Genomic DNA, 144,179 nt, shown 5'->3' with positions numbered 1-144,179 from the left:
GATGTGTTTTGGGGAGTTTCGCAGTTTTGTTTACATTACACCATGACTGTGGTTTTCATAAGTGATAGTCAGCATGCAAGGGAAGGGTAGGATTCATAGTGGAAGGAATGGAAGTAGTATATAAATTTAAAATCATACATTACAAAAGCAGGTAGTTTCCAATCTATGATTTCAATAGGTCTCCTTAAAGTTAATCTTTGGAGCTGTTCCTTACCCATGTGTTGAAGTAGATGGACTTAGTCCAAAGACCAGCAAAGTTGATCAAAATACAGTTGTGTCACTTGATGAGCCATTTAATTTGGGTTAAGTATATTATAGATTCACATCTCTAAATAATGCTGTCATTATTCAAGCAGAACAGTTCTTACTGAGCCAAGCTTTTTAATATGTTCTTTTAGGATTCCTGAAATGTCTGGTTTTCTATCTAATTAGTTTACAGATTTGGGGGACAAGTAGTTTACTGCAGCAGGTAGAATTTATTTTGTGCTTATTGGGGATAAATGATCTGACGGTATCAGTGTGATAAACAAGTCATGTAACGGAAAGAGAGGTGCAGACCAGATCAAAGCTGTTACTTTGCACTTGTTACACTTGTTCACTGTGTCCTGATGAACTTGGTAAAGCTTCTGGAAAACTTTCTCTGACGTAAGAAATAGGCTTTTAATGCAGCAAAGTCAAATTGTATTTATGAAATATGTTTGTGTAGGAGTTTTCATGGCAGAATTTTTTAAGGTTTTGAAGTGTTTTTTAAAATGCATTTTCCTGCTTAATGTAGCAAGGACATCTGCTAATGCTAAATTCCTAGATTATAGAAACCAGCAGAGTTCTGCAGACAGCCCTCCTTCCCTGCTCTTGCAGGATTTGGGTCAACCCCAAATGGAGGTATAATCTAGTTGAACATGTCCTACACTGCTACTTGTCCTCAGTTGCAGTGGGTATAAATGGTGTATATGTGTACATAAAGACTTGACATGCAGTAAAAATAAAGTACGAAAATGTCTATTTGTTGGTAACCATACTTGTGAATGAATTTAGCTCCTAACTAAGAGAAAATCTGTTGATCTTAATGTTTAGTACAAAGCAAAGGGGGAATCTGTGTTAGTGTTCCTAACCAAGCATAAGTAAGAACATTTTCTAACTAAATAAGTGACCATAATAGTAACTTATTTCAAGGGGATTAGAGCAGCTGTGTTCAGGGGTTTCAGAACAGCCGTGGGTGTCATGGTTTAACCCCAGCCAGCAGCGAAGCACCACACAGCCACTCGCTCGTTCCCCCCCAGTGCGACGGGGGAGAGAATCAGAAGAGTAAAAGCAAGAAAACTTGTGGGTTGAGATGAGAACAGTTTAATAACTGAAAAAAATAAAGTAAAATAGAAATAGTAGTAATAATAAGAATAATAAGAACAAGAATATACAAAGTGATACACAATGCAATTGCTCACCACCCACTGACCGATGCCCAGCCAGTCCCCAAGCAGCAGTTGCTCCCCTCCAGCCAACTCCCTCCAGTTTATATACTGAGCATGATGTCATATGGTATGGAACAGCCTTTTGGCCAGTTTGGGCCAGCTGTCCTGGCTGTGCCCCCTCCCAGTGTCTTGTGCACCTGGCAGAGCATGGGAAGCTGAAAAGTCCTTGACTAGTATGAACACTACTTAGCAACAACTAAAACATCAGTGTGTTATCAACCTTATTCTCATCCTAAATCCAAAACACAGCACTATGCCAGCTACTAGGAAAAAAATTAACTCTATCCCAGCCAAAACCAGGTTAGTGAGCTTTCAGCAAAGAAGTTTAACTTGTCACAATCTCAGAAATATATAAACAAATTCTCTGAACCCTGGATATGTTACTTATTCACCAGAAACATCCTCTTTGAGATGATGCCAAGGGGGAGCAGATGGAGTAAGCAGCAACCAGGCAGTGATTGATTCCATGTTGTTACAGTTGCTTGGGAACCATTTGAAACTTGACAGAGAACCTAAAGGACTCAGAGGAATACACAGCAATGTCAGCTTGGTTCTGGGTGTGGAGTACGTAATCTGCTGTCACAACTTTCAGGCAGGCTGTATTTCTTTCTGAGCTTGATGTATCAGGAAAGTCTCATGAGATGGGTATTCATGAGGACTTCAAGTAAGATACTGTGAGAGGTTAGAATTTCAGTGTCCCCCTCTCCTGTGTGCCATGCTCCTCAGAAGTAACCTGTTACTGAATTTTTTTTTTTAAGGCAAGCCAAAAATTTGCCCCAAGTGAGATTGCCTATAGTTTAAGAGTAATCCTCAGCAAAATAGTCAAGTGTATCTGATCAGACCTTGGGGATTTTTATTTTGGGGTAGAAACAGCTTATCTGAGGGGACTTGGAATCTTTTTCAATCTTGATATTGCTTCTGGGCAGTCCTCAGCAATTTGTGTAAGAAAGAGATAATAATGACCTCATGACTGTGGAATTCTGGTTCTGATGAGATGCAACCTGGCTCAAATTGCAGCAACTTTAACAAGGCCTGAGCAAGCATTTCAAGCTAAGTGTGTGCTTAAGACTTTAGCGCAGAAAAGTGGTTTAAAAGTCTTCTAAACTTTGAATTAACTTTAGCCTTATCCAGAAGAGTAGCTAGGTCCACAGGAATTAAATGATTGCTTGCAAGGTAGGTCTCTATCGTGGGTTTAAATGGAGGTGGATGTGGGTTCTGCCTTCTGTGTTCCTGAGTGTACACAGTTGTTTTCAAGATCACAGCTTTGTATTTTAGATATGTGATTGCTTTATAGTAGCTTTTATAAGCTGAAATTCTGAGCAAGTCGTCTTAGTAGTAAACAAAGAAATGTGCTTTCTGGTCAGGCTACAGGAGAGAAAGCCTAGGAATTTAACTACTGTCAGTAACGGCTTCTCAACTAATGCTGACATTCACAGCACAATTATCTGTGGTTCAAAAGGTATGTTACTGAATTCTCTTCGTGTCCTGGAATGCTTGTCTAGCATCCAGATGATGACAGAAGTTCACTGGGAATCTACACTGGATAAAGACAGGATGATTCACAAATCGTTAAAGTAGTTGACTTCCCTGTAGTCTGTCTGGTAATGTTCTTCCTATGATCAGGTTTCAGCGAGTAGGAAAAAACTGTTTTCTCCCACATAGACAGAAATAAATCTAATAAACTAGGCTGCTGTGAGTTTGTTCTTGCAGACTGTTAGGTATTAATGCAGTATCACTGCACGAGATTCTTTGGCTCTTGTACTTTTTTCCCATCCTTTAGGATGTTAAATATTTTTAAAAAGGAATTTGTTGATGAAAAGTCATACAGTATTGGATTATTCTAGTTCCATAATCTGTTGCTTACATGTTAAGATGGACATTCTTGGTAAGTTTGAGGACTATAAGTTTAGAGAGATAAAGTTGGGAATTATCTCCTGCCCTGGAATCACCCTATCACACCTTTAATAAAAATGAGCTCTGTATAGTTTTCTGAATTGGGAAGTGACTGACTTCTCTTAAGCAGCTGGAGACTTGTAAGTAGTTGAGGTGTATAGCTGTACTAGCAAAAGGGCTGGTTTACCACCTGAACTAGCAGGTGAAGCAGAGGGGAGCCAGCATATCTGGGCTGCCTAGATCCAGCTCACATCCAGACCTTTATTATATCTCCCACTTGTCATTTTGTATTTGTTAAGTGTTCCTGGAGCTTTGCTGTGCCTCTGTTCATCACAGTCTGTGATTTGTCTCTTACAACCTTCAGCTGTAGGAGTGCGTTTATGTTAGGAGTGCGCTTATGTTGTCAGGAAGGTTGTCTACTCCTCCCTTTGGCTTTTTTTCTTTTGTATCACTATGTCCCTTTCCAGAAGTATAGGGGACATGTTTTGCATGTGGGGGCAGACCTGAGCTTCAAAGATAGAAATCTGCACATGTTTTTGAAACCAGGTGAAAGGACCAAGAGGTGGAATATCAGGGACCTTGAAATTTGCCTTTCTAGGCTAAGGCTGTCATATGGCCTAGTCTCCCTCAACACGCCTTGTCCTCCTTCCAGATACACTGTCAGGTCACAATTTGAGACTTGTAGCCATTTGTCAATAACTTCTGGATGTCCAGAAATCACTGACTTTTTCATTGCCTGCGTACAATAGTTCCAGTGTATTCTGGAGGAAAACATCAGTCAGACAGTGCATATGTTGGAGACCTGATGTCGGGCACACAGATCTGTCTGTCTTTGAAATTCCAGAACAAAAATGGTGACATTATTCCATTTTTTTTTTCTAAAAATTTTTAAGACAAAATATTTTATTACATAACAAAACCTTTTGGGATTTCTCCTCTGAAATTCTGGGTTTATATCTGCTTTTGTTGTTTCTGAACAGAGCGGTGTATATATATTTTTTTTCTTAATATTGACATATCCTGCTGGTTGCAAATTTTAGTTTCATCTATCTTATCCCACATAAGTCACTGCAGAAATCTGGAAAGCAGAAACACTAACAACTTGTAGGTGTCCTGGGTATCATAGCATACATGCACAAGGGAAACAGATTAAGAAAGTGTAAGCAACTTCTGATTTGGAATTTCCTAAGTCCAGAATGCTTTACTTTTGTAATCTGATGTTCTTTTCCTGAGGAATTTTTTCATGAAACTTCTTAACTTTTTTATTTTCTAAATGGAAAGATAAACAAATGTATATTTTGTACAACAGTCAGCAAAGGATATTGTTGAGTTTTGGCAGTAGAACTGTTGAGCTCTGCAGTACATTAATGTTCCCTAAATTAAATTTTTATATAGTCCAACTAAGATGGGATTATGTCCACAGTGTTGGTCACATGCTTAATTTCTTTTCTCTGTATTGGTGACTATTCTTCCTAAGATCATCATCTTGCTTTTTTTTCGGTTATCTTCACAACTTGGAATGTTTCCATAACCATTTTTGTATTTAATCATAGTATTAGTTGGATGAAGCACAGTTTAGCTTTTAATTCTGGTTTTTCTATTAATCAAAAATTTCTTAACAAAGCCCATACAGTGCAAACAGAAAGTCTTCAGTAGATTATGTAGTCTAAAACGTAGTCTGCCTGGTTGAGTTCTTGTGTGTCAGCGTTCTCCACCCCACAGATGTTCTTCTTAATGTCTTTAAGAAGTTTCCAAACTGCAGTGTGGCAAGTTGCCTGATCCATCCTGTGGTCTTGGCCTCACTTTGTTGTTTCCAGATGCTTCTTGAGGCTTCCAGACCTTTCATAGCAAAGAAGGACCTAGAAGCCATATGAAATTCCCATGCTTATATTTAAAGATGGTTAGAATACACTAGATATTTCCTTTTACTGTTTTTCCTGTAAGCAGTTGCCACGAGGAGATTATGCAATTTTGAGTAGGCAGAGAGATGATCCACATGATTGTGAAAGAAGAGGGGAGGTTTTTGTGAGACTATGAAGATGTACTCCACATGGTGGAAATGTTTGGCAACTACCAGCTTGAACAGAAAATGGACTGCAGCTTGTGGCCTGCTCTACCCTAGTGTCTTCGCCAACTTTTATTGTTATAGAGCCAGCTCAGTTCATACTTGTTGCAGCTTTATCAGTAAATAGCATGCCTGTGCCCACAATCAGGAGATAAATAAAACTACTTTTTCCAGGGCTTTCTCTGCACATCCTGTTGATTTGGGTTGGTTTTCACTTGAATGCCTGCAGTGCATAGAGGGCTATGCTCGCTACTTCCCTGCCCCTGCCCCCGAATGTGTACACATCAGCTGAAGAGAGAAGCTTGAGCAGAGATTTTCTGGATGGTTTCTGGCAATAACAGCCTCTGGTTCAAGCGGTCCAGTTGACAGCCTTGCCTGTCTGACCTTCCAACATAAAGTTACCTACATTTACTAGAGACTCCAAAGCAGCTAGCTGTTGGTTTGGGACCTAGCTTGTGGGCAAGCTTTGCCCAGTCATAGGGTGGCAACGTTAGGCAAATTAGATAGGCCTTTGGAAAAGGTCCTTGGGAAGTAGACAAGCAATTTAACTCCACTGCCCTCTCGACTGTGGTTGTGGCCTGAGTTGTCCAAGGCTGGACTTGCTACTTGAGATGTGTTGTGGGCAAATGTGAAGCTGCAGAGATGTGTGACAGGATGATGGACAGGAGCAGAGTAAATCCTGCTAAGTAGATGTACTAAAGTTCTGTGCTGAAGTCAGAAAGTGGCCTTCCTTACACGGTGAAAGAGAGGAGCTCATCTAGAAAGCATCTTCCAGAAAGTTTGATCCTGTATGGATTTAACTGAAGCAAATATCAGCCTTTTGTGGTGCTGAAGCTAAGTCCAGCAGGCATCATGAATCAGAGCCCTCAGTCACTGTGCATTAACAGAACCTGAAATGAGTCATGGCTTATGTTAGTAATGAGGGACAGGGAAATACAGTGGTTGAGGAGCAAGGTGAACATACTACAGCAACATAAGACTTTTTGGTCACAAATCTGAGCACTTAAGCGTTCTAAATCACCTTCTGGTGTCTCCACTGATGGAGAGTCCATAAAGAGAATCTAGAAAGATTGTTTTTCAGCATCTAAATGGACAGCTAAGACAAGGTAGTGTGAATGCTCTCACCATGTAAGCCAGCCTAGTTCCCTTAAACAGATCTATTTTCATGTATTATTTTTTCACAGTACAATAAAAAGACCACCAGTGCTTCACAATCAGAAATTAGCATGACAACATTGTGATGCAGTAAATAAAGTACACCCTAATCAAGGATGTATTCCCACAGAAAGATGGCAAAGAAGGGTGCTGGATAAACATTTACAGTGCAATAACAAGTTTCTAGTAGCAAATACATGCTGGATAGCTTGACACAGAAGCTCAAAAAGCTGATTTGGAACAACTAGACTGGTTTTGGCACTGATTCTCTTGTTTTTTTCAGAGTACTACCATAGGCTTTTGTTAGTTTTGCTAATTATGTTTAACCAAGTGTTTTTATTTTGGTACTACCTAGTAAAGCTTGTCTAACATTAAAGCAATATAGTAATTAAGTTTCATGTAACTATTTACTTTCAGCTATATTACATGGGCATGAGAAAGTAAATCATCAACGTGATTCCAGTAGGAATATTTTATTTAAAACATAGTGGGTTGAATTACCATTTGGTATAAATGGGTACTGAAGACAATACAGCAAATGCATTGAAATTGAAGCATGGCATGCCAGAATCATCTATGGGTGTAACACCTCATCCATCAGCAGTTTCCTGAAGGAAGCATTTGGCTTCCCATGTCCTTTGTTCAGGGTTTTGTTACACAAGCTTCCTGGTCACATATATATGGAACAGCAAACTGAAATTAGGCTGAGCAGCCATTAGAGCTTTTAAAAATTACACTGTTTTCTTTTAGCCTGTGACTATTTTCATGCATATGACTGTTTTCCAGATGTCAAAGAAACACCAATCGTAATTTTAATGTAGCAAGGCCATGCAACAGCCATGTTGAAGTAGTGGTGTACTCTGTAAGTTTGTATAGGTGATATTGTCAAGTCTCGTGGCAGCAAGTAAGAACATTTAGGAAAGAAGCATCAGGCCAAATTCTGTCAGTTTAGTTCAACTAATTCTCCTGCTGTGACTGAAGGTAGGATTTGGTTGGTTCGAGGCTTACTGGCTACCAGTTCTATGCTTTGGTCTCTTGAAGAAATTGTGTTTGTTATTTGCATGGGCCAGGTAGGGAGAGGATGGGTATTGCTTCATGCAGATACATTGTTGTATACTTGTAAGCATGTAATGTACAACATGCATTTATATAAATATGCATTGGCACAGAGGTACTTTGTTGTCTAAAGGAGTATGATAAACCCATATGTTATTGTCGTCTTTTTTTTCCTTCCAGATCAATGCAATCCGATCAATTGTTCCGAACAAAAGCAATAATGAGATAGTTCTTGTGTTGCAGCAGTTTGATAACAATGTAGACAAGGCTGTTCAAGCTTTCATGGATGGTGAGTACAGTGCACCTTTTCCACTAAGGCATGAGGGATTCAGTTGCATGGTAAAGTAGTTATTGTCTCTAGTGGCTCAAAGTATATTCTATTGTTCTGCTGAAATTCAGATGATTGTGACACTTAGAAAGTTCTTTTTTTTTTTTTTTATAATTGATCCTCCTGTCTGTGTCTGCTCACACTATGAGTTTGATATGGCTGTTTATCTGTTCTATGTGACTTTGCCATTTTTTGCTGCCATTTTTGTTGCAGACCTTCTTTATTCTGCATGAAAGTTAATGGTCTTTAAAGTAAATATGTCAGAATATGATTCACTATTGAAGATACAGTAACTAATAAGAATTTGGCATAGTTCTGAAGCAGATAACCAGGCCCCTAAGCCCCTGAACTTGATGCATACATTGACATTCAAACCTCCATCTGAATTTTGCAAATAGCCTTGACATTTATAATGGCTGAACCAAGACTCCATTGGAAGTTCGAGCCATTCTAAATCTGGATCTGAATTTGTATTTTGCATCGTGAGACCATCTCTAATGAAAGGTCACTTGTATTTAAATAACACTTTTCTGATAAATGTATAATGGCAAGTATTTTGAACTTTCACCAAAGTCTGTAAGAAACCCTTTGCAGGAATAATAGCATACCATGAGCAAATCCTCTCAAAATATTTTTAGCTTGGGGCTGCTTAAAAGATGCTAGAAGTTCAGTGGTCTCAAAAGCCCTGTATATCTTAAAAATGCCTCATAGTGTTGATTTGCCATCTCACCAGGTTGCTTATTTCGTATCTATTTTACTTCAGAATAGTTTTGGGTTTGGTTTGGATTAATTTACTAAAATGTATCAGCCAAAAAGCATCATGATGTACTAGGAATTACTTACCAATATGCAAAAAGCAGATGCAAGCAAACTGGACTATTTATAAATGCATCACAATTCTTCTAAATGGTGCTTCTTGATTCAGGCATCTGCATAGACAGTCAGATTCTGATAGATGTATGGAAATCGGAGTTTGTGTGTGCGTGCGCACACACACACACAGAGAAAGGAAAACGTGATGCATCTAACAATAATTTGTTTTCCTGTAATACATGTCCTGGGGAAAGTAGCAGAGGGTTTCTCCATGATTATTCAGTAAGTTTCTTTCATTCAATTTATTTCGTCTTAAGTTACCATTGCTCACTTGTGGTCTATGAGTCGTTTTCCAGTGGCTTCTCAAAAGAGGAAGTGCTTTTGTAGCCATGTGTCGTCATCTGCTATGAGGAAGAAACAGAGCAAAAGCAAGCCTTGCAAGAGTGTAACAAAGTCTTCAAGAAAAGCAAGCTGTTGTAACCTGAGTTCAAATGATCTTTTTTCGAACTTCACTGTGTTATGATCATTGTGCTTTGAGTTCAGAAGTCTTTGCAAGTGAGCATTTGAAAACAGCCAATATTTGTTACTGTCTGGAAGCAGCGTGAGAAAAGACGTGTCAACTCAGCTGCCACCGGATGAAATGAATCTAGCACTTTGAGTATCTTTTCACATGAATGACAAAAATTGCTAAGATTGAAATATCACAGTCACAGAGAATGCATTACTGCATGCAATGAAAAACATGGGGCGGCCATGCTGAGTGAAAAGGCTGAGCACCTCCATTTAATGCATCTCTCAGAGGTGCTGCATGCTGAATCAAGAAATGTTCAAATTTAGTTTCCTGAGATCAGCTCCTATCTTGCTTCGTATCTGGAGTGGCATATAGGTCATGTCTCTATTATGAATTTACTTCTATATGTGAAATTTGAGTTAAAGCAAATAGCAGTTCAAATGTTATGTTGCTATGTTAGTGTTTACCTAATTAAGCATAATCAGAAGGTCTGTTGAGCTGCTTTGTAGGTATGTTCAGGAAAATATACTGGTGGGTTCAAATGAGGACTTTGGGACTTGCACAGTCAGTGCATTTCCAACAGGAGGAAACTGGGGTTAGTTGGGTGAATCCCTAAAAGAACCCTCACCATTCATAGTATTTGCGAGGAAGCTGAGGGAAGCAAAGCTAAGACAACACCAACCAACACAAGGAGAGTGTTGGATGATACTGTGAAAACAGTTAACAAAGCTGTCAAGTGAAATCACATATTTTCAGCAGCACAGAGTAAAATGGCAGCAAATATCTGGGTTTATTTCTTCATACTGAAATGCGGTGTCTGTCAAAAGATAGCATACCTTTAGGAGAGGGGGTTGTATTTATATGTACGTAAGTATGTACGTGTATAACTAAATATAGATATGTTTATAATTATACACATAATAGAAGTTTTCTTAGCCTTCTGTCTGCATTGCCATGTCCTAGGAAACAAAATATGGCTTTGATGGATTCCATACACATTTTTTCACAATTTAACAAATTAAGCTTAGCACTGCTAGCAAGACACATAATGTCTTCTAATGTGCATGATAGAGTCACCAGGTAATCTTGGATCTGGATTCTTGTGATAGAAAAATAATTTTGGTACCTTTGAAAACCTCACAGGTCTTTGGCTGAATACAAATTGATGACTCATGGTGGTCTGAAAACAGCATTACTTCTTAATACTAATATCGTCAAGAGTTCACTGAAATGAGTAAGAAGAATGGCTGAGTATGAAACACATTTGGAAAGGATAATAAATGAATATTTACTAGAATATGTAGTGATGGTAAAGTGATTCTTAAATTCAAGCTGAAGAATTTTAACCTGGTTGCAATTAAAGGAATTATTGTGGCAGATACTGCCATAGTAGTTCGCATGATGATTCAGACTGCATACTTACCATGGGCATCTATCTTCAGTTTCAGGGTCCAGGAGAACACAATAATGATGTTAACTAGATGCAGAAGAGTTTTCTTCTAACATGGCAGCTGGCACTGGTCTGACCAAGGCTCTGCTTGCTTTGTTCCATAAATTTATCTAACCAACTCATTAGGACTGACAGAATTTCAAGTATACAAAATTGTAATCATTTTTCAGTATAAACTTTAACCATTTTTTCCTGCTGGGCCTAAGTTTACTGTGTTTGTGTGATGCAGAATTTCAGCAGGAGTCCACAAAATTACTCTTTTGGATGCTAATTAAGTCTTCATTTTTATGTTCTTATTTCTTCTGAATATGACAGATAACACATAGGAAGTATATGATAAAAATGCCAAAAGATTTTAAAACTTTCAGAAGCTCTAGTGTCAGGGTGGACTATCTAGTTTACCCAGTGTTTATACTAGGATGCTGAGATGCTTCCCTTTTCAGGCAAGAGATTTGAGTGGTGGTTTTTCTGGGGCTTATGCTAGTGCTTTAAGGTAGGTACCCACTTAATCACTTTGTGGAATGAAGGCCATAAAAAGCAGTAGTGCCAAGTAGCTCATCTACTGTACACAGTGTAATCAAATAAAACTGGTAACTAAGGAGGAGAAAGATGGCAGTTCTCATTTTGTTCTCCCCACATGAGAGAATTTGCAAGCACAAATGAAAATGCTGCCCAGCTAGAAGACTAGAAACTGTTCTTGAACACACTCGTTCTTTTTCATAGCTGAACTTTTGTTGAAATGTTTTATCTTTCCTTTCTCTAGGCAGCGCAACTCAGGTTCTAAAGGAATGGAATATGACAGGGAAAAAGAAGGTAAGAACTTGCTCTTGAGAATCAAAGCATTCAGACCATTTATCAGCTGTCTGTAGTTGAATGCAGTACTTTTATTTTGGCCAGTACTTTGTCTGCCTTTGCTAATATAGGTGACTTCATCCACACCTGTAGTCAGAATACTTGAAAGCAAATGTGTGTATTCTTAATCCTGTTCATCTGTTGCTGTCTCTCTAGTGCAGTGTTCTGAGAGAATTTCTGGGATAGCATGTGTGTGGGAGCCAGACCCTGGACAAGCACAGAACAAATCCCAAAACAGCCCATGTGCAGAAACACTTTTAATAATCAATTATATCTTGGATCATCACAGCCACTTATAGCGCTAGAGTTTTTGCTGCCAGGTGTAAAAATAACTTATGCATAGGAGTCATCCATTAGGAGTTGTGCATCAGTGACACTATCAAGTCAGATACTTCAAGTATATATTTGGTATATGATATTCATGCTTATGTATTTCCAAGCTGGAGCTGTACCAGGAGGCTGCCCTGTGAGTCAGTGTCATGGAGGCTCCTCTTTATGGTTGGGAGAGCTACAGTAGCAGTAGCCAGCCTGTGTGCTCTGTGATCACTTTCTGCCTGATCAGAGTGATGCCCTAAGGGTTTGTTGATATTGCTGCATGGATGTCCCCTGGATGGTTAGGAACTCCTTGTCCTAAGTGACTGCAGACATTTTGAGCACCATCTTAGCAGAGGCTCTGTTACCATTTTGCAATGCAAGTATTTTGTGTGGAAGGAAGGGGAACACTGGTTTGGGGCTTCAGGTTTTATTTGAAACGGTTTATATATTCAGCTGAACAGGTGCAATGTGTTGTATAGTGCAGTATGGCCTGTAAATTGCACTACACTGATGTCACTTGTATGGCATTTTAAGAGCATGGACAATTTACTGATTATATTTTGAGTTTATATGAGTTGCACTTAGTGATGTCTCTGTTCTTGCAATACTTCTCCATTTAGAATAATAGGAGAAAAAGAAGCAAATCTAAACAGCACCAAGGCAATAAAGATCCTAAAACTAAGAATGGTGGACCTGAGAAGGCATCTCAAGAGCCCCAGAGAATATATGACTGCCATCTGAATGGATGCTCTAAGGACAACTCTTGCAGTGGTTCTGCCAATCAGAAACTGGAAGCTGCTTCTCTTGAGAACAAAGGCTCAGGATTTGTAGAGTCAGCGCTGGTCTGTCCAGAAATCACAGGTCAGTTCGTCTGGCACAGGACACCTCTGTAACTGGCAATAGCCAAGCCCCCATTTACATAAAGATCATGTTATTTTTATTACCATGAAGTAGAATATAATAAAAAGAAGTTGGAGAGGGGTGTTTGTGTGAAATAATGCACATAGCTGTTAAAGCCATGTAAGTAGACCTATATCTGGGCACAATTCGCCTTGCAATATGTTTCCTTACAAAATGTTTTTTTTCTAGAGACAAAAGGCTCAAACTACAATTAGAAGCCAGCTAATACAGAATATTACAAGTATAAATATAGAAGAATGGTTTGAGTGTAAAATGATGACAGAAGTGATAAAGTCCCTCATCTGGAGCAAAGTCATCTGAGCAGTATGAGCTTGTGACATATTACAGGATTTCTTTATTGCCTAGTCCAGACTAGTCCATTTTTTCTTTTTCTCATCTTCCCTGAATAGGCTAGTTGTAGTAGATCTCTACTGATTTCCCTAACAGGGCAGGGAGGGCCTTTGTGTGGAGGGAACCAGTCTGGTAGCCGCCTACTACATGCGCGTTTCTGCTAAGGTGTAGATACTGATTCTGAAACTCTGGGGGACAGTAACACAGAAAGCTCTTCCCCACTGGGTTGTAGTAGATACAGAGTTATGATTGTAGCAACATCAATGAAAACAAACCTTCTCCTCTGGGGGAGAAGCTCTGTGAAAGCTTTTGCCTTCAAGTATCCTTTCATAAAGCTCATATGTAATTACTGTCAGTACTGGTAATGGTTTTTCAGCTCTTTGCATTTCAAACTTCTGACAGCCCTGGATTATTGCTGCTGTTAGTATTTTCTTCCGTGTCTTAAGCATTTGTAAGACTGCATTAAAAGAACTTTCCTTGAAACCCCTTTTTCTGTGGTTGTAAATACAGCTCTCAAACCTCATTTTAAAGGAATGTGCCAAATGGATAATTGTCCTGAAATGAATTCTCTGCTGCTTCCAGATGACTCTGGTGGTGCCAACCTCTGGTCAATTGAATGAAAACTCTGCAAACTAAGGCTGCCAAATAGACGAACTACTTATGAAGAAATTTTGTCCTAAGAATTTGGTGCCTCGCAAATGATCAGAGATACTCTTCCCGCCCTTGCTAAAGACTCCCACTTTGAATACAATATGCCATAAGCCAGAAAATCCTGCATTTCCATAATACTAAAAGCATTCTTGCCACTAATTCTGCAAGGTGTAAACATTTGTGTATAAATATATGTCATGCTCCAATGTCAAACTTCTTAGAGTTGCTTTTTGTGAAACAATGCATGCATGAATAAAGATACATAGACTGAATTGTCCACGCATGCAGAGCATTTTCTAGGGTGTAACAGGCCTGAATGCAAGAAGAGTACCCATGCTCTTAGTGATCTTTTTCTATGGCATTGGGATTTAGTCCTTTTTTTTCCTCTTTGACATGATGCAGTGTAGAGTTGTACATACCAAGGGCAAAAAGTATCTTGGAATTTTTTCTTGCTTTTACAAGTGACAAATGAGATACTACGATAGCTTTACAATTTTTATAAACTTTCATGCATATCCCCTGTTTCAAAAAAGGGGGAGAGGGATAAAATAAAAGGTGGAAAGGAAATGGAGATAAAGGAAAACCTGGAATTTCAATATTCAAGTTTCCTTTGCATGGTAAAATAAGTTCCTGCCCATTTGTTTAATACCGAGAAGGAAAGGGTTTCTTCTTCACCTTCAGTTGCACTAAAATCCTTGTCTCTGCAGCCAGTATAAGAGCTACTTTCTTAAGGTCAAAAGCCACCTGTCTACATACTGTTAAATTTGTGCTGAAGTGCATGGAACTGAATAGAAGAGAAGGGTGATCAGGATCCCTCAGGGGCCCACAGCTGTGCTCTTGTGGTTTCTGAGCAAGTTACACAGACTGTTCTAAAGCAGTTTGAAATGCTGAAGTGAGTCCAAAGTGCACCCATTTTGTATTGCTCCCTCTTGTGTTGTAATCTGTTTTGTTTTGTCCTTGTCTGGCTTGTTTGTTTTCATTCCTTCTCTATCAAATTAATGTTACTGTAGTGACTTCACTGTCACCTTCAGATAGCTCATGCTTAGAAGGATCATAGTCAGGTGTCTGCTGACAGTCCCTTATGCTTTCTACTGCATGAGGAATATGAAGTTGAAGCTTTGCTTATACCAACTCACAGTCTGTGAGACTCAGGTCTTGCAGAGCCATGAAATCCTGGCTGCCTGGAAGGGACTTCAGGGACCAGAAGGGAGGATGCAGTGTAGCTGGTGTTTCTCCATAATGTGTCCCATGCTAGAAAATGACAGGGGAGAACATGTGGCTATTATCTTTAGTTCAGGTCTGCTTATTTCTTGCCATTATTCCATCTTTCTTTTTCTAAGAAGTCTTTAGTTGTTGCTTTTTTGTGTGATGGTTTCCCACAGGGAGTCAAGACCTGCTAGAGAAAACCAAGTGCAGAATTCAAGGCCCTGGAAAGCCAAATTGCCCCATCAGGGAGGGCCTTAGGGAGTGTTTCACTTAATTATGAGTCAGTTCAGGAGCTCTCCTCAATATCTTGAAGGGGAAAAGGCCCCCAGGAAACCAGATTACTTCAAAATGATAACCGGAACAAACCCTCTAACTGTCCTTCTTAGAGTCCTTGGCACCACAGGATCTGAAGGACATACAGCTACCCTTTCTGTGCATGCCCTTGTAAAGAAGGAGCAAGAATGCACTGAAAGGATATTTAATGCTGCCTTGCCATGCTATTGCTTTTGCAGGGACTTGGGTAAAACCAGATACAAATCAGATACTGATTTAATACTTTTTAAAATTGTTTTTATGTAGGATGATTTTTAGTGAATCCTTCAGACTTCCTGTTTATATCTCAAGGGAGGTTTTTTTCTTTCTTTCAGCCAAGGAATCCATTGAGGTTCACTTTATTTAAAAGGTTTTGAATGGTAAGCTGTTACAAAAAGATAAACCACTCATTTCAAAGATGGCAGCTCAGGAGATTTCAAAGCCAGTTTATTTGGGCTGCTGCCATTACTGGCAGGTCTGCTAATACTTGACAGTTAATGCAGTGGAGGTCACACATTAGACTAGTGCTAGTTCCAAGTCACCATGTACTGAACCCTGCAACAGTTTACTTGTAGCTACTATTACCCAAACCTTTGACTTCTCTTTCAAGTATTTGAGAGAGACTTTGTCCCTAGATTTTGTTACATGTTACTTAGCTGGCCCAAGTCTTCAGAGATTTGATGCAGACCTTCTCAGTCTATTTTTAATTGTGTTGATTGTCATGAATCAAATTTGAAAGTTCAGTTGCAGCATACTAAGGTATTGTTTGCTAGGATATGTTGGTCATCTTGCTGCTGGGTTTCAAAGTAGTTCATGTGTCATTTTGGAAGAAACAGTGTCAAAGTATATTGCAGACAGAAGATTATTAAAAAGTTTTTAGAGTAAAACAATTGTTCTAGATTACTTTCATTAGGCAAAAAGCTGTCAGTTTTTAATCTGTCTGTGACAAGTATACCAAAGCTGCTAATTAAATGCAGTAAATAACAATTTTGCACTTGAACAACAAACTTCACACGATCTAATCTTGGGGACAGAACACAGTAGCCCTGATGTTTCTCTATAGTTTAGCTGATAGACTGCTTGTTTCTAACTATCTGTTGGAGTTATTTAGCAAGGCCAGCCTCAACTGACAGTAGAAAGAACATTCTTTATAAATCTAAGCTATCTGCATTAGTGTGAGATGCAGCCAAGGTTGCACAGGGTTAATGGCAGTTATCTCAGAACAGACTTCCTGGCTATGTGTGAGACTGGTATCTGCATTGAACTTTTGATATGTTCAGAGTGCTGCATACCTGCTGTTTCTTGCTTTCACAGATACACAGGTTTCTTTGACTTCTTTAGCTATTTTCTTACATACTACTTTATGTAAGATACTTTTTCTGTTTGCATACTCACCTTTTAAAGCCCATAAACAAAAGCTGTTTTAGAAATGTGGGCACTAATGTTCCTCCTTGTTCCTCTGGTGTTATGTGATTGCCATGGAAACATACCAAGATGTACTTTACACCCATCCTAGTGCCCAGCCAGGGCACAAAGAAGTAGCTAGTTGATATCCTGGAGCTGTCCAGGTGGTATCCCTCAGTCCCAGTAGTGTTAATCCCACTAATCCCACTGGGCTATAATCCAGTTGTTAATCTGACAAGCCCCTTTTCTCCAGACACTGCACAACATTAGTTGAATAAAGTGATGCGTAAAGAGCATCTTCAGAACCAACTATCATTCATTCATCAAAGTGAGTACAAAGATTAGAAAAATGAGTTAACAAATCATTTTCTATGCATGTTTCCTTAACTAAAATTCACAGTGGCAGTAATAGCTGGCCTTACCAGTCAGTTTTCATAGCCATTCTTTGGCTGCTTGTCCCTCTGTCATGATGCTGATATCTTGAATTCATGATGCTGGTATCTTGAATCCATTTGGAGTCTTGGAAAGAGAAAACCGGGTCATCTTGTGGCAGCCAAACAGGCACAGGCATTGTTACTTTATCCTTCTGAAGCTGTTGAACCCAGGAGCCTAATTTTTGACATTGTTTCATTTCCTGCTTGGTCCCTCTTAGCAGCTGCTTTTGATAGAAATCTGTAGTCAGGCAAGGTAAGCATTTTGGGTAGGAATGTTTAATCAGTGCTTTTAAAAATGCTGATTAAAACATGAACTTTTTTTGTGTGTGAGATATATCTATACATCTATATATCTCAACATTAAAGTCTCATGCTTTCCATAGCAGACTTCCTCTCTAGCTCTGTTCTCTAATATTTGGGCAAAGATTACAACTGGTAGTATGCTTTCTATGTTATGAGGTATTTTTTAATATCAGCATGGAAGAGTTGATTTTTTTAATGGGTTTTTCCTTTTAGACTGTTGAAACATAGATGTGTTCAGATTAGTGTTTAATAACCAAAACCATTTCGTTTCTGTTCTGTCATTGCTTTTCGAGGTTCTGTAGAATGCGTACCAGTGAAAAAAAAACTTGGTTTTTCCAGTGTATAAACAGAAAGTCATTCAGACTGAACAATAAGGCTTCATATCTTTCTTAATCTTATAACTCCCTATTTTCTACCTTAATGTTTTCTTGCAGACAAAGAACGAGAACGCCAGAGAGTATCTGTGGAATTAAACCCAAAGACTATGAATGGAGTAGAACAGCATGAGTATCTTCAGACATCAGTTCAACTCCAGTGTAACCTAGGCAGGCCAAAGTCAAAATCTTCCTCAGTTAAATCATCCAATGCTACAACCCAACTTGAAACAAAGACAGATGATTCAGTCAAAAAAAGAGGTAAACTGGATCCCTGGTTGCTCTGTGCTGAGGTGATCAGACAGCTGAGGCCTCTAGAAGAAAAAAAAGCACACACATGAAGGGGAGATATGTCGGAAAGTGAGAGCAGAATCATGTTCAGCGTAACAAAAGAGAGTAGAACAATTTATAGTCTATTTAACATTATATTAAGTGAATTTTAAATAATTTGAATCAACAGTGCTGTTTTAACATTTATTTGATTTGGGGAATGAATTTGAGCAAACGTGTTTAGAGGACCATGGAAGGCCTGTGGAAAAGTTGGATTTATGGACTTCAGTAGGGTAACCACTTCATCCTAATCTGGGCAAATAATATGTTGAACTATTCTTGCTCCCTCATTCAGGAAAGCCAAAACCAGCTTTCTGACTTCTGTGCAATTTTTGTTTTCTATTTTAGGGCCGAACATCGAAAAATCAGTAAAAGACTTGCAGCGTTGCACTGTTTCTCTAACCAGATATCGTATGATGATCAAAGAGGAAGTGGATATTTCAGTGAAGAAGATCAAAGCTGCTTTTGCAGAATTACACAGCTGGTAGGTAAATCACCTTGAGAGATCCATCAGCACCACCTCAGAAAAGAGGGGCTAATTAGGCCACTGGCAGTGGTGGGGAGGGGTCACCTACACCCTGTTTGTTGGCAGCATTTGGTTTCATAAAAAAAATATGTGGTGCCATTAAGTAACTCCTCACCAACCAGGAAGTAATATATGCATAAGTGTATGTTTATGTACATACCTAAAGGGGGACAAAACTACAGTTCTTTGAAAAAAATCTCAATGTTTTTTTTTTCCCTGACATGATCCATCTTAACCTAATTCAGTGGCAGCATATCTGAGCAAATGAAAGCTTTTCCAAAAATCCTGTCTATGGAGTTTTCTGAAGTCTCTTTTACCTTCTTTAAATCTCTTCTTTCTAGACTTCTTCTTTGATCTTGTCTTTTTTGGCAGCCAGTCCTTTACTGTGTCTTAATTTCCCATCATCTTTGCTTCTTATCCCACCATTCTTTTTTTTTTTTCCCTTTCCCTCATAGTTTCTTCTAACTTTACTATCCATCACTTCATTTTCAGTTCTCATCTCTAGTTCATTCTTTTATCTCTTCCTTTTTTCTAATTTTTTCCATTATAATTTTGGTTATTCCTGACTTCAGCATATTATGTCTACGCCCTTTGAAAATTTGTAGCAGAAATAATTGTTGTACTAGGAAGTTGCATACTTTGTATATACTTGTCATAGAAAAATAGTTTCTGGTTTGAGTTTTACTCGGCCTCTGTTAAGCATACATGCCATGTAAGACCTGTGTATTATACAGTGTAGCAGTAGATAGAAAAAAAGTCATATTAAGATGTACAAGATTTGGTTACAAATCACAGAAGAGTACAAAAACCTTTCACCTTTAATTTATCCACAATATTTGTCAGTATTTTTATGAGCATATCTTATGAAAGTGCTGTAGTATTGGCAGAAGTTTAACCCTGGACTTCAGTGCTGTATTCATTGTCTTCAGCGGTGCATCTGAAGTGACTTCAGTGCCACTGGGACTCCACTTCCGCATGGGCGTAAAGTCCAAGTGCTACTGAGCTGATTTTGTGGAAGATTCTGTTGCACTGAGCTGCCAGTGTACCTTACTGTCTAGCAGGGAGAACTTTATTTCTGTCTCTGTACTCCAATGAACATGGGCTGTGATCACCAGTTGTACTAAACTGCCTATTGTTGTCAGGAGTGCTCTGGAGCCAGTATAGTGATGTTTGCTGATGAACTAAAATGCAGTAATTACATTGTTTGTTTAGAAAAATTAAGTAAAGTTCATCAACCCCTTGCACCTTTTTTTGGTAGTTCTCAGAGGTGTTTTCGTATGATTTTAGAAAACCTTTTAAAATGCTTATTGTTTCTGCTAAGAAGTCTCTGACCTTTTCTCTGTAAACTCATACTTGGGTCTTATTTGCTGTATAGTTCTCACTCAATTTTTTTTTTTTTTTTTTTTTGTAACGCTGTTAAATATATAATGTCACTTACATGTCTAACCTTGTTTGTGAGCAGTCACTGTCAATTCAGTCTTTAAATGAAAGTTGTTCTGGTCATGGAACAGGCTTAGAACTCTATCATAAGAATGCAGGGGGAGGCACTATATTAGTAAATTCAGAACTGAAATTCTTCATTTTTCATGCATTCATGTTTTAGCTTGAAAAACACTAAAGTGTATTGCCCAATGCTAAAATGTGTTACTTAGTAGGTGAGCTTCATAGGGCAAAAGACAAAATGACCCCAAAAGAGTATGTAAATCCAAGTAGACTTAAAATGATGAAAGATAGCCTGGAAAACTTTTGAATAGGCTTCATTTAATTCTACCTCCTACCAGCTTCAGTGCCTAAATTATTGGAGTGGAGTCTGCCAGAAGCTCTAGAATGTAACGTATCTGTGCTCTGAATATTCAGGCCTCAACAAAGCAATTTCATGCACGTAGCATAACATTGCAACAAGGACAGTATAATGTCAGGACATGTTTATGGAAATCTCAATGTGGGCTACATTGCTTTTGGCAGCTCATAAGCCTAATATTTAGCTTTTTCTTCAAATGAATGAAGGGAAAATTTGGTTTAAACAGTGAAATGCATGACTTAACACCTTCTTTGCTAAAATTAAAAACAGTTTTGAGATATTTCATATGACCTTGTGGCTTAAACTCTGGAAAAGATGGGAAGAGCTGTCTTTAGTGCCTCATTTACAAAAACTTGCTGCCAACTGCTGTAGAGTCACTGGATTTGAGTAGAAATCACCAGAACCAGTGATATATACAGCTTCAGACCTCGTACAGTCAACACGTCATATTCCTAGGCTGAACAGTTTAGTTTGCGTTATTTACATGGCAGTTTCCTTGCTTCAAAGTTGAACAAAGCATCACTAGTGGTAGCGGGAGGATAAGGTAATTAAGTGAGCACTCAGCCTCTTGCATATTTATCACCCTCCTTGAGCATGGGAATTTTGCTGTGGCAGTTAACTTGTCTGTCAAGGGAAAATGAAGCAATTCAGCTAAACTGTTGCTCCCAGAATGCTATGGAGTGACCAAAAGCAAGGGCATGACAATGATATCTGGTCTCCTTTGTGACAGTGATTCCAAAGCTTTTTGCAAGTTCTTCTCTCAGTTGCTGCTGGAGCGTGGACTGGTTGAGATGTACAACAGATAAACATACAACAGCAGCTAAGTGCTGTCTGTGGTCTGAACTGCAGGGAATACCTGAATGGGCTAAATACTGTAACCTAGATGGGAGCTTAACTGGTTCCTGTTACACACAGCTGTCACCACCTAAGGGGTTTTAGTGAAGCTAAATGAAGTCAGAAGCTTTAATCTTGCATTGCAGCTGAATGCTGAAACACATACTATTTCCTGTTGTCTCTCTTGGGTTTGTTTTTCTTCCTTTGGCAATAGGATAAAAGACCCTTTTTGTGTCGTTCTTTTTGCATTTACTATCAAGGTCAGAATCAAAACTGCATTTCAAGAGTCACTAATCTTTTGGACTTTCTAATAATCTTATTTTTTTTTAATCTTTTCATGCTTTTACCAATCATAGAAAGGATGAAGTGCAAAGATAACATCATATATCTTCCTCCTACCTCCAGATAGCATATGAAACCACTATTATGGAGATAAATGAATAGCACATGTGGCCTAAGATGTCCTGAAAGCTTCAGCAGAAAGATTCACAAGAACTTTTCCTTTTAGCAGCAGAAACTGTTGAGTGATAGTTGCCAGTGGAAGTCTGTGTCTCTCTCTGGCTCAGTATTTCACAGCCTGATGTAACTGATGAAGGGAAGTTACTCCTGAACACACTCAGTCAGTACTATGCTGCTATTTAAAAAGTCACCTGTCTGGCAAAACAGTGCATGCCACCCTCCCACAGTGTAAAAAAAAAAAAAGGAGTGGTATGGAGCAGGTGTGCTGTGAACACCTGTAAATGCTTGGGAAAAAAATGCAGTGCTTGCTTCCAGATTTAACTTTTTAATGAAATGCTGCCAAAAAACAGTCCCAGAAAGATATTTATTTAAAAATCCTGCAGTGGTCTCACTTTCTTAAAGAGCCTCCCAGGAGTTTCTGCCAACTGGAGTAATTCTCTGCATGCTCAGAACAAGTGATAATTACTTGCTTTTATACAGTGGTTTTCATGCCAGAAGACACCAGAGCATTTTACAGGCCATGGGCTGGACCAGGCAGGGCACTTTGCCCCACTCTACGAGAAGTCTTTTGCAGTCTCATGTGGACTGTGCTTCTGCTGTGACCTAGCACTCTTGTCACCCCTGGTCTTGCAGGGCTTTCTGTGATGTTGCTTTCCCCAAGGCTATGAAAGTGCTGGGCAGAGCAAGCTGAAGGGTACTGTTTTTCACGCTCATATATGCACCTGAAAGTTATGAGGAAGATCCTTCTAACAGTACTCCCTGAGCCACTATTTCTCCTCACTGCATCCAGCTTTGGTGTATGGTTGTCAGGAATACCTTTGTGTGAGTGAGAACATAAGCTGCTCCACTTACTGCTTGGATGTAAAATATGTCACAGCATAGCCATGTCTCACAGTAGTGCAGGGCAAGGAAAAGAATACCAGAAGTTGAAGGGGAAGGTCAGAAATGGTAGATGAACTCCCCTCTCACTAGAGTGCGCTTGAGATGTTTGTTGCCATGGTTAAAACCCCTACGCTCTAATTGTGTTCTCATTTTTCCACCAAGAGACTGAATAATGATCTTGGGCATAAAAAGAGAGCCCCAGGAAATGTGAAATGAGTGAAATGGGTAGAGCACAAAAGGAGCCACAGTTCCTCATAACACCTCTTGCCAGAAAATAATTTTCACATATTGGGCGTCCGCACAGTCATATGGAGAACTAAAAGGAAACATCTGCTACTTGCCTATACGGTCTGCTTCCAACCACGAATGGAAAATAGTCTGTAGAAAATAGTAAGGGCCAGGTTTAATTACACTGCATGCAGAACTGGACGAAAGATAGACAAGCCTCCTCTACTCTTTGCATCTGAAACACATTGGTACGTCCAATGCTTTATAAAGAGCATGAAAACCAACACAGTCGATGATTTTTGAGTGAACAAAAAGCACTTGAAAGCTCCACCATAGGCTGGATAAAAAATTGACTCTGACATAATGCTGGAAAAATGGAGTTTGGTGATACTAACAATTTGAAAATACATTAAACTACATTCAGGGAACAACTAGGAAGATAGTACTGTATATTTGGGGAAGATAAAGCAGTTTTTCTGTTGTTTTCTGAGTTAAAGTCAAAGCAGAGGAGTGGTCGAACAGGGGAAGAAGCCATTTAAAAGAACATAGTTGTGTCTGTACTAACTCAGCGCTGGGTGATGAGCAACACTGCCAGTGCTCACAATTGAAGAGCAGTGAGTGAACACAGTCATCCCCTTTCTGGGACCCCTACTTGGCAAACTGTAAAGATGATGGTTTTCTGTTTCACATAGCCCAGAATCAGTGGCACCAGATGAAGAGCTGCCTGTCTGTGTTAGTGATGTGGTAGTTTAGAGCATGGGCAGATGGCTGGAAAGTCCAGGACTGGTATTACTTTACACTAAACAGAGTTCCTGTGCTGTTTCTCTCTGCGTTCCCAGGCAGTCCTCATTAGCTTTCTGTCTGTGTCTGTCCGCCAGTTGACCTTTGGTCGTCCTTATGCCTCTAAAGTACAGATTTTCAAATCCTCTTGCGGTTTGTTCTGATATGGTTGTCCATCAGTCACATGATCCAGTCCATAACCTTGCCAGTGCAGAGAAGGAGAAAATGGTCTCCCAGGCATTTAGGTTTCCTCAGGCCCAGCTGGGTTTTCAGGTACCTTCAAAGACCGGTGCTTTTACCAAGGCCCCTGGGCCCTGCCCCTGCTGCGTGGGGGGTCTGGGAGGACCTGATCCAACAGCTCTGGCCTCAGGCTGGCTACTTGCCTGCAGAACTGCAGCACTGGGAGAGGGGCTTGTGCTTGCTCTCTTCTTGCGAGCTCCAGCAGTTTGGGATTACCCTTGCTGTGTATTACAGGACAGAACAGATGGAGCTCATGAAATTGGAGGGGGTTAGGTTTCAATGAGATACATAATGTCCCCCTTCTGGCCTGTTTGTCTTTTAGATACTTGCTTCATCTCTCCATATTTTTTACCAGGCTCGTGAAGACAGATTACAGAGGTGAAATCCAAAAGTGGATTACACTGTCTCTTAGCCTGTTGTTCATACTTTATGGTCTTGCATCTCCCCTCTTCCCTCCCACTCATTCATAGGTGATTTGTCATCCTCAGTAAAACACAAGCACATGTGCTTTTTGGGGCCATGCAGGTAGATTGTTGCTTTTGTGCATGTCGTTGTGGATGAAAAGTGAACATATCCTTTCTGATCTCATTGTTGTCAGACTAAGGAGAAATCTAACTTATTAAACACATATAAGGAATAATTATCTCAAAAAATTTCAACAGACGTTAGACCAAAGAGCCAGACTCTTCTCCTTTCTTTGTGGCCGCTTTCCACGATGCTTTTGGGAAAGTTCCCTCTCCTCGGTAGCAGGAGCCCAACAACAGGGCCCACAGTCTTCTACTTGCCAGAGTGTATTTAGGCTAAAATATATAAAACCAGTGAGATACTCAGATACCTCAGTAGTCAGATCGGAACTGAGCCTCAAATAGGAAAGAAACACTACAAATTTATATAAAAATGTGCAGGATGCTAGTGAGCCATGGTACAACTCGTAATTGTTAAAATTCTGCCACATCCTGAGGTGATGCCTTCATTTCTAAATAAAATTTAGAAGTGTTCTTTCAGGAAAAGGTTTTCCATGTCAGTTTTCAACTTAAACAAGTTTTTATGATCAGGCAATAAATTTCCAATTGTTTGTAAAGAGGTCTTAAAAGAAAAATGCAAATAGACCTTTAATTATGATGGCTTTACCAGGCCTCACTGTGCTAGCTGGCTGCTAAAGAGAACGATACTAGTGAAGGTAGATAATAACACAAAATAAACTTGAATAACTAAAAGCCTTTAGGCATTTTTACTTTTACCAGGTGGTACACTGCAGAGGGAAGGATTTCAGTGAAATTGATTTATTCTGTCTTTTGTTTATCTGCTTATTGTCAGACTGTATTTGTGGTCAGAATGAAAATTAATGTAATTTGGTTTGCTGTGTAAACATTCTGCATATGCTAATACAGTGATCAAATAACAACATTCAAACACCATGAACATTTAAATGCTATTCAGCTATTACTGGAAGAATATAATTTACTGAGACGTTGCAAATTATGTAATGTAGCAACAGCTTTTCCTACAGGTTTATTAATATAAAGAAAACTTGAAGACTACTACTCCTATTACAAAATAGCATGGCTATTAAGTAATCCTATAAAGCTTGTAATCACCCGTTACAGGTGATTGGGCTTTATATTTACATTCTCACCACATCATTCTAGTTCCTTGTGTTGAAAGTTTGACAGGGGCAGTTCTGGTTTTTGGATTGAGGTGGGGGATTCTTTTGTGAAATGCACAGTTGGCTTAGAGGTTCTTATCAGTTGTCTTTTCACCCCACCTGTGGGTTGAATATCTTCATGCTAGAACGGAAATGCGTGCATGAAATAAGGCATAATACTTAAAGACCAACGCTGAGCTTATCAGGACTATCCCATGAATTTGCATGTAATCTCAGCTTAGATATAGCAGAGACAGTGACAGTATTAACGTGCCTCAAACTTGCTTGCGTTTGTCAGCAAATTGTTAACCGGCACAACTTTAAGGAGCTAGTGGGGTCTGTTCCAAAGCCTGCTGACAGAGCAAAGTCACTGCAGAATAGTGTGTTGTATTTCTTGAAGCCTAAGCTGTCAAACTCCAGCAGCGTCCCACAACTAACTCCCTCATGAAAAAAGGACTTGAACTGTACCTCAGTGTTCGAGTGTCTCACCTGCTGAACCAGACCCCAGAGGGTGCCCATGAAAAAACAGCTCTTTCCCCCTTCCAGATGCTGCAGTCATTCAGAATGCCACAGCTGACTGTGTCTTCTTTAGTCTTAAAAACGTTCATTCTCAAACTGTGCACAAAGCTTGTTCAGGGGAGAGTGAAGCTTATTAAACACCTCAAGGAGAAAATAGGCATTTGGGGGGTTTAACAGGGTTTTGAAAGGGCTCATTTGAACTATGCTCTTAACAGTAACCTCTGTGCCATGCAGCTGTGGCTTACCTTTGTGAGTTGTGTCAGCATGTTTGCCTCTATGTCAGCTTGGTCTTTTTATTTCCCCGTCTCTTCAGGCACAATAGGTTTATCATAATGCCTAGAAGAGGCAGAAGGAAAGAGAAGATTCTGGTCATCTGGAACCCTTCTGATTCTCATCAGTAAAGCTATAAATCAGCCAGCCTGGCAATCTGAAGCAGCTTTTCTGAAGAGGCACTAATAACTTTAATCATTTTAGTGGGATTTTGAGGTATTGCAGCTGACTGAAAATGTATTTTCTTTTTCACTGTGCAAGCACTAAATTTCATGTAGTAAACTAGAGGAAGATTAATTTGTTTCCACTAATGTCAGAACAAATTCAGAATTTGTTCTGAGTATGAAACTGTGAAATGAGGCAGCTGTCAGCATAATTTACCCCTATCATTGCTGTGCCGGCAACTCATTGCAGTTTGGCGTTTGCAGCTCTTTTCCCATTGTATACTAGGGTGAATTCTGTCAGCCTGCGTAAGTCTGAGGCACAAGTACTGTCCATTTGACCAGGAATAGGACACTTACGCTCTTGCCTTTAGAATCGCTTCAGCAAAATGAATCCTAGAGAGCTGCTTTCTCTCTCCTGCTGTATCTCATATCTCTACAGCACAAGTACTGGCTGTGTCCTGGCTCCGTTTGCATGTCCTCTACATTAAGCCTCTGTCTTGCTGTTGTTCCTTCAACAAAATTGTCTCCTTCCTGAACCCCACCTCAAAATTTCATCTGGATATTAAAATCAAATAGTGCTGAATCCTGTGCTCCGAACTACAGATACTCACCTGAGGTGAACAATGGTACAATGCTGGTAGCTTGAGTTTGGTACCCAGGCCCTGATCCTGAAAAAGTGAGGGATAAGGGCAGAATGGAATCAGTCCTTTCAGAAGAGAGGTGTTGCAGAGGGAGACAGAAAAGGAAGAAGTAGTAGTGTTACTCTGTTTTGGCTCCAGCATCAGTCATGGAGTGTAAGACTCACTCAGTTCAGATCTGTCCTTGAGCCTGGTCAATGGGAGAGGGGATTTGAGTCCCGGTATTTGCTCCAGTGAGTATTATAAATGTATCATAAAAACCTGAGCACTTATAGCAGAACTGGCAAATACTACTACAGCAGGGGATCCTACGGACTGCTGATTAGGGCATGGATTCAGGTACATTCAGAGAGGGAAGTGGTGGTGCTGGGTTGTGTGTTTGTCGCAGGAGTCTCAAATGATACATGGAATATACTCAATATGGAATATACTTCAGTGCTGATGTTGGAGGGAAGGAGAAGGGATGGCTGAAGCCTGATGGAATGTTAGTGCTGGGAGTAATCAGCAAAAATTGATAAGGACATGACCTCTGCAGAACCGCAGCTAAAGAAGCATGTTCATGATTTTAACCCTGGTTCCTAACATCTATAGAAGACCCGAGAGAAACAGCGTAACTAGAGGGGAAGGAATTAGCAGAACGTTTTCCCCGAGGCATCTTTAGATCTGAAATGCATTCTGTTCCTTGCTCTGCTAGAGCCCAAATCTGGTGATACACAAGTGTACAGAGAGTTCCTCTAGCACCCAGTATCCAGTTCTCCGCAGCACACCAATGGCTGCAGGCTGTGCACTGTAGTGTAGCAGCTTGATACAACATTTTGGTGTCAAGCGGACACTAAGAAGCATTGAAAGAAAATGCATTCCCAGGAGGTATTGCTGAGCTGAGCTTTGAGCAGTTCTCAGTAATGCTAGCACTGTGGTCTGATCATGATCATCCTTTTAAGGCTGAGTAGGGCATTATTCCAGAAAATACATTAAAAACAGTTAAACTTCTCATGAGTTAAGAGACCGTTCAGCTTAAGTGGCTCTCTGAGCTTTGTGTGAAAACAGTGGGATCGTAGCAGGAACAAGAGACAAGATTTGATCCATTGATTTTTCCATGGTGTTCTTGTCCTTTCTCCTTCTATATCTGTTAGTATTTAGTTTTCTTCTTGTGTTTGTTTTGTCTTTTGTCTTCTTTTTTTCCAATCCTGATTTCCAGCTTTCTCTCTGTCATTTTTGTTTGTTTATAACTTTGCCAAGATCTTGATAGAGGAGGAGTTTGTCAGTTTTACACTGAAGTGCTCTATGTGACTAGAAAGGAATCAAGTTGATTCCTACTCTGTTTCCCTAATAATTGACCCTTGTGTGAACTAAGAAGAAACGTAGCATTTCCTAGCGCTGGTTGGCCTATGACATCCCTAAAGAAACATGAACGTCCCTCATTATTTCATGATATGTGGTAGTTCATGATTTTCAAGCTGAGAAATGTGGCTGTATGCTTCCAGGTGACAATTAGTACATTCCTTTCCTTTTTTTTTGAGAGAGAGACACACACCATGTCCTCAGCTGGTATAAGTTAGTACAGCTGCATTGCCTTCAGGGAAGGGCAACCCCATGAAGATCTGTCCATCGGAGGAACTTAGTTTATCACATTAACTAGCCTCATATTGACAAAGGCACCAAACACTTCTTCTCTTGTTTTATTCTTTAGTTTTCCCAATGTTAGTTTGTAGCTACAAGGGAAGTACTCGGGTGGTTGTTCTCTGTCAAATTATTCAGAGTCCTGGCCTCTACTACTACAACATCCAAACACTTTCCTGAAATGTTCATCAGAGACCACACTAAAACATTAGGAGTGGAAAACTGTCTAGTAACAGATGAGATCTGACTATAAAATACGATAAATATAAGACTGCTATGTCCTTGTTCTCATTCTGGTACTAAAAGTGTTTTTATTTGGCACCAAAATAAAATGTTAGGAGCCAAGCAGTTTAGCAAGGATCTGTTGCTGGAGTGGGGAGAGGACAGTCATGGAATGAACTGGGCCAAAATACAGTTCTTATGAGCTCTGCTGTTGTGACCTTGTTGCTCGAATATTTTTTCCAGTCAAAAGTTTATGTTTATATAACCTATGTAGTACACTAGGGAGGCACTTTTGTAACAGCAAAAGCGAAAACGTGCAGAAGACTCTTCAGGGGAAAATACTAAAAACCATTAAAATCTCTTTTTTTTTGTGGAGGGTAGAAACAGGTGCGAACTTACAAGACTCATTTCAGCCACCTGCTGTGACAGCCAAGGAAGTTTATTATACCACATAGTTACAAAAGCTAATTGAAAATAGATTAATTCTGAAAAGCTATTGCTATTTAGATTAGAAAGCTGGAATCATCACCTGCCTATTTGGAGTCCAAGCTTAATGCTTATGCCTGGAGAATACTGAGGGCCAACTGGAACAAGTGTGTCCTTTCATTGTAAGAGTATGCCTCTTAACTGATTTGCTCTACCGTAAAAAACCCTGCTGTTTTATTTCCTCTGGTGTGTAGGTCACAGTAAATTGATCTGGCAGGCCAAAACAATTTTTAGTCTTGTTTATATGTATGAAACAGAAAAATGTGTTATGCTGCAATTTTATTGTCTTGCTGCATGCTTTGCCATCAGTCAACCTGCCTCTGTCCCTCTTGTTGGCTGTTGGAAGGCATTGTGAAGGTAGTAGCCTCTCCTCCGCTAAAGGTGGCATGGTTGATTGGTAAAACCTGAGGGTCGGACTCTGCAGAACTTCTGTGGCAAACTTCCTATATGAGCTTGGTTAATTTATGGGAAGATTTCAAGGAAGACTGCATGGCACTTGAACACATTCTAGCTGGTAAATTTCTGGTTGAGTCAGCTGTGTATCTGCCATGTGTTCCCCACGCTGCCTGCTCCCTAATCTTTCCCTGATTTAGTTAACAACCTGTCAGTCCTCCTCTCCTCTGTAAGTCTTCTGTCTTTGCTGCCCACTGAACTCCGTAGGATTATTTCCTTTCTCGCTAAGGGCGTTTTAGACAAGTGTTTTGTTCTTGAGTTTTCTATAATGTCTTCCTTCTGATGGAAGCTAGTTCACATATAACTCAGTGTCTTCACTGGGTACAAAAGCTTACATTTAAGGATGATTTTACTGAAAGGGTTGAGGACTCCACTCTTCCTTTGAGGGTGTGCCTGGATTTACTCCTGGTGTTTGACCTACTTTTTGCCATTTCCCCCCAGCTGCTTGAGTTTACTCGCTCATGCAAACATAAACATTAACATTGGTGGTGTTTATTAAACGTGAACATGTCTAAGAATAATCTAGTGAGGGGAAAATGGAGTGGCACACCAAAGCACTGTCCACTGGAGAGCATTCTGCCGTGGTGGTATTTCACTGAACAATGTTGCTGGGTTGATGGTATGAATAGTTTACCAGACCCAGGGTCTGCTCTCAGTAGACCCACCTGATCAGTTTGCACTTTGACAGCTTAAAAGTACTGTCAGGGATTGCGCACCAGAGATTTGTGAAAGGAGAGGCACATCAGACCTTTAGGAAGGCCAGGTAAAAGTGGAACCACACCTTCCCAGTCCTGGAGAGAATGGGGGGTAAGGAAGCTGACTTCTACTATGGGAGATACGTTAATGCTTATTTACATCACAAACCATTTTTTTGTTTACCCTGACGTATTTTGCAAGAATATCTCTATTGAAGGAAGAGAAGGACCTCTTTCCACATGGCTTTAATTCTGTTTTATTCTTAATATTGTACTGAGAGCTAAGCTGTGTTAACCTGGGTAGCAGCAATGGTATTATCTGGCTTAATTAGGAAAGAGACTGTTTATAGTCATTTGAGGACTGCTGTGCCCAGGCAGTGCTGAAGAGGTAAATCAGAGTGACTTCCACATCTGTGCAGACACATGGACAGGCCAGTGAGATGTTTGTGTAAATCAGCATACACTGATTATCACTAATTTTTTATGAGGTCAGTTTGCCTAGCTGTTTCTTCAGCTTCCATTTTTTAATGGAAAGCTTATTAATTTCAAAATTACCCATACCTAAGGTCTGAAGTCTTTGTGTAGTTATAGCTTTTGATTTTGATGGAGTTCTAGCATGGATTAAATTGTGGTTTTTTTCTTTCTTTTTTCCTTTTTTAGCATCGTAGACAAAGAAGTGTCATTAATGGCAGAAATTGATAAAGTTAAAGAAGAAGCCAGTAAGTAAAAAAATACGCAGGGAACTTTTGGAATAGTCATGGAAACATTTGTTTTGTTTGGCAGAAAATTACACAGCACATAAATTTGCTTAGCAGCATTCCAGCACCTTTCATTGTATATGTATACAATCAAATAAGCCTTTGATGTTCCAGGATAGTTCTGTGTAGTTTCTGTCTATAAGGATTGTGCATCAAAATTTCAATATTATGAAATTAAGGTAAACCAAAAGTTCATATGAAATTAGATTTAAATGATTTATTGCTTTTGCTTACTTATCAGAGCTTTTTGACCACTCTTTTTTTTTTTTTTTTTTTCTTTTTTCTGTGGTTTGTCGATTACTTCATTTCCGTTTCTTAATCATTGTCTGTTTGCTTATATTTAAGAGTTAGAATACTGGAAATTACTAGGGGAATAGGTTATTGTGTGGCCTTGTATAGCTTTAAGGGATGGTGATCAAGCTTATGAATTAGAACAATAAAAAGCCAGCTGTTTACTGGAATCTGTTTTCTTAATAATCTGGGAGTTGATCTGATTCCAGGCTTTCATATCGTTTCTGGTTTTTGCATAGGTGAGGTATATGTATTCTGGTTTGAGAAAAAAAAAAAAAAAAAAGCAAGTTGAACCATGTATTAGGATACCACAATATCTGTCTTATACTCCATCTGAGTTACAGTATTCGTGGCCCAGTAATCAAGGGGATGTGTTTCAACAGAGAGCACTAAGCAAGAAACTGAAGAATAACCGAAGTATTGTTAGAACAATACTTTGCTTGGCAGATGAAAATATCACTGCTATGTATGCATACAATCCTTTTATTGATTTGTGAATTTAACGTCCTTCCAAGGAGGGTCACAAATTATATGTAACATTCTTGAATGCTTCATTTGCATTTAGAACTCTCTCTTCATTCACAAATATATACTAGTTAAATTTTTATGAAAGAAAAAAACAATATAAATCCTCCATTGCTTGCTAAGTTTCTTGCAGTTGTATATGTGTGGAAACTAGAAGGTATGAGTTGTCACAGCAAAGATTGGCATTAGTTTGCGTTTGGAATTTTGTATGCTAAGTTTTCCAGTACTAACATGAAATAGAATCACAGAATCGTTTTGGTTGGAAAAGACCTTTAAGATCATCAAATCATAGATGTGGATTTGGAGTTCTGTCTTATTCTGGGGAGGAGTTGTGGATGGAAACATAGCAGCAGCTTTTTGGTTACCTGCAGAGACCAAGTAGCCATAATCAGCTATAGGGCATGCACTCACTCCTAGGAAAACCAACGGTAAAATTCCCATTGATATCAGCAGACATGGATCTAAGCCATAACTGCGTGAACAAAAACAGATCTTGAAAATCCACTGTCCAGGGCTGATGGTATCACAGGGCCCCTTCATTAATCTTGGCCAGGTATAGTAGTAATTTTTGTGGAACGTAAACTTAAGTTCTTATCTACAGGCATGCAAAGTGCTCCACATGGCAGGTTCTACTTCCCTGCTTTCATGCTGACTCCACATGTGACACTGGATGACCCCTGTACCTGTCTTTAACAGTGTAGTTTCTGCTGTCTCTCAAGGCTGTTGTAGGCTTGTAAAGTGCCTTCAGAACTTTAGGCATAAAGTTGTTATAGGACTGTAACATGCTAACCAAGATTTACATTATTATTTATTTTCACATCTCTTTGCTGCACTGGAGGACTATTATACAGTGGGTAATCTTACTCTTACTGTCAATACTGGGAAAATTTCCAAATATGGTAATTTCAGGGTTTTTTTTTTTTTAAATGGGTATTTGGCTGGCATCTCATGCAGAGATAAGTGCCAGTATGAGATGAGATCATATGGTTTGGGCAGTCACTTCAGCAAAGGAGGTGCTGACCTTGGGGAGAAACAATATTAGCATTACCTAGAATAAGCAATAAAGCAGAACTATTGGACAAAGAAAAACAGCTAGTAAACTGTTTGCTTAATCTGATAAAAGTTTCTCAGACTTGAAGACAATTTTCCACAAAAATGAAATTAAGACATCAGCTAGAGAGATAGATATGCACCTGTTCTTAGCATAAGTAATAACATAGGGACAGATTTACCAACAGGGCTAAAGGAACTGTAGCCATCCTCTGCCTTTCCTGCCCTGTGTGACACGTGCTCCTCTGTTGTATGGTTTGGTTGCTCCCACACAGCTGTACAGCTGCAGCTCTGTCTCCCTGTGCCTGCTGGACCATGCTGTACTTGGTGAAGAAGTGGAACAGGTTGCCCAGAGAGGTGGTAGATGCCCCATCCCTGAAAACATTCAAGGTTGGGTTGGATGGCGCTCGTGAGCAACCTGATCTATTCAAAGCTGTCCCTGCTCATTGCAGTGGGGATTGGACTAGATGACCTCTAACGGTCCCTTCCAACCCAAACTATTCTATGATTCTATAATACCTTCAAAAGAAGGTGCCATCTGATTAAATAAATGATAATGGGTTGAGAAACACACTCTCTGTGAAATATCATTAATTCTCACCTAAAAATGGCATTACAAAGTATGAGCTGGTTAGGTGACTTGCCAAGTCTGCTCTGGAAACTTGTGGCAAAAGAAGGCAAAGAAGCCAAAGTCTCTACAGCTGCAATGGAGTCTGTGGCCTTAGGGTAGTTTACAACAACTACCACTCTCCCTGCCTGTAGGTATAAGCTCTAGACAAAAGACTGCAATTGTTATTATTTTACATTTAGATACTATCTTTCCTCTCTGCCGTAAGTGCTGATCCCACCAGCCAATTAATCAGTTGTTGCTTTTACACTGAGTCACCATGTAGGTAGTAGAGTTTGCATATACTTAATTTTCCACCAAAATTGTAATGTCATATTAACCTGCATGTAAGCGGACCGTTGCTTTGTGGTTCACGGTTAATCTTTTCCTGTAAGAATGTAACTATTCACCCCTTCCTTATATAAAATATACAAGATGGGCAGTAGTGAATATTTAGTATTTTTTTCATAAAGACTCTTGGCCTTTGTAATACTGCTTTGCTGTAGAAATGGCAACTGTGCATATTCTGTACTTGAAAGTAAAATTGCAATGCCAGTGATTTTAACATAAAAGATATATGAACAGATTTTTTTCAGAGGAACTGAAATGCCCCCGTGTAAATAAAATATAGTGTGTCTTCAGAAACAGGCTGTTGACTCAATGTAATGCTTCTTTCCATGTCTCCATGGAAGGGTCGTTTATTTTGTGCTTAAAAATAAAGCACTGGAAAACTCAAAACAACATGTCTCTGCCCCTGTTTGTCTAAGTGTTGAAGGATTGGTTTCACTTAGATTTTCTGACAGCTATCCCATTTCCAGATCTTTTTCAACATCAGGCAGTTCAGTTAAATATGCTGATTGACTTAATCTGAGCGAGCAGCATTTTGGAAGTCTAGTTGAGAAGTCAGGGGTCTGAGATATGTGTGTTTGTCTCACATGTGATGTACAGCGTTCACGCCCAAAGAGTAATGAATTACAGAGCAATTTACCTTCCTAGCATTAATTATTGACTATTGGTATTTGGCAGTGGAAATCCTGACTGCTCGGCAAAAGAAAGCTGAGGAGCTGAAGAGACTGACAGACCTAGCCAGTCAGATGGCTGAAGCACAACTGTCTGAACTCAGGGCTGAAATTAAGGTCAGGCATTCACTTCTGCTTGGGTATTTTAGCTGTTTGCATAAATGCCAAGAAAGAGCTGTCATGTTAACATGCCCAGGCTGTTCATTCCTGCTATGGGCCAAAGGGTAACTAGCTTTCCATGGGGAAAGCATACCTTTTTAAAGCATTATAGCACCTCTGAGCAGTGTACAGACGCTATCAGAGAAGCGTAAGCTATCCCATCATAAGTCGAGCAGCAGGGAATTTTGCTGTTCGTGTATCATTTATCAGACCCAGTTAACAAGTAAACCTGATAGCTTCAGGTTCAGTGATCAAACGTATGTAGTCTGATGAAATGACCCACTTCCCATGCATGAGAGTGAGCCACCCATCGCTGGGCTGTGAGACGTAATTTGGTAAGGATGGGAATATACTTGGTTCTGCATAGAGATCCTGTGTACAGGGCAGGGTCAAGAGTTTGCTGAGCCTTAAAGTGAATTTAAGTATTGATTGGTTTCTGTACCATCCTTATAGTCTTTTGTTCAGAATGCCAGTCACTATTAACTTGTCTGTATTTTTGCAGCACTTTGTGAGTGAACGGAAATATGATGAAGAGCTGGGCAGGTCTGCCCGATTTTCCTGTGATACAGAACAGCTGAAGACCCAAATTCAGCTCTGTGGAGAAAGTAAGTGCTGGTGACTTCTCACACCGAAGTTGTTGGAACATAGTGTTCCACATACCTGTTCAGAAAATGCCGGCAGAAATAATGGCGTGTGTACTGCCAGTGTGTGTGTGCAGCAAGCCTGACATGAATGATATATCTGGATACAGCAGGCTTGCTGAACATGCACAAGTCAACTTCACAGTATGCAACACATTAGACTCACTGTATGTGTGCTGCACAGTCCATCTGCGTGTGCACAATGCCCTCATTGTCAAGAGATTTCCAGGTATTACTCAGATCAGTTGGAGTTTTCCATCTAAACAGGATTTCCAAGTGGAAATAAAAGTCAACTCTGGGGAGCTCTCAAATTCAGTAATTTATGAATAACTAATAAATCAGAAGCTTCTCTGTGAGCACAATGTTATGAGATCAATTCAGATATCACCTGCTAGGAAGTAACTCCCCAGCTTTATAACAATATTCACTAGGCTTTTCAGGAGCTAAAGGTAGTCCCAAATGTTCCTGCTTCCAAATCATCTGCCCTTCTGCTTGGAAATTCAGGTTCATTTTCTGCTCCAAGTATCATGTCCCTGTTGCAAAATACAAGATAGCCTATTTCTCATCTTCATTGTGCTTTTTTTCAAACAAAAAAAAAAAAGTAAATGCTATAATGCTTTTCCCCAGATGTTACCCTGTCCCACGATATCCCATCAGTACTATCACTCAGGAGAAAAACTGTTAACACAAAACTGAACTAGTGCTCCTTGGCCTAAGGAAGACAATTTTGGGAAGAAAAATAATAAATGTTTTCAAGGAGTTACTAGAAACAGAAAAAAGAAGAAACATCACACAGACTGCCAATATGATCTTCTGACTGCACAGCTAAAAAACTGACTGCTTTGAGGCGTAACCAGTTTAATTTATTAGACCGTAAGAATTGCTTTTGCAGAACACTTTGAAGATCCATCTAACCCCATATCCTGTCTCTCGTTGAAGCCAACCCAGGATGTTTCAAAGGCAGGCATAAGCTTCCCAGTAATACATCTAATTGTTCGTAGTCACCTCATAGACCCTATCTCATACCCTGAAGCTTAAGAGATTGAAAATTCTGTAAAGATCATCCTGACTAATATAACCACAGTTGCTATTGATACAACCATAGACTATTTTTTTAACTCATTGAACTACTTTCCTAAATAACTTCCAGCTGTAGTTAGTTCTGCAAGTTAAATATTCATACCTCATTTCAGTAAAGCATTACTTAAGCATAGTTTGATGCAGACCTGTTGAAATCAGGTCAGTGAAGTCAAAAGAACAGCTTTTAGCAGGGAAACAGTGCCATCTTACAAATGACTGATAGTGCACTGGCCGTCTGAAGAACCTAGCTCTAATCTCCCCTCAGTGACCTTCGATGAGCAACTCATGCTGTTGGCATGTCTTTGATAAGAGCTCTTCAGTACAAAAGATGTCTCTGGAGCATCTCATAATGTGGCCCATACCCTGCCAGGAGTTGCAAATATCCCTCAAACAGAGATTATATCAGGCCTATAGCTAAGAACAGCCACTGTTGAGGGCTTTAATAAAAGCAATAACCAAAACAACAGAGCTGTGTGCAAAGGAGGGCATGTTCTAGCATGAGAAGAGGGTAGGCAGCATACATTCACAATGAAGGACAGGAAGAAACAAAAATAATTGGACTGACATATATCCAGAATGCCCGATGGTGGGTTGTACTCCTTCCTTGTACACCTTTTTTGTTAGAAATGCATTTTTATGACAAGCACCTGGATTTTTATATGGGCTTCTATGTGCAGCAGTCAATTTTAGACTAGAGCGAGCAGTAGAATTCAGTGACAGCCATCCTCACTGAACTTAGGACAGAAAATTCAGTTCATTGTGCAGATCATTGCATTGTTTTTCTGAAGAGGACACCTAGTGGGAGAAATAGCTGATGTTGGCATAAGTGAATAAGAGCGTCAAAAAACCTAACAGATGATGCTCAGTTGCTAAAATCATTCTGCATCTTCTTTCTCTGTACTAGAAGTGGAAAAATAGAAGTACCTCTTGGATAAAACACTAGATGTCTCACTGAAGTGAGCCTCTGGTTTGTCTTCTGTACCCGAAGGAAAGAGGAAAATTCCACAATCAGAAAAATCAGAACAGCAAATTAAGGTCAAGAACTTTACTTCAGTAGCCTCAGAGTTCTCTTGGAGACTGCTTAGGGGCCACTGCACAGAAGCAGGCAGCTTGAAGAGTTTGTGGAAATTCAGAGAGGTAGGAATCAAGGATTTGTTTGGTGCCCTTCGCATCCAGACAAGACATCAGGTGGTCTCAAAATACGAAGTAGGGAGCAGGAATATACCGAGGTGAGCAATAGTGGTTCCTGATGGTGCTGACTGCCATGATCTACATGAAGTGGATTAGTGCATTGCATTCAGTTACAGTTTTTATAGATATCCATGGTACTGAAGAACCTTTGTTAACCATCTCCCTAGAGAGGAATGAGCAACAGGTACTAGCCTTTTTTTCTTCTTCTTCTTCTTAAAAAATATTTAGATGCACTAAGGAAGCTTTCATGGCTGTTACCTGTGTTGTAGGTAGTACATCTATAGACAGCAAATGTCAGCCTCTTCAGCCTTCCATGATCAAAGAATAATTTGGATTCAAATTTAGTCTGTGGTGTCTGCAGGCGCAACTTCCTTTGACCTCAGTCGAGGGAGTTACTGGCGTACCACTCCCTTCCCATGTTTCTTCCTTTGTTGCCTGAAGACTCCCATTAGGAGCGTTACTGATAGGACAGCAGTGCATGGGGCAGTCCTGACAGCGTGTGTGTTCAGCTCAACTGTTTAAAAGTTCACAAGCAAACCAATAGGTGCCACGAATTTTGAAAAATTTTCTTCGATGACCAAAGCCTAGCCTTCTGCCAGGCTCCTTCCAGTTTTAGCGTAGTTCCACCACATTGGCTCTTTTGTCTCCAGAAATGCTTCATGATGTAGCAGTTTCACAGAAGTAAAACACCATGGCCTAATTCCAACCCTAGTTATATAGCTTGCTTCATTATTTAAAGTAAGGCTGGAACAATGCTACCAAAATTAACTGTAAGCAGGGTAAGAATACAGCCTTATGTTTATATGTTGATCATTTAACTGATAACACAGCATACTTTTTTTATAGTTTCTCACCCAAAGAACAACTATTCCTCAAGAACACCATGTAGTTCAGTGCTGTCTTCAATGACCTCGCATGCAACAACTGGCAAGCAAAATATGCACGCCCGGAAGTCCTCGAGTAATGCCAGGAACTCTGATAATAAAACAGCCAGCACTAAAATACAAAGTCATCTTTCTTCCAATCCCACAGAATCTTCTTCCCAAGGAATCCCGACAAATAAGCAGGTAAGAAGCCAGTTATGAACTAAACTATTTCAAAAATTTCAGAAAAATGCACAGCATTGGAAGTTGTTAATACGAAATCAACTACTGGTTTGCTGTCCGTACATTTAATTAATAAATTTTGAAAATATGAAAGTATATATTTTCCAGCTTCATTTTCAAGGCAGTGTGAACATACAAGGTGGAAATACCAGAAGTGTCATACCAGCAAAGACCACTGTCTGGTGTTCAGAAGTGACTAGTGGCAGTTAATAGACTGAAAAAGAAGAACCCTCCATAATGGCTAATTGCCCAACATGCTACGATGGAGAAACATTTATTCCTGATCCTTGACAAATGATCAGTTGATGTGGTTTAAGCATCATTATTAGATAGACTTTGAAAGTGGAATCCTGCCAGGTTTAAAAGCATATTATGTCAGAAGCTGTATAATACAGCTTATAGTATTGTGCTATGTTGGTAGCTATGGCATTATAAGAGCACCTTAGAATCTCCTTGTACTGTTGTGCTTAGGTAAAGCTGCCACTGAAGTTGGTCTGAATTTTGTCCCAGTAGGGATTTTAGGCTCAAGTAGGTGCCTGAAGGGAAACGTAGGAGCATTACATGACGTCAGTGCATGTATGGAATCAGCTGCCCTGGCAGTCATGAAATAAAGCAATTCAGTCACTTCCCACTAAAGATCAAAGCTTCCTCTGAGCAAGATACACAATGGACATCTCTCCCACCATGTGGATTCTTAACTTGACTTTAATTTACATGTGCATTTCTGTTCTTCCTGCAGTCTTACTGTAGTGTTTACACAATACTTTACTAGGAAAGGTATTTTTGTGATTTTGGAAAAAATCAGTCAGTATCAAGTTCTTCAGTGCTTCTTAACTGCTGCTGTTGAGATGTCTAGTATTTCATCCCCTTTTCTGTATTCTCTTGAATCATGGCAGATTTTAATTCAGCATCAGTGGTGAACCTGCTGTCTGTTTTCCAGGCTACTCAGATGTAGCATGTTACTCATAGTTCAGTTTTTAAGTGTTATAAATAGAGAGCTCTGGCAACAATCAAAACTGTATAGTGTTTTCCCTCTCCTAGTTATGCTGAAAATTTTATTCTGCAATTTTTGTTAATTCTGATTGCTGTATTTCTTGTCCTGTTGGAAGGATTCAGGTAACCTAACAGTTATCCAATTTCTCTCTGGGTAGAATGGGCCTTCTAGCCAGCGACGAAGATTCAACCCACAGCACCAAAACATCCGGCTCAATGGATCTCTTAAGTCACAAGGTGCCAGTAATGAGGCAGATCAAAATAATACAAAGAGTGGTTCCAGGTCTGAACACAGAAGACAGCAGCATAACAGCTTCAGATCTAAAAATAAAGGAGCTATGAAAAATCAAGAGCAGTCCACAACTACAAGGACCACAGAGAATCCGACACATTCAGAAAAGACCCGACGAAAGCATCATACACCAGACACCGCAGATCACAGGCCTTTCCAAGGCAGTGTTGGCAGGGTGTCCCAATGCAATTTATGTCCTGCAAGAATGGAGGTCTCTGCTGATGCCACTGTTCTTTCAGTGCCAGCTGTGACTTTGGTGGCTTAAAATGTCATGGTGATGGCAGGCAGAGAAATTTAATCTCTTCATTTTAGTTTCTTGCTCAAGATGCTTGTTGGTGAAGAAAATAAGTCAGAACATAGTCATTTTAAATCTGTTGCTGCTTAAAACTTGTTCGTATCTTTATCACTTACTAATTATCAAAATTAATTCATACTTTTAAGGCTTTGCCCAATATGTTCACAGTTATTTTGTCACGACAGTACAGAATCTTACCAAAGCAGCATTTACTTCTTAGAAAAATGAAATCTAGATTGGAAAAATAAATTGATAATTAAATTCATAATAGCAAAAACCTGTTGTAGATATGTGATTGTACCAGTCAACATTATTATTTTTTAGAGCAGCCTGTGTTAGAAGGATCCCAGGAAGTCTGTATGCTGTGGTCTGCAATGAAATCAGATAATCTTGTAGAATTTTTCAGCAAATCTCTATACACCTCTTTCTTTCTTTGCGTGTATACACGTACATGCATGCACACTGTATACACAGAGAGTATTGTTATATACAAGAACATTTGAAAAAGCAGTACATTTGATTTTAGCTTCTTATTCCATAATCTGAGATCTTTAAATTCAAGTATAAATTGTATTAAATGTATTACATATTGGTATTTTTCATTGACAAACTATTTTTATGAGGCTGAGGAAAAATGCTCATTTCTTAAGTTTGGAATGTATATAGTCATGGCTATTCAGATGCACAGCCCTATTCTCCATTCTTATCAGCCACTTTTCTATGACTAGTTGGATTTATTTTTTTGCGTATGAAAAGTTGCAGGTGTTCTAGACTTGAATCCAAATTATTTTTCTATATTTTTGCTGTAGGAACCATCTGTCCATAAGGAGAGCTATGATTAAAAAAATTGTTACGGCAACATGCAGCAGAACGTGGAGGTACATATTTGAGCAGATACTACATCCTTCCGAGTTTTCTATTAAAATAAAAATCTTACTTAGTCTTAATGTTCTGATTCTGTATTTCAGAAAGCCTGTTTCTTCCAAAAAATTAAAATCTTCTTTGTAAAATATTCTGGTGTTTGGTGCTTTGCAGTGCCTAACCTTTGTGATCTTATTAATTCAGCTGGTATCAGTAGGAGGCTTTCCAGCTGAGTTTGGATTGGACTAGGCTTTTGCTTTTAGCTAGATTCTAATGCCACAGGTGCATGGAACAGAACCTTTCTATGAGAGGCACCTCCATCCTGGACATACTTTTAAGGTAAGTTATTATTTTAACATAGTAAGGTGTCAGAATCCGGACCTGGCATCAGGTGAACTAGTGGCATAAGTGTCAGAATCAGAAAGGTGTAAAAAGTCAGTAAGACTGACCTCCCACTGAGGTCATGTAAAAGCAGGACACTTGAGTATCTTTAGAAGTTTATTCCTAGGTTATTGCTTGCTATTGCTTTGTGCCAATTTCCTCTGCCTAATTTCTGTTAGCTGACTGCACACTTCCTTAGTACTGACTGGTTTATTTTTCTTTTCTCCTGACGTCTGTATACAGTTTTCCACATGTGAATATGGGTAAAACCTGATTCTAAAAGGCAAATAACTCATCTTCATCTGGAAGAGTGGTGAAAGAAAAACAAACATGCATAGGTAAACACTGGCTTTCTTACCACTGCAAGCACTGCTTCATCCTAGTTAATTAGCTGTCACGCTTTTAAGCTGAATGTTCTGAGTAAATGGAACGGAAATTCCAGAATCTGTGTTGTGCACGCCCATCAGATAGCTTTTCAAAATTTATCTGCTGCCTTGCAGTTTGACCTGTAACCTCACTGTAAGAGATGTAATTATAATTTCCATGCAGATATTACACAGGAATCTTATTATATAGTCCTTACATAACTTGTGAAATATATTTATGCCTCTTCTTGTAGTCCCTCCTAAAAAAACCCAAATCTAACTTACCGTGACTTTTACACCTTCCTCATAGCTTCTCCATTTGACAGGATTACTGAAAGTTATTTTGTTCCATAAGTCAGCTTCTCACAAGCAGGCTTCTGCAAATACATAAAATCTGTAATGTTGTCATAACTCAGCACAACAGGACCACTTTGCGCTCTTTGGTACCAGCTAACCTTTGATGTACTGGAAGCTCAGTATGGACAGACCCAGGACTAACAGGTGAGAGACAGCATTTCTCTTCAGACTGTGATGCAAACACATTTTCTTTGATGAGAGTTGGAAGCATGGATTTGGCTGGGCTGGGGAGTGGGCTGGTTCTGGGAATGCTGCAGTCTTAGCACACCAAGTGTGGTTTAGTATTGCAGTACAGATTTTAATTACATGATGTGGCTGCGCTCTGAAGTGTAGCTGTGTCAGAACGATATCTCTTCATCTTTCATTTCTTGTGTCACTGTATGCTTGGAATTATATGCCAATTGCTAGGAGTGTTTTACTGTTCACAATACTTGTAAGTCATCGGATGCTCTTGGGCCCATCTTCAACAGAACTCTTTTTTTATCTTCTAATTACAGAGCTAGTTACATGTGATACTCCTTTTAACGTAAGGGATTTGTACAGGGGTCAGTGAGGGAATTAAGGGCAGGAAAAGGCTTGACTTTCAGGCAAGCCATCTTTTTTAAAAAAGCACCCTCAATTTGCAAAGCAAATACAGCTGTTTGGCATCACTCAGACACAAACATGGAATTCCCACTGCACTTTGTACACTCTTTCAAAAGTGGAAACACACCTTAAAGGGCAGTATTTTAAAGCGGGTTGGAACTGTTTGTCTTCTGTGTAAGATTAAACTTGGAGCAAGGGCAGAACTCAGCAAAATAAAGGACCAGATACGCAGTTGGAAAACTAAAAAGAGGTCACTTAACACAGCCCAGCTATTTGGAAAACTTACATTATTTAGGCACACTTGGGAAAAAAGGTTAAAAAAGAATAGATCACTTAATGTGTTTGAAAATGTCACCCTGAAAGAGAAACTAATGATTCTGGAAGGGAAACCCTGATCTTGTAGCGCTTTCCTGGACCCTGTTGTTGTAGGGGAACACCTGGTCTGAGCTTGTATGAATGGCAGTTCTTACTGTGAGTCTCTTTCCCCGTGTAGTGACTGGGCTGCGCTAAGATTTGGTAAATCAGCTACATCCTTCCTGTTCACATGCTTGTGACTTCAACAGAGGCACCATGGGATCCAGAGGTCTCAAGTTCCAGTACCACTGCCAGTTACCCATGTGAGGTTATAATTGAAATTTGCCAGAAATTTGAGACAACAGAGCTATTTTATTATGGCAAACTACTAAAACAAGCCGTACTAAAATGTTCATGTATGTTGTACCAGAGACTAGAATGAGTGAAAAGATAACATACGTATACATGTGTATATATATAGGAAAGGGGCAACTTTGAAAAGGGCCAAATCCTTGACTATGCAGCTGATCATGTGACCCCATGAATTTGCAAAGTAGTTTTCAGCCAAGAGTGATCAATTCAGCTACAGACAGATTTTTTTTGGCAAGAAGGAAGTTCTGTAAGAAGAGATACCCAAAAAGCTCAGAAAGCAGCAAAGGTCTATAACATCAGCCTTACCTGTTTCTACTGCTTAACAGCTTTTATTAAAAGCTGTTACCCAAAATGAATCTAGATTTTTGTGGGGCTTTATTACCACAGAGTATTTACAGTTTTACTTCTAACCACACTTTGACTCTGTAACTACAGCTAAGGGACAGACAGCTTCACTCCCAAGTTTTTGGTGGCACAACTGGCCTCCTGTTTTTATCAGGTGAGAATTTGTCCTTCATGGATTGGGAAGAACTAAGTAGATGAAATCTGCTTACTCCTGGGTAATGTTAGTATTTCTTTTTAGCCATAGTAAGATTTGAACTACATAATATTTATTGTCTAAGCAATTTAATGTAAGCCGGTTTAAAAGAGTACTTTTCTGTTCTGGAAGAGCTGGGAGGGAAATAACTGGAACAGTTTGAAAGGAAAAAAAAAAGAGGTGGCTTTGGTATTTCCATGGCTCTTCAATTAGAAAGAAGCCTGATGAAAACTCTCCCTGAGGATCAGTGGTAACATGTGCCTATCACATGAAATAATGTCTGCTTGCTCACATCAAGTACAAATGAGTTCTCCATACTCTGAAGCATACTGATAGAATTACATCTATTTGAATCACATCTTGGTGATAACAGGCCCTCTGCATCACAAGCCCATGTGTAATCACAGAGGAGTAATTTCCTAGAAATTTAACTTGGAATCATATTTTTCTTGTCTCCTTAACCCATATGAGGTCATATCATTGATGGTTTGGAAAGGCAGTAGCATGAAAGTGAGAACTAAACAACTGGAAAATTGACAGCATTTGTGGAAAAAAAATTAATGCATCAAACTACAGTGGGGATACATATGTCAGCCTTTGGAGTGCAGCTATTAGATACTAGTAACCATTAGATCACTAAATTGGAGTAATTTTCTGGTCTTTTCTGAACATTATCTATAGTGAACGATAATTTTACAAAGATTCAAAGTAAACCATTGCCACACCACTTGACGATGCATCTAATCCCAGCTATAAAACTGTAGCTCACCTTTCGCAGTTTCCCCAAACTACCTGGTGTGCATGTACGGTGTATCACAGTTCATCAGCGCAAATGCAGTACCAGCTGGTTAGTTGAGTTAGACAAGTGGAATGTTAAGAAAACTGCAGACTTTCAAGAAACTTGGGAGCATGCAGTTTTGAGGAAGTTTCAACCTGCAGGAAACTCAGACTTGCAGAATTTCTCCTCCTTGTTCCAGGCCTCAAAAACCACAGTCTGTTAGCTAGGTTAGGGGATGACTCATGCTTGGACTGGCAAGTTTCATTTGTTTTCAGCTACTGGCCTCCCAGAGAGAAGATGAAATTCTATTTGACTTCCACATTTTAAAAGGCTTTGGGTAGATAAAGGCAAAGCTATTTTTATAGTCACCATGAAGGTTAATGATATTCAGCTGCCATGAAACTGTTTGATGTCAGTCCATCAGTTAAGAGAAACTTAGCAAGATTCACAGGTATAAAAAAACATGCTGAAAGTGCCTACTCAGGTAAGTTAAAAGGCCATGTTTGCACCTCATCCAATTAAAATAAATAACTAAAATCAAGTCCCTCAAAAAATAATTATTCTTGCTCTACCTCCCCACCACAGCCACTTTCATCTATTGAAATTCAAGGGGGTTGTTTTTCTCTTTTCTCAAGCCAGTATGTCTAGGACAAAGAGAAGACTCACTAAAGCCACTAATGCGAATGACAGGAATGTTACGTGCAAAATACTGGCTACCAGAATAATTAAATAAACATTCAGCTAGTGCAAACTCAGAAAGTCCTGCAGGATTATTCTCAAAGCTTTTTTTCTTGTACATGTGCAAAATTCCATACTTTTTGTGAGCTTTAGCGTGATGTTGGACTCTTATGATCTTTGTGAGCTTTAGTGCCAGTTGGACTTGATGATAAGGGTCTTTTCCAACCTAAATGATTCTATAATTCTGTGACTATGTTTATAGAAGCCTTCTAAATTCATCAAAAGTTGAAGAGGAAGGAAATCTGCTTTAGAAAGCATTGTAAAACGATTTAAAGGTGCATGGTAAAGTGCTCAGCTATTCAATAAATAGTGAAGTAGAAGTCACACAGAAAAGTATTAAAAACTGCTTTGCAATCAGATTATTATGAAAAACAAATTTAACAAACTGTGTCAATGATGAATTAAAGAGTAGGAGATTACATTATGTTAGTTATCTTTCCGTAATTTTTGCCCTGTCCTTTCTTCAGTGAAACTTTTTTTTGTTGGAAGAGCCTTGGGATTGTTGCTCTTTAGGTTTATTTTTTAAGAAAAAAGACTAGCTTGAAGATTCTAACGGTAAGTTGGTCTTCAATATACACACCAATAGCAGAAATTACAGTACCGCACACCTTTACAGTGACTACTGTTCATGGCAAAGTAAAAAATATAAAGTATAAAAATATGTTAGTACATGAAAATTTGGGGGTTTTACTTGTGCAAATGATATTTCAAGTCCTCGTGGTTAGGAGAAAAGCCTGAAAATGTGATTGCTTCTAAATGATCTAGAAAATAAAATATTTGAAGAACCCTTCTGTAATTCTAGTAGTCTCAGGAATTTTAAGAACATGGCATTTTGGCAATGTGATAGGACTTCTCAGTGTTTAGGGACAGCTGTATTTACAGTGCCGGAAAAGCAAAAGCAGTAGCAAAACCAACCAAAAAACACAGCACTCAGCTGTATCCAAGCAAGGGCACAAAGCCAAGCCAGGTGTTGGTCACTGATTTAAACAACTGAAAGGGCTTTTTAAAATGAGTGAATCAAAATCAGCTTTCCTCTGTTGACAGAAACATGCAGCAGCTCTTCACTTCAGTATCATTTCTCAAAATTTTCCCTGGTACAAGAAGGTCTTCTCTGTCCTGCTCTGGGGAAGGAGGGGTTGTTTTATCTTTCTTCAAACCAGGGCACCTCTGTTAACACTGCTTTGCTCTACAGAAGTTGAGGCTGTCCCCTCCTCATTTGAAAGGACCTGCAGGACACAGGAAAGCCAGCTGTAACTCAGGCCTGTGAGGTTCCCTGCAGCTGCAGAAAACACACCCCAGTGGTGTGACACAAAATGCCAAGGCTGCACCAGCTGTCTGCAGCAGCCTCAGCCCAGTGGCAGATCACACCACGTTAGGAGAGTAGCACACGTACGTCTCGGGTCTATGGAAAAAACTGCCTTGTTACTCCCAAGGCATTGCTTCTTCCCTTCCTGCATTTCTGAATTTTCTCACTGTGTACAAGCAAAGGCAGCCCCTTTCATTGCTGCTAATAGCAAAACGGTGACTTACCCTCACCAGAAGTACCAGTAAGTGCATTCAACTTCTGGAATCTTCACAGTACTCAGGATATTGCACATTTGTGGCAAACTTCTATCTAATACAAGCTACTTATTGTTATCTGGTTTTCTCCACTTTAAAGATACAAATTAAGGAAATTAACTCTAGTTAATGTTAACTGTAGTTAAAGTTGATAAAGGCATCTTCTTTTATGCTGTGCAAGTACTCCCTTTAAAAAGGTCGCTTGTACTACTACAGCCTGACAAATGAGATAGTGTAACATTAGACTGCACATGCTCTGTGGTTGGGGGAGGAGGGGGGGTAATCTATTTTCTCCCTCCCTTCCCAACATCTAAAAAATATTTAGAAATAAAGCAGAAAACACGCTTCATTGCTAACTTAAAACAATTTCTCCCTATGCTTTTCATGAACTTTTTAATCATAATTTTCTACCAAATCTTAGAATAAATGACCACATGAGATGATGATCTCTTCTTTGATCAGATGATGCAAAGCTGTCCAGTCTATCAGTCTGAGTCAAACATTATCCACCCACTTTATCATTCTTAAACTTAATGCTCTCTGCTAATACGGCTGGTTCGTTCTTGTTTAGTACCATAGAAGTAGTAGGAATTTCAACAGCAGCACCATCCTGTTCACTTGTTTTACTGGACAGAGATGAAGATGGCTGAGATGGTGCCACAAGAAAAAGTGGAGTTCGCTTCAGCTTTACTACACGGTTGCTTACGGGCTTCCTAGGCACTGCGATCTTCAACGGCACTTGACACGGTGTCCCATTGTCAGCACTCTGCCTTCCACGGGGCACCTGGGAATGGCTGGGCATCGGCGTGCATGTTTCAGATACAGTTTCAGAAGCTACTTTGTGCAGTGTCAAACTTTCACTATTGGGTCGTTTAAGAGTCACTGCAGAACGTGAAGCATTGCAAGCAGCTACCTTTAATGATGCTGAATTCTTGACTTTGATACGGGTACTTGTTGAGGGACCTGAGAATCTAATTGGCTTGGGACCCGCTTTACATAGTAAATAATCTTCCTCTTCAGTAAAGTCAATTAATCGTCTGTAAAACAAAGAGCTTCAATTAAAGAAACAAACTATGTACATAAATTATTCTTCTTCTAACATTATCACAAAACAGACAATCTGCGACAGCTATCCACAAATCTGAAGTTCTTTCCATTTTTGCTTGTTACAATATTATTTATCATAGAATCACAGAATCATAGAATCGCTTAGGTTGGAAAAGACCTTTAAGATCATCCAGTCCAACCATTAACCTACACTACCAAGTCCACACTAAAACAATCAAGGGTAGACTAGACTAAACCATGTCCCCAAGTGCCACGTCTACCCATTTTTTGAACACTTGCAGGGATGGTGACTCCACCACCTCTCTGGGCAGCCTGTTCCAATGCCTGACCACCCTTTCCATGAAGAAATTTTTCCTAATATCCAGTCTAAACCTCCCCTGGCACAGCTTGAGCCCATTTCCTCTTGTCATATCGCTAACTGCTTGGGAGAAGAGACCAACACCCACCTCACTACAACCTCCTTTCAGGTAGTTGTAAAGAGCAATAAGGTCACCCTTCTTCTCCAGACTAAACAACCCCAGTTCCCTCAGCCACTCCTCATAAGGCCTGTGCTCCAGACCCTTCACCAGCTTCATTACGGTTCTCAACTGTTCATCACTGCAGTCAGGCTTGCCTTTATACAAACAGTACCATCAATCTCTTTTACCTGTGTAAGCAATATTACACATTAAAAATTGTAAGATAGGGTGCACAAACTGCTAAGTGAAAATCAATGAGAAAGAAGGCTGGAGAAGTTACACAAAGAAAATACCAAAATGCTACACCTTCTATTGGATACAAAATCCACTAAATACTAGTCTGATGTGTTTTAAGTTATCTACAAAAATGTAAGACCCAACTGCACATAAACACAAAACAGAGTTCCACGCTATGTAATTTGAATAAAGAAGAAGAAAGCTATTGCTTCTTTCTCCCTGCCCCATTTATTTTCAATACAAATGATTATGGGTAGTCTTTCAAGAGAAAATGTTTTTTTTTAAAAAAAAAAAACCTATGTAAGAAAGCCTGTGGAACCTCATGGCAACTCTAATTGGTACAAGTAGACAGCATTTTTAAAGTATTATAAAAATGCTGTTTCTTAGTGTTGGCAAAGAAAAATGGACAGACACCTAGATTTTAATTCCTGAAGAAAATAATAAATGATGCCATAGAAATCAAGGTCACGGTAAAAGAGCTGAATAGGATGTTAGAAAACCTGAAACCCAACAAAACAAAAGCTGGACTAGGCCAGGTGAGGGGGTTGATCAGTAAATATAAATCAAAATTATTTTTGGAGAGATGAGAAAGAGGGGGAAAGAACACAGAGACAAAATTAAACTCAGAGAATATTAACAATGCATTTAAAAATTTATCAAAACAAAAGCTGTGTCATGGTTTAACCCCAGTCAGCAACTAAGCACCACACAGCTGCTCGTTCACCCTCCCTGCCCCCAGTGGGATGGGGGAGAGAATCGGGAAAAAAAAAGTAAAACCCGTGGGTTGAGATAAAGGCAGTTTAGTAAGACAGCAGAGGAAGAGAAAATAATAATGATGATAAAAGAATACACAAAGCAAGTGATGCACAATGCAATTGCTCACCACCCACTGACCAATGCCCAGCCCGTTGCTGAGCAGCAACTGCTGCCCCTCAGCCAACTCCCCCCCAGTTTATATACTGAGCATGATGTCATATGGTATGGAACAGCCTTTTGGCCAGTTTGGGCCAGCTGTCCTGGCTGTGCCCCCTCCCAGTGTCTTGTGCACCTGGCAGAGCATGGGAAGCTGAAAAGTCCTCGACTAGTATGAACACTACTTAGCAACAACTAAAACATCAGTGTGTTATCAACCTTATTCTCATCCTAAATCCAAAACACAGCACTATGCCAGCTACTAGGAAGAAAACTCTACCCCAGCCAAAAGCAGGGCAAGCTGTCAAACTGTGGCTCTATTGCTGGCTCCTATGGTAAAGCTAGTAAAATCTGGTAGTAGGAGAAAGAACATGTATGAATCAGATTATAGCTAGATTTTCAGCTGACAAAGAAAAGCTGGAGCTTTAACTGATGTGATTGTCAGGAATGAAGAAACATTTAGCTGGTGGGTCAGTACTGTAAACAGGCTATGAACTGTGAGAGCCACTAAAGAACAGCTTAAAAGATACACTACAAAAGCATTGATACTCTTCAGGGTACTTGCATTTTGGATTTTAAAAGATCTGTGAAATGCCACAGGGATTCATACCAAAAGAAGAAACAATATCTGAGAGCAGTATTTCTTATTATAGCTCTTATAAAACTGGTATATGGTGACACTTCAAACAGAAAGTCTGCAAATAACCTAGTACTTCTAATGAGTCCAGGGAAGTTTTCCTCAGAGCCGTAAGGTGAGAACATATTCTCAACATCTGCACATCCTAGATCAAAAGAACCACCAGAACAAAAAGGAAAGCTTAAACTTTCGAAGATTTGGTGCTTTAATAGTAGCAATGAAGTATAGGTAAAATATAATCAGTAACTAGGTTCATTTACAGTATTTCAAGATAGTTTGTGTTCTCACCAGGATCACTGCGATACATCAGGAGTCCTAGCTGAAACCTGAACATAGCGTTTTTTGAGGGTGCAGAAGAATAGAGAAGACAAATTGAAGCAGAGATGGGAGGTAAAACAGGCAATGGTAGTAGAGGAGCATTCAGGAATGTATGTAGGCTGTTTGGCAATCCAGGGATCAAATGATCACACTCCTTCCTATCTGAGCTATGAAAAGCAAAGAATGCAGTATCCAAAAAATTAATGGGGAGGATGGGGAGATAGGAGTTTTCAGTTGGATCACTGTGGTGATGTGGCTCTGTGGCTCCTGCTGAAATGACAGCGTGGCCAGGGCCAAGGAAGGTCAGCAGGATCCTCTTCTATCTAGCAGCAAAGCGGCTGTAGGGTGGCTCCGATCAACTGTGTAGCTGCACCTGCAAAGGCTGCTTTTAGGTAATGTATTGAGAATGGAGGTGTAGTCAAAAGTATCACCGTAAAACCACACAGAAGAAATTCTAGAAATTCCTTCTAAAAAGGTGGCATCTCACATCTGAAAATCAGTTAACAGTTAAAGTTTTCAGTTAAATTTATTTTTTAGCAGTTAACTAGTACGGCTTTCTATTTTTTTTAATTACTCCTTCCCACTCTAAAATGTTTTAAAGGCTGAAGAAGAAGAGAGAAGTTTCAGCAGCCTAAAAAAGGTAATTTGTTTCTAGCAAGTTCAGTTCTGCAATGAAGCTCTCTGGTATTTTATAAAAATGTAAATAAACAGAGAAAGCTCAACATTCATAGCTATTCAAAGAACCTGAACTGATTAAGAAAATAAAAAAAATTGTGCTGTATTTCTGCTTTATTTTAAGCCACCCAGGCAAATCAGCATACCTTTTATGAACTGGAGGCATATGATGCAAACTGCCTTTCAAAGGGCGTTCTTCAAGAGTCCAACATTCAATCAGCTCTTGAGGCACTCTCCAGTAGCTGACACCTGCATTTCAAAGGGACATTGTATTGATGAGCTAAGAGAACATATCAATATTATGTGTATATACACCTGACTAAATGAATGCGTGTATTTTATTATGCAGAATTTCAGCTTTGAAACTATGCTGACATGAACGTTGCTTACAGCCAACGTGCTTCTAAGGCTTCCACCAGAGTGCCCAATGCTAGCAGGCTATCACCCCTTGCATGTGGTGGCTCTCACTACATCTATTCATTCACGTCAACTCATGTCACCTTGTTGGAACATCCCTTAAGACTTTTTTTTTCCCCCCCAAATAGCCACTACTGTGGGATATTTTACAACGTGTTACTTACTGAATGAGTGAAAATGTATGCAGAGTTTTTATTACAGATAATTGGCAAATATTTGTCTTATTTTTCTGTAAAAAAGTAGTACTACTGAAATAAAAGAAAAAAATTTAATACTCTACCTCTCCCTTCCCAGGCATCAAAAGCATCCATCATCTTTTTCAACTCAGTTACTGAGTAATAGCTCCAGATGTATTGGACGTTATTTCCAGCTTCTCTAGAAATATTGTTTTAAAGGTAACGGTTACATGGCACATCTAGCTAAGTCCTTCAAAATGTACCACTGATTAAACGTATTATTCTTTTTACCAAATCCTAACCATAAGGACTTAATAGTAAATATTTTGTAAAGTAGAAAGGAAAATGTTACTCAAATTTCATTTTCATCTGCATAAAAGGTTCTAAATAGCCATCCTCCTATGATCTATGATCTGCATGCCTGTGAACACCTATTGCTAAAAATGGGTATTCATGAAAGAACAGATGTTCATAAAAGAATAATTACACAATTAATGATGTAAAATCTATTCTTCTAAATCTCAATCATTTATTCAAAGGGAAAACACAGTAGGAGGACAGATACCCGATACTACGTGTCCAAATACTCTTGGAATAAATGTTAGTGTTCCCAGCCTAAATTTAGGAAAATAAGCATCTTAATTATAACAATGATGAAACATCAAAAGCTCTATCTTAATCCTGTTTCAAAAGGTACACAGTGAAGTACACTTCTGACACTGTACTGCGGGACCAAGAGAAAGACAAATTGCTTCCAGACACTCAGAAGTACAGGTCTACCAATATAATTACTGTCATAAAAATACATTAATAGTGTAGTAGACATGTACATGTCCTTTAAAGAATTAAAACCATTTCCTTTCATCTTCAGTTCCTTTCGGTGTTAAATATTTCTTTCAGCTGCCTTGGAAGACTGCAGAATATAACTGCACAAATCACAACCAACTTTGTGAATATTTCTGGAACTTTTTCTGGATGGGGATTCATTCACTGTATTTAGTGTAAATATTGTCCTAAATTAGAAAGTAATTTTAAATGGTTGAGACATTTTTAAAATAGCAAGTAAAACATAATGAGAACTTAGAGCAACTGCATGCTAGCCACCTTTTGTGCAGTCTCTCAAATTCTTGTACCCCATGCTTAGTTTTTAGCTTGTTTAATGTGACCATTGTATTAGCCAGCTGTTTTCAAAGCCAGAAAGAATCTGATTCCTTCCACAGATTTATAGTACAATAATGCTATATTATGCTACATATAATAATATTTAGGTATTATTATAATATGTGAGTGTTCATCCTCACTGCTTTCATGTGTTTGACAGTCATCTTACCTTTTGTAAATGCTTTTACTATGAATTTTTGTTCCTAGCTCCTTATTAATTGCATCAGTCCCATCAGCTCTTGTGGCATACACACCAATAATTTTACTTTCACAGCTTGCTCCAGAAGTGTTGAGATAGTGTAGGACCCAAACTGTAGGCTTGGTACAAACTAAATCATAAGAATCACAGAAATCTAACAAAGCCTGGAACAAACACAGAGCACAAAATACAGACTATTAATAAGAATACATTTTTTTAGTTGAATAAGCTTCATATTTAAGTTTTCTTAACTGTACTGGTGAGCTCTTTTAAGTTAATAAAGGATGTAGTTTATCTAGAATAATGTGTGCAGTATTTCTTATCTGATGTTAACAGACAATATTGTAAAACTAGGAGAAATTCACAGAAAGGCAACAGAAATACTTAAAAGGCATGGCAAATCCCTAATATGAAGAGGAACTGAAAGGCCTGGAAATGTTTTATGCTTTCCAAGAGGAAATGAATAAGGCAGAATGTGAAATATATGGAACAATAGCTTACTAAGAGAACATAGATGACTGTCAGGACTAACACAGCCATACCTGGTAATATGAGTTAATTTCCAATCATTTAATTGGAATTCGCTTTTAAGTTACAATACTCTAAAATAGACAAACCTTTGGATTTTAAATAATATATTCATTTTCTTTTCTCCTTTCTTGTTCTAAAAAAAATGGCAAAGTACATTTTATCTTTCAAGTTTTAGAATGAATTTGTAAAACTGAAAAAGAAAAACCACCAAACATCTTGAAGGGATCAAATCTAATCTCAAGTAAAATTTGAAGCCAAATAGGGAACTAAACAATGTCATTCCTGCTATGCAAGTTTTACAGCAGACTTGCATGTAAAATGGAGTCAAATTTAAACTGTTGCTGTATTGCAATGATGGGAAAAGCTGATGTCCTTAACTACTATGACTGCAGTATCAACTCTAGAATTTCTTAACCTAAAACTCTGAATTTACTGGTGATTTAACATGGTAATTAAAAAGTGCTAACTTGCATATACTGTAGTTTTAGTATTTGATGCTAATGAATGGTGTGGATTAGAGAGTACATCTTTAAAAATGTAAGAAATGTCAAGACCTTTTTAAGCTCTATATTTGACTTTAAAGAATATGTCTCCATTTCATTGGCCAAATGGTCAGACAAACTGTATGGATAAGGTATGCCAAAAAAATCTGCTTCCTCCTGCAGTGCAATTCGAATTTGTTCATCTTCAGGAATCCGAACTTCTCCATGAAGATAATCCAAAAGATACTTAAACAGGCTTCCATCTCGATCAATTAGACATGCTCCTGAAAACATAAAATAAAATGCTTTAAAATGCTGCTTCCAGCAAGCGAAGACAGACTTGTCACATTCTACCAAATCATCAAGTAAAGCCTTTATATAAAACTTCTGTACTAGTTTTACTTACTTAGGAGAAGTAAGTATACTGTCTCTATTCTTTTAAAAGTACTATTTTGTGTCCCTGGAATATGTGTTATTTGAAGATAAAATTCTTAGTGCAGTAAATTTGGAATTTCAGTGAAATCACTGATCTGCATAGGACCATGCCAACATACAACCTCAGCTGTACTGCACTCCATTTAAAAGGCAAAAATCTAATTCTAGACGCATTTCTAATTCCAACTGCAGATACATCTTTTCTCGCTATTTGCAGACATTTTTTCAATTCTGGATCTAGGCAATTTAAAAGAGTTAAAAGTAGCATCAGCTCCAGTACACATCTAGTCTAACCTTCCCTGATGATTGCTCAAGTTTTACAGTATTCTTTGTTTCTGTTTCTCTCCTTTGCCTGCTGGGCTCAAGGACCACTACAGAAACTGACCAAACTATACACAGCTGTATGCAACAGGCTGTTCACTGCAACTGAAAGATGGTAGCAAAGCCCTGCCCCTCAAAATGTTAAACATCCCAGGTATTTTAAACACTCAGAAGTGTACAACAAGGAATTACTATTCTCCATCCACTGTATCTTTAAACTGGACATACTTTGGCAGGATTTCCAAGTCACAAGCGTGAAATTTGTTTGACCCATGAATAGTTTGATTGAAGCTTTCATATCAAGCCATGGTGGTGAAAAATGCAATCTTTACTGGGTATTCAAGTATTCTGAAACAAAGATTAGACCCAAATCTCCTCCTATAATGATCAGAGAGAGTGAGATGCCTCTGGAGAATATAGGGGTCCATAAACAGGATCCAAGTTAAATGCCAAGTACTCTGCCAACTTCTATTTTATCTATTTTCATATTCGTAGTGAAGAAGTACATTCCACAGCCACAGTTTGGACTGGGACAAGGCAGGGCTAAACACTGTACAAACGTGTTTGCAAACACGAGTGATCTTGTGGAACTCACAATGAATTACTCATAAGTATAAAGTCATGCATGCATAATTGTTTTACGTCCTGGAATTAAAGCAGCCAACTGATGTTCAGCAGACTGGGAATAGATATATACTATAAAGTGCATAAATATATATAAAAGCATGTATTTGCCACAGAGTTCCCTGATGAGAACGTCATATTTACAGCTTGAACATAGTTACCTGATTCATCTACTTTTAGAGGAAAGCGTCCACTAAACATAGAAGCTAGCATTGAATCCTTAAAGCGGCATAAAGACTCGTGCCTTGCTGTGTATAAACATCCTCGCACATTAAGTCGTAGAATACCCTGGACGTCTTCAGTCTTGCCCTCTTCCATTGCATTTGCAAATGATTATGTTAATTACAAGCTATTCAAACCTGTAACAGATACAAACAAAAGTAAATCTAATGCCAGTTAAGACTGAACATACTATATACAAGACCTAAGCGTTAGCTCAGCTCTTACATGTTCATTACACAATACTGTAAATCAGCTGTGAAAACAGTTCTAGAAACATTGTTGGTGCAAATAGCCAAATATTCTCCACCATTACTATAAAAAACTATGGCATTTTACTTTGCTAGGAAACAGGTTACTCTTTCGAGACAAACGGGTAAGCGGAATTACGAGGTCAGTATGTGTGAGCAGAGCACTGGAAGGACATTCTGGGAAATCTTGCTTTGAGTATAGTTCAGTGCACTAAAACTGCGGTAGTTTTGTACTAACAGCAACTTGGCTTCTTTAAAATGTGATCTTTAATTAGGGCTGCTTTAACTAGTTGTTGAAGCTGTCACGTCATTAATGCCACATTGCCAATAAATACTCTTACTTGTGTCTGCCTTGAGCTCCCTGCAGGAGGGGGGCCTTGTCTGGGCAGGGAAAGATGAGCACAAGAAGCAGAGGAAAATCTTTTTTTGCTTTTTTTTTTTACCCTAGAGCACGCCCTTTGCGGAGAACTAACTCCCACTACGCGCCTTTTGCCTGGGTACCTGTTACGGTTTCACCGAAATTAACCGATGGACTCGCAGCCCGCTGGGGAGACAGCTGGGCGGCCGCCCCCACAGCAGGCCGGGCCGCTCCCTCCCTTCCGTGGGGCGCTGCTCCGCCAAAGAAGGGGAAGCCCCCCCCCGCCCCTCTGGGAGCCAGCCAGGGAAGGCGCCTCAGCTCCCCGCCCGCGGCCAGCAGGCCCCGCCGCGGGGTAGGGGCGGCCGCCATCCCGCGTTACCTGCGCCAGCGCCTCCCGCGGCAGGGCCGCCTCGCCGGGCCTGGAGCAGGCTGGGCCGCCGGACGGGCCGCCTCGGCTCCGCAAAATGGCGACCGGGCGGCAGGAAGGGCCGGGCCGGAGCCGAGCGGGGAGAGGAGAGGGGCAGCCCCCGTGCCCGTGCGGCGCCATCTCCCTCCCCGGGGGCACCCCTGGCCGGCCGCGCTTCCCTACCCAGGGGTGTGGCGGGTCAGCGGGGTGCAGGGACCCCCGCGGCTCTGCTGCCCCCGCCTTGCCCGGAGGGGGTCCCTCAGGCACGGCTTTGGTGTCTGAGTCCTCTGAAGTGAGGCTGACCCACGTAAACTTGGCTACTCTGTAAGGCAGAAACCTTTCCTGATAATCCTCTTTTTCTTTTTTTTTTTTCTTTGAATTACAAGTAAGTGTTTACTCAAAGTGGGTTTGATTCAATTGCTTTTTCTGTAGGCTCAAGCATATCGCAGCTTCTGACCTGCAGTGCTCCCGTTTGACTTCACGGTGGTCTCAGAGCCTTTCTGGTCTGCCTGGGCCGGGGCAGTGGCTTCGTCCCAAGGTGGAAGCCCGAGCAGTGGGCGCTGGTTTCTCCTCTGGCTACGCATCCCGACTTGCAGCACTGAGACAGGTGCTTTCACAGGGTGGATGTGATGCTGGTACGTGCTCTTGAGTCTGAAAATGGACAGGTCTGCTTTGCTTAAAATGGGGGGCAAAGGCAGAAAAACAGCCCCAGGTCGGCCAGTGTTTTCTGGCCTACTTTAACGTGACTGCTTGTTGCTTTGAGCAGAAAACTCACTAGCTTCTGTGTGCCAGCAGCAGTTTGTTTAGTTCTAGCTAATATATAGGAATGCAGGCATCATAGCTTTTAAGTTGCTTTCTTGTTGCTTGCCTGTGAAATATGGGGGTTTTTTCTGCCTTAGACTTCTATGCATTTTTTAGAGCAAAGTATTAATGCATTAAAGTAGCATGGATGAATGCAGGCAAGGTGCTTCACCCTCATACAGCCATTTCACAAAGACTTGTAAGAATCGGTGTCCTATTAAAAGGATTTGCTTATGTCTGACATAGTTGCTTGCTCACCAAAATGCATGCATAGACAATGGAAAGGTGCAAAAAAAAAAAAATTCTCATTATGCTTTTGTCTGGGTGTCATGAAAAATTTCTGTATACATGAAAAATGGTTCTAAGATGAAGCCATATTGAAAAAAAAAAAGTTGTTTCTATGTCTAGTTCCCACTTAACTTTGTAAGCAAATAAAGAAGAATTTCTTTTTTGCCATAATATACAGTAAGAAGCTATCCCTATGGATACAACTGCCAAATAATAAGTAGTTGTCTGCAAAAGTTAACAGGGCCAAACCCTAGGATTCTGCAAACTTTCTCAAGTTATAAGCCAATTATATGCTTAGAAAATACAGCAAGAGAGAACTAAATCCCAAATGTTAACAATCTATTTTAAATTGCTATCTGAAGTCCAGTAAAAATCCAGTTATGTAACTGTACACTGCACATAAATACAATATGGGTGCATTTCTTCTAAATAGTTTATCTGGATTTACCTTAGCAAATTAACTCAGACAATTCCTATTGATTTTTATCTTTTATCATCCTGGTTTTTTACTCACCATTTCCCTTTGGAGGTGTTTTGTTACCAATATTTGAGGTATTTAAAACTTCAAGTTCCCTTTGCTAAAGGGTCAAATCAAAGGACGTGTAACAAATAATCACAGAGCAGACACAGTTCCAACTGTGAGCTTGCTGTATTCTGGTCTGTTACTACATTTTGATTTTGAGAATACCTAAATATTCATGGGCTACTGTGTTTTCAGTTATTGTTTAGGACCTTAGACTTGTAATTCAGACTTCCGTTCAGCCAAGTGAAGGACATTAAAGGAAAGAGCCATCTAAATCATGTTGCATCTGGTCCTAGGAGGGAGATAGTAAGTTCTCTTTGAAATTGTGTAACTCTGAGCGATCACTTACTACTTAGAACTCATTTCTGTTTATCTTAATGCCGATTTGCCTTAGAATGGCAGTTAAAGCTACTGTAAATGCTTCACATGTTTTATTTTCCTTAGCAGCTAAGCATGCCACAGTTGTAGCAAAAAGAGGAGGTGGCATGCCAAGCACCGTGGCTCTCGTGTGCTCTCTGAACAGTTCTTGGCAAAGAATGTACCCACAAGCTAGGTCTTGAATGCTTAATGTCTAATTAATTAAATAAGCACACAAGTTACAACATGCCACTGAATGCAATACAGACTGATAACTCATGGATGTTTGACTTCTTATAAAGTAAGTGAAAATAAGTATAATAGGTTATTTTTGTGGAATAATGGTGTCTGCTTTAACTATAAGGATATAATGTGTGTTGTCTCTTTACTCACTGGGAATAGTTCATACATAGCAATTGCAACTTAAATGGGGCCACTGTTGTTAAATGTTACAATATATTTAAAGTTATAACTTCCAGTCTTTCTTACTCTAAAACATTCACTTAATGAAGCTGCAGCTTTCCATGCTTGTTTTCTCCTTTAAGCTGGCTCGGTTTTGCCGCAAAAGTCTGAACAATGTTCCTTCATGTATTTCTGCATTGGGAGACCAGAACAATATATGTGGTTTCAGTCAGTGTATGTATACACATGCACACATACACAAACAGTGCAATAGGTAAGTTCTGGAGCTGAGATTTAACCACGTGAAAGATCATTACTATTCAGGCTTAGTACAGCATGTGCTTGTATAGAAACATGCAGCACAACCAACCTGCACAAGCAAACTGCCTTTTGAGCTGCACATTCTTGGGAAATAACACAGGGACAAAAATGTTTTGTCTTTCACTAGTTTCTAAAGGAAGCCATGCTTACACACTCATCCTCTATATTTGTGTTTCAGTTTACTAACTTCAGTCAAATTTGACAGAGGGGAAGAGGCATTAAGAAATTAATTTTCATTTAAGCTTGTGCAAGAAAGGGTGTGATTAGAGGAAGATGTGGTCTTACTACTTTAATTTCAGGAAAAACTATAGCATGAGCTCAGGTCTTGTTGGACATCAGAGAATCCACAGAGGGATTCTGTTCTACATCATCTACCCACCAGAAGTGCTTTAGTCATAGCTTATGCTTTGCTAGACCCTACGGGATTAATTCCTCAACCAAGATTTTTCTGAGAGATGGATTTGCAAGTACCTAGTAAGATACAAATTCAATACAACACTTCCCACATGATTAGGGCTTTTGCAACAGGTCTGTTTGTTTTTCCCTCACTCCCTCTCGTTTCTATTCAATTTAAAGACCAGTCAGAGGATTCCAAATGACTAAAAAACAGAATTCTGCTCTTAATATATATTCAAGATATATAGGCTGTGAAATTTGGCAGCGCTCTAAGCTCTTCCCTGCTTTGAGCGGCTGGCAATTAACTGGAGATTTTTACATGTGAAATGTTACAGTGTGGGAGTTCCTCAGTGGAGTGTAAAGGAAAGTATGACCACAGGTGGAAACACAATACTTGATGTTTTGTTTTAAATTTATTGCCCACAGTAGTGACATAAACATTAAATGGAAGCAAATTGGTGATTGCCCCTTCAGGACTTGGGACTGTTGTAAAACTGGAGGAAATGAAAACTCGTTATTGGATCTGGAGGAAAACACTGCCTTCTGGAAAGGACAAGGAGGTAAGTTTTATTTCATTTGTTTTCTATTTTTAAAGTTACATAAGGTTATTTGCTCTTTTATTTGGCCAGAGTTTTACAGTGGCTACAGTCACTTCCAAGATGCCCTGTAAGGGGAAATGTACCCAAGCTATATAAGGTGTGCTGGATCAAATCTCTATTTTAAGGGGATTGCATAGAAGCATAGAGATTTGCAGCTTCAGGGCCACACTGAGAAATTGTGCCATGTATCATACACAGATTAAGAAAAGGTAGAAAAGAGAGACTCTCCAGATGCTGTTCGCAGAAGATTATGAAAATAATACGTTCATAAAGATACGTTTTCAAATAATGCCACTGATACTGTGCAATTCCTTTGATTTACTTTATAGCATATTGTAATGCTAGCACGTGGAAAGGTTAAGATTTTCATTGTGATTACTGCATTACGGAACCTAATGCTGTTTTTTATTTCAACCTTCCATGTCTCTGCAAATCTTCAAATAAATTAAAACATTAACTCTCTTAAGATTTTCACAAAACTGTTTACTATAAATTTACTGATTCCTGGATCAAATTTAGGAACTAATTACTGCCTGAACTAAAGGTAGGACTGGGCACATGTAGCCAGTAAAAGGGAATGTATGTGAAGGGAGTGTTAAAGAGCAAGTGCTTTTGGGCTCAGAACAGATTTTGGGGAAAAGCGTTTTATTAAACTAAAATACTTCCTTGCAATTCCCAGTCCTAATATTACCTAAACCAAACTAAAAGTGGGCTTGCTCAAATTCTGACATCGGAGACTCCTACCCTTACGAGCCAGTAAGTATGCAGGCAGCATAGGTACTTGCTATAATCTATTGTGTTTTAAGTTTATCATTTTTGTTTTCATAACTGTCTTGATGACTGTCTATTGTTTATTATGTCATCTATTGCTAATAGCTAAAGATAGGAAAAAAAAACCCCAACTTTCCACTGAGAAGGAATTACATGGATTTCTCCTTTTAACCTAAAGAAACTCTTTGAACAGGAAGCCAAATACCTCAAACTCTCCCTAAAAATCTCTGGCAGCCGGTGGAACATCTGCAGTTCCCTCCTCCCTTCCTCACAGTGTACTGGGACTGATGCTAAGTGTTTATGCAATTGAGACTTATTTTTTAATTTTAGCATTTTTAATGGTTGGTATTTAAAATGGTTTTGCAAAGACATGTAGTTGAAAAGTCACATGCATCCCACTCCTTCTTTTTAAAACACCCAGGAACATCACCAAAGAACTGGAACTGTGGATTAAAGGTTAATGACTTAGGCAGATGCCGTTTCTGAAAAGAAATGTATGTGAGCGTATGTAAGAGTACACGTGAACTATTTTAACATGGCTGATTTTGCGTGTACGGGACAAAACCGCTACAGTGCCTTTCCTGTTTTATCAACAAAGCATCAAAAAAGATACAGCAGCGGGTGTTGGTTGTGGCATAAATCCAGCTGCAGATATGGGGCGGGTTTGTATTCCTGCTTTCGAGTATCGTTTTAGTCAGACGTCGCCCAGTGATTTAGTTCTAAATTACCCTTCATACAGTATTAAACGCGGCCATGGATGCGTTCCCCGCTTTCAGGCCGGGCTCCCTGCCCGCCTCTGGCCTGCCCTTCAGTCAGGCGCGGCCCTCCCGCTCGCGGCCCCGCCCGGCCCTGCCTTCCCAGCGCCGCTGCCGCGGCCCCGCCGGGCCCGGGTCGGTTGGGGCGCGCGCGCCGCCCGGCCCAACGGCTGCCGCCCAACGGCTGCCGCCCAACGAGCCGCGGGGCGGCTGGCGGCGGGAGCGGTCTCCGCCGAGGGCTTTGCTGGGACACCGCCCCCCTCTTCGGTCTGGGCTTGCGGGCCGGGCTCTCGCTCGGTGTTTATTTAAATTTATAGCATTTATAGTGAGATTTCTTTGAATGCTTCAATTTAAAAGTTGTCCTAACAAAGCAAAAGCTGGTCTGGTCGTATTGTGAAGTGATAGAACCTTGGGTTTTTCCCCTTTTGAGTGTAAACTTGGATAGATAACTTAAGGGAATGGACAAGATCAAAAATCTGTGATCTCTTTAGTCTTCATGTTTATTAGTTAGATATTTTGCCACTCTGATAATGTGACTGAAGTCTCAAGGGACAATTCATTAAGCTGTTTGAGTTAATTGAATAAAGGTAAAGACTGAAACAATTTCCTCAACTTCAGAGAGAACCAATCCTGATAAGAGGTAACAAAACTTAATTTTTCAAAGTGTGAGAAAGATCATGTATTATTTGGGTGTTCCTCTTGACAATGCACAGGTTCATTTTGATGATGGATAAACAAGCAACTGCTAAATCTACCATTTTCACCTCGGACACTGTTAAAGGACGTATGAAGAAGAGGGATGGAACATTACAAGCTGCAAAATGGAATGCTTCTTTAGCATCTAAAATCAAAACTAAATTAATAAGTAAGTCCTGTTTAAAATAAAACTGAAGCCACTTACTGTACTTAGAATATATGACTTCAAAAGGAATAGTAATTGTATATGACATGGTTTGCTGAATTGCTGCTTGTTAAAAATAATGTGGTATGTTGAGAATTTTAGGAGAGTCTGAAAGTTAAAACACATGATTCTGAGTTGTTTACTTACCTAATTTTCTGAGTATTTTCAGTGATTACTCTTTGGCATGCCAGTGTTTTTTAAAAGAGTGTACTCAAGTGCATTTCTAACATCCATGTCCACATGTACTTGCAGCATCTAAAAACTGAGGTACCAAAATGAGTAAAATCAATGAGCTTTTAAAATATAGTTGCCATAGTAAAATGCCTAGTATTCCCATTTGCAAAATGGGGCTTATATAAAATTCTTCACTGAGTCATTTACTGAATCAAGGAAAACTACAAATACTAATCTGCTGATATAATCACTTGCCAGAAGGTGCTTTGTTTTCCTAGTAAGTCAGGATTAAATTCACACATAGGTTTGTCATGGTAGATGGTTGGGTTTTGTTTCTGGCTCTGACAAAAAGACCACTATGGAACATCTCAGATCTTCTGCAAAAGGTAGGGAAACTGTAAATGTAGTGAAACACTGCTATTTCAGAGCTCTCTAATTCAAGCAGCGTGGTTAAGTCAATGTTGACTACCGCTTCTCTTTGTGCGATTGGTGCAGCACAAATTTCTCATTTGTATATATATGTATTTACTTTTTTGTTGTTTGTATATATATTTTTGAACTTATTGTGGCATTATGTCAAAAATACTAATTTTCAGTGAAAGATAAACAGTATAGATTAATACTACTAATGTCCTTTAGAAATCTCCACACTGCAGTAATACAGATAATTCACTAAGCTGAATAGTGATTTCAAAGCTTAATGTTTGAATTAATGAGGTTCCAGTGCTGTTGCCTGTTTCCCAAAGCAAAGAAAGAAGGCCTTGCAAATTTTGGATTACAGATCACAGAAGTAATAACATAAAACCATGAAGAGATGTAGTTGGAACAGATTTCAAGCTAACCTTGCTCCTTTTTGTACTATTAAAGAGTATGGTCGGACTTGTCTCTACCTTGAGTTTGAGTTAACTCTGTGTATACTATGAATGTGAGGCAAAAAAAAAATCATCTTGGTAATATGCAGTGTCACTAGGGAAAAAGAAAAAAAAGAACTTAAGTTCCTAAAACATTCTGTAACAGATATGAGTACGCAGGTTTTCATTAGTACAGTGGAAGGTATTTTTCTGATTTAAAGCTTTTTTTCTTTCTGTTGTCAAAACTCACATTTATGCTCAAAGTGCTTAAACTTTTTAATTTTTAAAATGTCTTTTTTTTTAGACATTTGGAAACATTTTAATGCCTGTGAAACTATCAATTTTTAAATGCTTTCTTCTTTAAAATAACCTTATTTAAAAAAATCCAGACAAGCAGAATCTGTGGATGAAATGAACTTGAACTTGAAGCTGACAGTCATCAGCCAACGAGAAAGAGTTTTATATTAGAAAGTGTTAGGCTTTGATATTGTTCCACTAAAACCTACAGATAAAAATGTTGTTATGTAATGATAGTTCATGCAGAGAGGGCCTGTAATTGAAGCTGTTGAAAATAATATGATTTTGTCTTCTTTAGATAACTCATCTATGTTTAAAGTATCTTTAAAACAAAATAATAAAGCATTAGCTGTGGCTTTGACTGTGGAGAAAGAAAATTCTCGGAAGCTAAAGAATGAGAAGATTTTTCTTCAGAAGGAAGTAGAGAAGCTGCAGCTTCATAATATCTTGCTTCGTCGAAAACTAAACTGTTTGGTATGCTGCCAATAATATCACTAAATCTTAGATCAGCTAAACCAAGCTTTTTTCTTTTTTGGAAACTTAATGTTGCTTCTTAAAACAGTGATTTAAAATGTACATCTCAGATTTTTCAAGTTGTATCATCTGATAGCAGAGTATTCATGTTTAGTTTTTCTTTCATAGGATTTTTTTTGTACTTACTATTTTGTCTGTCAGTGTATATGTCTATCCATAGCTATTTTAGTGTCAGTTTCCCCTTTATATTTGTAGGTATTGAGATGATATTAAAAAACAGCTTGTGCTCAATTGAGTGTAAAAATAAATAAATAAATAAAACAGAAATTTACAACATAGATTCACCTTTATATCTTGTCTTTTCTTAAGCCAGAAGCCACTTAAAATACTTTTTTTAAATGACTTCTTCTTTTACATGCAGAATAAAACTCTTATAGAAATAGAAGCATTTTTGAATTGTAACCTCTTAACTGCAATAGAACTAAGCAGTCTTTCTGAGGTAAGATAGTTTTTGAATTATTACCATATTGAACTAATTTTCCAGGATAATATTTTCAAAGCATCTAAAGGAGTGCAATGTTGAAATCATATATGCATTTAAAAATATTTACCCAATTCCTTAAAACCTGGGATGAAACCCTAGTCTAGTGAAATCAATTAAATTTTGCTGTTGCTTGCACTAAAGATTTAGGATTTAATCTTGTTTACAAAGTATCTAAAAGTTAAATATCAGTTAGCCCTGATGAAGTCACATGGTTAAAAAAAAAAAGCATAGTACTTCAGTGTGTGGTATTCTTCACCAGTGAGCAAGCTACTTGCCTTCCTTGCTTAGTGCTGCAATAAATATCTTGCATGTGGAAACTTTACCAGAAAACATATTCCATGTTAGTCCTTGTGTCATGGCAAAATTACAGTTAATTTAAAAAAAACCCCGATTTTTATTGTCTGTTCTAAACATTTGCTTAGTGTTGCTCTGTTGCTGTCTTCTGTATGTATAATGCACTTTGCATTAGTTATAGCTACATTTTAAAAGTCTATACATTGCTTTGTGATGCAAGTAGGTTACAGATTTTGATAAGTTTTGCTACAAAATATTTTTCTTTAAAATTACTGTGTGTGTTTGAATATCATGCAGCTTTCATCAGGACTTCTATTTTTTTGCTCATTTATTATTTTTTTTCTTGTGGATATTTCTGATACCTAAAATATAAGAGAATATTCAACTGTGTCTACTTTCCCATTGTTCTTCCTTTGAAAGAATCTTCAGAGTAGTCTCCCTCTGTCAGCTGGTCCAAGTAGCCCTTCTGATGACCACCAGTTCAAGAGTACGTGTCAGTCTGCTAGGTAGGTGGCTATATTAAACGCGGAAGTTGATAAGTGTCTGTGAATTTTTTACAACTAATCTTTGTATATTGTCCTCGGTATTTTTGAGGTAATGAGAAACAATTTCCTGTGTAATTCAGAAATTACCTATTTGCAACTTTGAATTTATAGAGAGAGAGAGTGGTAGACAAAACTTGTGTTTGAATAATTTGCTGCTTTCTTCATGGGATCTCACCAGCACAAAGCAGGATTCTCTATAATGAAAAATACATTTGCCCCTAAGACAGAACCAGATTTCATACTTGAGTTCTTTGTTTTCTGCTTTTATACATTATTAAGGGAATGTTTTAAACAATTGTTATGTCATAAAATACGATAAAAATCTTCACTGTAAAATTTCCTCTTTTCAGATCTGTAGAATTGCCACTGAAGCTTCCTTTAATTGCAAAAGCTAATGCAAAACAGCAAGATAGCCCTTCTGTGTGTGAAATACCAAATTCTTATAAGTGTACCACTATTTTTTCAAAGGAAATGCATTCAGATCAAGTCAAGTTTGCATTGTCATTGCCTTCTGGTACAAATAATCAAAAGTTAATTGAAACAGACCCAGTGGAAACAACTGTTGACAAAAATATATTTTTAAAAGGTATGATGTATCTCTGTACAGGTGATTTATTTTTCAGAGCCACCTGAGAATTAGTATTTAATAATTAATTAATTGATGTGTGATACAGAAGGTATGGTAAGATTCCTAAACTGTAATAAACTAATAAAAAATAGAATGCTCACCTATAAGTATATGTGTCCCGACAATCACTTGTAGAATAATGTTCATTGAAATAACACAGCTGAAATGTAATAAAATTAACGTGAACAGAATAGAACTTTGATAAGATAACCAAATAATAACTGAAGTAGTTATAGAAAAATACATTTTTATTTATACTCAAGTTCAAAAGTCCAGCTTTGGTAAAATATTAAATAAGTTCTAGTTAACTAAATTTTTAAGGACCAACCACAGAATGTGTGTATTCAGTAAAGATAAAAATACGCAGTTTGTAATTTTCCATGCTTCTGGTCCAACCTTCAGTAATCTGTTTTATTCTGATAACTATACTCTATTTTCTCTTTCCCTAAGCTGCTAATATTTTTCTCTTTGCAGAAAAACAATTATGCACAGAAGTAACTTGCAATAGTGCTTTCCTGACTCATGTCAAAAATACACAATCTTTAAGACAGTCTGAGGAGCTTACAAAACAATATAATGGTAGTTCATTGCCATTCTATAGAAATGTGACTGAAAGAAAGAAACATGCAGTGCTTCATAAGTCAAAAATTCAACCTAATATAAGGGATTTTGATAAAAAATGTAGCTCAAATAATCTGCCTCATCATGGTATCAACAGCAGCAGCAACACCAATGACATGAATTTGAAGGAAAGTTCAAGTGACTTGCCTCGCATTATTCCTTCACCTCTTGAATTTAGCAGTGGAAGTAAGATAGATTTTAAGATGGTGCTTTTTACTGACAAGATGAAGCCTGAAGAAACTGTTTATGATGCTGATATGGAGTTGACTGCCAGTGACGTGGGTGAACTACTCACAGTTACAGCGAAAGAGAAAGATAAATTACACCAAAATAAAAATAGTAATGCCAATTCTGATAAAATATTAGGAAATTTCAGAAAAGTAAAATATTCTAAGAAGGATAAAGAGAAAATGAAAAGCAAGACTGAAGTCAGTTCAAACTTGTATGCAGAAGAAAGGCATACTAGGGCTGACAATAGTAAAATTTCAAAAACTACTGACTTGCAAACTCAACTATTACAAAGTCAGACAGAACAGCTACCTACAGGAAATTCTGTAAGGAAACAGAGTTTGCTAAATGCCAGCAAATACTATCAAGCGCAAAATTGTCCAAGTAATGCTAAAGATATGAGGAGGACATACCAGGTTAACTTAATGAGTCCAAGACAACAGGAGACAAATAAAGAAACTTTCTCAGAAACGTCTGAAGACATGGAAGGCAAAATACAAAAAGCAGACTCAAACTCATCTATTAACAATATCCCTCCAGAAGCTTATTGTGCTGAAAATTTACCATTGCAGGATAGCAATTCTAATGTATTTCCTTCACAGCGAGGCTTTCTGCATATAAATGAGAAAGAAAGCAAACCAAAAATAAACAGGAAAACTTTTCAAAACCCTTCTAAAATGAACACAGCAAAACACTGTAGAGAGGAAAGTGGGCGGTATGGAGAATGTATTTCAAAAAAGTCTCAAACGGAGCTGTACCAACATGACAGCAAGAGAAAACAAGATCAGAAGCATATTATAAAGAGAAAATACAACAAAAAAAGTAGCTACAGGCGAAGTGGAGAAACTGAAAGTGACAGCATTCATAAAATTACTCAGAAAGTAGACCAAAAGAGTAGCCATTTTTCACCAGGTAGATTAAAACGTACCTTGGCAAAGGCTAGCCGGAAAGCCTATATAATACCAAAGGAAAATCTTACACAGTTCTCACTTCATAAAAATGAAGAATTAAAAAATAAGGATTCATTGCATTCAGAGGCTGTTTGTGGAAATAAAATAACTGAAACTCAGGAAATGCAGGTAGCTTTAGTTACTCAGAATGCTGTAGCTATGAATACACCACAAGCTAAAGAACAAGTTGATGATGATGCTAATATGTTAAAGAAAGTAGATTCCTCATCAGTGGCACATAAAACCCCTCACATTAGTAATTCTCCTGATAATCAGCTAAAGTGCAAACAGAGATTTAGCTCTGATATTACTGAGATCAGACCAGAAAAATATTATTTCAGGCATATTGGTCAGCGGGGGCAGAATGTTTTGGATAACCAGGAAGTCCCCCGTGAGATAGATTCCTCTATGAGCAAGTTAAAGCCTACGGTTCAAAAATCAGAATTTTTAAAATGCTTGCCTGTTGAATGTTCTAAGAATATGCCGTTAAATGTAGATAGCTTTTTCCAGGAAGGTCTTTCCAAGGTGGAGCTCCCAGCTCTTGATAACCACAATGCTTCCATGAACTTCTCTATACTGAAAAACTCTGAAATCTGTGGGGAAAATGATCACAATAAAGCACTGGATGCTGGAAAAGCAGAGCAACAACTGGATTGTATTTCTAAAGAGACTTACAAAAATACTCTGACAGCTTGTCATGGTAAGTGTATGGGTGAGAAAAAAAAAATGGCATTTTGAATTGAGTAGTGCCTGAAATAGTGGTAAGGTATCTCCTCTTAATACTGTCCTACTCTTACTGCTTGCTTAGAGTGGATAAAACAGGAGTGGAAAAAGGTAATACTGAAAATCACTGAAATTATTCATGTTCTATACTGTATATCAGTCACAATGTATTTTTTAATTATGGTAACTAATATCCTTGTTACTTTTCAGTATATTCCAAGATGGCTTTTAGTTGGGCAGATGTAAGTAGTCTACATTCTTGAGGAGCAGTTATAGTTGGAGCCTACGTTCATTTTTCAAAGAACATGATGGAGTTCAGGAAGTTGGGGATAGAAAAGATACGATAGGTTGAGCTTTTATCCAAGGAAAATAAGAGTGAACTACACTGTTCCCTTCATAAATGGAGAACATAGCTGGAACAGGCTGCCCAGAGAGGTGGTGGAGTCACCATCCCTGGAAGTGTTCAAAAAATGATGATCTTAGAGGTCCTTTCCAACCTTAATGATTCCTAGTTTTTACTTTCATTAAAAAATAATCCAGCCACCAAGCCAGGAAACATGAAATTGCTACTCTACCCTTAATTGGTTTAGTGGTGGACTTGATAATGTTAGGTTAATGGTTGGACTGGATGATCTTAGAGGTCTTTTCCAACCTAAACGATTCTATGATTCTATGATTTCATTTGTATTTCTTTAGAAACACTGCAATTCAACAGGAATTCTGAGATGTAAAAAAAGTACTTTGAGCAGGTTTTCTCTAGAATCTACTCATGAGCAAACTTTCATGTGGCAGCCTCTTTTTTAAGAAAGATACATTAAGAAAATAATCAAACTTTGGTGTAGCCTGGAAGATAGGTTTAGATTTTTCTATCATAAAATGGAATTACTGTAAAGGACCTATAAAGGAATATATGACTATCACATCTATATGACATCTATACTATGCTAGAGTTTAAATATGCTTTAAAATGTAGCTTTGAAGTTTCCTAGTATGAGGGATCTATTTTGTAAACATACTTATTTTCAACAAGTTCCTGTTTACTTCATTGTCTCTGAGAATGTCCCAACACCTAGACAGTTTCCTAGCTCAAATTAATAGTTTGAATCCCAAACTATCAAGCAAATGCTGCCTTAATTTGAATGCTAGGACACAATGGCCAAAAAAAAATATTTTATGTGACCACAGAATAGGAATACTGGCAGAATTAGACCATCGTGCGAGGTATTAGTCCTGGTAATTTGCAGTTGCATCTTCTCATCTTCAGTTTCTTCTTTGGAAGGTAGAAAAAGGATCTTAAAATTTTATTAGCTTTAATGATAAATTAGTAAACCCTTGTGATCAGCAGTATCAAAGACTACTGACATAAAAAGCAAGCTAATCATTTGATCTTCATCCATTTAAGCATAGTTCAAAAACCGGTTCATTTTTCATCCTACATCCAAATCCATATCTTGAATTAAAAGAAAGGAAATGCCATCCTTTCTGATGATGCCAGCTCCTGATCACTATCTTGAGCTGTACATAGAAATATACCATGAAAGTCTCTATATAGTTAGGCCTATGTGAACATAAATATTCACACTCAAAGGCTTCCAGCTTTCCTAAATAATGCAGACTCACAGATGTCTCAAAACTCTTGCTGCTTAAAAAGAAGCTGACCTGATCTCTAACCTTAAGCTTTAGGAAAAACTCAGAATAACAGTTTACTTTCACTTTAAAACTAGTACAAATAAAGATTGATTTGTGACGCAGCCAAACTTAGGAGGTTTTTCATGATCAGAGAGCCCTCTCATTTAAATCAAATGAGGATTGCTCCTCCTTAATGAACTCCTTCAAAAGACAATGCTTTTTCTTTTGCCTTCATAAATCACGAGGGATTCACTGCAAGCTGCCCGAAGACACCTTAATGTCTTTCATGCTTAGAAGTAAAGTTAGCAGAAATCCAATGAAGAACTTCTGAGTTTATGTCTCTGCTTAACACATTTCAGAAAACTATTGATAAAATGATCAGTCTTACCCACTGAGATACTTTGCTTGATCTCACCACAGAATTCTGCTACAGGGAAACAGTAATTTAGCACTATCAGTTTGACCATCAGTTAAGAGTGTGTATGGTAGACTGTACAAGGCATTCAGATAGTATAATAAAGAAAGAAAATCTTCACTTTTGTTGACAGGTATGTAAATATACAGTGATATAATTTGTTAGTCTCAAGGTAGGCACAACAAAAAATTCATCATTTATTACATACATGTATGAATTTCCTCTGTGAGATCTGTAGCATCCATTTGCTGCCACAGAGGATTTAAGGTAAAGCGTTCAAACTCAAGAAGTGAAGGTGAGAGAGTTTTAAATTCAGTTCCTTTGAAAAAACTACATTCCAGATGTTCTCATCTGGATGCAGTAAATCTAAAACTTGACCTGCATCAGTGAGGAATGTACACTCTTGGAAGAACTTTTAAGGAATACAAATTAAAACTATTTCATCTTGGATTGCTGTCTGCATTAAATCTTTGTGCTTTTCAGAGAGACTATGATCTATAAATGGTTTTGAATTCTTTGAAATGAGGGCTAAATAATAATTTCAATATTTCAAGTTACCAAAATATTTGTCTCCAAATTAAATATTGATTGTTTAGTCTGGCATTCTGAATTGGTTTTAAAGGATTACAAAAAGCTGACACAAATAGTACTTCTTCTACCCAGGCTGGTTACTTTTTTTACCGAGTATTCCTCTTGGACATGTTCAGTGGTTCAAAACACAAGGCATTGTAAATAGTTCAGTAGTGTACAGTTTTGAAGATGATGAGGCTCACCTTGCTATGCTCATTTTATGCATGTATTCTCAAAGAGCAGGCATAAAGTTGGAAAATGCAGTCCTAGAGAGCTGTTGTATGGGTTGAATCTTCAGATTATACATGTGTGCCCTCCCCCTGCATTCAAGGCCATAAGCTGTGTGCAGTTTTATTTTTTTAACTGTAATAACTCTTGGGAGTCTTAAGCAGCTAGCTGCAAAGTACACTACTTATGGGGCTTTCTTAAAATGTCCTAAGAGCCATGGCAGACCTCAAACAGCTTCAAATCTGGATAGGTTGAAAGGTGGTGTACTGGCATTTTCTTTGATCATCTATCCCAATTTTTGCTGAGCATCTTTAGAGTAGGAGCAGTAACCAAAGGACCTGAATTAAGAAATACTAATTAAAACCAATTATGAATTGAAAGTTTACTTAATGATTCAGAAAATATTTACAATGAGGCATATAAACTACTGTTTTCACAGGGAGAAAGGCTTTGCAAGATCTGACAAATACTAGTATACGCTCTCAGACTTCCTTACCAAAATCCCCCAAAACTTCAGAAGAAAACTCTGCAGCACCGTCTAGACGAGGAAGAGCTGCTGTTTGCTACAAAGAACCCAGTCTAAACAGGTACGTATACATAAATTAGGGCTTTTGTTTGTTGGAGTATGTAACTATCCCCATTAAAGATTTGCTATTAAAACTCCCAAATAAACAGTTGAATGATTTCTTTCACAAATCTCTTTCGCAAAGATACAGTCAGTAAAATGTTTCCTGTTAGTGTGGCAGAATGTCCAAGTGCAAAAGTAAGACACGGACAGTACTGAAGTCCCAAAATTTAAATATAGCCTATAATACAACATTTTATACTAGTAGTGAATAATGGTGAATTCTTAGTGTTTATCATGAAATAACCAACCCCTTTTGGAGGTGGGTAGTTGTAAATGTTATACTTAAATGTAAGCTTATACCATAATAATGTCCTTGTAAAATTGTCAAGTGGCAAGATAATTTATGCACTAATATTATATAATTCAGTTGTTTAAATAGCTGTACCTAATGTAAGAAATCATTTAAGATACATTAATTTGATAATTAGTTATTTATCTCAGTGTTCTTAGCAAATTTAGTGGCACAGGATTTCCAAGAGTGTTAAAAGACAAGACATAAATTGTGTAATAACTGTTAAAATTTAAAAGAGGATTTTAAAGCCAAACTTCCATTAAGAAAACAAATACATTTGCACTTATGTGAATAGCTCTAAATCCCAATGGACCTTTAAGTTGATTACTTCTGAAAATATTCTGAGAGTTTTTTGCCACAAAGCTTGTTGGTTTTTTGTTTGTTTGTTTGTTTTTTAAAGTATAATATTAATTTAAGGAAAAATTATGCTGTGTTGTATGTGTATTAGTTGAATGCATATTCATGAGGTAAAGTCAGTATCAAGATTTCCCCGTAATAGGGTTGAGAGTGAAAGGATTATAGCAACTTACTTTATGACAACGGTGTAAAAGGAGCATGTCTTCCTTTTCTGGCAAAACTGTGGGAGGAGAAGAAAATAAATCCACAAACTGAAAAAATTAGCACAGTGTTCTCATACACCCTCAAAATATTTTTGTTTACCTCTGTAAGCAAGCAAACAGTTAATTGAAGCAATGGAACTGAGGTCAAATAGGAGCTAAAGGTAATGTGGGAAGTGTCTTTTCACTTTACCACTGGCTTTTCAGAAATATTTATGCCAGATAGCTTGTAAAAGAAATGCAAAGGGATTAAGAGTTACCTTTTTTTTTTTTTTTTTTTTTTACTAATTGAATTGGATGCTAAAATGCTGTAATATTATGATATCGACACATTCTCCTCTTTTACCCCACAATTATAAGGTTCTATACTTCTGGAGAGAGACAGTAACTAATAACAGAAAACAATGTGGATGTCACTCAAGATTTTAGATTACTGTCTCCTATTTATATTTGATTTTCAAGTATACTATCCTGAATGGATGCTGTTAAGCTCTTGGTTTAAGTAATTTTTGAGTTTTGTCTTACAGGAGTAAGTTATGATTACTCACATACTAAAATGATACAGGCCACATAAAAAGACTACTATTTTTAGCATTGTTTTGGAAAACAGTAGTTATCTATACTTGGCTATTTCAGACATTTATTTTCCATAAACTTAATTTCTTTAGTGTATCAAGCTTTCATTGAAAGTATTTACCATTTGTATTTGTATTATAATTATGTAATTGTTGTAATTATAGTTACATAGGTGCTTGGTGATATTCATACATGATGTCTTCTATTTCTTTTGTTTACAGCAAATTAAGGCGTGGGGATCAGTTTACAGATACACAATTTCTGGATTCCCCAATCTATAAAGTAAAAAATAGAAGAAGTTTTAAAAGTAAATCAAAATTTATTTGAAGAAGACAAGAGAATTGCCTTTATGAACACTACTTCTAAAATGGGTACAATTTAAAAAAAATATATATATGTTTAGCAGTATAGAGTGCTTACTGTTCTTTGGTTAGTAAAGGTCTTCCAAAGTGGAATTTCCTGGAAAGGATCCCCTATATAAGGGAGATAGAATACTTTACTGAGGAAGGCAAATACAGGTTATGCTCCACTCTTACGTTTTGCATTTCTGGTCAGTAATTTATAATCTGTTCAGAGGGTTTGCGGCACTTCTTAATTTGTAAGAAAAGTGTACATTTCAATGAGAATTAAAAATAAATCACCTTTGGGAATTTTAGTGTGAGTTGTTTGTGTTTACCAGGAGTAGAACCAGTTCTCAGTGCTGGTTGGAACAGACACAAGCATCCCAAATCTTAATAAATCTACTGAAATAGATGGAGATAGTCCTTTTTTTTTTTTTTTTTTTTTTTTTGATAGTTGACTTTTGGATTTGACAGAATCATACTGAAATTTGAACGAGGAAGTCTCAGGAATAGTAGAGAGAAGTCTAGTGTCCAGAGTATGTGCCAGAGGCAGCCAGAAAGAAAACAGCACTGCAATAGAAATTCAATAGTAAATAGGATCCAGACAAAGCAACACCTTGAGTTTCCAGTTGAGAGAGTGCTGGTGTGATGACTAATGCAACTGCATCATACCATTCAGCTATCAGGTTTTTGTCCTGCTTCCCCTCTGGGTTCTTATTAATCACTTCTGCATTCCATAATGCACTGTCAGCTGACAGTTTTCTGGCATTATCTGAATTGTAGATGCTGCCAGCTGCAGGCTCTAGCTCACAGCCCACACAACTTGTACAGATTACATTGGATAAGGTTCAGGTTCATTTTGCAACCAAGATAGCCATAGCTCATTGTTAATGAGATACAAATAAGTTAACTTCTTTTGATTATAGAAGGTGGTTCTTCACACAGTATGCAGTTATGCTGAGGAATTCCTTACTACGGGAGTAGATGTTATTAGTTTACATGGGCTTAAAAAATGATTGGGCAAATTAATGGAAGAAAAATCTATGAGGAATTACCAGAAACACCATTTCTGACACAGCATGTCCCTGAATTGTAAATTGTTGAAGGCTGGAAGACTGTTCTGGAGAAGTCTTACTATACATTTGACCAATTTTTGTACTTTTTCCAAGGGCGTTCACTGCTGAAACCTTCAGAGACCAGTTCTTTGGTTAGCTAGACCTTTGGTCTGATACCGTTTTTAAGAGGTGTAACTGATACTCTTAAATTTATATATTCCTAAAAATACCAAATCAAACTGTATTCTTTGTACTTCATTGTAGCTTCCATTGTAACCTGGGAAGGTGATGGAGAAAATAGTCCTGGAAACTGTTTCCATACATATTAAAGACAAGAAGGTGATTGGGAGTAGTTGGCATTGATTTACAACGGGGAAATCGTGCTTTATTAACCTGGTAGCCTTCTACAATGAGACAACTAGCTTGGTGGGTGAGGGGAGAGCAGTAGATGTTGTTTATCTCAACTTTAGTAAGGCTTTTGACATTATCTCTGATAACATCCCACAGACAAACTGATGAAGTATCAGGTGGGTTGAAAACTGGCTGAACCACCAGTCCCAGAGGGTTGTGATCAGCGGCACACAGTCCAGTGGGAGGCAAAACGCTAGAGCTCCTTAGGGTTTAATACTGGGGCCAGTACTGTTTAACATCTTCATTAATGACCTGTACAATGGGACAGTGCAGCCTACACAAATTTGCAGTCAATATGAAACTGGGAGGAGTGGCTGAAACACTGGATGGTTATGCTGCCGTTCAGAGGGACCTGGACAGGCTGGAGAAATGGGCCAAGAGGAATCTCATGAAGTTCAACAAGGGGAACCTACGTCCTTCTCCTGTGAGTTGCCAGAATTTCAGCTGCATATTTTGACAGAAAAAAAATGAGTCGTACGTATCAAAATGTACTCCTGGATATGGCTTTCAGATGTGTCTGTTCTACATGTAAGTTCTGAACTGTAACCATAGAGGTACAAAAGCACTATTTACAAATATTTGAGTAATACCACAACTGTTTTCTGTTGTGGGTTTTTTTTGTTGTTGTTGTTGGTTTTTGTTATATGGTCTGTAGCCCCAAGGCAGCTTCCCCAAGATCCTGTAGAACATTCCATGTATGAATTTCGAGTTATATATGCCACTAGTGAGGTAGTTTATATAGGGGACCTTTATCCCCTAAATAGAGAGCTGTGTCTAGCTGTGGTTACCAGTTCCGGAGACCATGCAAAGACTGTGACGTACAGCAATAAGGACAGCAAGATGTTTTCATATAGAACCTCACTGGAAAAAAAAAGTAGTATTCCATCAGTATGAAAATTCTTCCAATATGAAACTTGCCATACCACCCAGGCAATGTGATCTGTAGTGCAAAATAGAGCTGTTAAAATTATTATATGAGAAGTTTCAGCAAAGTTTTTTCAGCAAGTTTTCTTTCTGAAACATGCTGTGTATGTGACTACATTAGCAAGACCATTATGAAGAGGTGCAGAAATGGTTGGGAAGACACATTCTATACCGATTCAATGTTATTTAAAAAATAATTACACATAGAATATTTTTATACGTTCTTTCTTGTATTTTTTTACCAAGTTTGTAATTAATTGGGGTTTTTTAATTGATATGTTCTTGTTAGCTTCACTGTTTATTAACATCACCAACTGTGTCATGAGAAATCCACAACAAGTATCTGTTGCAATGTGTGTTCCCTGTGCTGGCATTGCAGCAGCAAAACACAGTGTTTTTTAAATAGCTTGTTTTTCTCTGTTGCCCGTGGTTTGAAATCTAGAAACAGAAGCACATGCTTCACTTTCTCAGAAAAAAGATAATATTTTTGGAGATGGTCTTAAATATTTTTTCAGTGAAGGTCCTGTTGTTCCACAGAGCCTCAGGTGTTACAAGCTAGACCCCCAGCGGTGTTCCAAATAAAAGCATGTAATTTTCAGTAAATGTATAAGGTCTAGGGGCTTTATGCCTTAGCTTTTTCTGTTCCTTTTAGTATAGATATCTTTCAAAGCAACAAAGGATAAAGAAAATGACCTGAAGATGCATCGAAGTTATTTTAAGTAACTCTGAAATCACATTGTTGTTGCTGCTGCCCTTCTTGCCTTGTTTTCTCCATCCCTACTGTTTTTGTTGCTCATGTTGATGTTCTATACACAGAGCAAATTTACTTTGTTTTTTCTAGGATGCAGTTCTTTTAATTGTTCTGCAAAATAGTCCCTTACTTTAGGTACTGCATGAATAATGTTACATTGCCTGTTGAATCTTCACTGAATCTGCTTCTTTTACCAGATCAGTTGATGTATTAGAAGCTCTTGCCAGGAAAAAGGTGTAAAAACAGCTCATGGTATTCCAGACAAAAATTAATCTGTAGCTGTCACAGGGATTAAGATTATTCTGCTGAGGGTAAGGTTTATTCAATCTAATTTTTTTTACATTTAATATTTTAGTTTACCACTAATAAAAGATTTTGATCGGTTTCAAATTTGTAGGAAAATTAGTTTTCCTATTTAGATTAAACAGGAAGAGGAAAACATTTATGATTCTATAAACCCTTGCTTGCACAAGTAGCCCTTACAAACGCTTCTAATACCTGGAAGTCACTGCCAGTTGTGTTGTGAGTGCGAATTTATGCACAATTCCCACTGGGCTTGTGATCACTACATTGCTGGATTTCATCGCACTTTAAAAAATTACCGTTGGAGATTTTTCTCCTTGGGAAAGTATTTCATCATTGGAAAGTTAACAACCGCTCACGTGGCTGACGTTGCCATTTTGCTCCGGAGGAACATACGTGTCCTTTTGCGACAGCGTGTGAGGTGTGTCTTAGTGTCCGAATATACCTTAAAAAGGATCCGGTATATAAATCGTGCCATTAGTTCGAAAGGTTAAGAACAACGGGGATGTAACTTTTTGGGGCGGGGCGGGGCGCTGGCGGCGGGGCGGGGCGGGACCGCCCCGCCCCGCCGCCAGCGCCCCGCCCCGCCCCCGGCCGCCGCAGCTGCCCGGTACCGCCTGCAGCTCCGGGTTCCGGGGCTGGGGTGCAATGCCTCTGCAAGGGGCGGCGGGGGCTGAGGAGCTGATTTTCTATGTGAATGGGCGGAAGGTAAGTGTTGCCCGGAAAGAGTGTGGAGAAAGGAGGGCTGCTGTTCCAGAAGTAACCCCGAAGGGTGTGGGCACAGATTTGGTTTCCTCAGACTTCTTCCTCATGGGAGTATAACCGAATCCTCACCCAAGCCTCCAGAAGCGTTCCTTCCCATCTCCTCCTCGCCGGGTGAGAGGCGAATCAGCCTCCAAGTATTACTTTAGCTAGCTAACAGTCTTCTGCGTACAGCAAGCGCTCTTGGAAGGGGAGAAGCGGCAGAGGAGGACAAACGTAATTACAACATCCCGTTTCAGCTAGTGCTGCTGCGTTTGGGAGGAAGATGCGTCAGAGTGAAATGGACTTTCCACTGGGTATCAAATTTGAGCAAACTACATGTTTTCATTTGTACGTGCCTGGCTTCTCCTCTTTGATGGTATCAGAGAAGAGGCATCAGATGGTATCAGATTTTCAGAGGCACAACAGAAAGTCAGCAAGACTCAGATGCCAAAATACAGACTGTTGGCCAACATAAAGATGATACTGCAAGAACAAAATTAAACTGGTTGTTGATTCAATGCAACTGGAAAGAACTAGCTGATTCTAAGCAACGGAATAAGAAATACTGTAATCAATCAAGAATGTAGGCGTTCCTATTGCTCTCTGTTGTTAATCTGTTACAGCAAGTGAAAGTTTATATAAATAAAGCTAGAAGAAAAGTGGTTCCTGCTGATAGCCGTACAAGCTTCCTCTGGTGTTCATACCAGTAGGTTGAAGTGCCAGGGAGACACTAAAATCTGCAAACCATTAATTCTTTATGCTACACTGCCTCTATTGTAGCAAAGTTCTGATGCATTTTTATTTCTAGTGTGGCTGAAGGTAGATTCCCTCAGTATGACCTTTCACTGAGCAGCAGTTATTTTTAGTAGTTGCAAGGTGCCGTAGTACTTCTTTCCTGGAAACATATCTGTCTGAAAAGGAATTTCCAGAAGGAGCGCAAATTCTCCTGTGGTCTTTGGCGATTAGTGTAGTTTTATGAGAGGGAACCAGAGAAGGATTCTCTTCTGACTTTGTGGGAATGTAGTCTGTGCCCTGAATTTTTAAAAGCCTCAGTTTCTTAGTTAAACCTTGTTTTTCATTCCTTACTGCAGATAATAGAGAAAAATGCTGATCCTGAACAAATGCTGTTGTCTTACCTGCGAAAGAGACGTATCCTTTTCTTCTCTGTTCCCTTAAGTCACTCATTTGAAAGCCTTATTCAAGCAAAATTCTCATAAATGATAAAAGGTGATTTACCAGGTTAAGGAAGTTGTGACTCCCTTAAGATAAAACAACCATATTAAATGATGTGCCTTTCTTGAGCCAAATACTCTTCAGTGCGCTGCTGTATTTTTAGCCTCGTTTCCTAAACAAACAACGTTATGCCATCAGGCGTGACATGTATGTGTCTGTCTGTGTTCCTCCCCTCTCCCCCCAGAAAGAAACCTGAGAACCTTTTTGGCCAGTACAGATAAAGCTTGACAGAATAGGAGTCTCCCAAGTTTTATAAGTGTCTCTCTCCCAGGAAAAGGGAGATCTTGTGATGAAACCCTGAGTCTGCTGGAATTTTGAGGTAATCTATTTTTTCTTATGATAAGAAGTCCAAACAGATTTCTAAACTCAAAAACCAGGTTTAATAGCAAGTAAATATGAACAACTATGTTTTTAAAACAGAAATTAAATCAAATTAGTTAGACAAGACAGAACAGAAGTTGGGAGAGCTAGAGCTCTCACCCTGCCAGGTTTGTCTTTGCAGACAAGGTTTTTTCCTCTTGTCTTGGTTTCAGTCCACAGCTCGGTGGCTTTCTGGGTTGCTACAAGTTGGGTGGCACTTGCTCTGATCTTGTCCTCTCTTCCTCCTCACCATTTCAGAGGCCTGACCGTGTGCCTGCTCTCAACTGTTCTTAGGAGTTTTCCAAAATCTACTGCACCACAAGCTTATTCCCAGTGTTCATGAAGCTGTTGCTTCATATTCTGAACACATGTGTAGGGGCTCACAGCAGGGGGCAGGGAGCAAATGTCAGGGAAAGTGATGTACCATATACTATAGAATTCACACAGGAGAGAGTTTTTATATTCATCTCAAAAGAAAGTCAAAAGATGTTTGTTACTGGTCAGTCGTAAGGAGGAGTCTGAAGCAGAATAGGTTGCTGTAGTTATGGTGCTTATGAAATTATTCTTCAGTAATTTGAACAACTTCAGACTCCATCAGACTATAAAAAGTAGAATCATTTAGGTTGGAAAAGACCCTTAAGATCATCGAGTCGAACCATTAACCTCACACTACCAAGTCCACCACTAAACCATGTCCCCAAGCACCATATCTACACATCTTTTAAATACCTCCAGGGATGGTGACTCAACTGTGTCCCTGGCAGCCTGTTCTAGTGCTTGATAACCCTTTTGGTGAAGAAATTTTTCTTAATACCCAATCTAAACCTTCCCTGGTGTAACTTGAGGCCGTTTCCTCTTGTTCTGTCACTTGCTACTTGGGAGAAGAGCCCGACACCCACCAAGTAGCTCAGGACCACCCCTGTCACTAGAGTTGTACTTCATTGGTTAAAGTGCATTGGTGAGTGAGATAATGTAATTCTGCACTGACTTGCTCTGACACGCTGAAAAATCATTTAACCTTTCTCGATCATTGTAGCCTGCTTATATAATGAGGATAAGATTAATTTGTTTTCAGGAGCTAGTTGGTTTCACCATACAGTTTAAATGTCAACTGATAGTATTCCTGCCCTCTGTTGCTTAGGTCTGTATGATGGTGTGCCGTTCCCTGAGGTGCGCCTGCCCAGCTGTGTCTGAGACCACTTTCTTAGCCAGATAGAGGAACTGATCCTTTTCACAGCAAGCCTCCACATACAGTTAAGTTAACATAGCTAGGGGGACAGCTATCTTTGGTAAAGAGACAAAAATTAATGTCAGGGAACAAAAATATAGGACAGGAATAGCTTATGCTGATGTTGCCAAACTGTTTATAGTGTGAAATGATTGCCTGAGTGAGCGTGAGGAATTTTAGCATCTTCCAGTAATGTGTTTTGTAATTGCAAGGTACAGTATAATACCTCTCTAAGCATCCTGTCACCTTTTTTTTTGATGCTAAATGCCATAGGAATCAGCACATTAGACCCCTGTTAATAACTGGAAGGCCCATTGCAAATTAACAAGTAAATAGAAGTGCAAGAAGGGAAGAAACTGTGTCCTAAAATGTATTTGCTTTATCTGACAGGTTAGGATGTCTGTGAAACGGCTCAGTAAAGCACTTTACAGTGGAAAAAGTGGTAGAGCTTTATTAGATAAGACCTTAAAGCAATACATGCATCTCAAAGCTTTACTGCAAGTGAAGAGTGCTAACCTCACGTTGACAAACTCTTTTTCTTTTGACGATTTAGTGTGAAAAGAAGAAGGCCTGTCTCCCCTTCATCATTCCTGGCTCCTGGTAGACAGTCCTCTTCCCACACCTTGTGCCAGCTGTGGAGTTCCTCAGACCTCTCTATGTATTAATTCCAGTCATTAGGCCAGCAGAAAACTAACCCAGGAAAAATGGAGGCTTTCCACTGGATTAGGGACTCAGTCGCTAATTAGTCAGCTTGTTATTAGTCAGCTTGTGAAAGGGACTGGTGAGAAAAAGACTTGGTACAAGAGGTCTTGGGTTTTGGAGCAGGTAGTGTTGGGAAGAGGAAGGACAGAGGAGGAGGAAAAAATGGTGAGTAAGGCATCTTCCTTTTGGTGGCTGTAGAACATTAAATTAACTGTTTGTCCTTTCACAGCTTCAGATTGGCCACTGTTCCAGGTTCATAGAAATGAGCACTTGTCTCATAAGTGTGATCTTTCAGATGAGATGCAAGGTTAATATCCTGACTATAAATGGACCTTCTGGGAAAAACTGGGATATTGGTTTTAGTGTTCCACTGGAACTTCAGATATATAGCTATTTTGCCCATTACACTTTTTCTCCTTTTCTTTTTTCACTTGGAAAACTATTTTTCACTTCATCTTTCTGTCCCAACTTCTCTTCCAAAATAAGTCAGAGTCAAGTTTTCTGTTTTCTTGGGAACAGGATTTTGGTCATGTCATTCCTTAGCTTCAACCTTATTTTCACTGAAAATTTTAATCCAACAGAGCAAGGAGTCTGATACATATGCTATCATACCAAACCAATTCTATGTTCCTTAGCAGTTCAGGAAAAAAAGGTGGCCTCAAGCTTTTGAGCAGAATAAAGACCAAAATGAAACCTGATAATTTTTTTTTTTTTTTTCCTTAATGACAGCGTTTTCAGTCCGTCTTACAGGAACTAAGTATGGTTGTGGAGGAGGTGGCTGTGGTGCCTGCACGGTGATGATATCAACTTATGAGCCAGCTTTGAAGCAGATACGGTATCCTTAACAGAAAATTTTGAAAACCACACAGAATTTTATGATTGCAGATACCATTTTCCGATATGAAGCTGTAAAAACAAAGTTGTAAAATCTGTACTTAATAGTAAAAGAATCCAAAGGAAGGGTCATTTTAATCCAAAAGAGAACACTGTAAAAAATACTGTTCATTCAGCTATGTTGTAAATTTGCTGAAATATCATGCTCGAATGCTTAATCTGCTCATATATGCTCACAGCTCCTATAAAGAGTCTTCTCTTTAGGAAGCATAGATTTAACACCCTTTGTACTGACAACTGGAATGAGGCTCCTACCTGCAGCTCTGTCATATGACTGATGGGAAGATAGGGCAGGCAGAAGTTTGAGTCTTACCAGCCCTTTAATACTGAACTCCCTTCCTACACCCCACCCACAAAAAGGACTTTGAAACTCAAAACCAGAGTTTCATTAAGCTAAAAACTGGAATAAGTTACTTTTAAATTGAGAAAACTCCAGTCACATTGTTAAATGGTAACATGTCATTGTCAATTTAATATTTTTTAGGTGGGGAAAAAGTAAAAATGTTCCAGTTGTTCCTTTTGACAATTGTATTACAATGGAATGCAATACAAATTAAAATCTTTAAAGTTAGTGTAAGAGTTGAAATTAAAGCAGTCAGAATGACAGTTAAAAAGGAACATTTCAATTTGTATTTGGTCTGGCTGCAACGGAGTTAATTTTCCCCATAGCAGCCCTCGTAGTGCTGTGCTTTGTATTGGTAGCTAAAAAGGTGTTGATAACACACCAGTGTTTTGGGTACTGCTCAGCAGTGCTCCCACAGCAGCAAGGCTGTCTCTCCAACACTTCCCCCCCTCACTAGTAGGCTGGGGGTGGGCAAGATCTTGGGAGGTGACATAGCCAGGACAGCTGACCCAAACCAACCAGAGGGATATTCCATAGCATTTGACTTCTGCTTGGCAGTAAAAGCTAAGAGAAAGGAGGAGGAAGCAGGGGCATTCATTATTTACGTTAGTCTTCTGGAGCAACCACTATGCTTCCCAGGAATTGCTGGACATTGCCTGTTGATGGGAAGTAGAGAATAAAATCTTTGTTTTCCTTTTGCTTCTGCGCATGGCCTTTGCTTTTGCTTTTATTAAGCTGCCTTTATCTTGACCCACAAGTGGTTTTGTGGTTTGTTTTTTTTTTTTTTCTATCACATTTTCTACCTACTCCCACCCCATTCTGCTGAGGACGGGAATGATACAGCAGCTTGGTGACATCTGGCATCCAGCCAGGGTCAAAACACCACACAACTATCGTAAAACAAAACATTTTATTGCTAATGGTGAAAAGGGTTGAAGAGCTTTCATTTTGGTATGTTGTTTCTTTTTAGAATGATATTTATTTACATCAGAATTTCCTTTGGGTCAGAAATTTGAATACAAATTTTCAGCAGTAATTCTTTACTTCCTGCAAACAACTATACCAACCCTCCCTTCCCCATCTTCCTCCTCCAAAACACACTTGACAGGTTGCTTGTGGGCAAGAGAGACAAGAGGGCAATTAGAAAAGACTGAAGTATTAAGGAAGATATAAATTCTACAGAACTGTCCTCATAGATACAGTTTTTATACTGGGGACAAGAGACACAGCTAGTAAGTGATCCCTTCTATAAAGCTTATTCTCTTCTCATTCCAAATATGATAATGACTGCTTTGTAAGTATAAACTGTCTTCATTGAGCACAAAATAATATTCATGCATCTTTATTATAGTAAAATGATATTCATGTTCTTTGTTCTCCTTTATGTTCCAAAGACATTATTCAGCAAATGCATGTTTGCTTCCCATTTGCTCCTTGTATGGTGCAGCAGTCACCACAGTGGAAGGTGTTGGAAGTACAAAAACCAGGGTTCATCCAGTTCAGGTGAGAGTACAGTATCACTGTGTAAGAGGATGACTGATTTCTTGCTTTGTATGGGCTGGCTTGAGTGGCAGTGCTTTTAGGGCATGGGAATTTCACATGATGATTATTCTCCCTGTTAAATGATAACAGACAACAACACAAGTTTCTGACGGTTGGTTGATCAAGGGTGATGAGATATGTCTCATGATTGATCTTGCTTTAATACTGACAGCCTGATCAAATAGTTGGTATGTAGGAATTGCTGGAGTGGATCAGGCATGTGCTCTGTTTGGGCTAACGACACATCGTGGACAATGCCCCTTTAGCTGATGTTGTAGTATGAATGCAAAAAAGACAGCAGTCTACTGAAGGTTAATTAGCTTCCTTAGTAAGATGTGCCTGGGCATCACATCCAAAGTAATTATTCTTATCTGAGATTGCTTAAACTGTTTTACTTAAAAAGTCTGATTTACTATGAAGACAACATTTAGTATGGCATCTCCTCTTTAAGAGAGAGTTCATTAGAATGGTGATGTAGCACTGGAAGGAGTGCTATTTGTGGTGTTTCATTTCAGGAAAGGCTTGCCAAGTGCCATGGCTCCCAGTGTGGTTTCTGTACCCCTGGAATGGTGATGTCCATATACACTTTGCTAAGAAACCACCCAGAACCGACTTCAGAGCAGATGATTGCCGCTCTGGCTGGTAAATATTGCCATTTTTTAATGTTTAGGTATGTCCTTGAACCATTTTCTTCAAACACTTTGTGTAAGTAAGTGCATGTATGTCTGTACTCTATACAAATTGTGCTTCCCAGCAGAGTTGCTGCTGCTGGATACAGACCTTGTATTCCCTGTCTTTCTTTTCTCCTGGAAAATGAAGCATGGAGCTGTGGATTGTTTCAGGGACAGGTGTTCGAAACATCCCCATATGAGTCTTTTGAAGTGCTTTAAATCAGATGTGCAAAAATGATGTCATACTGGAGAAGCAGCTGCATCTGAAGGTCTCTGGGAGCCCATTACAGCTGGAGTTGAGAATGTCGTAAGCCTCACAGGAGAGCCCCTTTGTGGTAGGAATAAAACAGTCAAATGAAGTAGAGAGATGCAGACCATCTTCACTAAGGGAAAGTGTGAGCCATTTATTGCAGGTAAAATAGCCTTCTGTCATCTGTTGTGCTCTAGAGTCACAGTGAAGCCAAAGGCATTTCCTTTTACTATGAGATGAACTTAGATGGAGGTATAATGCTAACTTCACTCACTATTTGAAATAAGTCAGGGGGAAGGAGAAAAACATTTTGAGGGAGTGAAGAATGTTGTACAATCTCTTATTCTCCTGCATACTGAGCTGTAGTCAGCATTCCCTCTAGTGCAGCTCTCAAGTATTTCATATTCCCCTTGAAACAATAGCCTTTTTCCTCAGGAGCTGTAGGGTCTTAAGTCTTGTGAGACTGATCTTTTGTGTCTTTCAGAGAGCTAACACTTCTCCTTAAGCTTCAAAAACGCAAACCTCATGACATTTTAAAGCCACATGCTTTAGAACAAAGCTTTTTCTTACTGATTTCCTTTTTTCAGGGAACTTGTGCCGCTGTACTGGATATAGGCCAATCCTAGATGCCTGTAAAACCTTCTGTAAGGTAAGAAGTAGTGATGATAGGGATACTAGATTGTGCCCACTAGTGTATATATGTATACAAACCATCAAGATTTTCATTAAGATCATCTCTTTCCTCTGTTAAGAGGCGTAGGTCCAAGTAAGGTGTATAGTGGCCTAACTTATTACAAGAATTGATTAACACAAATGGACTTGGTATCTAGCCTGGATTATGAAGAGTAATCTGAAGTAACTCCATTTATTTAACTGTGGGTCAGTAGTGGCACAAAAAAAAAGCAGAATTTGGATCGATGTTCTTAGTAATTTATCATGTAATGCAACATGTCAGAAACCTACAGTGAAAGAAATGGGAGAGTGAACAGTGGGTAAGAGAAATAATGCAGTTCGTCTATGTGTGCTCTCACAAGGTCAGCTGAATTTCACATAGTATGAGTTATTTTGTATTAAGGACTTCAACATCCAATGATTTTAAGCTATTTTTGACTATCAGTTCTTTAACATATAATCCTTCCAGTTTAGCTTATTATTAAGCTTCATCTAGAACTTTATTGAAATATAGAGACACTCTTACCGGCTTAAGCAGGCTTTAACTCATTCTCATTCTGGGCAATATTTCACTAATGGACTATTCACACTTTAGGAATCCGTTTGTTGTCAAAGGAAAGCAAATGGAAAGTGTTGCTTGGATCAGGAAGATGATCTGTTTGATGAGGAAGAGAAGGTAGGGTTTTAAGTATTTTACCTGTCCTATTTGGATATAAAACTTATAGAAAGAATATTGTGTGGCTTTTTTCTTGTAGTTAAAGTAAATGCAGTATACTCTGCCATTTTTAACCCCCGCCTTATTCACTTCACGTAATATTATTTGTAAAATAAGATATTTTATTATTCCTTGCAAGAAATTTGGAGATATTTCTAAAAATTAAGGATTCTTTGCATGTATTTGTATGAGGCAGCGATGATGTGGCAGATAGCTGGTATAAGGTAGTTTGGATCTCCACAGCTTAGATTTTAGCAGTTCTTCAAGTTCAGGAATATTAATAGTCTCCGCTCTACTGTGATCATCATATTGTGCAAGAAATTAGGGTATATGTGGAACTGTCTTAAATCAATGATCAGCGATGATCTGAACGTAACCACTCATTCTCTCAGGAATCTAACTGCTGGTTTGAATCTGAAGAATTGATACACTCTTTAAAATCAGAGTTATGATTGTAATTTTATATGAAAATATAAAATTATCCATATGAACATTTGACTTTGTTCTCAGTTTTCTTTCAATAATATCTGATCTACTTCTTTGCTTTTTGGGTACTGTAGGTTGGCATGAAACCAGCTACTTTCTTATAGTAGGACTACAGGAAGCCTGTAGTTAGTCTTTCAGTTACTTGCCTCTACACTGTCATTGTGTTAGCAGTGAACTTTGAGAAACTGTTAGGAACGCTTTCTTCACCTCAGCAGCTCCAAATGATGCATGGTAATTTAGCACCAAATCCAAATGATAATGGAATCACTAATTTTCTGCTGACTTTGGTGGGACCTTCATGGTTTGGTTTTGGTTTTGCCTTTTTTTTTTTTTTTAAGGAATTAATGAGGAGACAAAATTATTGGTATTTGTTTGTTTTCTTTCTTTTTAAGGTTTCCACCAGACTATTTTCAACAGATGAATTCCAGCCCTTAGATCCCACCCAGGAGCTTATATTTCCTCCAGAACTAATGGTAATTTTTGCTGCTTATAGACTGTTCTTCAGCTCTGTCTTTTCCTTAGTAGTCCATAATTCATAACTCATTCTGAAGTCCTGCTTAGCAGTGATTCATCAGAAGAAATCTCGTAACATTTTTATGTAAATTCAAAATTATATTCCTTTTTTTTTCCAGTAAGCTTATTGAATATTCACATACAAAAAATAATCATATTGGGAAAATGAAGTTGCAGAGTTAGGTATTAGGTGAGAAGACAAAGTAACCTAAACTGGGTTTTCAGTGCAGCACCTGAAGATACAAATGCTTCTCAGCAAACTGAATGGCAAACACTTTTTAACATTGGCAAAACAATGCAGTTTCCCCATTTTGTGGCTTATTAGTTTTGTTGGTCTTTTCTGTCAAAATGTCAGCATCAGATAGGCACCAGACTGGGGAGTGTTTAGTCCCAGTGACTGAAGTATGACAAAGATATAAGCAGCTGAAATAAGGGCACTGGAATGGAAAGTGTCAGGCATCCTTAATTATTGACAGCAGTATTTGCCCTAGAAGAACTGAAAGCTGTTTGCTTTACATTGTTAATCTATAGATTCAAAGCCAAATTCTCTGTAACAAGCTGGCTGCTTACGGAGAAAGGTTGATAACTGTGGGACAGGAGTTCTTGACCATGTATTTGTACCATCAGTAGTTCACAAGCTATTTCCAAGTGATCAGTGAACAGTGCTAGAACAGTGGGAGACATCCACATGCATGCTTAAAGGGATGCTGCTGCCAGTGTCATTGGTGTCCTCCAAGCAAGCAAAGTGTGCAAACACCTCCCTAAGTATTTTTTGTCACTTTTCTAATAATTTCAGCAATTGCAAGATCTATTCCTACATTTTTTGCTTGGGGGCTATTTGTTATCAATCTTGTTTATTAGCCCATTGGAATTAACTGAAGACATTTCACCCATGCAGTCCAGAAATTCACCACTGTGCAAAGAGCCAGTATAACAGTCCCATTTCTGCCCAGTTTTGAAGGATTAAGTATAACTGCCATTGCTTAAGAACTTCTTGAACTTTTGACTTTCAGTCTACTATTAGACCTTGCACCTGTCTATATGTCTAAATATTTAAATCTGCCATATTTCCCTGTCAGAGAATGGCTGAAAATCAACAAAAAAGAACTCTGGTTTTTCATGGGGAGCGAATGACATGGATTTCTCCTGTAAGCTTAGATGAATTACTGGATCTGAAAGCTGCCCACCCCAAAGCACCTCTTGTGGTTGGGAACACCACTGTTGGTATGTATACAGTCAGAATGGCTCCTGTTGCCATAGTTCCAGCGTGCATGGGAGGAATGCAGCTACATTTATGATTCTTTTTGCATTTTCATCCTTAAGCTTACTCTCCACTCTGTTGGAGTTGTCATTATGGAAAATGTCTTTTGTCTAAGTCTATTCCTATCTGGTAGGACCTGAGATGAATTTTAGAGGCGTGTTCCATCCAATTGTTATTGCTCCTGCAAGGATCCCGGATCTGAATGTGGTGAAATGCACGGATGATGGTCAGTAGACTTTACTTTGTTCGGAGATAGGAGATTCCTCTGCAGTAAGGGGTGCTGCTCCTTTCCATAGTGCTGAAGTGTGAAGTGCTGTGCAACTCATTCCTAAGCGTGCTTAGTTCTTTCCCAGGTCAAGGTGTCTGTGGCCACTGTCCCAGTTCTGTCTTCATGACACAGTGCAGTACTGACAAGCAATATTATCTTGGGCCCCATTAGTCATAATAGTGCAAGGGTAATTATTCTTGTAATACTGTTTCTGGTTCTAAGTCATGCAATATTTGCTTTGTGATCTCTGTACTATGCTATGCTGTATACCAGAGAGAGACCCATACAGAACCACAGAGAGAGTTAGCAACATTGCATGCTTGTCTACATTAGAAAAAAGGCTGTGATTAAACTGGCATAGCTAATATGCATTAACTAATCTTGTTCTCAGTCATAACAGCATTGATTATTGTAGATTAAAAATTTTGTACCTCAATTTATATATTTAAGATAAGCATGGGTATTTTTTTTAGTTAGACTAGGTTTTGATTTTTAAATAAATTCTATTGAAATTAAAATAACAATTAGAAATAGATTTAAACTTACTGTAATAGCCTAAATTAATTAAATATAAATTACGTTGTGCAAGTTTACTGCCAAAATTTTAAGGAAAATCAAACCCTATATCTGACAAAAGTTACTTGCTGTGTGCCTGAAGCTACTTTTTTTGAAGTGGCAGACTGTATGTGACAGTTCTGTCATTGCATTTAGAATATCTTTTTCGAAATGATTAGTCATCCAGTTCTAGTCAATGACTAGTTTGTTCGTAGCTGGAAAGTGGTTGGGAATTGAAAGGAAGCAGGGAGAATGTTTACTGCTTCTTTTAATCTATAAATAAAATGTAGTTAGGAGAAGGTGAGACTTACTAGTTCTAAAACAAGAGATATGCAGTTTAGTTTGCCAGCCAGAGATAGTATTTCCTCTCTTTAATCAGATCTAAATGCAAAACATGTTTTGATTAAATTTTTGTTTTAAATACACAAAATTTAGTATTGCTGTACTCAATTAATAAAAAGCCATTTAAAAATTATGTCTTTTGATTTATATTTTTGATTGAATTCCAGTGTTCATTCAAAACATTCATACATTACATAAATAAAGTCTATTAATAATTTTTAATAGAAAGGCACTATTTACCATTTTATAATACTGAAATTTTTATAAAGCGTAATCTTAAAAAAATGTATAACTAATAACTACTCAAATAAATGCATATAGTTATAGTTTGTCTTTCTAGTGGGAAAAAGAATGCCATATTTAGTGTTAGGACTGTTTGGCTTTTTTGCAAATACTATCTACCCATACCTTAGGAGAATAACTAGAATGTACATACGCAAAGCAAGATCAAATTATGATAAAAATCATGTTTAAAAATAGGAAGACCCTGTTGAAAGGATTTTGAAGCTGACTCACCTTTGTGTGAAAAATCACCTAAACATTTACTCAGTCAAGGCTGAATACTCCCAATCAGGGAAGCGGTTGGAATGGGCAGCTGGAAGCAGAGAAGGGATTTCTCTTTTAGTAGAAATGGTGAGCTATTAGCTCAATTTCATAATTTCATGAAATTTTACCCTTCAGCATCCTGAAATGAAAGGTCACAGTACCTTTAATATGCAAAGGCCCTCTCCTTGTATCTGCCTGTATTCCACATGAGCAGTCCTAGCTCTGCAGTCTGAACATAGTTTAAAACCCAGGCAATAGCACTTTCATAATCTTTTGGTTACAGGATTAACTCTGGGAGCTGCCTGCAGTCTATCTCTGGTGAAAGACATCTTGACAAATGCTATCTCAGAGTTCCCTGAAGAGAAGACAAAGGTTTTCTGTGCTGTCTTGCAGCAATTAAGAACTCTGGGTGGAGAACAGATAAGAAATGTTGCTGTATGTTGTGCATTACTTGCAATAACAATTGTAACAGATTGTAACAAATGTGAAATTGCTCCTGACTGCATGTAAAACTTGCATTTTTAATTCTGTTTTTAGTAGTGAATTTTCTATCAATACATCTTTTTTGAGCTTTTGATATGTATAAATTTATGGATAGTCTGTATGTTATATTGTCACTTAACATAAAAATGTGAAGGTGATGGAGAAAGGTGACATAAATTGCTTTTTTTCAAGTCATTAGGTGGAAACATCGTAAGTAGAAAATCAACGTCAGACTTGAATCCTGTTCTGGCAGCCAGCAACTGTATACTCAATCTGGCTTCAAGAGGTAAGTGGAGATAGCCTGTCTCTCCAGTAGTGCCAGAGGTACAGGTTCCTATTGTATGAGGAGAGGGGAAATAACAACAGGTGATCATGTCTGCAAGAGAAGCAATTTGCAAACGAAGAACATGTCAAAGATACTCATATCAAGGGTAAGCATTCAGACCAACCAGATCACATGTACTTCTGTGGGCAGTGAATTACTATAAGCACTCATAAAACCTCACAATTTGAGTAGCTGTATACTACCTCCCCACCTCCCTGCTAGTTTGTTTCTGTAATTGGTGCTTTGCCCGGTTTTTAAAATCACCCTCTGTCCCTTAGAAGAACTCTGGCGTCTTGTTCCTCACAGATACTTACTTCTGATACATGAGCCACTAGTCCAGTCCCTTTTTCCATGCCCATTTCCTCAGTTTCCTTCCATCACTGTATATATACTCCCCTCTACCTGCTCTTTTTCTTGTGCGCTACCTTACCATTGGAAGGGTGATGAAACTATTGGTAAACATGAGCTATCTGGTGGCCTTGAATTGCATGCTCTCCGTTCTAGATGGCTTATGTCCTTTTTGCCCTTGATCCAGACAGGGTGCATGTTGCCATTTCAGACCCTGTAATACCCCACTCAACACCCTGAAATACACGTTCTTTAAGGGATTGTTTGTGAGCGAGGATTTCTTGGAACAGATACACAAAAACTTATGCTGTGTGATTTCCATGACTACTTCCTGCATAGTTTGGCATTGAGAGGAAAAATACCTGTCAGAATGTTGTTCTGACAAGTGAAACTACAAACTTTTGCATCTTCTTAACAATTCTAATGATGTGCCTACTTATCTGAGTGATGAATAGGATCACCGATTGATATCTCTTTCTGTTAACCTGGTAGAACTTTACTGCTGGGAGAGGGTTTTAGGCATTTTCACAGGTTTTAACATATTTCTTTACCAAATGGTAGTCAGTGAAACATAGGAAAAGTGGATTGTTCAGGAAAAGGAGGTTGCAGAAACATTTTTAGTTCTTAATATTTATCTTAGATCATAGTGTAAGAGAAAATGCACCTTCCTAGATCCTGGCGGGCTCACAGGTGGGACTGGACAATAATCTTTATGTAAATCAAGTGTATTCTGGATGAAAGTGCAAAGGCAAAAATCCAGAAACACCAGTACTGCTGTTCTCAACAGTGTTATTTTTCAGATTCACACTTCAGCAAAATAAAATTCCTTTACTAAAGTTTTGCTGTCACACTAGTTATATTTGGGGAATGAAATTTTAATGCTAAATGATATTCTAGGATGAACAGGTTACAGTGTTATCATCACACGTAACATGAAAAACATGAAGAAAATAATCTTGCTGTAAAGCAGCCAGTCTTGAAGTATCATGCTCACTGAATGCGAGTGGAGTATTTTAATATATGAACCCTTTAAAAATGGCACAGAAGATTATCTCTGGTTATAGAAAGTCTTGGGATAGGTCAGGGCTACTGCAAGATAAATATTTTCTAGTAATAAGAAATAATTTATTTAAAAATGCATTGGGCCCCTTAGGTAGCATGTGAAAAGTACAAAGGACACAGAAGACTAGTAAAAAATACACTTTGACTTCATCTGTCAAACACACATGGTTAAATTCCACACTGGTGAATCACTGTGGATTTCCATCTGTTCAATATTTATGCCTCTGTGTTCTTGCAGAATGACAATGCTACTTGACAGTTGTGTTACTGGTACAGTTGCAGTCCTATCAACAAAACTCTTTGAAGCAATGGAGCTTGTTTAATTAATAGAATCAATTATATGTGTTAAAATGTTGCATTTCCAGAAGGCTTGCTGGCTTAACTGTGTAGTGATATTGGCAAACCCAATATAGCATAGATGAAATTTAAGTGTTCAAAGGGCTCTTACAGATTTAGGTTCCTTGCAGAATTTTATCCTCTTCCCTTTTGAAAATCCCATCTTCAGTAGTATCTATCATAGAATGACAAACACAGTCACTTTTAGTATAATCTGCCAAAAAGAGAAGGGAAAAGGCAATAGCATTTATTCCCTTCTGGACTCCTAGACATGTTCAGAATCTCAGAACCAAAAAAACCCAAAAAACCAAACACACACTCCCCCCCAGTTTTTGTTTTTTTTTTTCTTTTTCAGTTCTCTCTCATTCAGTTTTCTTCCTCATTCTGTATGTTTTAGAAGGAAAGGTAGTGATGACAGCAGCTGCAGAGATTTGGAACAGATTGACAGGAGAGGAGATGGGATCATCGTGGCAGTATCAGAAGGGAGGGTTATGGAATGGGGATTGATCTCTGGGCACTTTCTTAGGACTCTGGTGTTATGATACTATGGAAGGTGGAGCAGTCGTTTGTATTTATAGAGCATACCGCTGATAACTTGTTATGTAAACTCTGCAGTTAGTGTTTACTCAGGAAGGCTGCAGGTATTTCTTGCCCATTAAAATATGATTGATGTATGTTAATTGCACAATTGTACAGAAGTTTCTGGTTTTGGTTTTTTTTTTTTAGGAAGAAAGCGACAGATTCCTTTGAGTGGTATTTTTGCAGATGGAGTTGGTAACAATAGCATTATGCCAGAAGAGATCTTAGTCTCTGTCCATATTCCCCATTCTAGGAAGGTAAGTTACTAGTTTGTTTAGATTTGCTTTATGCAGAGTTAAAGACTATTAAATAAAGAGCAGGAGTGGGCATAATCCCTATGTTTAAAGTAACACTATTACTGCTCACTTTCTGAATTCCTTACATTTGATCTTGTCAGTGCCACACTATCTCCCAGTTTCAGCCAAAAAACACAACTCAGCAGGTAGTTGGTGATATATAAAGAGTGATATTCAGACAAAAGTTTACCCTAAAATGATGAGGGCAATAGCAATTGTCTAGACCCCCTACAGAAAGGGGTCTTGGACAAGCTGCCATAGTCCTCACCAAAGCAGGCTGCTCACCTGTGATATGGTTGGCATCAAGCAGGTAAAGCATTGTCATCTCTTGAGGATTTTTCTTAAAATGAGATAAGATTGGACATGTGCGTGGTTCTTCCATAAATGTCGCTAAACTGAATGATAGTCTTTAACTGGTATTGTGTTTTCAAGAGTGGATATGGGATCTTTTAAGAGAATTATGGGTCATGTTATCTGAGTACTGAAGTTTGGCAATACTTTAAAGCCTCTAAGCTTTTGGTCTTGTTGTAAGTGCAACTCCATTCCACAAGATCCCTGTATTCCAATTTTCTACCATGAAAAAGTCTAGGTCATCTGAACTGTGTAGATGATGGAGGCTTGCGTATGGGCTGCTAGAAATCAAAGATGGTAAAGCTACTGAAAGGTCAAGAGAAGGAAGTGTATGGTATTGAACGCTCAGGAAGTTGAGTTTGTGCTCTTCATTTTTTATTCTCTTGCTTCACGTAGTGCAATAGCAAGTTCTGCTTTCAGGTGCTTACATGTCTGCAGGTTACCCATTTCTGTCTGGTCTTGCTCAGGGGGAGTATATCTCTGCATTTCGACAAGCACCAAGACGGGAAAATGCTCTCCCAATAACCAATGCTGGAATGAGAGTCCTTTTTGAAGAAGGTACAGACGTAATAAAGGATTTAAGCATTTTCTATGGAGGTGTTGCCTTGACCACAATCTGTGCAAAACAAACCTGTTGGACGCTTATCGGAAGGTACAATTTCTCTGCCTTCTCTATATCTGAAAAAAGGGACTTTGAGAGCTTGGGTGTACTTCCTTGGAGCATGAAAGTACAGAAGCATTTCACTTGCCTGGCTGATGCCACGTTATGTTCAAGTGAATGGTCTGGTCAAACCTTAATGATGACTTTTCAGGATTGTTACATTTTGGAGTCTGCATATGGGTGCAACTCTGGTGTGAAGTATGCAGAGAGATATGAGATATGACTGTGAAATAGGTGGATGAGGTATACATAGTCAGTTGTGCACCTGAACCCAAGTTTTGGTAAATGATGCTGTATCCCGTAGGTTTGATAATCCCCTAGTATCAGTGTTCTTGAGTCCTTCAGTTTGGCTCTCATAGATACAAAGTTTGAGAACTTCAGATGTGCCCAATAAACTTAGGAGCACAAGTCAAGCCTTAACCTTTTCAATATCTCTTCATCTACAAAAGCCTAATAAACTCTGAAGTTAATCCCTGATGTCTCCTCCCACTTTGCACCATCTTTCCAAGGTTTGGAGGAAAAAAATTACAAATAATTCAAGCAATATAAAACCATTTATCTAAACGGAGTCCCACTGCACTCTTTTACCAATTAACAAGCAGCTGTTTCACTAGTTGAAGTATTCATTATCTTTTGCTCCTTTACATAATGAAATTTATTCTAACAGATTTATATTTTGATATCTAGGATTGTGTAACTATGGAGAATTAACTGTGTTGAGATGCTTCAAGGAGACAGCCTTTTCAGAAAATGTAACAACTCTCCAGCAGTAATCAGATCCCTTGAAAGCATGTACAGTTTGCATCAATATTGTTATCCACTTTTCCTTAAAGACAGGACAATAACTGCAGGATAGTGATAATCTGTAAGACTGTTAAATCAGCTTTAAAGCTGTAACAGCTTTTATTTATTTATTTATTTATTTATTTTTAAAAGGCTGGCATATCACTCAATTCCATTGACTTAAGGGATCTCACTGCTCTGAGTAACATTGACCTACACTGTTTTCAAAATTGCAGGCCATTATTAGAATCAATATTTTGGCTTCATTGTGAGCAGGATTATGCCTGTGGTCCATGGTACAAATGTATTACTGCAATTTGGTTTTTTGGGGTTTTTTTTTTTTTTTTGAGTCCTGGTCTGATTGTATCTATTATTCTTCCTGACAGACACTGGAATGAACAAATGCTGGATGAAGCTTGCAGACTAGTTCTTAAGGAAATTGCTCGTCCAGACTCAGCCAGTGGTGAAAAAGTAGACTATAAGAAAACTTTGATAGTCAGTTTCTTCTACAGATTTTTCCTGGAAGTATTGCAGTCATTAAAGACAATGGTAAAATAGTTCTCCATGTCTGCTTTTGTGCAAGCAAATGAAAGGGTTTTTTCTATCTGTTGATGCTTGCAATTTGTACAATGTGCTAAATATTGTCTTTGGCGTTCAGATCTACAGAATGTAACACCAAAGAGATTGATGGAGAGATGCCCATTTAACTTTTAGGTGCTCAGATATCTTTACCTTGGACATTAGGCTTTAAAAAAAATTGAGCAATGTTAATGCAAGAATATATCAGTATTGAGCTCCCAGGCCCAAAGAAAACATGCATGAGGTCTTACTCCATCTGTCTGTAGTTCAAAACATAAACAGGCAGAATAGGAATAAAGGCTTTGGAAAGCAACTGTAGCTGCTAAATCAACCCTCCTTCTTGTATGAGTTGTTGTCTGGGAGAGGAGGACTCTAAAATGTCAGTTCCCAATACATTCTAGATGTAATTTACTTATTTTTGTCTTAAATCTGTTCTTATGAGGAAAAATATCCCTTTTGCCTTTTTTTTTCCTGTGTTACCTTGAGCTCTTTCCTCTGAATTACCATTGCTAGATAATTTACTGTTACCAGGAGTGATTCTGTGCCAATTTTGATCAGACCCCAGAACAAAGCTCTTCTGACTATCCCTGCTTTATGTTGCTTACCTTAAACAAGCATATTTGTTGAATCCAATATATTTTAAAATATCATTTAGTGAAATCTCAAAACTCTACATTGTTTTAGAATTGTTATTTTAGAGCCTTTCAGCTTGTGAGAGTCTTGAAGGAATTTCCTGTATAAAGAGTTTGTATCTGGTGATTTTCGTTGTTAGCTTTTTTTTAATTGGAGTGTTCAAAAGCTGAGTTTTAGTCGTAATTCACTCCCCTTTCAGGATCCCTGCCACTCTCCAGGCATACCTGTGGAATACCGGAGTGTCCTACAAGATTTCAAAACCAAAATGCCCCAGAGCATCCAAATATACCAGGCAAGTGATTTTATTCCAAGATTGTTCTGTGCTTTGTAAGACTTGGTAAAAAGTCGTGGTTCAAGCATGACTCTTGCTGTGAAGCTCAGGTGCAAATTTTCCAAAGGATTGAAGGCAACAGGCTCTTCGTGGTTGATTTTAACTGTATCTCAATTAGAAAAACCTTGTCTGTAAAAATAGACTCATATGGGTATACTCACTTCTTCTAAACAGTTCTCAAAAGATAAATATGCTGAACGAACCGTTGTCAGACTGCTTAAACTTGGTATATTGCACTGTGCAACCCAATTGGAAAAAAATTAGAAGAAAATAAAAAAGATTGAAAAGACCAAGTCTGTAGCTATCACTATAGTGTTCTTGTCTCGAGATACACTTTTCTTAAGATCTCAGAGGGCTCTTAGGTCTTACTGTAGATTTAGGTATCAAGATGGAGTTTGTGATGGCAATCTGATCAAATTAACAAGAGTATTCAAGGGAGGTCAGCAGTAGAGGGCAGCAAAGAACACCTTTCGGATTTTCTGAGCTCACCCTTGTGACTAGTTCATGGTGGGAACTCCTGCAAGGATTTTTGATATTTTGATACCCTCAATACACAAGTAAAAATACAAAGTTTTTGAAAACCTAAAGAAAATAAAAATGAAATCTAGGTAAACATATTTTTCAGATATTCTTTAGAATAGCATTTTAGCTTTAAATACTTTAAATTTGTTCAAGTCGTTATCTTCAGCTTCCTTCAGAGCTATCATCAAAAAAAAGACACTACAGACTTATTAAAGGGGTCAGGATCAAAGGAACTAGTTCTTTATGACTTTCAGTAATTTATTCCCCCGCTGTAGGTAAGTGACTAAACAACAGAAATGGAAACAATTTGTTATTCAGATCAGTTGGCACTAAGCAACAGAAATTATTTAGAAACCCAGAAAATCTATTTTTTCACTTTAAATTTCTGTCTAACTTTTGCAAGTCCCTGTCTTTTCTCTGGAGTTCTTCATCTGAACGTTATTAAGCTTTTAAAATTAAGGGGAAAAAAAGAATGCATATCCTGAAAGATAAATACCTGGTCATTCTGTTAGTGGAAAAGTTGAGGTGGTTTGGCTAAGACAGCCATTTGAGGAACTTAGCAAGTCAAGTGAAAAATGTCTGTTCTTGGCTTTGGGCTAGTAGCAGACAGTGTGCCAGAAAGTGCAGGAGGTAGAAATGTGTAGCCAGAACACTTGTGTGATGGAAGCTATAGAAGAAAAAAGGTTTTGAGTTGTGAGCAATTAACTAGTTCTAAATGTAGAAAAGGAAAAAGTTAGAGTGAACACTGACCCAGAAATTGGAAAAGTGTTCTGGAAGTTGGCAACAATTAGTTGGTGTGGCAGAATTACCTGGCAACACTGAGTTAACTTTCAGGAAAGACTTAGCAAAATAAGGTTAATAAGGCACTAAATTCATACACAGGTGCAAGGAAATAAAATTGGGAAGGAAATATTTAAACAACATTTTCTCACTAATTTACACTGATCAGTTGCAATCTTTCAGCAAGGAAGACAAATCCTAGGAATCACTGCAAATAGGTCAAAATACAACACCAGACACTGGTAAAATACAGAGCAGAATCTTTTGAGAATAATTCAGAAAATCATCAAAGCTTCATTACACCAATCAGTAAGGGAGGAAACTGTGCTTCTGAAAAAGAAGTTCTGTTTGTATCACTTTGATGTAAAGGATTAAGGAAAAAAATCCAAGTAGACAAACCTGTGCAAGGCTCTCGGAAGGCTGCTCAAGAGAAGAAATTGAAGAAATCCCCAGGAGCAGCAGTCAGGTCCTGCATCCACATCTGGTTTCAATATTGAACCAGAAGATGATAACATGAACAGTTGTTTCTTCATCTGATTTTCTGATTACGGTAAGAATAGCATTACTATTCTTTTTTTAACTGTTTGGGGGTGGGGGGTGTGTATTTTTGACTGTACAGGACATAGAGCCGAGTCAGTCTCCCCAGGATCCTGTAGGACGGCCCATTATGCACCGGTCTGGAATTAAGCATGCCACTGGTGAAGCAGTTTACATTGATGACCTTCCTTCTGTGGATGGGGAGCTCTTCCTGGCTGTCGTCACTAGTTCCAGAGCTCATGCTAAGATTGTGTAAGTGTTCAAAGTGTATCTGAAGAAAGTAGTATTATGAATTGCTGTCTTGAGATTTTTAGAGCAGACTAATGAGTTGTGTGTATACAGAATAGCATGCCTGATACCTGCACTGGCTTAGGTGCTGGAAGCAATAGTGTTGCTCTAGTAGAAGGGTCTGTTTGGGTCTAAGTGTCTCACTCCATATTACTGTACTGATAAGGTTGAACTGTTTCTGGTCCATGGGCCAGCCTAGAGCTAGCCTAGGTACCTCCACAAAGTGCTGAGCTGTTCAGTGCAAGCAGGCACTGAAACTCAGCTTTACCGACATAGCTTTGAAATCTCAGCTCTATTATGAAAAAAGAAAATTGTCCAAAATGTAGGAAATAGTGTTACAACATTGCAGCAACAAGGTAGAAAAGCTCTTATGAGGCCTTATAGGAGAGGAAGATGGGAAGAGGATTTTATTTTGAAAGAAAACTGTTTTCAGTGATGTTTTTATACTGCCAAGATACACCTATTCTAGCAGTTTGTTCAACATTCAGGCACCAAAATGCACATATCCAACTTGTCTGCCCAGCATTCAGGCACCAAGACTTGTATCCAGGTGGTCTGGTCAGGATTAATTGTCCTCAGAGAGGACTGAGGCTGCTAGCTATATAGAGTCTTTGTCATATTTCCTGGCTTATTCTTGGGTTGGTGATAGTATGCTGGGTTTGGATATGCTCTTTTTGGTACCATCAAGGAGCTGACATCACCCCCATCTCTGTGAATCAGTAGGATTTATTCACTCTCCTTTTTCTTCTGATCTGAGTGTCCAGAGAAGATGCCTGTAGATGTGCTGGGATCTTGATGACCTGCTAAACTAGGTGCTATCAAAACATGCCATTCTTAAAGACCTTCTGCCATTCTTTCTGATCCTTCTACATCCATACATTGCCAGTCATTCTCCATTTATACTGGTCTTGCCATTTCTGTTGTGGTCTTGCCATTTCTCTACGTGAACTCTCCATTTGTAGATGCTTATTTGTATCAGTTTGATATCTGTGTAGGCTGCGAGGTCTTAAAAAATTGCAACTGTAGCGTCATAATTGTGCAGTGATTTTTATCAAATCAATGCAGTTCAGGCAGTCTAATGGGCCAATGATTTCCCTGTTGCATCTAGAGTATTTCCTAGAAACAAAGCAGGTTAGTCGAATTTTTAAATTGCCTTTGACCTGCACTTCTGCATGTGCCAGAGATAGAAGGAAAAGATGCATCTGAACCTATGAGCAGATCCTGGCAGTACAAGAAACATACCACTGTTTTGTATTCCCTTCCTCTGTGCAACACTTTGTAAAACTAATGAATTACACTTCTCTATTCCATATCCCAATCAGGTCTATAGATACCTCAGAGGCTCTAAAAGGACCAGGTGTGTTCGATATCATAACAGCTCATGATGTACCAGCTACAAATGAGTTTTATTACTCCAGTGAGCCGGAGATTATATTTGCAAAAAACAAGGTATAACTACAATCTTTTAAAAACTGATTTTCTTCATTTTTACTGTTTTTCTGCAGATTTTTATAATGAAATTTTACTTGCTGACTCTTGAATTTCTGTATTGTGTGTACATCAGGCAATCACTTTAGCCATATAATGAGGTAAATTCTCAGTTTTTTTCCCACTCCCTCTTCAGCTTCAAAATAGCTGATGTGCATTATATTCTGCCTAGAGAAAAAGATATAAATCAGAAGAATAAGATTAAACCTCACAAAACCATCTGAGTTGTTGAAGAGTATATTTAATTGAAAGTTAGGCTCCCAAATCGCTTATCCATTTTTTTAATACTGTATTTTCCTCGATTCCCCAGTTATACTGGTATTTCTAATAATTTGTTAGCTTTGTGGATGATCTAAAAAATACAAAGATCCTAAGTAAAAAAAAAAAACTTCTAAAAAGGAAACATGACTAGTGGTTACATGAAAGAATATCAGCAGCACATATGGGAATAATTTGAATCCACTGTTCTATTAAGTGATGTGTATTTTACAGGTGATTTGTGTGGGTCAGATTGTCTGTGCTGTGGTTGCGGATTCAGATGTTCATGCCAAACAAGCAGCTGCAAAAGTGAAGATAGAGTATGAAGTGCTGGAACCAGTGATCTTAACAATTGAGGTACTAATAATTTCTTTTCTCTTGCTTTTTTATTGTTTTATCTATATAGTGAATGGAAGAAGCAGTTCATAGTCTTCACTTGCTTTTTAAACATGATTTTCTAAGGAAACAAGGTGAATATGAACATCCAATTAAAGAGTCTGTCAGTCTCCCTACAAATAGCTTTTCAATCTTTGGATAATTTTGACCACTTGTGATAGACAGACAACAGTCTCAAAGGTATTAAGGTCCCACAAGTTTCATAATAATAAACATAAGAGTAGAAAAGAAGAACTCTCTTAATGTTCCCAGTGAGGAAAAGGCAATGAACATGCTGGTTGTTTATCATCTTTTTTGGTAACTACCAGTTGGTCAGTCAAGGTGTGTACATTGGCTGAATGATCAGCTCCTGATTATCTGTAGTGTTTTGTATCTGTTGTCAGGCTAGCAAGCCAACAAAGTTAGGCTGGAGACACAGGAAATGTTGGGGAAATGTGAGGGGAAAGATGTTAGGGATATAGAACATTTTAGCAATGTGATGTGGGATTCATAGGGGAAGTGGAGTTATGCTGGGTTAATGGCATGAGTGGACGTAAGGAACTAAGGACGTATTTGCAGGGAACCAGCATTAGTTCTGGTAGTCACTTTACAGCTCGTTTCCATAATGCGTGTGGGGTGTAACAGAACAGTCTTTCTGGTATAAAAATAAAAGTGGTCTCTTTTTAAAGACTGGCAATTAGCATTAGTAAATTTTACTAATATTTCATTACAGTTGAAACTCCAGTGAGGTCTTATTAGAAATAAAGCAAATCATACTTAATAAACAGCTTCTACTTTTACTTAGTCTTTGTAATTTTTTTTCCCCTGTTAATGGCATCACTCTTTGGATGGTGGGGTTGCATTCTCATTCTGTGCTCTCTTGGTCACTTGATAGATAGAACAGGTTGAATAAACTGACTGCATTTCCTTCAGAAACTGCTATCATCAGTAACACAAGATACATTGGGAAAGAATTGCTGGAACTGAATACGCAAACTCATCAACAATGACAGTAAAGTGATTAAATACAGTTGATCATTGACTTTGATAGCTGGTGGTTCAAATCCCTGAAGAGAATGGTGTTTCTCCTGAGAGTAAAATGCCACAACAAGCTGAGAACCTTTAAAATACTTCAAAAAACTATTTCTCTTTTTCTCCACTGCAGGAAGCTATAAAGCACAACTCATTCTTTGAGCCCAAAAGAAGATTAGAACAAGGAAATGTTGATCAGGCATTTGAAACTGTTGATAATATAATTGAAGGTAAACTACAGAATACATTTGGTGAGAACTTGTGGTCAGTATTTGGTTTTGTCTGTCTGTTTTTCAAGTCCCAGTACTACCTTTCTTCCATATAGCCATTAGGCCTGAGAAAGCTCCTGATCACCTGGAAGAAAGTGTGATTAATGATTAAACCTAGTGGTCTTGTGATCCTGCTACTACATTCAAGCTTTCTGCATCCTCTGTCCTTTAAACAGAGTCACACAATAATTAGGTTGGAAGGGAGTCATCTAGTCCAACCTCCTGCTTAAAGGAGGTGCAGTTAGAGCAGGTTACTAAGGGCCATGTCCAGTCAGGCTTGAATACCTCTAAAGATGGAGATTCCACAACCTCTATAGGCACCTCTTCCAATGTTTGACCACTTTCATGGTGAAATATTTTTTTGTTATATCAAGTTGCAATTTCTTGTGTTCATTGCCTCTTACCCTTCCACTGTGCATCTCTGAGAACAGCCTGGCTCACTCTTCTCTACATCCTCCCATTAGGTAGTTGCAGACAGTGATAAGACCTCCCCTTAACCCTTTTCTTCTTATGGATGAAAAAAAACATTTCTCTCAGCCTCTTCTGAGACATCCTGTGGTCTAGCCCCCTGCCCATCTTGGTGGCCACCTTCTTGACCTGGTCCAGTATGTCTATGCTTTTTTTAACTTATCTGTGTTTTATTTAATGTTGTCACCACTTGTTAGGCAGTATTGTTCCGCTATTAATCAAGTTCTGTTGATGCCACTGGAACAAGACCAATTTAATCCTGCAAGGAGTTTCATCTGTGTTTTTATTTTAGATGTTGCTCCTTCACACAAGAAGCATCATGAGATTTGACACTGATTACCATAATTTACATGATGAGGAGCAGCTAGTTCTTCCTGGTTCATTTCTTCTGTCCTTTTCCCTCAGTAACACTTGTGTTTTTCTCTTTGGATCAGGGGAGATTTGCATTGGGGGACAGGAACACTTTTACATGGAGACACAGAGTGTGCTTGCTGTCCCAAAAGGAGAGGATAAAGAAATGGATGTGTATGTGTCAACACAGCATCCAGCAATTATTCAGGTAATACAGAGCATTTTCAGAGAAAGTAGTTGAACCTGTGACAATAGAGCTTTTTAAGTTTGGTTTACAAATCCATCTGAACAGTTTAGAAGCAGTAGGAATATGAAATTGCACATCTGGATTATCTAACAACAGCTGCTTCATGGTACTGCTGTATCCTGATAAACACTGACCACTACACTATGAGGATAAGAAAGAAGTAAAAGTCTCATATTTCCCTTCGAACAAAGTACCTCATACCCCACTATTGTAGGCATGAAAAGCTTCCTGTGGAGTGCTGAGGATTCTCTGTCCCTGTTAGCTTTCCATTGAGGTGAGGAGCAATCAGCACCCTGCAGAGTCAGAGTCTGCTGGGGGTTTGATCAGTGCTAATAGCTGTAGGTGAGACTGCTGCTCCATACCAAAATCATAATCATAGAATGGTTTGGGTTTGAAGGAACCTTTAAAGATCATCTAATCCACTCCCCCTGCCATGGACAGGGTTATCTTTCACTAGATCAAGTTTCTCAAAGCACTGTCCAACCTGACCTTGAACACTTCCAGTGATGGGGTGTCCACAGCTTCTCTGGGCAACCAGTGTCTCACCACCCTTACTGTAAAAAATTTCTTCCTTATGTCCAACCTAAACCTGCCCTCTTTCAGTTTAAAACCGTTGCCCCTTGTGCTGTCAGTAAAGGCCTTGGTAAAAAGTCTTTCTGTTTCTTATAAGCCCCCTTTAAGTACTGAAAGGCCACAATAAGGTCTCTCTGGAGCCTTCTCTTCTCCAGACTGAACAACTCCAACTCTCTCAGCCTTTCTTCACAGGAGAGGTGCTCCAGCCCTGTGATTGTTTTCATGATGGTAAATGGTAAAGCAAACACTGACATAGCATATGGTCTACCTAGCAATAGCTATGGTGCATGAAGCTGGTAGTATTTCAGACTCAACACTGGCATTTTCTGTTCAAAGCCCAGTTCAGGTCCTTTTATCATTTCCATTGTTGTTGTATTTCCAATAGCCAAGAAGCATGAAGAACTTTGTGTCTGAGAAAATGATTTGAAGCAAGAATATTCCTGACACTAGCAAGACTTTAGATTATTAAAAAACAAAAGGTTTTATTTGAATTAAAAATTAAAATCAAATTTATGATCTTAGTAATAAAAATAATAAAAACTGTATTCTAATCCCTTTTTGTTATACCTGAAGCTTCTTACTGTTTAGGTAATGAAATCCAAGGGTACTATTCTTCACTCCTGTCCATGGCTATTTCACAGTCTCCATGGTAGAGATTTTAAATGTGAACACTGCTTAGTGTTTGTTGTTATCTTTTTCTTGCTTTTTAACCTAGGGTAAAGGAAAAATTATTTTCATCTGATTTTAAAAAAAGAACTAGAAACATATATGGAACCCGTTTCTAGAAGAGGTTTTTATTTCAGAGCCTAACTTTTAGGCTTAGTTGGAGTTGGCATAAAAGATTAAAACTGTTTTTACAGGAGATGATAGCTGCAAGTTTAGGCGTTCCAGCCAACAGGATCATGTGCCATGTTAAACGAGTTGGTGGAGCTTTTGGTGGGAAACTTCTGAAAGCTGGCTTACTGGCATCAGTTGTTGCAGTGGCAGCAAACAAGTAAGTGCAGTATGTGTGTATCGGGATATGAAGAGAAAATGGGGTGAAAAAGTTTTGCATTTTGGCTAAAATGCTTTCTCCTTTCCCAAAGTTGCTAGCCAAAAAGTTGTAAAATCCTGACTATTCACATTTTGTAAGACTGTTCAGTGCATTTCTTTGTTCTGTTTTGTTAGACTGCTTATGTTAAGCAGCTCTAGCCTCAACTAAATTAATGGGGCTTGAAGAAATTGGTATTAGTATAAGCAAGAAATATTCTTTAAATGATTGAGTATTTCAAAAGGAGCAATGCCTAACTACTGAGGCTTGTATGTACATTCAAAACATGGTATTAACTATCCAGACGTTAGCTTCACTGGCACAGCAGGGTGCAGAAGGAAGAGTTTGAGTGGAAATGCTTTTAAGAACAAGTAGTTCTAGTTCAGTCCCCAACGCCTTTCAGACAAGCTTCAGACAAGACATTAGCTTAAATCTGTTAGATATTATGTTTTTGCTAATGCTACTTGAATTAGTTTAAGAACCTTAACACGTAAAGCTCCATCCCCCACCCTCCCAATTTGGCAGGACAATATTGGCAATTAGCTGTTGGGGGATAGTAACCTCTTTTATAAGCATAACTGATTTGCTGCAGAATGCAGATCAGGCTACATCCTGTTTTAGCCAAAATGATCTTGTGATCTGAGTGGTTAGCTCAATGCATTTCTCTTGTTACCACTGTCACTGTTATACAAACTGCTCTTGATTATTTTTGGCCATGTTATCTGTGTTTTGGATTAACCAGGCCATGCTAAAAAATAATCTTTTTTTATAGTTTAAACAATCTTTTTTTATTGTTAGGACTTTATTTTGCATCTTATGCCCATTTGTTGAAAAGTAACTCTTTTAAATGGTATATGCATTTGTAGACTAATTTTAATATTTTTATTATTATCCATATTTTGGGTTTATTCCAAGGCACCCTATTTCAGTACGATTCTGAATAGCTGAGGTGACTATTTCTTGCTTAAGGTTGAGTGCTAACTGCTGTTAGCTCACTTAACACAGTTCAGTCTTAACACTGAAATAACAATTTCTTCAGAAGAAGTTTGCACTGAGTTACCTCGTTGGCTTTCAAGAGGTGAAATGAAAATTCTGACATGATTGTAAATGCAAAAGATATGAACTCTGGATGTAGCTTTAAGCATATATTTAAGACTATTAAAGTTAAGATTAATCTAAATGCATGTTTATATGCATGGGTAGATCTGGATACATGATGAATAGCCATCTTGTTAATAACATCTCTTATTTTGACTGAAATTTGACTTTTTTTGTTGATTTAGAACCAGCAGAGCAGTCCGTCTTGTTCTGAGCCGAGGGGATGATATGTTAATCACTGGTGGCCGACATCCTTTTGTTGGTAAATATAAAGTGAGTGCTGCAAGAATTCAGTGAAAAAATACCTGCCCATATTCTGTGAATAAGTATTTCAGTGTTACTGGTTAATATATGTTCTATTAATGAAAATTAGTATAATCAATTAAATTTTGAAACAAAACTACTGGTCAGGAAACCAAGAGAGAAAGTTGCTGTACAGCCCTTTCTCTGCTTCTGCCTCTATCTCTACAGGGTTTTGTTTTGGTTTTTTCTAGTCCCTTTGTGTCCTTTTCCTTTTATAGCTCTTTCTGTCTTTCTTTCTGGGAACAGGAAGCCAAACTAGCTCAGACTTCTTCTGCAGAGGTTTATTTTAAACCATCCATATGGTTAGGTTCACACGAAGAGCAGCTAGTTTTTCACAGAAAGTGTCATACAGGAAAGCTCACCCTATGGAGGAAATTAATCTCTTCCCTGCTCATGCACTGTCATCAGTCATAACTATTCATTAGGACAATTTCTGCCTTCTTTTCCATCTCTACTACAAAGGCAAAGTAAGAGAGTTTTTATAAGATGTTTCCCTTAAGTTGAAAATGAGCTGTAGCTTGTGTTGAGAGTTCAGGAACTATTAGTGGCAACAGGTGAAAAGAGAGATGTGAGATAAAGATAACGTGTCTTCATTTAGAAAAACAAATGTCATATCCCATCTGCCAGACACTGTTCTTACGGTCAGACTGGGATTTGACTTTGTCTACAGTGAACATTCACAGATGACACACTTATCAGCCATCTCGGGCAATACACAGGAAGCCACTGGGCTTCCCTGCTTCTTTCTTTCCCAATGGGCTGATGTTGCTTGTTATATGCTGTACCTATACAGATCACAGATGCGAGATGGGAAAGCCAATATCTTAGGAACATACTTTCTTTCTCTCTTGCCCTTCTATAGTTTCAGTGAATGCTGCCCAGAAATTAATAGTGCAGTATGACCCTAATCGTGTGGGTTACATTCATTTTCAAAATATACAAGCACTGAAGAAATGAATGAATGCCAAACTCTAAATAGGTTATTGTTGATGCTTCTAGGTTGGCTTCATGAATGATGGTAGGATCAGAGCTGTGGATACCAAATTTTACATTAATGGAGGATGCACCCCTGATGAGTCTGTCCTGGTAAGGATTTTATAAGCTGACAAATTTTATAATATGGAGGAATTATTAGCTGGAAAATGATGAAGGCCATATTCCCTTGCACATGTGTTGTTAATCATATAGCCTTTTGATGTAGGGACTGTGGGTTGTTGGAAAATCTACACCTAGTACTTTAACCTTTCTTATTTTGTTCAGTGAAGCACTACACTACTTTTTGATATTTTCCTATGCATTCACTTCATGAATGGTTTCTCAGGGTTATTTTCCCATTATAAAAATAGCAATTAACAATGTATCCCTTTTAAAATACATAGTACCTGCATTTGTGCCTGCCCAAAATTGTATGTCTACAAGGCTGGGAAGACCTTTCTTAGCCTTCAGAAAACTCATAGTGATAATTGTCCTGTTACTATCTCTATAGTTTCTGTACTGGGTCTGCATTTATTGTGCTGTATACCTCAGTTCCTCACTTATAGGTCTGCAAAGTATAAAATTTTGCTTGCTTTAATATCAGTCACTAGCTATTTGTGTTTGCATAGCCTATTTTAACTGTAACTGAAATGTTTGTTGAGGTTACTACCCCTCATCTGCTTGTCATTGCCCCACCTATGGGTATTTTCTGCACTCTGAAATCATCAGTGTAACTACCCATGCTATTGCTGCCTAACCTGGTTTTGAAAAATAGCCTGGGTTAGAAAAAAAATCCATGATTAAAAGCATGTACATTAATGCAGATCACATGTCAGAACCATCTTAAGATGAAATTCTACAATGATACAGTGAAGCTGGTGGACCTAGAATTGGAGGCAGTGATAACCAACTGAGTAACCTTTCCACCCAACTCAGCTGCAGCTGGAATAGCACCTGTGATAACAGCCTAACTCTCTAACATCACTCCCTAATTAATTAGAGCAATAACCAGCAGCCTAGCTGTGTGATTCCATTTGATTCTATTAGCATAGCATTAATAATTCAACACTTTTAAAAGGAGAAATAGGTTTATTGGAAATAAAATTACAAGCTTTACTAAACTTACAGTCCAGGGTTTTTTTTTCTGGGCCAGTGTGACTTATCTGTGTGTTCCCAAGACAGTATTCTGGGATTTACTGTTTCTTTAGAGACGACCTTATTCTATGGGAGCGTAGCCCTAGACAGAGCCAAGATGCTTGATGCTCATTGTAATAAAGACTGGTCTTCCAGCATGGAAGTTGAATACCAGTAATCTATGCTTAACTTAGTTATTGTTCAGTCAACAATTAATAATATGTTTTAACTCTCTGTGATTGCATCAAGATTAGAACAGACATTTCTGGGAAGAAACTTTGGTATAGCTAAGAGTTGTATTATAACAATACATTGTATTCACTCTGATTTATCAATAACCCTCTTAAGACTAATCAGCTTCATACACACACTTTCTCTGAAGTCCATAAAAGTTGTGGTCATAATAAAAAAACCCCAAAACATGACTTTTTTTTTTCATTCTGAAAATAACATTTCAACTTATATTTCCTAAGTGAAAATGTAGCATTATATGACATTATATGACATTATTCATATGCATAGTTATTACAGCAAAACTATCTTCTGTTGTTTCTATGCGGAAATGTTTTGAAGTTTATTGTTTAAAGCTCAGTGGAAACAGTAGGAATACAGGCTTAAATTTGCCATTCTGAGAAATCTACTTAATGCTGAAGAGAGCCAGTGGCCTATTTATTTAAATAAACAAACGTATTTATTTATTTTGATACTGACTCCTAAAGCCTAAGTTGAGGTATCTAATATGGGATTTTCCTTTTTTTGTGTTTTTGTGTTTGTGATTTGAAATCTCTAAAAGAAAAATGTGAGAACCAGAAGACACAGTAGACTGCAGTACATATGCTTTCTGGTGGAACTAAACCTTAACTGTGAATTTCCATAGGATGTGATAATTCAGAATGCTTTCATCTGTTCCTTTCATAGCTCCTATTGTTTTAATTAAATCTAATCTGCTTATTTTTCGTTCTGTGTGGCTTTTGATATTGAAGTAGGAGCAAAATCAATCGTAAAATGCAGTATCTGTTACATCCTTAACTACTGACCAGCACTCAACTACTAGTAACATCAGCTGTGTTCTGTGAATATCAAAAAAGAATAAATAAATAGCATTTATACCCATTCTAATGCCCCTTTAATTTGTCATGGCAGTTTAAATGAGCAGTGGTGTAACTGAGAACCTGTCCCCAAACTCCACCTGAATTTTTCGACAGGGCTGCCTGAGGCATTCACTAAAATCTGCTGTTACTTGAAATCAAAAAGGAACTGAAAACTAATATGCTGCATGAGAAATGTATGAATAAAGTCTGTATGTGTGCATAAGTGTATTCTTACTACCAGTGATTGACAGAAACCCAATTTTAAAGCTAATTGTCTCAAGTTAAAGTCTTTATATGAGATGAGGAAGATTTAAATGTGAATTTGAAAGAAGCACTGTTCTGACATTTAACTATACCTGTTTGTCCCCTACCTCAGGTAGCAGAAGTATCCTTGTTAAAAATGGACAATGCATACAAGATTCCCAACTTGAGATGCTGCGCTTATGCCTGCAAAACAAACTTGCCATCAAACACAGCATTCCGAGGGTTTGGCTTTCCCCAGTCAGCACTGGTGACAGAAACTTTGATAACAGGAGTTGCAGATAAAACTGGTTTATCACCAGAAAAGGTGATGAAATGAAGGCATCTTCTCACATGAAGTCTATGCAGTTGGAAAGTTAAAACCCTTTAGATTAGCTCAACTGTTTGAACAAATCTTTTCTAAGTCAAACATAATTTGTGCTAAAATTAATATATTTTTAATCAATGCCTGGTTGTTGAATGAATAGCATGCTCTTACAAACTGAACTAAACTGGTAATTGTTCAAAGAACATATGGTAATCTTCTTGTTGTCTACTAGTCGCCCAAAATGGTGAGTTTGCCTTTAACAGGATTGTGTGATAGCTGTTAATTTTATTATTTCAGATTAGGGAAATAAATATGTATAAGGAGAACGAGCAGACACACTTCAAACAAAAGCTTGATCCACAAAACTTAATACGGTGTTGGAATGAATGTATGGAGAAATCTTCATACTACAGTAGGAAAACAGCTATCAGTGAATTTAACAAACAAAATTACTGGAAGCAAAAAGGGATTGCCATTGTACCAATGAAGTTTCCATTTGGACTGGGCACACGTTATCTTTCTCAGGTTAGTTTCTGTAAAGAGTAAGTGAGCTAAGCTTTTTATCCATAGAATATGACAGTTACTCTACCTTAGGATACAAAATGTGTTATCTTTCAACTTCTGCAAAACTATTGTCCTCCTAATGGTTGTTCCCTGAAGACTACACTAGCTTCTAGCTCTCTTCAAGCTGAGACCAAAGTCATTTGGTTTTCAGGACCCTGCAGCTTGGACCCTGCTTGCTTAAAGGCCAGTCCCATCTCTTGTGATGTGGTATTGCTATAGATGAGTTGAACACTTGTATGAAAAATCTTTGAAGACAGATGGCAAAGTGTTGACTGGATAAGTTATCCATTCTAGGTATAGCTCTGAGCTTACTCTTTCTGATCATGGGGATACTATGGGATGCTGTTCTTAAATACTTTACCCTTTAATGTCATCAAAGACTAAGTTTAAGGAAGAAAAGAAGAACAGTAGTACTTTTGGTCTTTGTATTTTGTTTAATGTAGGTGTCCAGAGCTTCTAGAATAGACAGCATTTTATCAGTTGAAAATTAATTGACTGACTTGTATCATATCCAACTGGCTGTCTCTATTCAAGACTAAAGTCACAGGGTCTTTGTAGTCTACAGTGCTACTTCCAACTGAGTCCAGGAGGAAAATCTCGCTCAGAACCTTCCTTCTGTCTAATGCTGACAGCCTGCCCAACCCATGCAGTTGGAAAACCTGTGTCCAAAGGCTCTCAAACATCAATGAGAGAGAAAATGGAACTTGCAGCAGTTTGCGTGTACAGCCACTAGTGAGGGAGGTCCTGCAGCTTCTTTTGGAACCATTGAGATACTGTTGCCAGGTGTAGATTTATTTCAGGATCTAGCAACACAAAAAGCAGACCGCTGAGGATTTGTATCTTTTTCTTTTGAAATTCAGTACAGACAAAGAGAAGGGACTAGCATTCCAAATTTTGCCTTCTATTCAAAAGCATTAAACAGATAAATTGAAATACACTTCCAAACTGTGTCCATCTTTTTTGATTCATCGGTTCATCACTGTATACAACACATTTCTCACTAATCTAATCTCGATTTTGTTTTTCTTTTTTAGGCTGCTGCTCTGGTTCATATATATACTGATGGGTCTGTTCTTCTGACACATGGTGGAATTGAAATGGGGCAGGGTATTCATACAAAAATGATCCAGGTAACAAATGATCTGAACAATGTGCTTTATCTGTCATGCGGATAAACAGCATGAAGGTTTTCTTCTTGGTTAGTTAGTGTACCAGTAGGACAGTTTCTTTATCAGCATAGTCACTGCTTCTTTGCATTGATAGAGTTAGAAACCAAAGATGTCTTCATTAAGAGTCATAGAGACAGCAGGTAGAAAAAACAGATTGTTTGGGTTTTATTCTTCCAATGGTACGTGAAGAGGCTTATTAGAAATAAGATTTTTTGGGACTGATCCCATAAAACCCATGGTAAAAAAAGACAGTCAGTATTCAGATTAGTATACAGTCCAGATGACATTATTATGATTCTATTTCTTTAATGGATAACTGAGACACATCTGTAAAGATATTTATCAAGACAAAGAAAGCTTGGGATCTGGGCCTGCATAATTTGCCCTGAGACATACAGGATATAAGCAGCAAAATCAGGAACCAAATGGTGGACTCCAGAGTCTCAATCCAGAGTTTGAGCACAGCTAAAACATTGACCTTCTTTTCTGTTTCTTTGTACTGAGGCAGAATGGTTTCAGCTGGAGGTTGGAAGAGGACTTGCTAAAACTTTATCTTTCCTGGTATCACTGACTTTTAGCAAGTACTTGGGAACTGTTGGAGTGTTTAGAATGTTTCCAAAACAGAGAAAAATGTGTTGTTCTTCCTGAAACAGGTTGCTAGTCGGGAACTGAACATCCCCATGTCATGTATTCACTTCTGTGAAACGAGCACAACAACTGTTCCTAATGCATGTGCCTCAGTAGGATCTGCAGGGACAGATGTCAATGGCATGGCTGTGAAGGTAAAGAGTGGTATTTAGTTTAACAAAACACCCTGTCCCTCGTGGTATTTACTGCCTGCCAAACTTTAAGCATTAGTGATCCCATAGAAATCAAGTTTGAGATTACCAGTAATACCACTGGAGATTGCCAACAAGAAACATGACTTGTTGACAGTTGCTCAGTAGTGGTGCTTATGAGTTTTCAGAATATGATCTGAGCTTTGCCCAAAAGGCTTATGTTTGACAAAATCCTTGTTTCATCTAACAAACTAATCCCATACAAATCTTGTATCCTGTTCCTGTTCTAAATCTGCTGATTCATGCAGATTCCAGCCATTGTAACTTAACCGTTTATAAAGTTTAAGGTATCAGTCTATGCAGTCTATTTATAAGGGATAAGTCTATGCAGTTAAAATGACACCTCCTACCATACTTTTTCAAACCAAGATGACAGTAAAGCATATAGTAATTAAGTACTAACTAGAACATATCTTGAATAGTACCGAACATATCTGTGTTAATTTTGTGTTATATTCTCCTGACTTCTCACCAGGATGCTTGCCAAACTCTTCTGAAACGCCTGCAGCCTATCATCAACAAGAACCCAAAAGGGAGCTGGAATGATTGGGTAAGACATGAATCCTTCTAAATGTGTTCTGTGTGCTTGCAAAAACTGTGATATATGTATTGTAGTCTATCAGTCTGCTCAGCCTGATAATCGTAAAGTTAAAAACTGCAGAAACAGGTTATTTCACAGAAAGATGGAGTGTAGGTGCTTGGTTTAGATATGTGGGGAAACAATCCCCAGATCATATCTAGTTGGAAAGGAGGGGAAGCTATCTGTGAAGTCACATGTGGAGGCACAGAAGCTTTTAATATACAAAAAATATCAGCTTGTGCAATAACATAACCCAGCCCAGCTTACCCTCAGACAAGCTGTTGCCAAAAGATTGTCAGGGTATATGTGTACAGTGTTGTTTTTCTTACATGGCTGTTCCTTATTTTTACCGAATCAATAAAAAGAGTTTTCTCAACCTCTTTCTTCCATTTCTCTCCCATATGCAGTATATTACAGAACTGCAAAAAAGGTAGCAGGAATCCTTGCTCCCATTGCTCTAGTATGTAATTAGTTATAATATTAGTTACATTTGCAGTGGAGTAGTACAGAAGTAGTGCTAAAGCTATTTATAGAAATGGCCCCTGTCTGGTGCCCACTTGAAACTGGAATAGAATTTCAGGGCTAGAAACTGAATTTCTTAACTAAAAGCTTTCTGCTATAATACGAACTATTTTTATGAAGATATGTCTAGGAATCTAGTCCTATGTATTGAGATGTTAAAAGAAAACTTGTTTGTTATGTCTTCTTACCCAGTACTGCTTCTTATCTATGGCCTAATGAAAAGGTCAATGCCTGCCTTGAGGAATTTAGAGATCCAGTACACTAGGGTGTTTCTTCTCAAGTGATTAAATACTATAACTGTGAAAATTGAAACACTTTCTTGGCAGTAGTAATTCCTAGCAATAGCAAATAATGTTGAAATACATGTGATAGCTTGATAACTGACAGCTGTGTATGCAAAGATAAAATCCAGTTCTCCTCTAATAGGTGCCAAATTAATTTGGATAATTCAGACACACCCAAAATATTCGCAGAAATGGCTGAGCTAAGAAAGAATGTAAATATATGCAGAGAAGTTAATTTTACGTCTTGCAAAGTCAGTAAATTACAATTAATTAAAAATTAAAAAAAAACCCCAAAACTTCTTGACTTGTAAACTGAGTAAATCTAACATGAGAATTACTGAAAGGGAATAGATTTAGGACCTCGTACTGTCATTTTTACCGCTGGCAGAAGAACACTGTAAAGAGCATTTCTTTTGTCAGCTGTCATTTTTATGCAAATAGGTCATGCAGCTCTTTTATCTCAGTGACTTATAAACCAGATCTGTTCAATTGACAAAGAGGGGATCCATTTCTATTGCACTTGAGCAGAAAAATTGGGCAGGGCCCTTTCTGACTATGGCATTACCAGTAATAAAGATTCTGCAAGAACACTACTGTTGACAGGTCTATTCCTTACTGCCAAAAGAATTCAGATTGCTCATCGAAAGGGGGTTTAGTTCTACAGTATTAGGCCGCATGTGCAGCTAAACATGCCTAACTCAGCTGGTCTTCCTTTCTTTACAATTTGTTACAGTTTGGCTTTTAAGGAAGTATATGTAAATAAGTATTTGTAAATTAAGTAAAAAAAAATATATATATATATATGCTGTGTTCCTTCCTGACTCCTTACTTGGTTTACCACAAACACTGCTATATTTTACAGATTAAAGAAGCTTTTGAACAGAGTGTGAGTCTTTCAGCTACTGGCTACTTTAGGTAATATATTATTGTTCCTTAAAAATGCATAGGTTAGACCAGGACTGATTTCTGAAGATAACCAATACCGTGAAGAGAAGATCCTGTCCAATAGTTCTTTCCAATGGCTGAGCTTATGTTTTATGTAATTCTTTGATATATGGGGGGTGGAGTATGAAGTTTAAGGCTAATTTATGCCTAGCCCTGTGTGGACTCTCTAGAAAGCATCAAAAGAATATTTCGTCCCATCTTTGCTCCATGATTTGGCCATTAGCAAACCAGAAAGCATCAAGAAAGTGAATGCTGCCCGTAACAGTAGGTGTGCAAAGTGGGATATAGTTTATGTACTGGAGGCTGTATCGCTATAAGCTACAAATATTATTGTACTACAGATTACTTTACACTTTTACCCACAAACATGATCACACCAAGTTGCATGACAGGAAGAATGAGTGGCAATATTAGAGTATTTATCCAGCACACACCTGTAATTAGCAACCAGGTACACTTGTGGAAAATTAGGACCACTTAATTCTAGATCATAGAATCATAGAATTGCTTAGGTTGGAAAAGACCTTTAAGATCATCCAGTCCAACCGTTAAGCTAACATTACCAAGTCCACACTAAACCAATTAAGGGTAGACTAGGCTAAACCATGTCCCGAAGTGCCACGTCTACCTGTTTTTTGAATGCTTCCAGGGATGGTGACTCCACCACCTCTCTGGGCAGCCTGTTCCAATGTTTGACTACTCTTTCTGTGAAGAAATTTTTCCTAATATCCAATCTAAACCTCCCCTGGCGCAGCTTGAGCCCATTTCCTCTTGTCCTATCACTAACTACTTGGGAGAAGAGACCAACACCCTCCTCACTACAACCTCCCTTCAGGTAGTTGTAGAGAGTGATAAGGTCTCCCCTCAGCCTCCTCTTCTCCAGGCTAAACAACCCCAGTTCCCTCAGCTGCTCCTCATAAGTCCTGTGCTCCAGACCCTTCACCAGCTTCGTTGCCCTTCTCTGAACACGCTTCAGCACCTCAATGTCCTTCTTGTACTGAGGGGCCCAAAACTGGACACAGTATTCCAGGTGTGGCCTCACCAATGCCGAGTACAGGGGAACAATCACCTCCCTGCTCCTGCTGGCCACACTATTCTTGATACAAGCCAGGATGCTGTTGGCCTTCTTGGCCACCTGGGCACACTGCTGGCTCATGTTCAGCTGGCTGTCAACCAGCACCCCCAGGTCCTTTTTGGCCAGGCAGCTTTCCAGCCACTCTTCCCCAAGCCTGTAGCATTGCATTGGGTTGTTGTGACCCAAATGCAGGACCCGGCACTTGGCTGTGTTAAACCTCATACAGTTGTATGAGATCTGAACCTTAAGGTTATTTCCCTTTAGAGGAAGGAGAATTTAAAACATCTGGTTGAATTTAAGAGAAAACTCATGGTAATTTTTTTTTTTAAAAAACTAACTCAGGAGTCAGGTACCATGATTCAGCACTAACTGAAAGCTAGGGGGGCACTTAGTGCTCACATGAGAAGTGGGGTTGCTCACTGACCCTAGTTTTGGAGTCATTGTTTTGACCTCTCTGCTTCTGGATCCTCAGAAAATTCCCACCACATATACTCTTAGATATGGGTTTATTCACAATGGCATACTATTGTAGGACACAGTAATCTTAAACACAGTTCCCACTGTTCTCTCTCAATGCAGTCTCGTGGTCCTTTTTCTCTGAATTCTTTCACAGTGTTTATAAACAACCAGAAAGAAAAAACTGCTGTGGTATAACTCAGGTGAGGTTCAAATCAAAGCTTCTCTCTCAGCCTGCTGTGCCATACATCTTCTCTCCCTCCACCTGTATTTACCCACTTATTGATAGCAACTTTTCAGGTATTCAGGCAGTCTGGAGTAAGCTGAAGAGGCACTTCGCAAACCCATACTTATTTAAAACACTGAGAAAAGCCCTAACAAAATGTTCCTTCCTGCTGTTAAGTCTGTTCAAGTATGTTTTCTGCTTATGCAGCCATTTAGGAATGTTGATATCTCCAAAGCAATGAACAACAGTCATACTTTGCTATTGACATTTAACAGTGTCCAAAAAACATCTGCAGATCCCTGAGCCTCAAATCCTGTATTGATCTAGTTCTTATCCAGTCATATTCTCCCCATCCAAGAATCTCAAAGCCAGCTGAGGTAGATGGGATATGGGAAGTTGTATATGTGGATTTTGTGTATCCCTTTTTCAATGCACAGTTCAATGCTCTGATTTATACTATAATTGCTTTATGGGGTATAATTTTAAATATGCTCAGCAAAGACATTTCAGTCGTATATGGTCAGAAAATATGCCTTGGTCACATAGCTCACATGGTTGGGAGATAACACATTTCACTGTCCTCTTGTGTCCATTGAATTTACCCCATCAGTCCTGACTACTATAGTCTCCTCAGTTAGTCCCACTCCCTTCTAAGTAATTACACCTTTATTTCAATATTCCTGTTTTAACCCTCTCACTCATTCTGTAGGCAGTTTCTGTAATTTTAACTCTTTCATTTATCTCTTGTAAATTACTCTTTCATAGGTCCTGAACAGTTTTTCCCCCTTTTTCTGAATTCCCTTATGTGCTATTACCTCAGCAACCATTACTTTAAATTTGTATTCTGTACTTGATTACTGTGTCTTTATTAGTATATTTCTCGGGTTATGCTGGTTATAGACTCTCCTGAACTGAAATAGCTTGCTTGTCTGCTAAATTTTATATAAATATCAGCTCCATCAAACCTAAACTACTAGTGCTCTGTAGGATTTCATGGAACTTAACTGTTGGGGTTCTGACCTGTTATTTAAGATTTCACTTGAAGTAGTTTCAAACTTTCATGTGCTCATCTGCTTTGTTACGATGCAGACATTCATTAATTTTCTTCTTGTGGACTTTGATTCTTCCATCAGAGGTTACAATGAAAACATGGATTGGGAGAAAGGGGAAGGACAGCCATTCACATATTTTCTTTATGGAGCTGCTTGTTCAGAGGTTGAAATTAACTGTCTAACAGGAGATCACAAGGTAATAACTGAGCTCATGGAGGTTTTGTAAATAATGTGAACGAGGTTTGTTTGTATCACTGGATGCTCCAACAGCCATTCAGGTTTTGCATGAATAAGTCACCCGTCTTCACATGATAATAAATATATCAGTGTAAATGCAAATTACAGGTGGAGCAGAATGAAAGCTGTGCAGTGTTAACTAGCTTTTGGCACATCTGTATTAATGTCATATGGGTTCACCTTTTGGGTTATGGCAGACATCTGACATGTTCTTTGCTTGTTCTCTCCCTGTTTGCCAGAAAACAAATTACAGCAGAGCTAAATATTCTGTTATATGCAGCTTTGACTGTCTAGACAGCTAAATGTCTGGACTGCTGATCATGTGCCCTCTATCTGTACTTGTTTATGCGGGGATTTCCTTGTGCAATGGGAAAAATCTGGCAGCGCTGCCTCTGGCTAAACTTCTGTTAAAGTTGAGACAAGTCCATTCTGCTGGTAATGGGGTATTGGAAACTACTTTGAAATTGTGTACATGGAGGGGCCTCTGTCTTAGCATATATTATTCCACTGAATACCAACTCTAACCCGCATTATGTTCTAATGCCTCCACTCCATGCATCTCTCTCAGTAATACGCATTTGAATTTTATTGACAGAACCTCAGAACAGACATTGTTATGGACATTGGATGCAGCATAAATCCAGCTGTGGATATAGGACAGGTATGTGCCAAGAATTTCCTGCTGTCTTATTTCTATTACACTGATAGCCTTATCTGAAGATTACCTCATTAATTCAGAAAATGTTAATTTCTTACTAGATAATGTTATAAATCATAGATCATATTAGAAGGTCCTTTTCTTGTAGAGTTGCCCCATTTGAGTCAGTGTCAGAGCTTTGTAGATGTCAATGAAGCTTGAATTTTACCTGTGGCGTCAACCTGTAGCACTTTGTATACGTATATATGCCCACTATCTGCTGGACTTAAATCCTGTTTGTGATCTACAGTCTCCAAATTCTCCTGTTGTTTGACCTACCTTCGCCACTAGATAGCAGGGAAACACCTTTCTTCATTGCAGGCTGGTCCGCGGACCTCATCACTTCATCACAAAAGCGTTTGTCTGTCTCTGGTATGAGAAAGCTTTTCCTATCACAGTAGCCCCAAAATGTTGAGGAATCCCATTAGGCAAACAGGAAAGAAAATGCTCTTCTAACAGCTAGTGATACAAATAGTTCTTGCTGAAGTATTACCTATTTTACCAAACATGAGAACGTAAATGCTGGTTTTTTTGCTTATTTGAAGATTGAAGGTGCCTTTGTTCAAGGCATTGGACTGTACACAATGGAGGAATTAAAGTATTCTCCAGAAGGAGTTCTCTATACTCGGGGTCCAGATCAGTATAAGATCCCTGCTGTTTGTGATATTCCAGAACAGTTTAGTGTTTCCCTGCTGTCGTCTTCCCAAAATCCTTATGCCATCTATGCATCCAAGGTAAGCAAACCATCACAGGCCCTAATTCTTAGATCCTAGGACAAACAGAGAAATGACTCTGATATAAAACATATATAAGTTTTCAGTTCCTCTTCTTTAGCATTTCAAACAAGTGTCCATAAAATTGTTTTATTTACAACATCAGGGAAGCTAATATGAAAAGATATAATGCGGGATATTGCTCCATATCTTTCATGGTTGGCAAGTAGGAATTTTAGGGTTTCATTAACAGACCATACACAGAAGCTGCAAGCTGAATTTAAAACTGTACTTTTAAAATGTGGTGATAAACTGAAGGGTTAGTGTAAAAATACCAAATAAATTGATGGAGAAATCATAATGACAATGAGAGTGTGCAGCTTACGTGTGTGTGTTATGCAATAAGAAATGGGACTGCATGTGTGTATTTATATGAGAAATTGGCTCAAGTATTCAGTTGGTATAATCATTGCTTCAATTTACACCAACAAATATTGTGGCCAGTTGCATATATGTAGTAATGGTAAAATCAAGATGCAGGTAATTCTGCAAATTTCCAGCTGTTTCAAGTATTAGCTATGCATTTAGAATACAGTAAAATAAAGCAGCATGACAGGAGGAAAAAGCATATTTTACAGCAAAAGTTATTAAAGAACAAATAGGTCCTTTAAAATTATTTAAAGCTGTCTCAGTAATACATAATTAGAAAAGTATTTGAAAAAAAATGTTATCTAGGTGAAGTAGTTACATAGTTGATTTGGAGGTGCTTTAGAGAGCTGATCTAATATCCCTCTTCAAACATAGCTTTTATCCTTTTCTGTGAACTTATCTCCTATAATTAACCTTAAAATTCACTATAAGAAGGTGTGGTTCTGTCTTCATGCACCATGTTTGGGGAAGACATTTAGTTCTCAAATTTTAGCAAGGAGATAAGTAAGATTCAATTGTGATATCCCAATCCAGTCCAAATTAAAATGTTCAATAGCATAGCACTGAGAGAACTATGGAATAAGGGTGGATTTGACCTATCTTTGAGATAAGTAACAAATGTGAATCTTATGTCAGAACCAGTGAGAAGATGTCAAGCCCACTGAGGTCAGTGGTGTTTGTCCATAGGGAATTATCATGAGTTCAGGCTTTGTTTCTTAGTTGTATCTGTACCTGGGTTTGGATTGTTTTAATTTTATCTGCCAGTTATTCTAAATTTCAGTTTATCAATGAGCCAAAAAGATTCTAAAATCAATAGCCAATATTTGAAATCAACTTTTTAGCTCCCTGAAAGCAGCTACCATCAGAAGACTTGGTGTGATCTGAGCTTGCTTCCACTAAATCTAAAATAAACTTCCTTACTGAAGGACGAAATGCTTTTTGAGTCACTGACTTTTAAGCTTTTTAGTTGATATTGATATGGCATGTACTCCTCTCATTTGCTCAAAACCTACACCTATATGACTTCTTTTATTTTCTTTTTCAGGGGATAGGTGAGGCAGGACTTTTCTTGGGATGCTCTGTGTTTTTCGCTTTGAGAGATGCAGTAACTAGTGTGAGGAATGAAAGAGGACTGAAAAAGACCTTTGCACTGAACAGCCCTCTGACTGCTGAACAAATACGGGCAGGCTGCGCAGATGACTTTACTGAGATGGTAATAGGAAAGTGGGGGAAGGGTCTGTTTGTTTCTGGGTAGAAGTGCATACTGGTTTTGGCACCCTTGAATGGTGGGGTGCCTAATGATATCTCCAGTTGGTCATGCTTTGCATACAGCAATATCATATCGCTCCTTGTAATTGAAATGTCTAGTAACATGTCTCACTCACACAAATTATTCCAACAAATGCCATTCAAGCATTGTATTGAAATTTCCCTGGTTTTGTATAATCTTTTTTTTTTCTTTGAAATTTACATAATTTTTACAGTCCCCTCTTTCCCTGAAGCCTCCTCCTTCCCTTCTATATGTCAAATCCTATAGAGGATTAAATAGCTCCTCTTATTGACATGAAATGGATCAGCCTCCAAGCATCTTCCTTCTCCTTCCAGGTGCTTTCCCCCACTGACTTGCACTCATTCTGGTACTCTTTGGAACAAGAATAATTAACTCAGAGCTAACAAAAGGATACAGAAGAAGAACAAATGAGGCAATACACTTCTTATAATGCTGATCCTTTATATTCTACATTTTCTGCAACTGTTCACTGTAGTCATGTTCCCACTGCTATTACAATTCTTTTCTGTGTAAGTTTTTATTTAGCCTACAACATCTGTGAAGCAAGGTCCTTGCCAGCATATAAATCCATACTGTGCCCTGAACCTCTGAGGCTCTGTCATGGAAGCTCTTGAGCTTACTCCCATAGTATTTCTGTGGTCATGGTGGGGCATCATTGGCCCCCAAATCAATAGGTTCGTGGGCTTACTCTCATGTCAGGAGCTTGCGGGAGGTGAGGTCCACCAGTGCAGAGACCATGCTTCTCCATCCCTGTTTGGCCCTGACCCCAGTTATCACTGACCTTCCTTCCAGCCATCCTCTGTAGGTATCTCCTGTAGAACACCCTGCTGAGTGGCTTGGAGGCACCTGATAAGGGCAATATTGGGAGCTGGCCAGTCCAATAATATTAACAAGTCACTCTTTTAATTTCTTGCTTGTTCTCTTAGATGACAAATGACGAATCTGCTTCCTGCATTCCTCAGGCCATATCTGTGTGAATGACAAACCAGAGTGCACAAGACCTGAATGGAATGGAATGGAGTGGAATGGAATGGAATGAAAAACTGATTTACTGTCCCAATACACACTAATCAACACACAGATAAATATATTTTCTCATTTTCTCATTTTCAGAATAGAATCAGCTACCAAAAATATGCACATTACATCTTCTATCCTTATCTTCATTCTCCATCCAGTATTTTCGTTACAGTACTTTGCTTAAATTACTGCATTCAATTGCTAGAAATACATCTCCTGCATTTGAAGCATATATATTCAACAAGAAAGATCTGCTGAACAGCTCAAATGCTGCAGGAAAGAAAGTTAGGATGAAGTATAAATGTATGTTAGATAACTTACTGCAATGTATTACACTTAACTTCATATGATAAATGATTCTTTAATGGCTTCAGCTAATTTTCTGATTTAGATTTGAGTCTTGCAGTGGAGTGTGAGTACAGAGATCTTTGTCTGTTGAAGAATCAGGACTTTGTTGGATCCAGTCCCTTTTTGATCAGAAGTGATGCTCTGATTTGTAGTAAAGCTGCTTTAGATTTTTTTGGCACAGACATCTTTGTGTTAAAAACATGCAAGAAACAAGAGTTATGATTTTCTTTTGCTATGCCAGGCAAATTGCTATAGCTGACCTACTTGGAGTTTAATTTTATTGCAAAAGTTGGATGAGTCAGTTGTAATTTCCACCGGAACCTTTTTCTCATGGAGCAAGCCAAAAGCCTCTGAACTTAATGGGAAAACTGGCATGGAATTCACTGTGCTTTGAATAGGAGACTGGATGAACCTGTCTCTGGAAGGGATTCTTAAGCAAGTGCTTAATCCTGTGCTCAGGTCTATATTGAGCCATGGAAGTACAATTAAGAACTTTCTCCCATTCTTGGCCACTCCTGTGATAAAGAAGATAGAAAAAACGTAATGAGATCAAAAGGTGATCTGCAAAGATCAGTTATCTGATGCTGCTTAGGGTGCAGTGGGATTAGACCACAGCCAAGTAGTGGCAGCTGGAGAAAACAGGAAAATAGAAAGCAGCACTGTATTAAAAGGTAACAGAAATTCTGGTGTTATTAAATTTGAAGTATGTATATATTTGTAACCTAAGATGAGACCAAGAAATTACATAGACTATATCAAAGTTAATATATTATGGCAGCTCTGGCCACAATATTCAGATTTCAGCATCAGAATCCACAATATTGGAGACTGGGAACTTCAACCTTTTTTCCTCTTGAAGTGCAAAGCTGAGATTTCAGTTCTGAATGCACATACGTACAAATACACAAATCTCCATGGTATTTGAATTTGGGGCTTTGGTCTGGGATACATCCTAATACAGAGAAAACACTTCACTTTTTTAGTGAGTCTACGGAAGTTACTCAAAGTAGCACCTGAAAAAGTGCAGCAGGTTCTTTGATAAGAAAGTAGAACTGTGAAAATAGGTAGTTTGTACATTCAATGTGTGGTTTCTGTGAACCTCTGCATCACTTATTCCTTGCTGAGCGTGGTGATTGCTCTTCCGGTTACTCATAGGACAGATTGCTCCAGAGCCATGAAGACTGGCATTTGTAACGAAAATAAATTGCTCTAATTTGTTTGACATGTCAGCTTGCAGGCTCTTATTTCACTGCTTCTCAGTTTTCCACAGACTATTTTCTTTTCTTGCCTTCCATCCCTTTTATGAGTTAATACCATATCTGTGACAGAAATCACGTTAGTAAGTTAAACTGGTTTTGCATTGCCTATTAAGATATGAAATCTTTATTGTTTCAATTTGTTTGTCTCTCTGTAACTGGTATAAGTAGGTGAAATTTCCCTGCTTAAACATAGGTGTCTAGACCGTTTTAGATGTCATAAGACAGCAGAGACATAGGAGGGCACAGGACTGGAAGATATGACATAGCAACTGGAGGCCAACCAGGTCTTAGCAGATCATCTGAAGCGGCACTAGAAGTGTGGCTTAGGCAGCTGAAGCCCCATTATTTTTTACTTCTTTTTCTTCACTTTCTTTGTATTACCTTGGCTTTTATATATTGTAAGAAAGTCAATAAATCAAACTAAATGTGAATGTTGCTGCCATAATTAGTTCTTCCTGATTTGAAACATCTTCTTAGTTTCACTGCATGGGCTTTGTTAATGACAGCTCACAACCCCACGTGTCAGTAACAGCCCCAAAATGTGGGTAAATCCTGGCGTATGCTGAAGCAGGGAGCATATAGGTCTACTGAACTGGAGGAAGGGGCATTGTCTGTTGTTCTCCTATGTACCTATGCATGAGTGCAGGTGCTCGTTAGTTTCAGACAAATCAAATCTTGTGAAAATCATGGCCCAACCCTTGCAGGCAATGATGTCTCCCCACCTGCAGTGCTGAGGTGTTTGCACTCCAGGCATTCATGGTGTTCTAGACCCACACTTTGTTTTCTGCAGCACAGATCACACATCTGCTTGTCAGTATTTCTCAGTTATTATTAACAAAGATTCCTCCCTGCCTCTTTACAAGTGGCACTGTTGTCTGGTTGTCTCAGCAAAATCTATACACGTACCAAACATGGGTTGTTGGGTTTTTTTGGGGCTGAAACATATTAAGCTGTCTCTTGGCTTTTACGTGTTTGAAAAACTGCTTGGAAGCTAGAAATACCAGCAATTAAACATCCTGATAGATGACACTATGGCTACATGGGATATTATGAAACAAATTTTCTTAGATTATATGGGTGTTGAAGAGGGGGTTTTGTTACATTTTTAATACTGTTTAAAATGTCCAGACTCAGGGGTCTAGATAAGCAGAAGGGTTAGGGCTTCGAAGGTACTGGTGCGTTGGATGGCTATTGACACATTAATGTGCACTGTACAGGAACACCCAAACTGGAGGCGGCTGAGAAGAGCTCTCCTTATTCGTTTTCTTCATGAAAGAACTGTTTCTATAACTATCCACCCTCAGCACTCCCATTCTGTGTGTGTGTAAGCTTAAACACCTAACATAAATACTATGTTCTAGTTTGGAGGCCTAGTACTCTGAAAATTAGATACTGGACTGCCAAAATCTAGTATTGGGCCTGGTTCTTTCTCTTCTTGGGCCTTTGAACCTGCATCATTGTACCTACAACACACGTGGAATACCACAGCAGTGCTGCAGTTGGCAGGACCCATTAGGGCTTTTGCCTGCAGGCCCTAGTGACTGACATCGCTTCAGTGCTTGCATTGTGGTAGCTCTCAGGCATACACTAGGGGCTAAAACGCAAAAGCAGCAGCATATCTCTGCTGAGAATAATTTTCTTTCCTTCTAACGGGGAGTGGTAGAAGATCTGGGACTGACTACTTTGTGCTGCAAGCCTACACTGACTCAAAATGAAATAGAGACCTTTGCTGTAAAATGTAAAAATGGTAAATGAAACAAAAGACATGTACATACACAAATGGACACTTTTGAAAGACATATACGTAAGTGTCCTTTAAAAAAAAAAAAAGGCCCTCTGTAATAAAGCATTTAAAGATTAATGACCTTGTTTCATGGATGTGCATCCAGAGAAATGGGTAAGAATCTAGAATCCCAAATCAGGATTTGGGATTTCTCTCTCTAAGAACATGGTGTATATATAGAGTATGGTCACCTTATAATGGCACCCACAGCAGTCAGGGTATAGAGCTGGCATGGCACAGAGATAACCAGAAGGAAATTTTAAATATGTGTGTGGTAGTAATCTTGATTTTGTTAAAACTTGGTCACTCTGCAGAAAAAAAAAAAAAAATAGATAGTTCAGGTCAGTGACAAGCTAAAATGAGAAGCATGGCTCCACAGCTTAGCATGTGACACCCCACAGAAGTGGGTAATGTTGCATGTCCTGGGTTCTAGCTTTGGGCATTCCTATGCATTCTAAATTCATCAGTTACTGGATAATATAAAAAATCCAGGCCTCACAGTTGTAGTTCAAACCCAGAAGTACCCCCTCACAGTTAAGTGCCTTATCTCTTAGGTTACAGGGTTAGAATTAGAGGGGCTCAAATATTTTCCAGATTATTTCAGCCCACCAGAGAAAAGTTGGGATGGGAGTAGGAATAGAAAGTTTGGTGTATTAGCATCTGAACATGCATTAATTGCTGAGAAATGGCATACATTACACTGGCTCCTCCCCCTCTACTTAATTTGATGCTCAGTCTGAAAATAAATTCTGTGGGACAAAGCAAACTCAGTTGGCCTTTAGGAGCACATAGCATTTCATTAATTTCTCTTGATGTGTAAAGCTTTATTTTTTCAGACTTTAATGCAACAGCATGGCTTGCCTCCAACCATCAGATGAGCTTGTCTTTTTTGTGAATGGCAGGAAGGTAAGTTTTTAAATGCCTTTTTTTTTTTTTTAAAACAGCAGTGCTTTAATGTTTACTGTTCATATTCAGGAAAGCTGTTATTCTGGAGCAACAGTTTATTCACAGATAATCATCTTGTGTCTTTGATCTTCCTTATAGCACCCTGCTTTCTACCACAGTTTTTACATAGTCTGAGTGACTTTGTATCACCCCTCATATCACAGAATTGTTAGCGTTGTAATTAGTTAGCTGTTTACTAAGACCTTATATTAATACGCTCCTAAAGTTGATGTAGTTCGAGTAAATAGATCACTAGTAAAAGAATATGCTGCTTACTAATATAGTTTCAGTAATTAATCAAAAGAAAATATGTAGTTAATTTTTTTCTGTTCTTGATGCCAAAAGCTCACATTTAATTTTCTAAGACATTTTGTCACCTTTTCTTACTTCGCAGATCAAGTGAATAAGAATGCCTATTAACAAACATGTCACCCAAAATATAAGCTGAAATGAAGGGATTTATTTTCTTTGTTAAAAACCAAACAAACAAACCAACCTTGCTATGTATTTTTCTAGCAATATTTTTCATTTTTTGGTCAACATTTTTACACTCTAGAGAGAGGGTACTGGCTTTTTTTTACCAGGTGAATTAAGGAAAAGTAATTCAATTTTTCTTCTGTCAGTTATGTTTTATCTATCATTACATGCAAATTGTGCTTAAAGACATACTCTGAAACCTTATTTCACTCCGCAGTTCCAAATAAATTCCTGAACTAGTTCATGTTGTCTTACACCTTGGTAAATTGGAGCATGCTGCTGGTATAGCAGAACTGTTGAGAGAAGCCTGAGGTTCAGTCTCTTTTCATTCTGCAGCAATGGGTCCTAAAAAATGTTTTCAAAGTTGTTTGTATTATCTTGTCTCCAACAATAATATGTTTATATTATATGGGTGTTGAAGACAGGGTTTTGTTACATTTTTAATACTGTTTAAAATGTCCAGACTCATATATTCTCACCAGAAGGAGGAGATAGTGATTTGAGGGTGGAGCCTTTACACTGAGGCACATAATGGCGGGAGTCCTTCCATACAGAATTTAGGTGTGTGCCCTTGGGTATTGTGCTCCATTTTAAATTGCTATACTCCTTGGATGTTCAGGAAGCAACACTGGAAACATACTGAGATCTGCTGGTACTGTTTTGCAAATGCAAGATACAGATAATTATGTGTAAGGATTAGGAAAGTATTATGAGTAAGGCTAATAAGAAAACCTATTGATGTATTTGTTCATCCCATCCCACTTACAGGGTCCTAATTTCAGTCTTTTGGGAATTTACCAGGTATTGGCTGTAGAGACTGAAAAACTCTGTGTTGGAAGTCTGCCTCACACTCATTTCTCTCTCTGTCCTTACCCTTCTCATCTCTTTATGTGCTCTATTTTCATCTATCTTGTACATGTTTTCTTGTCTCTGGAGCTATCTGGTCAGAAGATCCCTCCAATTCTGCACATGCACATAAAACAAGGGAGACTCAGAAGAATATAAAGAAAAAATAACTTTTGAATGTTTTGGTTTTTTTTTTTTCTTTAACAGTCACCTTTAGAGTCCATCTCTCAGGTACAAAATATGGCTGTGGAGTATGGCTGTGGTGCCTGCACTGTGATGATATCCACATATGATCCAGTTGCCAAGCAGATACAGTATCTTAGCGCTGATATTTGGAAACGATAATTTAGTGTTTTGAGAAAACTGACATTCACTGGGAAATATTTGGTTTCTTTCCATTTAGATGGATTTTGGGGAGTTCTGGTACATGTTTAAAAGCCTTACCTATAGCCTTCCTCTACAAATGTGATTACAGGGTTGGCCTCACTATCACACAGTAACAGAGATTTAGATCCTCTCTCTTCAATCTTTGAAAAAAAAAACAAAAGCAAAATGAAAACCCAGCACCATCCCCCCTAACTTTCTGGAGAAATGATGTTTTTAAATTGTGTTCTTTATGATTTGAGATTTCAGCAGCCCTTTTATCATCTGCCTCTCCTGACTTTTGTGCTAATTTGAGGATATGTCACTGTTAGTAAGTCTTCACTAGATATTTCATGTAATCATTGATAAAATCTCCATGGACTTCAGCAATAGACACATTACATTGTAATTGTACAATTTTGCCCACAGCAAAATTAGGAGTTCTACTTTCTTTCTCTCCCTGGCTCTTGAAACTTTGTTTCATTAGAAATGCTGTGCCTGACTTCATCACATCTGGCTCTAGACTTTGGGGTTTCAACAATTTTTTTTTTCTTTTTTTTTTTTTTAACTTAACCCTCCACTTCTTTAATTAGAAAAGCTTATCACCTAATGCCTAAGTCCTAGCTGTAGGAGCAGGATGCATACTGTCATGGTCCAAGTGCAGGATTTTGTATGCTTGCATATCCTGCTCCCCATGTCTTTCTGCTCAATCTGAGCATTTCTAGATTAGCTGGAGTATATATGCTTTGTTTCCTCCTCCATGGACCCATATGACAAAGCTATTCAACACCACAGTTCTCCTTCACACCTCAAAGGCATCATCCTGCCAGCTCCTGCCTTCTCCCCATATGTTCATTGCATGGTGCTGCTGTCACTACTGTGAAAGGGGTTGGAAGCATAAAAACCAGGATTCATCCAGTTCCAGTGAGAGTAAGCTAGACTGCATAGGGCTGCAAGATAATGAGATTTTCCTGTCCTATGTCTGTGCATTATTCTCATCCTAAATCCAGAACACAGCACTATGCCAGCTACTAGGAAGAAAATTAACTCTATCCCAGCCAAAACCAGGACACCAGAGAAAATAACTGTTTGGGTGTCCTGGTTTCGGCTGGGATAGAGTTAATTTTCTTCCTAGTAGCAGGCATAGTGCTGTGTTTTGGATTTAGTAGGAGAAGAATGTTGATAACACGCTGATGTTTTTAGTTGTTGCTGAGTACTGCTTATGCTAGTCAAGGACTTTTTCAGCTTCCCATGCTCTGCCAGGCGCACAAGAAACTGGGAGGGGGCACAGCCAGAATAGTTGATCCAAACTGACCAAAGGGCTATTCCATACCATATGACATCATGCTCAGTATATAAACTGGGGGGGGTTGGCCGGGGAGCAGCGACTGCTGCTCGGGAACTGTCTGGGTATCGGTCGTCGGGTGGTGAGCAATTGCATTGTGCATCACTTGCTTTGTATATTATTATTACTATTATTATTATATTGTTATTATTATTATTTTACTTTATTTTATTTCAATTATTAAACTGTTCTTATCTCAACCCAGGAGTGTTTCTCACTCTTACTCCTCCGATTCTCTCCCCCATCCCATCAGGGTAGGGGGAGTGAGCGAGCGGCTGCGTGGTATTGAGTTGCTGGCTGGGACTAAACCACGACATTGGGGAAGGGGTAAGAGACTTCAGACTAGGATGTGTCAGTCTCTTTTCCTATTCAATATACTTGAGACCTGTTGCTATCTGGTCTGATAAGATTTTTTATTCTGAAAATAAATCAGTGAGGCAGAAAAAACTAACCAGTGCTGGTAACATGGCATATCCAGAGTCTCCTTTTGTGTAAGCTCCTGGAAGCTCAGAAGATGCCTAACCTCACAAGAGGCCTCAGAAGACAAAAGACATCTGTAAACAAGTAGAAAAAGCTAATTGTGTGGTGTGCTATCAGCATTCAGTTCTTGCAGTGCTTATGCAAGGGTGGAGAGGCTCTCCTTAAGCAGAAGTCTTTCTGATCAGATGGACTGCTACATTGTTTGTTGTCATGTCAGACTCTCTGTCTCTTTAGAGTAGTTTGTAAATAGGTATAACAGAACTAAACATTAACAATCAATTTGGGCACCTTGAATTTTTGAGTGCAACTCAACATATAAGGTGTAAAAATTCAATGTCATCTCAGGAGAGAATCTCATATGTTGACAAAGATTTGCAACTTACTCTGAAAATACACATTCTCCTTTTTTCCCCCCAATTTCTTTGCAGATTCATTCAGGTCTTTGCAACCCAGAAGAATTCCCACCTGTGGATCCAACACAGGAATTTATATTTCCTCTTGAACTAATAGTAGGCCTTACTGACTTTTGTTATCATGCAAGTATGACTGAGTTCCTGCAGATGTTGAAAACAGGATGTTTATGTTAAGCTGAAAGACCTATCCTCAGATAAACAGAAAAGATCAGTTCTGGTCAAATATAATGAGACATTTTGATGTGGATAATCTGTATGTTGTCATTATTACAAATAGCTCATATTTTCAAAAAAGAAATTGTTTGCCTCTCCAGAACCAAAACTGTATTTCCAGACTTTTCCCAAAAGAACTCCTTACTCAGAACCATTTAATTTTGTACCAGTTGGCCTTTTTTTGGAATATAGTATTTTTTTGGAAAGTTCGCAAATGAGTTTCTCCTTCTTTTCTGTCTTTTGATTCTCTGTTGGATTCAAGGGACCACAGGACCCATGGTTTCCTTCCAACTGGTACATACACCCTCGCAACCTGAGACTGGACTTACATGTGGGAAATGCTGCAGGTCCACAGGAAAGGCAAAGGACTTGAAGAGGAAAGAGGGTTTATTGCAGTAGTTATTGGAAAGTCACAGAAGGACAGACGGAAACTTGAAAGGAGGAGGCCTAAAATGCCCATGATCTGCAGAGAGAGGCAAGAGAAGAGAGCTGTGAAAATGGTAGTGCCGGATTTACGCAGGCCAGACTGAGTAGAATCCAAGCAAGCAGGTCCAGGCTGTTTTTTTAATCCTCACTCATGTTTCAACAGCTTCTTGTGAAATTCCTTGTTTGCACTCCTTTTGCAAATATTCGTGGGCACTTCTTGTTGCTATTACACAACAACCTCAGAGGCATTTGAGTTCTAGGAAAGCATGGCATGGTTCTTTGATTTGTTACTGAACTACAGAATGCTATTTGTTGCAAGGCAGTTGGCCTTGTAAACAATTGTCATGAGAGTGCAACTTCCTTGTTTAATGATTGCTTTCAGTGCAGAACACACATAGTAAAGGATAAGCTCCTTTATGAAATCATGAAGTAGAAGGCAGATTTGCATTTCTGCTACTTGACCTGCCTTTGAGACACTCGTGGTTTAAGAATGCAAGTATTAAATGGACATTTTGCAACTCTTGTACTTGGAATAAGGTTTTGGCTAAACTGCTGCTGGCTCAAAAAGCTGTTCAGCCAGAAACAAGGTGCCATCATCTGTTCTACATGCTCAGACTGAGTTGCCAGGAGGAGTGAACTGCTTCTCAAGGCTACACAAGGTCTTTAACATGACCTTGATTGATTATGCTGAGCTTGTTAAAAACCTGTTGGAGTCTGTTTCAAGCTCTCAGTAGATTTAAACAGGTTGGGCATTAAGCTCCATGTTTAGAAATTAAACCTGCTTGGTGAATATGCTTTAAATGTCTGGAGCAGTGGAAAAAGCATGTGAAATGCAGCTGTGAAGATATCTAGGCGGTAATACTTAGCGACAGATTCTTCTATGGCAGGAGGGGTGCCCATACCACTAAGATTATGACTGGTTCCACAGACACATATTTAGTCTTGTAAGACAGGAGGTGCCTGAAAAAACCCTTTGACTAAACAAAAATGTAAATACTGATCAACCGTCCCAAGGAGACAATACTTCTGAAAAGATTAGTCCTTGCAGACAAATGGGAAAATAGGTACTTTAATTTTAAAATACCTTTTACATATTTAGAAACTAGTCTGGGTCTAGTACAGTAGATACAAGACACTCAGCAAATGGGGATGCAGTGATCCTCCCTTATTAAGAGAATACACTTCTTTTATTCTGTGACATATGCAGTGAGATTTTGGCATCCCTGATTTCCCACAGAGTCCAGTCACATTGCTTTATTGTTTACATCATATACAAAGGCTGTCTTTCAGAATCATCAGAGCAGGAGAAAGGAAAACATAAGGCTAATCTTCTCCTACCACTCATTTAGTGTGTCTCTTACCAAGTCATTTAGTTGGTTCTTGTTTCGGTTTCTCAGGCAATAATATAGTTAGATAAAAGCTCAGCATTGTCCAGCACTTCAGGAACCTCAGATGAAAAGCCCCATTAAAGTCTCACTGTCTGTCATGACACAGTGTCTTAGTTATCAATATGGTGGTTTATATTAACATTACCAAAATTACCAAATTTTTGTCATTTCTACCACAGAGAATGGCTCAAGAGCAGCAAAGAAGGACTCTGATTTTCCATGGCAAGAGAACAACATGGATTTCTCCCACTAGCCTGAAGGAGCTTCTGGAGCTGAAAGCCAAGCATCCAAAGGCACCCCTGGTTGTGGGGAACACCAGTGTGGGTATGGAAAGACAAAAGATCTTTTGACACAGGGATTACATTATGCAGTAGGCACGTAATCTTGCATTTTATCTTCTGGGGATCCTAAATGCATTTTCTTATTGCAATGATCATGCTTCAATATTTAGGCCAATGTAATTTCCTCTGATTTTTTGCAGCATGTTAATAACTAGATTAGGACTACTATCACCATCACCTGAGCCCAGGATTTGTGCTGCCTAACTTATTCCAGTAACCTCAGAGAGACAATTTCTGTGCATAAGGAAGGACTCACTCATGCTGATGAGAGCTAAACACTTCACATCCACATTACCTTGAGCATCACAAAATAAATAATGCCCATGAAAAGGGCACAGTAACCCCATATATCATGATATCCAGGTACTGGCTAGTTGTGGATATGTTGGTGTTTTTTACTTTTATAAATTGTCAGTATACTTTTTTTTGAGGGAGTAATCAGTCAGGAGGTATTTGATAAGAATATTTCCTTCACTGTTGGGACAGTAAAGGCACACATCAAAAGAGAACCCTTTGGGTCTTCTAGTTATCTGTACATTGCCCAGTAAAGGGCATGGCATTTTTTGAGTAATATGACCCCATGATGCAGTACTTGGCAAAGCACCAAATCTTAAGTCTTGAAAACTTCAAGTTCCTTTCACATCAAGGGAAAGCTCTCTGTTGTCATTGGATCAGGCTCTAAAACAGTCACTGCACAGCAAAGAGGACTACCATAGAAAGCCTGAGGTTTACAATAGAGAGAGGTCATGAGATAATCTAGTAACTACATATATAAACAATTTTGGGAATAGTTTTTTTTAAAGATTGCATAAGAAGAGAACAAGGGTATTATGTACCTCATATAGAAAGGTGGAGTGAGTAGCTAGAAACATGATGAAGCAGGTGTGGAATTGTGTATAGCTCTGAGGTGAGAGGTGAAATCTGAGTGTGATATAGGAAAGGACCAGAAACCAGCGCAGAAGAACAAGGACCAAGAGTCAGGAAAGAGGATATTGGACTTTGGACTTTAGATCAGCCTTTGGACTGCAGAAAGAAGCAGATGAAGTGGACCTGGTAAAAGCAGTAAAATGTGATATTCAAAATACTGCACAACAAAAAACCGTAAGACTTTGAAACTGCTTAGTTACAATGGTTTTGAACTTTTCCATCTCTGTGTCAAGGAATATGGTTAATTCTTTAAACAGATCTCCAATCATGTTATTGTACTTTGCCTTTCAGGACTCAAAAAAAATTGCCGTGGTGTCTATCAACCAATCATTCTCCATCCTGTTAGGATTCCAGAAATGCATGTTGTGAGTAGCACAAAATATGGTAAGTCTCCAAGTTACCTCTACTGATGGTACAAACAGTGGTGACTGAATTAACTTGGGGTTTGTATTTGGAAACCAGAAGCGATAAGAACTGTTGATTCTCACTGGTGTGGAATGTTTGGGGGTTTTTCTCTCTGTAGCCATCATTTCACTAGGCCTTTTAACCAGTATGTCAGCTCACCTGTGGTCTGGAGATGATGGATGGTGACAGACAATTTATGAAACTGTTCTGTGAAAATATATTTGTTGAAATCTCAAATTTCTGCAGACAGCAAACATAGAGGAAGACCCTAAGTCAGCCTTATTTTTTATGTTTTCACAGGTCCTGAGCCTTTCTATCACAACCACTGATCTAACAAAGTCTGAAGAACATTAGGCTAGGGCTAGATTTTCAACACAAAATATTCAGACATAGATTTCCAGTCCAAAATATAGCAAGATTTTCTTTGGAGTGGCTGGGCTGGACTCTCAGCTAATGGAAATTATCACAGATGCACTGACATCAAAAGGGCTGTGCTAATGTTCATCAGTTGAGAATCCAGTCTGTTAGGCACATCACCTCCATGAGTGGATGCATTACCCTGTAGCAAAAGAATGAAATGCAGCATCTTCCCTATGGGAAACCAAGCTATTAAAAATTAGAGAAATTAACATTTTGTTACAGTTGCCTCTTTCTCTCCTTGTGTTCTCCTAGCTCCATAGTTTACAGCAGTTACTGAATTATAAATATTTTTAAATTATTATGCTAATATCAGTGCAACTCTGCATTTAAGCAGATCCGTCAATAAAAGATTACTTTAGAACATGGCCCCTTTGTTCAGAAAAAATGTTATACAACACTTGACTTCTCTGCAGGCTGACTCCAGTGTTCACTGAAGCCCATGGTAGTGGCTTCTCTGATACTACTGGAAGTGTGAGTGTATACAGCTTGGTCTTGGAAGATTCCAATAATTTGGTCATCCTTCATCCTAATGAGTCAACTGTTGTTCATGTCTTTGGGGATACACAGCACAAAAAAGGGATATGCATTGGTGTGTGCAAATACACAATGTATATTTGTCAGGTATGTGTGTATACTAGGAACCATTGCTGAGCAAGCAAATAGTATCTGCATGTCTTATTGCATGTCATATAAAATGCATCTTACTATCATTTCTCTTTGTCTTCCTGCTGACAAGAGCTGTGTACAAAAGCAAATCTTTAGAGGCTTTATCAGCTATATATGGCATTTATATTGTGGCATGATTTCACTGTTTAAACTCATTTGATCTCAGGGCTAGTAATGGGAGCTGCCTGCTGCTTGGCCCAGCTCAGAGACATCCTGACAGAGGCAGTCCCAAAACTTCCAGAGGAGAAAACAAAGATCTACAAAGCAATCTTGCAGCATCTGAGAACTCTAGCTGGAGAACAAATCAGGAGCACAGCAATGCTCAGGAGCACACAGTATTCAGCAGTGGCAGTAAATAAGCCAACACTACAGACATATCTGTGTGAATGTCACTTACAAATACATGGAGAAAAGCTGGGTGAGGCTGGGATCATGCCTTGTAACACTAAATAGTTAATACCATCACAAAAGTTGTATGAAATAACTGGGAGTCCTATGCTAGTTAGCAGGGGCAAATATCCAGAGAACTGTAACCAGAGAAACTCCTGGTATCACTGCTCACTGGGTGAGCAGAGAACTGAAAGAGGCTGGGCAAAGAAAAAAAGTGGGGTTTTCTGGTATGGTACTGCACACCCTGCAGCCAAACATACTTTAGCTTGACTATCAACGCATAGTTGTTTACCAATCATGTATTAGGCATCTCTGATCTTGTCCCTGATTTTCCTTTAAAATTCCCTTACCTCAATGCTTTGTATTTCTTCCTTTAATTAAGGGAATGGCCATGTCTTAGGAGGGTGGAGGACAGAAAAGTAAATCTGGTCTCTCTCATCAGAGATGGTATGAGACAGGACTTTTGAAGGGAACAAGAAATTAAATCACATTAAAAAGTATGAATGTAGAACTTCAGTTAAGATTGAACAAACCAAATATAAGTTCTTTCAGCAGGCCTTTTAAATGAATAAAATGAGGTTATGATACAGATCCCTGTTACATCTAAGAAGGGCAAGCCTAAAAATAACCTTACTGTTTGTTAAAGTCTTTAGGAGGACACATTGTAAGCAGGGGATCGACCTGGGACTTGAACCCAATCTTATCAGTTGGCAAATCTGTCCTCAACTTGGCATCAGAAGGTAAGCTTTGGACTCCCTGCCAAATATCTTTGCTGGATGGGCAGAACACTGCAACAGAGAATATGGCTATAGGTAATAGTTTTCAAATTAAACACTACTGTGCATCTCCTAGATGAATTAGAATGGTACATGTTGCTGAAGGAGGACATTATCCTGGTATTTGCCTATCATTTTAACTGGCAAAAAGTGTGTGTCAGTAGAAAACACTGTCTTTCCGTTTCACAAAGCAAAATGAAACAACATCTAGCAATCTCATGAAAGCAAGGTGGCCAGGCCTGACAGGTAGAAAGGTCTCCTTTCTGCCCTGCCTTTGGCTATATTGCTCCATTTATCAGACAGGTTAGCTTTATCTTGTAACTCCACCACTGTTTGCTTTTATTGCTTATGTCTCTCACATTTTAAGAAAAACTGCCATTCATTCGCTAGGGCCATGCACCTAGAAACTTCTCTTGAAGTCACTGGTACTTTTTGTGTGCATGTCTGTGTGTGTATGTGTGCATCATAGTTCAGTAACACTTCCAGTAATTAAGCCCAAGCAAGTCCCACCCTTGTCACATAGAATCCATGGGTACTTTGGAGACTCTTGGCAACAATTTCTACTGTCTTTGAACTAAAGATGTACAGGGCTGATTCTCCATCTCATCACAGTGCTTGATAATTTCTTAAAAGCTTACTGTGCTTTAATGATATAAAGGTCTAAGAGCTTTTGAGCAGAAACAGAAAAGGCATATTTAAACCTAAATCACTGATTTCTGAATATTATTAGCGTTTGTAAGACATATTTTCTAGAAAGTATAAAATACTCAGTATTTTATGTGTGATGGGGGACTATAGCATTCATATAGGGAAATATATTGCATTTAATGTGTATCATAAAGATTGGCCTTTCCACTCAAAGGATTTTGCAGTCTAAGGCTAGATCCTGAATGGAGCTGACTGTACTAAGGCCATATTGGCCTTAATATATTCTTTTGCACAGATTCAATGAAATTTGAATCTGCAATGCAGAAATATTTTCTCCTTGCTCCACATTCAGTAACAGTTTTATCCAACAGATGATAAGCGGCAGATTCTTTTAAATGATCAGTTTCTTGCTGGCTGTGAGCATGCAGACATAAAGCCCAAGGAGGTCATTGCTTCTGTTCTCATCCCATACTCTATGAAGGTAAGACCACGATGTTTCAGAGGTTTCATTCAGGTTCCAGTGTAATTATTAAGAATATTTCCATTATCTTCAGTAGGCATTGAAAGATGCAGGTTACTACTGCTTTGGAAGTAGCTAGGAAAGCTCTGGCATCTTTCCATCACTCTCCCGCTTCTTCCAGCTGGCCATCATCTTCTACTTCTTTAGGCCTCTTACTGTTTTTTCCCCCACTCTTAAATGTGCACTTGTGCCCCTTCCAGACACAGAAATTTGAGCTGCCTGAATATTCTAGGAAAAATGCCATATTGTCACACAGTCTTCAGCAATAAAGCTCATTTCTGGCCTCTTCTCACTAACTAATTAGCGATTTACATTTAACAGTCCTGAGCTGTCGTTGCAACTACTCACAAAATAAGGTCCTACCTACTGTGACCAAAGGTGGCAGCACGTGCCTTTAGGGGGTTAGGGGCAGAGGAAATGGTGTCATCGTTACTGTGTTCTTAGATATCCCTCTAGTGGATGTGAGGAAAAGTACGGGGCAAGTAGAGGAAGACCCAGCTAGAGGCTAGTATGTTGTGATTGAAGTCAATGAGGGAGTGACCACAGGAGCCTCTGCCAACCTTGATACCAGAGGGTCAGTCCCCAGAGTAGCTTGCCACTGCAATACAGCATACTAAACGTATGTGGCCTCATGCTGGAGGACTGCTTCTGCCCATGAGAGGCTGGCCAGCCATGTCAGGTTTCCGATGAAAAACGACGAGATTCCCATGAGCTCAAAGCCTGTGAAAGCATAATCTGTGTTGGCAGCAGCAACAGTGCTTCTGCTGCCCAGAATCTTCGAGTCTTAGTGGTGATTTGAGAGACAAACAGCCTGGAAGAGAAAATTAAGGAGGAATGGGTTAGTTCCCTCCACAAAGTAAAAGAAATCCCAACCTGCTTTGTCCCATGACAAGTTGTGACACAGAACTAAAGCTATCACAGGGGGTATTACAGAGTCTTGCCTTTCAGAGAAAGACAGTTGCACCTAAGAACAGCAGAGGTGGAGACAACAAAATGAACAAAAGACAACAGCAGTGCTGGCAAACTCAAAAGGTCACTTCAAAGAGCAGGAAAATTATCTGTCAGCCATCACATGGATAACATGTGAGATTAAGCAGCCTCACCACAGGAAATTAACACCATTTTTTGGGGAAGCTGTTTCTGCCACTCACTTTCATGCTGAATCACCTTTTTGATTAACTCTGCTGACACAACAAAAAGGCACATGTACACTTTTTTTGCAAGACTTGTCAACAGAAAGTGTAGATGGAAACCTGGTTGTCAGTTCTCCCTCTTGTTCCTGTCAGCTGCTGGCTTTTGGTTTTGGGTAGCTTGATGTGAACGTTGATTCAGTGAAGCAATGTAAATCCTGTTGAGACGATTTTCCATCTCTGACAAGACTCACTGTTCAACATGAAATCCCAAGTTTTACATTTGTCCTGAGAGTATCACATACTCATAGTGACAGATCTAACCTGCTAACCTCTACTTTAGAAGTCCTGTGGCTGTCTGATTGTGAAGTTTCTTTCTGGGGCTACAGAAAGGGCACTTTATACACTTTCTTCAAAGGATTTATCTGTGCCTGATCATGAATTAAATTGCTATTATGCTTTCTTTTAAAATATGTTGATTTGTCTCCAGAACAAAATATTTCTGACAATAGAAAGCCCAGCTGTTTCTAGCACCTCCATCTGTAAATGCCATTACTGTAGCATAAAATGTAGAATCTCTGAGTGTAAAATCTTCACAAAATCAGGTTTCTTAGCACAGTGGGGCGTCCGTATCCTGGAGAAGAAAACACTATTTTCTAAGCTGGAATTAAATTTAAAGAACATACCAGCCATATAGGATGTGGCTTATACCAGGACTGCTTTTCCAGCACTCCGAAGTCATTAAACCACTGATAAAATTTAAAATTTGGCATGTTTTCTTACATTTAGATAACCTCACATAATGTCCCTCCCTCAAATAACGTTCCCTCTTAGTAAGTCTGTCTATGATCCGCTTAGTACTTCAAGAAAAATAAGAAGTTTAACTGAAACAGTAATTCTAGCAAATGTTCTTTAAAAATGTTGCTTTCTTTGGACAATGGTAACACCTAAAATACAAGGAATAATAGATTTGTTTTCTTTCAATCAATTTCTGCCACTGATGGAATTTTTCCTTCCTTTTTTTCCCATTAGGATGACTTTATTTCAGCCTTCAGACAGGCTGAAATTCAGAAAAATGCTTTGTCCATAGTGAATTCTGGAATGCAAGTCCTCTTCAGTCCAGTCACAGACACTCGGATTGATTGTAGATCCGCGTATTTTATATGGAGGCCTGGCTCAACCACACTCAGTGCAAGAAAGTCCTGTGAGAAGCTCATAGTAAGATACTAGATATCTTGATGTATTTAAGCCAAATGCAGGAGTCATGGTGTGATGCGTGGGGTCTGCTTGATTCTGCCAGTGGAGATCCCACCATCAGCCTCTCACAACCTGTATTTGACCTGTCCTCCCCAACAACAGGTTATTTCTTGATATAACTTATGCTGATCCACTTACTACTTCCCACATACTTCACAATAGCTTAAGCTGCCTGTTATTTATAAAGAAGTGTGTGTTCATGTTAGTCTATTTTTCTACCAGGCAATGGAATCATCAGATGCTGAACGAAGCTTGCAGATTGGTGCTGGAGGAAATTTTTCTCCCTCTGTCAGCTCTGGCTGGAAAAGTAGAATATAGAAGAACTCTGCTTGTCAGGTTCTTTTTCGGATTTTACCTGAAGTGTTACATGGTTTATATCAGATGGTAAGAACTGGACAAGAATTGCATACCCACGTCAGCATACAGGCTGCAGAAAAACTTTTTTTTTAAAGATTTGGGGATGTGAGAGGAAAGGGTAAAGGTGCTAGGCTTTACTTCAACATATGTGAGGGGAAAGGTTTTGTTTTAGAAATAAGGGTCTGACAACACTGCTCTGACATCACCTTCCTTTCAGTGTCCCTTCAGGTATGCTGAGCTCTCAAAGGAGAAGATGAGTGCTTTGAGAGTGCTACAAAGTGGTGTTCCCCACTATCCAAATCTATCAGGTGAGGTGTGTTTGTAGCTGGGACTGCCACAGACCCTCTATTTTAATGAGTATTTTGCCCTTCTAATTTTTCATTCCTAAGCCTCCACTAATTTTAATGTGAAGCTACTGAAACAGTTGACCCTGTGGGAAATCTCCTATTGTTTTATAAATTTTCTGGTCTCTCAGGGTGCAGATGCACTCCTTGCCCTCAAGGTGTTGTGCAGCATCAAGCTGCCCTGACACAGCTGAAACAGAGGCACAGCTTTAAGCTGTGCAAGAGCTCAGCAGAATGTAGTTAAACTGTCCAGTGGGCCTCAGTACAAATAAGTGGAATAACCTACTGCAGCATCTCTGTGATTGCTCAAGCCTTAAAGATTTATTTGCAAAGCTACAGTGTGAAAGGGAGAGGTAGTTGCCATGTCAAAAAGTTTGTTCAGCAGAGGATTTCAATTTTAAAAATATCCAGATTTCATCAAGAATTTTCACTCCTATTTTAGTTTCATTGCAAAACTGAAAAACTTTTAAAATCAAACTTTTGCTGCTTCTTATCAGTTTTTCACCAAAACTTGCAGCGTCAGCCAAGAATTTGTTTTGTTCTCCTTTAAGAGACTGAGAGGATAATGTTTTACAGAGAACTCTTTACTCAGTAAAAGCCCAACCAAAACATATGTATTGGAAGATTTTCACTGTCCCTGATAATAGTCTGTTTCAAGTTAATGTGAATTATCATCAATTCAACAACAGAGAACGTCAAAGCTGTATTTTCATTAAGTATGTCTGAAATGCTTTCAATTCCAGGCTGTCTTTGAAGTAATAGAGGGTATTGTTGATGGGAATTTAATTAGCAAAAACCTGGATGAAACCATTTTTTGGTCTAGTCAACACTGACCAGAATATTTATTTACCCATCTCTTTAGGAAGATGGGCAAGAAGGAATTAAGAGTGATCCCTGAATATATTCCTGATTTCAGATATGTTTTCTCTGAAGTAAACAATGTGAAATGTGATTGTTTGAAGCAGTGGTGATGCTGAAGTCTGTAAAAGCATGGCTTGCACAGGAATGCTATCAGAAGCAGTATGGACCCAGCAGACAGGCTAGCTATAAGATCCAGAGGACTTTAGCTCTCATTTGTCTGCTATGGTTCCACTGTGTCATTTTGTCCCTTTTACCTCTCTCTTTCTTGATTTTTATTTTTTTTCCTCTGTATTTAGTGCAATCTTTCTGCTGAAGAGACTGCCATTTACTAGAGATGGTATCTAATGTAGTATTTTTCTCAGACTTCTGTCAGGGCACCTTGGTTTCAATACAGCACAAATTCTAAAAATCGAATTAGCCCTTTATAATGTGTCCCACAAATATTGTCATAAAATCTAAATGGTTTCCACATGGATTTTATGATCACAAAATATCTCAGAAAGTGTTTTTAAGTAAAGCTTTCTATAATTGCTGTTCTGGCTTGAGGATAACATGTTCCTGTTCTGCAGGATGTTGACCCAGGACAGTCTCCACAAGATCCTGTGGGCCATCCCATCATGTACCAGTCTGGTATTAAGCATGCCACTGGTGAAGCAGTTTACATTGATGACATTCGTCCAGTGAATGGAGAACTTTCACTGTCTGTGGTCACCAGTATTAAAGCCCATGCAAAGATTATGTAAGTAAAAAACTATATGCATCTAAGTATGTTAACGAGTATTTTCTATTCTTATT

At 38.6% G+C, this 144,179-nt stretch overlaps 3 protein-coding genes across 6 annotated transcripts; 2 read left to right on the top strand and 1 right to left on the bottom strand.

The window, feature by feature from the left end:
• The first annotated feature begins 7,870 nt into the window (after positions 1-7,870).
• On the top strand, positions 7,871-40,611 carry SPATS2L (spermatogenesis associated serine rich 2 like). Of its 3 annotated transcripts, none has more exons than XM_009480083.2 (10): positions 7,871-7,927; positions 11,504-11,553; positions 12,528-12,768; positions 17,909-18,103; positions 18,521-18,656; positions 31,295-31,353; positions 34,892-35,001; positions 35,546-35,648; positions 38,802-39,022; positions 40,213-40,611. In XM_009480083.2, exons 1-10 carry the CDS (start codon positions 7,921-7,923, stop codon positions 40,609-40,611), a joined length of 1,521 nt encoding a protein of 506 aa, XP_009478358.1. In that variant the 5' UTR covers positions 7,871-7,920. The 3 variants fall into 3 exon arrangements, with proteins under 3 accessions (XP_009478358.1, XP_075566971.1, XP_009478366.1); XM_075710856.1 differs by having other exon boundaries at positions 17,903-18,103; XM_009480091.2 differs by lacking the exon at positions 17,909-18,103.
• A 7,316-nt stretch (positions 40,612-47,927) lies between these two features.
• Positions 47,928-56,439, bottom strand: KCTD18 (potassium channel tetramerization domain containing 18). 2 transcript variants are annotated; one of them, XM_009480102.2, is made up of 6 exons: positions 56,283-56,439; positions 54,814-55,025; positions 53,699-53,892; positions 52,473-52,567; positions 51,922-52,024; positions 47,928-48,507 (listed from the first exon to the last, which is right to left on the bottom strand). In XM_009480102.2, exons 1-6 carry the CDS (start codon positions 56,437-56,439, stop codon positions 47,973-47,975), a joined length of 1,296 nt encoding a protein of 431 aa, XP_009478377.1. In that variant the 3' UTR covers positions 47,928-47,972. The 2 variants fall into 2 exon arrangements, with proteins under 2 accessions (XP_009478377.1, XP_075567245.1); XM_075711130.1 differs by lacking the exon at positions 56,283-56,439 and adding an exon at positions 55,726-55,782.
• A 22,687-nt stretch (positions 56,440-79,126) lies between these two features.
• On the top strand, positions 79,127-126,017 carry AOX1 (aldehyde oxidase 1). Its single transcript, XM_075711695.1, has 35 exons — positions 79,127-79,186; positions 80,314-80,371; positions 83,484-83,580; positions 85,377-85,485; positions 86,040-86,166; positions 87,033-87,094; positions 87,713-87,793; positions 88,711-88,791; positions 89,911-90,055; positions 90,226-90,318; positions 92,087-92,238; positions 92,479-92,572; positions 95,084-95,193; positions 96,051-96,235; positions 97,414-97,576; positions 98,439-98,531; positions 100,492-100,661; positions 102,020-102,146; positions 102,678-102,800; positions 103,984-104,080; positions 105,022-105,146; positions 106,619-106,752; positions 108,072-108,159; positions 109,189-109,275; positions 111,766-111,957; positions 112,255-112,482; positions 113,556-113,651; positions 114,344-114,472; positions 115,005-115,079; positions 116,778-116,830; positions 119,751-119,865; positions 120,502-120,567; positions 121,149-121,337; positions 122,791-122,958; positions 123,963-126,017. Exons 1-35 carry the CDS (start codon positions 79,127-79,129, stop codon positions 124,011-124,013), a joined length of 4,023 nt encoding a protein of 1,340 aa, XP_075567810.1. The 3' UTR covers positions 124,014-126,017.
• The last annotated feature ends 18,162 nt before the right edge of the window (positions 126,018-144,179 follow it).

Source organism: Pelecanus crispus, chromosome 5 (genome assembly GCF_030463565.1).
Source record: "Pelecanus crispus isolate bPelCri1 chromosome 5, bPelCri1.pri, whole genome shotgun sequence".
Lineage (NCBI taxonomy): Eukaryota > Metazoa > Chordata > Aves > Pelecaniformes > Pelecanidae > Pelecanus > Pelecanus crispus.
The sequence above is the reverse complement of the archived record's forward strand: the minus strand, read 5'-3'. Positions and strand labels throughout refer to the sequence as shown.

What these genes read in the sequence shown, in the direction of transcription:
- KCTD18 (XM_009480102.2), bottom strand. Translation starts at nt 56,439, where the DNA reads ATGGAAGAGGGCAAGACTGAAGACGTCCAGGGTATTCTACGACTTAAT. An exon ending in CAAATATAGAGCTTAAAAAG is followed by an intron (nt 53,893 to 54,813) that starts GTCTTGACATTT and finishes TGTTTGTTCCAG; the next exon opens with GCTTTGTTAGATTTCTGTGA. An exon ending in ATGCCTCCAGTTCATAAAAG is followed by an intron (nt 48,508 to 51,921) that starts GTATGCTGATTT and finishes TTTGTTTTACAG; the next exon opens with ACGATTAATTGACTTTACTG.
- SPATS2L (XM_075710856.1), top strand. An exon ending in TGATTCAGTCAAAAAAAGAG is followed by an intron (nt 18,104 to 18,520) that starts GTAAACTGGATC and finishes TTTCTATTTTAG; the next exon opens with GGCCGAACATCGAAAAATCA. An exon ending in AACTCAGGGCTGAAATTAAG is followed by an intron (nt 35,002 to 35,545) that starts GTCAGGCATTCA and finishes GTATTTTTGCAG; the next exon opens with CACTTTGTGAGTGAACGGAA.
- AOX1 (XM_075711695.1), top strand. Translation starts at nt 79,127, where the DNA reads ATGCCTCTGCAAGGGGCGGCGGGGGCTGAGGAGCTGATTTTCTATGTG. An exon ending in CCAGGGTTCATCCAGTTCAG is followed by an intron (nt 85,486 to 86,039) that starts GTGAGAGTACAG and finishes GTTTCATTTCAG; the next exon opens with GAAAGGCTTGCCAAGTGCCA. An exon ending in CCCCTGATGAGTCTGTCCTG is followed by an intron (nt 109,276 to 111,765) that starts GTAAGGATTTTA and finishes CCCCTACCTCAG; the next exon opens with GTAGCAGAAGTATCCTTGTT.